A 108,354-nucleotide genomic window follows, 5' to 3' on the forward strand; every position below is an offset into this window, starting at 1 on the left:
CTTAAAATGGAGAAGCCAGCGGACTATCTCATAACCAGACTAAACTGAAATTGCGAGACTTAATATAGTCAAGCCGGCGGACTGTCTCATAAGGGACCGTCCATAAACTACGTCACGCGTAAAAAAGCATTTTCTGACCCCCCCGTCCCCCCTGATCACGCTTCGTCACGCTTTTCTCAGACCCCTCCCCTAAAAACCACGTCACATTTCTTTAACCCCCCCCCCCCCTCCGCACTATGATTTGTCTTAATTTACAAATTTAATTTGATTAATTTTGATATGCCGCCCTCTCAGAAATATTTTGCACGGCTGAAAATTCAAGTTCTCTTCCGTTTTAAGCTTTTTCCCTCTGATTGACCTTTACAATTTTAATGTCTGGATGTGCTTTTTATAAGATTCAAAAAAGTTCCATAAAGTTTAGTTAAAGGGGCACACTTTTTAGGTTTCGACACTGTCACCGAAAACAGACTAATCGAGCTTGAGATTTAGAAAATTTGCCAAAAAATCGAAACCATTTCAATCGGTAGGGGGATTTGATTCATCCTCACAAATAATAGGGGCGAATAAACAGAGACATAAGAGAGTTTACGCTGTTTATTTTAAATGCGCTATTTAAATTGTCTATATAAAGGTGTAAATAGTAGATAATTGCTTAAATTTTCTACTATTTAAGCGATGATGGAATAACAATTTTGTAAATTATTGTAACGGTGGAATGTTGTCTTTCTTCTTCTATAACATAAGAGAGCCAATCGGCCTCTTACTGACTTCGTAACAAAATCAATGCTAAATGTGACGTCACGCATCGAAGAACCCCTCCCTCCCCCTTGTCACGGACCGTCACAAATTTAGAAATCCCCTTCCCCCATAAGAGTGTGACGTAGTTTATGGACGGTCCCTAACCAGACTAAAACTGAAAATGCGAGACTTTATTTAGTCAAGTCAGCGGACTGTCTCATAACCAGACTAAAACTGAAAATGCGAGTCTTTATTTAGTCAAGCCAGCGGACTGTCTCATAACCAGACTAAAACTGAAAATGCGAGACTTTATTAAGTCAAGCCAGCGGACTGTCTCATAACCAGACTAAAACTGAAAATGCGAGACTTAAAATAGTTAAGCCGGCGGACTACCTCATAACCAGACTAAAACTGAAAGTGCGAGACTTAATATATTCAAGTCGGCAGAGTTTCACATAACAAGAATAAAACTTGATCGTGAAAGACTTAAAATGGAGAAGCCAGCGGACTATCTCATAACCAGACTAAACTGAAATTGCGAGACTTAATATAGAGAAGCCGGTGTACTGTCTCATAACCATACTATAACTGAAAATGCGAGACTCAATGTAGTCAAGCCGGCGGACTGACTTAATATAATCTTGGGTAAGAAAAAACAGGCTGAATTTAGAGCATTAGGAGGCTGTCAAGTGACTAATAAAATTAGTAATAATAATGGCCTGTTTACTTTATTGGTTTTAGGCTTGTGTTTACATGTATTATCAGTCCCGAGTTTTTAAGACACCTAGCAGACACACGGACTGTTAAAAGATTGTACTGCGGAGCCCATGTGCTACTGGGGCTGGTATAATTAACCAAATTTGGTTTTATGAACTATGGGTAGTGCCAAATGACTTAAAACCTTTTCCATGTGAAAAACTAAATACAGTTTATAAAAAAACTTAGATTTATTAAAGCATAGCGCGGCTCCAGTGGATCCCCTACAAGTTGGCGTTCCTCACGAACTCGTTTTTTCTTGCATGTATAATTCGCGCCCACTAGCCTTTGCCAAGCCAAACCCGGAGTTTAGGAGGAAAGTCCCCTTGTAGGGAATCCACTGGAGCCGCGCTACGCTTTAAGCAAGGTTTTTATGTCCTCTTCAGACATTGATTAAAAAAAAAAGTATAATAAACCAAATTTCTTTTCATAAACTGTGGTTAAATTAAATCACAGTTTATGAAAATATCTTTGATTTGTTACACAAGGTTTTAACACTTCATGCCACGAGGGCATGACGCGGCATGATCCATGCTCTCTTCAGAAAGTTCAGATAGCTGCAACGGACAAAGTAAGCAACGCGCACTAGCCAAGGCTTAATATCTATCTATATGGTCAAGAAAATGTTTTCAAGGATTTGAAAGTAGATATATAAACTATGTATCGCGTGCAGAGTGTAAAATAAGATATTCTTTGCATAAAATTATATAATTTGTTACTAAATTTTAAATTGGAAATAATAAGGAAATAAAATTAGAAGCTCCGCATTAAAATCACTTACTTGTTTTTTCGCGTCCAAAAAAGAAATGAGTGCGTTCAGCAAGCATCAGCAATGCAACGGTTTACTACGGCATTATTATTCTCTCTAACCTGCCATTTAACCAGTTTTTTTGATAGGTCTAGCTGAACGTTTTCCAAAAAAAACCGCGAGAAAGCGTTAGATGCTGCAGAGATTGTTTATTCGCTAATAAAAGTAGAGTTTAATGTTTGATGCAACATATAAGGGAAAAAATTGGGAATCGATATATTTTTATTGCTTTTCTTGAATTAGAATTTAGAAGAAACCACATAATGATTTTGAAACTGGCGGTTTAACAAGTTTGTCCGGTTTCAAGCGACTTCTCACGGTAAAAATTGATAAACATATATCTTTCACAGAACAAACAAAACTAAACTAGATTTCTACTGGATAATGGATAATTATTTGAAGTAAATTTTTCCTTCTGATTTAATTAACTGAATTGCAAGTGAAATTTAAATTTTGTAGAAGGGAAATTATCATTTCTCAACAATTTTCCTTTTCATATAATCATTAGACCAACACAAGCGCGGGCGCTCGCTCCTCTGCTTCTGATTCTGATATAGTAAGCAATAAGTAAAGAAAGCTAAGTAAAACCTATCACCAAAGGTAAAAGTTTCCTAGATTATACAAAATCCCCCTACAGCCCTGTCATAATCTCCCATCATAGTGAAAATAAGAAGGTAAAAATACAATATCAAAATAATCTAAAAAAAAAACTAGAGGCTTCCTAATCAGCAGAGCGAATGATAGTCTAATTAGGTCCTTGACTTTGATTCATTGCAGGGTTACAAATAGGTTGAGTTGTGAGTGAAAATAACGTAGAAAGTTGCTAATATGTAACCATTTTGATTTGGAATTGTTAATTGGTGTTGCCGCTGACATTAGCTATTGCATTTCATTTTGACAGTACCTTTGATCCTAGCGGAACATTCATTACCACAAACTAAAATTTTGCGCCTTTTGAATATTGGGAAAAATGCTTTCTAGTGAGAATTTAAATAATTGTAGGTATGAAGTAGGAAAATGGAGTCTTTTATCTTTATTTACTTCCGAAACAATATTAAAACCTTTTTCCAAAAATATTGATGTTTACATTTATTTAGTTCCGATATAATATTACACCTTTTCCAAAGTTAATTTTACCCTAAGTATACTTCGTAAAGTTTAATTTAACGGTTTATCTAGTGTTGATTTACTTTAATACGAGTTGCAATAAAATATTATATTGAGTTGTATCCTGGCATGAGATTTGAAAATGTTTTAGCGGGTGTTTAAATTTCATGATGATTTTTCCGTCATTGTTGTCACAGGTCACCAAAAAACTATTATTTTGGATTAATTTCACGTTAATTATAGTTATTAAGCTCACTTACTAGAGTTAATTTAGTTTATCACATAAGTTGAACAAGAAATTCTCCTTAAACGCAAAGCTTAATAGAGTGTTTGATCCTAGCAAAACATTCATTACCGCAAACTTTTAAATCCTTTTGAATATTGGGAAAAATGCTTTCTAGTGATAATTTAAAAAATTGTAAGTATTATATAGGAAAACGGAGTCTTTTATTTTTATTTACTTCCCAAACAATATTAAAACCTTTTTCAAAAACTATTGATGTTTACATTTAGTCATTTATTAAATTCCTATATAATATTACACCTTTTCCAAAGTTAATTTTACCCTAACTAACTATACTTCGTAAAGTTGCGCCTTTTGAATATTGGGAAAAATGCTTTCTAGTGATAATTTAAATAATTGTAAGTATTAAATAGGAAAACGGAGTCTGGGTGAGAGATAAGTGTAGTTTCAACTTTAATCTGTTAGTTAAATTTAAACTAATACCAATATATTGGTTTAGCCAAATATCGGTAGCGATGGGCCAATACCAGTTTAAACCAATTCCAATAATATATCAGTTTAGTCAAGTAAAGGTATCGGCGTATCTCTATTCTTTAGGAAGGCTTTACTTTTTATCACTCGCACCTCGCACACATAGCAACACTATCCTGAATACCATTATAAAACAGTTATAGCAACGGCTGCGGAGCTTCTGAAATTTTGAAATATTTTCAAATAAATTAAGGATAAGTTCTTCAAGTAGCAGTTCTTTTTCTAAAACATACCTTCGCTTCGCTATCCTAAAGATCAACAAGCATCACTATTTTTAACATTAACCTAAACTGTGAACCTTCAGTTCAAGAAATGAGAACCTAAGCCAAACTAGACGCCGGAGGCTCTGAAGCTGGATCTAAGCCTTGGTCTTCCAAAAACCAATATCAAATAATATAATGAAATCAATTACCTTTAGTTTTATAACTGGATTGCTTTTTTCAACAAAATTTCGACCTAATAGCAAAGTGTTTCTTAGCAAGGGTGTTACAGAAAATTTATAAAATGAAATAAACATTTTAAGGCGGTAAAATACTAAAAAGCGTCGACTGTTCAAAAACAAGTTCAACCATGGAGGCTGTATCTTCATAAGATACAGGCTCTATGCATAGCCCACTCGATCACGAGCGTCACGACGCAAGCTGCTCGCGCTATAGCTATACACGAGCAGCGCAGCGTCCGGGAGCGCGGATCGAGTGGGCTATGCTCTATATTTCAACTTAACTTGTTATCAGGCGCAAAGCTAGGCCCTCCCTTGTTCTGAATCAGGTTGAAAACTGAAGAAATGGGTATCAGCGCGCTAACAGGTTAACCTGACGTTAAACTCAAGAGCCATACTTCCGTAATTAACTAAAATTAACATACTTAGACTTAATTGTTTTTGATGACACTTGCAAAGACACACCCTGAATACTTAATTGTTAAATTAAGAGTATTCCGAAAAGTAACTTCGCTCTAGTTTTTCAGTTAGAGGTGGCTAAATATCACGAAAAACCCCATGTTAATCTCCATAGGAAAATTGGTAAAAGCATGTGAATTTTGCGTTAACGTTACAAAAGAGTATCAAGTCATATCTACAAGGGCCTACCGGCCCTGTAGAATTTGGCTGTGGCAGGAATTAGATTTTAGTATGACTGATGAAGGCTCGCGAGCCGAAAGCTCTCATCTTAGTGTATTTTAAATTAGGCAATTTACACCTAATAAAATACTTGTATTTAATTGCCATAAGTTCTCTCTTCTTTTTAACAAAATTTAATTATTAACTTATATTATGGCTTCGGAAAAGTTTAACATTTAAAAACAATAATGTTTATTAAATCCAAAAAAAATTTAAAATAAGGAAAGCATTTTCAAAATTGTGACAATTAAACATTCAAAATTGAACAATTTAACATTTTCAAAATTGAGACAATTACACAGAAAAAACGATGTTTAGATTCTAAACGTTTTCCTAAACGGGAAAATGCAACGCCTTTTTAAACACGAGCCCAGCCTATACGCGTTTAGTTGTGAAATTTTTATTTTTCAAACGCGTATAGTTTGAAAATGTTTACGTTTCAAACGCGTATAGTTTGAAAATGTTTACGTTTCAAACGCGCATAGATTGAAAAAGTATCTGTTTCAAACGCGTTTAGATTTAAAACGTTTAGGTCTCAAACGCGTTTAGGTTGAGAACGTTTATGTTTCAAACGCGTTTAGATTGAAAACGTTTATGTTTGAAACTCGTTTAGAATGAAAACGATTATGTTTCAAACGCGTTTAGATTGAAAACGTTTATGTTTGAAATTCGTTTAGAATGAAAACGTTTATGTTTGAAACGCGTTTAGATCGAAAACTTTTATGTTTCTAACACGTTAAGATTGAAAACGTTTATGTTTCTAACGCGTTAAGATTGAAAACGTTTATGTTTCTAACGCGTTAAGATTGAAAACGTTTTTGTTTCAAACGCGTTAAGATTGAAAACGTTTAGGTCTAACCCGCATGTAGTTTTCCAACGTTAATGTACAGATGTGGTATAGCTTAAGTAATATATAAACAACTATTTCAAATTATAATATAAAAATTATTCTTGGAATATCAAAATAAAACGGATCTTTATAGCTACAAAACTACCAAAGGCATCGAAATTGCGAAAAATAAATCTATATATTACTTTTAAATTATGAAAAAAGAAAATATTAAGGTTTTGTAGGATTTCTTTACACGAGGCGAACTGCTAACGCGTTGCACTAGTGTAACAAGTTCTAAAAACCAAAATATTACCTCTCCGAGTCAAGAGGAGGACTACTACTACAAACTTATTAACCTAGATATAGAATTATTTCTCTTTTTTGAAGTAAAAATTTACGAATTTTTAAACCAGTATTCCGAGCATAGCGAATATACAGTAAAGCAGACGACATTTACATCCAATAATGATACGTCTTGGACACATTTAATAAGTAAATGGGAAAAAAACAGGAAATGAAGTGTATAGATTTTGGAGAGATATAACCTTTATGTCTTTGAAAAGGCCCAACTGTCTACGCCTCAACTGTTAACCCTATATTCTTATAGCTACATTCACAACTGGTTAGCAGTATAACACTACAGTCTCGTTTCACCTCAACGATTTTCTTAGTTTGCCAACATGAGTGTTAACGTTAAATATCACCAAAGCTGGCTTGTGGTTGGACGCACTGAAAGTCAATACGCACCATAATAAAAATGAAAACTTCTAAGCTATAACCCAATAACGATTAGCCCTTCCACTGATCTAATTGCCACCATGATGGATTCCGTAGCTAATACCCGTTTACCATTTGGCCAATATGATCTTTTCTTCTATTATTAAATCTAAACCTGATTATTTGAACGTGTAAATAACTTTCGACTCACTCTGAACCGTTAATGTCCCTTCATTACAGACACGAAAATAAAACCCACAGTTTAGTTCACCTTAAGTCTCAATTATTTACTCTTTGGTTCACTAAGCCTATTGTGGATAATATTTGATTTGCCCGATTGAGTCCAGGCCTAAGCTCCCTTCTTAAAATCTTTATAGCAAGGATTATTCTATATACAGATGTAGTATAGCTTAAGGAATATATAAACAGCAATTTCAAATAATAATATTAAAAATATCCTTGGAATATCAAAATGAAACGGAGCTTTAAAGCTAGAAAAGTACTAAATGCATCGTAGTTACGAAAAATATTTCCACATATTCACTTTATATTATGGAAAAAGTGAATATTAAGGTTCTGTAGGATTTCTTTACACATTAAAGCAAAGCGAACTGCTAAAGCAGCGCGCTAGTGTAACAACGGACCGACACACACAGACAAAAACATAGACTGCTTTTTAACTCTTTCCGTATTAATTTTGAATTGAGAAACAAAATTATCTTAAATATTAAAATAAATATATAATTAATATTTGATATTTTATTCGTTAGTTGTTCGCCTTATTGAGCTTTACATCGTTTTAAAAAAGAACAATTAAACATTCTTGAAAGACTTGACTAATATTGACGTTTGAAATGAAGCATACGCCTGTTGCTTCGCCTTACTCAAATAGGTAGTAAATAAAGGATTCGAATCGCAGCTGTAGATAAGAACATCGCAATTGCGTGAACCTTTGGAGGAAGACCCCGCAATTGGAAGGCTAGACGTTTGTCGTAACCCTAGCCGATCGCCGCGTACAAATATAAGTACCCTGGTAATGGTAAAACAGTCAACGTGGACGTCCCCTAGCAAAAACGTTCATCTGACCGGTCCCAGGTGCCTATAAAGGCTTAAAAAAGTGTAAACATATTCTATACACTCATTTGCAAGTTTAGAATCATCTTGATTTTTAATAGAAAACCCCATTTTGATGTTTTTACGTTGGTACGCCAAGATAACAAATAATACATTTTGATCGGTTATAATTACTAAACCTCTGATCTAAAGTTACAGTTCACAACAAAAATGGCCACTGAAACATTTTGGAAGGCAATTTTAGCGTGAGTCAAACCGTTTAATGAGCAACACTTTTCTAAAATTAGAATTCATAACTCAAAATTAAACCCAGTTATAAACCAAACTAATATAAAAATAAAATTAGAGTGGTTGAGAATACTGAGATACCAGGTGCAGTTTTTAGAAGGCAACTTGAAACACGCACAGACGAACAACTTGTTGGAACGGTATTTAATAGATTTAAAGGAAAGTACAGAAAAGTGGGGTTTGGACATGTTACGAATAATTCGCTGGAACCTGGGAGGACTATTAAACAGAAGAGGGTAACTGTGCACACGTTAAGAAATGCCCTCGTTTTCTCTTAGTTCACGAGTCATGTACGAGAAGAGTTACCTAGCTTTAACGCTTTGGTCAGTCAATGTACTCCTACTAAGACTAGAGCTGCGTCCATCAAAAAGTATTTTTTCAATTCGGCAAATGCCTTTGATAATAGAAAAATTATTTTACACAACAAATAGAGAATTTTCTAACGTGTTATTTTCATTTTGAGAAGTTCTGTCACATAATTAAGATGGTTGATTTTAGATTGGACATTTCCATATATAGTTGCATTCTATTCTATAGGATATATACAATAGTTTCGGTCTATATTGGAGTAACCCTCCTGCCATAGAGTCGCTTAGGTTTCGGCGGAAAGACCTGCAGCCATTTTCGGAAGTGCAATGTTATATAAATTGCGGAAGCTGGTATCTTGAATCGTCTGCTAAAACCCACTGCTGTTGTATTTGTAACTATAATGCTATTTTTCTAGCGGTGACAAGCAATCGTAATAATTTCTATTTCAGCTTTTGACTCGTTTAAATCTTTTTTTCTGTCATTGCAGATAGCCTTAACTTCAGCACACGAGACCTTTCTGTGATGATATTCACTCTATCAGTGTATTTAATGACTTTTTTCTTGTTGGCCGTCTTCAACGGAAATCTTCAAACAGATTACGTGATAGACAACAAAGTCCGTATAACAAGTGTTGAGGGTATGAAACGAGCAGATGGTCTTGAAGTTTATCTTTGGCGAAATGACCTTTACGGAAGAGACTATTTTAAGAAAATAGGTGAAACTGAAGTTAGTTGAAATGTTTCATAAAATGTTCGCAAGTCACGCCCATGAGCACACATTAGATGTTTATTTGTTGCATGGTAGTTTTATCCCATAAATTATGCTAGAAATTTAACTAAATCTATCAAACAATTAATAGCAAAATTCAAATCGATGCTTTATCTTGCATATACCTATCATATATACTATAGTTAGTATAGAGAAATCTTTCTGAAGCATCATATTGAGCCCATTCAGGTGGAGAAATTAATAATAGGCATGTACAGTACTGACTGTTGCTCGAGGGAGAAAGTACTGTTTAAGGCTAGCAATCTGTGGACCTGTATAATTCGCAGTCCATGGTACAGTGACAGCAAGGCTAGCAAAAAATATTACTATAAAGCCACGCTTTGTTGTTGGCCGACCAAAGAATGATTAAATGGAAAAACGAGGCACCAAGCGGTCTATCCAAAGAGGGGACTCAAATACCAAAATTTACGAAATTCCCACTGCCTATTGTCGTGCTCCAGAAAGGATAGTTATATACTAAAGCAGTAAACAATTACCCATACGTATGCAATGGACATTTATCAACACTTATACAGTATGTATTTATCTATACTTATGCAATAAACATTTATGCATACTTTTGCAAGAGACATTTATGCATACTTATTCAATAGACATTTATGCATACTTATTCAATAGACATTTATGCATACTTATTCAAGAGACATTTATGCATACTTATTCAATAGACATTTACGCAATAAACATTTATGCATACTTATGCAATAGACATTTACGCAATAAACATTTATGCATACTTATGCAATAGACATTTACGCAATAAACATTTATCCATACTTATGCAATATACATTTATGCAATAAACCTTTATCCATACTTACGCAATAGATATTTATGCATTAAACAATTATCCATACTTATGCAATTTACATTTACTCGATGTTGACCTATTCCATGAACAACTTATACTTATGTTCGGCCTTTACCGAAGAACTTTTTTCCGTATCTCGATACTTCCTTCGATTAAGAGAAAAAAACCTCAAAATTTGTACGAAGGCTTCGTAGATATTTGGTTTGTAAGCTTGCGTTTTAAACAATCAAGACCGGGTTCAACTCACGATCCTAGATATACATCATACGATGTGGCTAAAACGGGTTTTTCTCTGACTCACCAAACTCTCGGGATATTTGGCCAAAATAATAGGTTTTAGTACGTCTTTGAAGGAACGAAATTCTTAACGTTTAACCAAAAGTAAGCCATTCTTTCCTGTAAAAAAGCTATAAATAATATTTGTAGGATAAAGGCTAGCCATGTGTCTGAAGATCGAAATACTTTTCGAAAAACTGGTAAATACTTCGTCACCCCAAATGGTTTAGAACTTTCTAAATATTTTTTTGTAATAGCCTTGGTCTGGCGGCAAAACCAAGCGAGATATTTGGAGGTGAAATGCTGCCAGACACTTTTCTCCAGTATTGGACTGATTGTCGGTTGCTGTTCTTTCTGTTTTTAGACATAGAGCAAACTGCAATTGACTTAACCTCAAAGACTTTATATTAAATTGGAAACCTCAATTTTTAAGAAATAAGTAAAATCTTAAATAATACGTAAATTTTTTAAATTGTGCCCCCTATTTCTCTCGCCTATGAAGCAGATTATAATCGGTTACAAAAAACCTGAGCCCTCGCGCTCATGGACGTAATCTGATTTAGTTAACTGTGGTAAAACAAAATACCTCTCTCCATAAATGACGGTCGATCGCGTGTAATATTTCGCCCTCGTAAAACGCTCTAACCTCTTTACTCTAGCCAGATATTTAAATTCGCTAATGAGTTCTTTTTTTTCTAAGACGTTTGAGGACAAAATCGTCGTTCAGAGGGAAGTGGTGTAACGAGCACGGGAAAAATTATTCCTCGCCTATAATTTCATATCTACTTATGATTTTTTTCGCAATATGAATTATTACCTCTTCACCTGGATAGCCAAATGATAGGAATATATTTGACATGAATCATGGTTGTTCCCTCTAGAATTTAAGTATTATATTGCAAACTTGTGTATAAACTACTTTACGGATAATAAAATGACACTTTTCGGTTGGAACTCGAAAGGAATAGTTGAATTTTGGGTTCTCTCCGAAAAGTCCCCTGACTGGGAAAATAATTATCCGCTCGTTGGGGTTTACATACAACCTAGCGTTATAATATATATAATTAATTAATAACTCAATTGTTTTTGGTATACCGGCCTAGTCCAGGGAATATTAGAGAGCATAGCCATACCAAGTGCTTATGGGCTCTGCAACACACAACTCACCGGACCTTTAATGCATTATATAATTTGCTTTACTGTAGACTGAATACCATTATGACAATTATGACAACATGAACATCACAGTACTAGACAAGACGTTCTACGAAAAGAAATTTTCACTCGATAGTTTCAATCGAAGAATCTTTACACAGGAAGCAGTTCTTTACGCGATGAAAGACTCAATGGTGATTTTATTACAAAATCTAAACAAACAACACTATGAAACCCAGCCTGATGAAGCATATTATTTTGGTGAACCCTCAACTGACCGTGGTATTTCAATTAAGTTCACTAAAAAAGCACTCCGTGTCGTAAAGGAAAAATTGAATCTCATGTAAGTCATAAAAATGTTATCTTCTAAAGCAATGAGGGATAATATTATCTAGGAGGACGAAAAAAGAGGATGGCACACATTGAAAAACTAGCGCGTTTTTTGGAGGTTTCAATGCGAGTGGGTCAGAGGACCTCGGCAAGGATGTGATTATACAGGTTTCATTTTGTGTGTAAGCGGGGGAAGGAAATGATGTTTACTTGGGAGGTGACGGACGGGGTGTGGGGGTCAAGTCACCTCCGGCAGACACGGGGCAGTCGGCACCTATAGGGTAAGATCGCCGACGTGTGTCTTATTCCCTGAAACTTTGCCGCCCAGAAGCTTGGCTTACAGGAGTGCGCGAACTTTTCTTTTTTTTAATTTTTAATTTTTGTATATAGTCATGTGTCGTAATAGTTTTACAGATACATTTATGTAAATACCATTTAATTTCATTTTAAATATGTGATAATATACTTGCGGACCTATTTAATAGGTTCCTCCCTGTTACAAAAGGGACTCTTGTACAGGGAAGTAAATAAATATTCATTCATTCATTCCCGGCTAAACTAGCGCGTTATCTTTTCGATTGCATGCGCACTTTTTCACGTTTTGTCTTCCACTGTTCCCATACTCAGACCAGGACATTTCCTAAAACCACGCATAACATTCACAGCATACAAGGAGTTTCAAATGTTAAATTGTCTTTAAAATGTTGTTGTGTTTAAAGGTAAATATTTTTAATACATTGCTATAGGTACCCTTTAGTTCCGGGAAATGATCAGCTCTAAGTTCTTTGAACCCAGCGCTTGAGCTTGAACAAACACCATAGCAACTTCTAACTAATCACAACTAGGCCCTGGACCTATCGATAATTTTAAATGCTTCTACCATATGGATTTGTTCCATAAGGGAGAAGCAACCCCCCACCTCTTATCGAAGGCGCTGCAAAAGTTGGAATATAAATTGACTAAGCTCACACATAAGTTTGAGAAACCTCCTGATTAGTTGGCCTCAAAATAAACTGCCTGTACGACATATAAAATCAACAACCTCTGGCTGCGGCATGACCTTTCCCATGACAGAATAACCATTAAAGGGGGGGTGAAATGGAAAATCAAGTGATTTTTTATCGATTCATCTACTAATTATTATATCAATCTGCACAGTGAAACACCCAAGAAATAGCAACGAATGTTTTTAAATTACAGATATTTTATAATAATTAAAAAAGCTTTGTTTCAAGGACATTCTTATCAGCTTTTGAAAATTCATGAATAAATATTTTATAGGTACCTCCAACCAATCAAATAGCGCCCTACCATTTTATTAACAAAATTCTCGGGGCATGCTCCGTGTCGAATGAAATTTGACGCCAGATTCGATAAAATTTGCGCCCGAAGGGAAAAAATACCGTTAGACATGGTGCCTCCTGCAACCAGAATTTTCTTAAGAAAAAGGCAGGGAGTGACGTCATTGGTTGGAGGTACTTATTTCAGGTTATCCATAAAAATCTGAACCTAATTTGAATTTCAAAATCATTCGGAGATATTTCCTGGATGTTTCACTATGCAGATAGGTCTAAACATTAGTAGAAGAATCGGTAAAAAAGTCATTTGAATTTCCTTTTCACCCTTCCTTTAAACTAGACAATTTATAGCAGCTCGGTTTGCAACCGAGTTGAGGAAGTCCTGTGACGTTTTTCCCCTTGCCCTTAAGAACTGGACTCTGAGAATTCCCCTAGCATACTAATTCAAGCTTCTTATTCGTCCTCCCTGATACCATTTAGTTGAATCTTAAGGTCAGGTGAGGTAGCGGCTATTTTTTTCGCCTCGTATCAAAAGGGCCCCTGGTTCGTTTCCATACAGAGGCGTCGACTGAAATCCCGGGAACAGACTTTTCTTAGAAGAGCTTTTCGCTTACTTTTTGAAAAAGATAACATCCGCGGTATTTACCGCTACCCAGTTTTTTTTACCTCTCCGAATGGTATTACAGAGAGGTGTTACCCTGGACGTGTCTATGTGCCAATCACCGCGTTCGCAGTGTGGAAGTCGGAGCAAACGTGATCGCTATATCCGGACCGGGTTCACAGTTCGGTGAAAGAATTATTGGCGTCTACCCCATTAGCATTGTTAGGGTTAAGATGTATGCGGCAATCGGCTAGGGATAGGAGAAGCGTCTAGTCTCTTAAAGGCAGGGTTTCCAACAAAGGTTCGGCAATTGCGCTATATCTTATCGGATAACTTTTATAACCTAAATTTCCAAGAAATGCTTGTAACCGTCCACACCAAGCTTCTCCTTCCCGGGGGAAAAACCGCGTCGTCGCTTTGTTAATTTTTCATTTTTTACATCTATTTTTGTATAATGTGAAATTGGCCCGAAGTGGCGCCTTAAGCGCCACTGCTGTCAACCTTGTTAAAAAACATTTTTCGCGGGGATAAAAACCCCCGCCTACAATCTGTAAAAAAGGCAGTTGTCAGTTGGTAGTTCCTTTTGTACTCTCGCTCCGGTACAAGTATTATTTCTATAACACACTGCGTCTTATTCTACAATGGACTACCTGGTAAATATAGTTAGTCATGGACAATAAGTCCTTTAAACGGGTAGCCTGGGAACTTCTTCAATTGCTAGTTTTATTTCATTTCTTTTTGAGCCGTGAAATTAGGCCCCCTTTCCTACATTTAAATTTTACGGTTACATGCTAAAAAGGCATACGCTTGAACGTCTAAAATAACTATTTTTAAAATTATTTTAGGAGTAACGTTTTTAGACACGACTTAACTAGAATTAAGGTTATTTCCTGACAGTTAAAATAATATCAAATATATTTATTCAATTACTTTTGAAAAACCTCTTAAGTGCGTTGAGAATAGGGTTATTTTGGATTCCCAACTTGTATTTTTCCATTGAAACTAGCTGAGGTTAGTGATAATAGTTACAGTGTGCTGTCGCTTAGCTGTGACAAAGGGGCTAGACACCATCCATTTATGACGACCCAACTGTAACAAAAGCCTTAGGGTTCGCCTAGGTTTCCCTTCGTAGGTAAGCCTTATTATAAGTGTTGTTATTTTTGATCGTTTTTCTAAGTGTTCGTCATTAAGTTCCTTAAATTTATTTACTAAATGGTTGTAAAACAAGTTCATTAGATCGATAACTACCATACCCATATGGTTATGGGTTGGAAATCCCATTTTCATTATATTTTGCAAATGTTTTGAAAAACAAAATTGATATAATTACGATGTGCATGTTTTATACTTGAAATGAGGTCTTGTAGTAGATTTTCCTTATCAATTTAGTATCCAGGACAGTTGGATACGGTAAGACTCGTTAGACTTGTTTCACTTTAGACATGTTTTGTAAAAAGGCGCTGTTATAATCAACTTTTGTTCACCTGAGGGCTGAGGCCAAAGTAATCGAATGTGTACCTTAGAATGCGATTTGCGTTTTTACCTCTCCGTGTGACGTATAGTCCAGGAGAGATTCTGTAACGGCCGTATCGGTGTGGGTGTGTGTGGGTGTGTCTGTCTGTCTGTCCGTTGTTACACCCACGTGACCGCGTTCGCAGCTTGCGATTCGGAGCAAACGTGTTCCCAATTTCCGGACCGCATTGACAGTTCACAGAAATTTGGAAAATTGTATTTCTCTCCTTTGGCTGCTCTATACTTGAGTTCTCACACCACCATGTTTGGTCTTTGTCAATCCCACATTGACACCAGTCTACACTTTTACTGGCTTCTAACACCACCATCCACTGGTCTTCCGTCTATTCCACATTGACATTAATCTGTACATACTGGCTTCTAATCACCACCACCTTCTGGTCCTTGTCCATCCCACTTGGACACCAGTCTGTACATACTGGCTTCTAAACACCACCATCCACTGGTCTTCCGTCTATTCCACATAGACACCAATCTGTATCATTGGCTTCTACTTCATTATCATCGTTTGGTTTTAGGATATACGCGGCGATCAGCTAGGGTTACGAGAAAGGTCTATCCTCCCTAAGGTGGGATCGGCCACCAAAGGTTTTCGCAATTGCGCTTTCTCCTTACTATTATAAGGGAATCGATTTCCATATATATATACCAAAATTTTAAAAGAATCGGGTAAGAGGGGTACGCTTCAATTTAAACGTCAATATTTGCAAAGTTTGAGAAGATAATAGGTATAACTTTATTTTAAACGATTTAACTATTATTAATGTTAATTATTGAAGATTAAAATAATTAAAAATAATTATATTGAAGATTAAAATAATTAAAAATAATTATATTTATTTAAATATTAAAGATAAACCTCTCGTGCAAAGAGAGAGATTATCATTGCCTCCTATATCTACCAAGGCCCGTGCATGCGATATATTTCCTTCATTGCCTCCTATATCTATCAAGGCCCGTGCATTATGATATATTTCATTCATTGCCTCCCATATCTATCAAGACCCGTGCATTGCGATATATTTTTCAAAGCAACATCAAAAATGGGAAGCTCGTCTCAGAAACATAATGCTCCTTGTTTGTTTCACTGAAAACCATTTAGGTGTAGACATAAGGACATTATCTCTCTCTCAAGGGCCCAAGATTCTATGTTACGGTTGAAATGTATGTATGTCCGATTTGGTCAGCCATCTGTCTCATCTCAAGTGGTATAATAATTGTATAGCCTAAACAGAGGCCAAGCGCATTCGCTGCAGAGTAACCCGGCATTGAACCATTTCCCCTCCTTCAAAGATTTCTCACGACAGCTCTTCGTGATTTTTACTAAGCGCGAATTAACCTCTTGTGTCTGAGAGAGCTGGGGGGGGGGGGTTCTAGAAATTCTCTTACTTATTTTTCCCCCTCAGTTCTTCCTCTCTCGCCTCCCCGCCTGTATTAGTTTGATTCCCAACCGCTTGGGAGCGTTATCTCAGAGCTCGGGTCTAGACCACGACCGGCTTAGGATATCGGTCGTGGCTGATTTTGAAAATTATTTTTCTCTCCCGCGAATTTCACGAAAAATTCGGAAGGAGCCCCTATACAAAATCTACGTCACATCTAGCAGAACTATATGTTTTTGCTAATAGATGCACTTGGGCCCTTAGAGAGATGATGTCCTTATGGTGTAGATAACAGTCAGACCAAAAATTTCAAAAATATATATTTTAAATCTAATCAGATACGCCGACCTAGTTGAAAATAGACCTTTTAAATTTGCGGGATCCATTCTTGAGAATTTTTCTTTGCTTGTAGGCTGTCAATTTATCTACCAGTAAATATTTGTGTTTTGAAATTGGATATCAAGTCAAATTAAGTGGTTGTTAAGAGCCAGCAGGTTTTTGCCGCTTCTTTTTGTGAGTATTTGATTTTTGTATGTAAAATGGAGGAGTAAGGATGAAATGCGGAAGCGCAAAGCGCGGGAAAGGATGAGGGCAAAAAGGTCGACGTTTTCATTGGATACTTAAGGTTATATAATCTTCTCGACACGGAAAGGTAATATTTTGGTTTTCCCAACTTGTTTTGCCATAATATTCCGATCGTTTAGAGGTCCGTGTCCCATTTTAAAGAATCCTATTGAGTAGAAATCCCATTTGACCGAAATAAAAAGCAAATGTGTCGTAATAAACTGAAATTAATTCCCATATAACAGAAGTACAAAAGTGGCACTTTGAAAAGATAATAGAAATTAAATTCCCATTGAACCAAAAACAAAAATACCATCAACCCACTTCTTTAGATTGAAGTTTATTGTGTTCGAAACAGACACCCATTGTATGGTCAAGGGTAAATTAACAAACTCCCTTAGTCGTTTTAAAAATAACCAATATAAATTTTAGATCTAATTATTAGAAGCAGTATTTTGGGAAAGGTGAAAAATAAGTAATGGTCATACATTTTGGAAAAGGTGGCTACTAATTATTAGGCCAATATTTTGAAATGGAGCCAGCTAATTATTAGACCACCCAATTGGAAGCCTTAAAATCTACCACGGTGTAGTGTTGATTCGAAATCTCAAATCGAAATTAATACAACAAATCGGGTAGCTCTTCTTTGGGATGTATCATTCAAATGGATTGGTGTCCATTGGGACGTTTCGTCTTTATGGGATATCTGTACACTGGGAAAAGTTGTCCTTATGGGATTTCTGTCAATTTAGAACGTTTTTCCCAATGGGACTTTTGGGAAGGTTCTTCCTAATGAGATTTCAGAAGACTGGGAATTCTAACGAGTTGGATTTCAATACAATGGGTTTCTCTTTAATGAGATTTATTTTGATAAAATGGACGAAAAAAAAAACAGAATGACGACGGAAATACAGGAATAGGGATTGTTTTTTTTTCAGGCTGATGCGTTACAATGAAAATCAACTAGGCCATTTGGTGCAATTGAATGAGACGTTCTCTATAAGGCATTTCTTTCGTGAAAAAGAATCTACTGACGTGATGGCGTTAAACATGGACTACTTAAACGTTAATTTAAAGGATTGCTATTTAGCATTAATGTTCTCGGCTGCAATAGCTCTTGGATCTGAATGGATGACATTTTTAATTCTTCAAAAACTTTCGAGAAAACCGTTACAGCGGCGAACTAGAAAATTAAGACGACCAAGCCTTAATTTCTGGCACGCAGACAAATAATGAAGATAGAAAATTATCCTTAGCAAATATTCTTAGCTTCATTTATTAATTGGGTATCTTATAAAGCTTATTGTCTAAATTTGAAAATGGTTCCTGTAATTTAAACCTCCCTGAAGCAAAAATATTGACAAGAGCACTTTTAGAAAAGGTCTTGACACGCTTTTAAATCCACATTGTCCGTGAAAAAATTTATAAATCCCCTATCCACACGCTTTTATAATGAAGTGTTTAAAATCTTTATTTTGAAAATAATCCGTTGAAACTCTAAAAATTCGTTTTAATGAGATTATTGGAAATTATGTCGTACTTGAAATGTTGTAAATATTGTAAATAATTTTTGACTTGAAGTACCTTGAATTTAATAGTAATGAAAGGGAATGAAATTGGAGTTTATTGCGCATAAATTTAACGCCAAAGAGAATAATAATAATAATAATAATTGTTTATTGTGCACCAAAAAAGCTTACACGGCTCACGAGATTGTACACATTTCAAATAAATTAACAGTTAAAACAGACAAATGAAAGTAGTATTAATTTATAAACCCATGTTTAGTGCTGAAAATGTCAATGGTTTCATCGAATTGGTTGCAGACAGTTTGCATTCTGGACATTGGATTTAAGGATTTATGTGCCACGTAGAAGGTACTGGGGTTTCTTGTGTTCCTAGGTACATTGATGCTTAAGACCACAAGAAGCTCCGGTAATGAAATCAGATTTTTTAATAATTTCCATAGGAACTTAACATCTATAACCTTTGAAATATGTTGGGTAGTTTTCAAATTTAATCTTGTCAACATGTCCTCATAATTGTAGATTATGTTGCGCATAAAATATGTGTGCATATTGTGTGTGAATTTGCGTTGCACGCCCTCTATTTTGTTTCGTAGGTATAGGCTACAGCCACCCCATGCTATTGATCCATATAGCAGGCGTGAACGTACAAGACCTAAGAAAATGTGCCGGCGAACGCAGGGTTCGTGATAATTTCAAGGCCACTGCCAAAGTACGGCGACATCTATTAAAAGTCATAGTTATGTGCTCCCGAAATAATAAGTGGCTGTCGAATGTTACACCTAGGTCCCTGATGGTTTGCTTTTGAGGAATGAGGAGCTTTTCTACACACTGAGAAACTAATGTCAAAGAAACAATAGTTTTCACCATGTTTTTGATTGTTTAATGCTGTTATCCAGTAAAACCTCTAACAAGCCTTAATATATACAGGTAGTCGCTGTTTTTCGAAATTACATTACCTTAATTTTAAATATACAGCAAAACATTGTTTTTTTTTATGTTAACGACTGTGGAAAAAACAGCTAGTTTTTATTTCTCAAACGGAAGTGCAGGATATGTTATTATTAATAGAATGTTGCTGTTTTCCGAAAAATAGTATTCTGCCGTGAAGAATACAGTAGTGTATAATTAAAAACACTGATAGTTACACTATTAAGTATAAATTTAACGTATATTTTACTGTATAATCCACCGTAAATTAAAGTTTTGCATACTATAATTTGAACGTTAAGTACTTTACTTTAAACCTTGAAGCACTTTATTTTAAACCTTGAAGCGCTTTAATTTAAACCTTGAAGCAATATAACCTAATCTTACCTAACCATGCTAAGCCTTTTGGAAAAGGTCCGCGTTTATTATGAAAGGACCCATATGAAAATAAAAATATTTTGGAAAGTCAGTGAATTGCTAATTTTAAAACCAATTTTTTAACTTTCCAATTTCTCTTCTTCATTATAATTTCAACCTACTTATTTCTAAAATTGGCCGAAAATGTACAAAACGTGTTAGGCGACATTCTTAAAAGCGTTATGCGACATTCTTAAAAGCGTTATGCGACACTTTTGGAGTGGCGTCGCTAGGCTTTTTAAGGGGGCCATAGCGCCCCCAAATTTCAAAGTTAGCCCCCTCAAAATAATCCGTACACTAACTCCTAAATCGTCGACTTTAGTTATACAGTTAGAGAAATTTCCGCTTCAAAAACGTCGTTAGTGTCAAACTGTTCCAAGTTCTCGCACTTCCAGGGATTTTCTTTTCTTTAAATATGGTAGAGTAGATTAGGCCAAACGCGTTTCTGGTGCTCGAAAAACTCTTCGTGAAAAGAGGTTATTAAATTTAACGAATACGACTGTATCTACTGCTGGGATATTAGGGCCTCCAAAACCAATTTAATTCCGATGCATTTATACTAATTTATAACTTTCTGCCTTTTTCAGAAGTTATTAAGTCGGTGAAAATGACCAACTTACCATGCAGTTTCACGCTGGATTTGAAGTCGATCAAGTGGCCAACTTTTTATGTAGTTTCACATTAATGCGAGAACTCCCCGTTTTTTTTAAGAACTGTCCTCTTATGTTCTCTCAAGGTTGAACCTTGCTAAGCATATAGCGCTATTTGCTGATAAATCAACCACTCAGGAAGGTGTCATGCGACACTCAGAAAGCGTTATTTAAACTCGGAAAGGTGTTATGCTGTACCCTTTAAGGAATTGCACAACACTCATAAGGGAGTAAAAATTAACTTTTATTTCGTTAAAGAGTTAGAAAGGTGTTAAACTGAAACTCTGTAGCACCATTTTATTCTTATCTTTGACACTAATTGCTCAAATAAGTGTTATTAAACCCTTTCTGGGGTGTAAATGAACACTTGTAATGGTGTCAAATTTGGACCCATATAAACTACTTTTAAAGGTGTTAAAGCACACCGAATTTTCTTAGAGTTTATAACAGCAACCAGTATAAATCTACCCTAATGGACAGTCTGTTAAAAACAGCTAGTCGTCTTATATAAATGACAAGTTGCATCTTAACCAACAGAGCTTAATGTTTTTAATAACGGTTTGAGTGCTTTTAGTTTAACAGCAAAGAGCGTCTTTATCAAAATAAGCTCCGGGATTTATAACTGTTCTAAGAGCTGTTATTTTTACAGCAACCCTATTTTTTTAGTGTACCATAAGCGGTTTGAAACAGCATGATGTGTTTTGATTTTCACAGCAAACCACGTTTTAATCCACAGTGCTTAGTGAGTTTAAAACCACATATTTTGCTGTTAGTTTTACAGCAGCAGACATTTTATGTAACTGTGATTTATTGGTAGTAAAACAGCATATAGTGCTGGTTTTTTCATTGACCCCTACAATATAATCAACGGTTAAGACTGTCTTTGAAACAACCTCTGAAGCGGTTATTTTACAAGCTACGAACGCCCCTGAATACACGAACAATTAATACTTAAAACTGTTAGTTCCACTGTTTAGAAAAACAGTATTGTCAACGGTATTAAAAACAGGGAGGATGCGCAACTAAATTAACATCATCTTGATGGCATACGCTATTGCCATTACCATAGTGTTTATTTTACAGCATTTTTATTCTGTGTGTAGGGGGTTTGAAATGGAGTAAATAGGGGTTTGAAATGGAGTAAATAGGGGTTTGAAATGGAGTAATTAGGGGTTTGAAATGCAGTAAATAGTGCTTGGAAATGGAATAAACAGGGGTTTGAAATGGAGAAAATAGCCGCTTGGAAATGGAGTAAATAGGGCTTTGAAATGGAGTAAATAGGGCTTTGAAATGTAGTAAATAGTCGCTTTGAAATGGAGTAACTAGGGCTTTGAAATGGTGTAAATAAGGCTTTGAAATGGAGTAAATTGGGCTTTGAAATGGATTAAATAGGGCTTTGAAATGGAGTAAATAGGGCTTTGAAATGGAGTGAACAGAGACTTGAAATGGTGTATTAATGGCTTTGTTTTACACCTTAAACGTGGTGCTAAATATAGAAAAAATATTTAACACCTTCACTTCATTTGGTGTAGTAATGTGATATACGTGGCGTAACTTTGCCTACATTTAACACCATTAAACTAAGTAGTAATATTAGAGTTCAAAAGATTTCCTGAAAAAGATGTTAAAAAGCATTATAAATGGTGCATAAATGCCTAATATTTCGTTCATACTTGCAAATAATATTTGTAAATGGCGTGAATTTATCATAAAAATGGTGTAGAAGTACACCTTAAATGGTGTCAATTTTGGCACCGAAAAAAACAGCATATATGGTGTAAGAATGCACCATTATTTTTTACAGAGTATGCACCTATTTTCGAGCGGTCGGGAATTTTTTCGCTACATGCAGTACCACTTCAAAGATGAAAACCAACGCAGCCAAAGTGTTTCCAACAGCGAGGACTAGAAACACAGAACAGAGAAAGAACAAGTCCATGGGTTCGTCCAATATCAAACTGTCAGACTCGAGCAGGTAATTTCTAGCTTTGAATTTAGCGTCAAAGAAATGTGTGGAAAGTAGACTAGTTTCAAATATTCTTTCGATACTGTGAACAAAAAAAGATTAAAAAAATATGGGAGCGGTCTGCGACAAATTATTCTAAGAAGGATACTAGCTAAGCTAACCGTCGCTGCTTTAATGCGTGACGTGTAATTTAAGGATTCTCCAAAACTTAAGCGTCTTCACCTCAAAATATTAACATCTAACAAATTCTTTAATTCTCGTTGCACTGACTGTAGTTCTGCGCTACTGAGGTTCGCTATTGAGTCGTAAACGTAGCATCATTATGATCCATAATTAAGTGATTTTTGAATGGAATGCGCAAGCCAATAACGAACAAATAAAGGGTTAATTGAACGACTTTAACCTAAGATGATACCCTTTTGCTGTCACGAACATTGAGGACAAACTAAATACTGAGCCTCTGGAAGTTAAAACATTGAGACTTTAACGAAAGGTCTATGATGGGAGATTAAGTATGTTTTGAACAATGTTCCGTAATGTAAAGCGCTAAAAGAGCTTATCAATATTAAATAACTGCGAACTTAAATGCACTACTGTGAAGTAAAGTCTCATCGAAAGCTCATTATTTCTATATTTAGGAAAAGTGGCGTTTTACGAAAAGGATAGAGATTGCTTCAGAAGACTTACGTGTAGTCGATATTTTCCAAGATTTGTCGAGGAATATTTTTGTTGAAAAACATGTGGGCGAATATAGGCTCGTAGGTTTCCTTTCCCACATAAATCCGTCTTTGTTGATCATCCAGATGTTTCTTTAGTTGAACCAAATGTGCTCGACCTGAGTCCCAAAACATTTGTGTTTGTTCAATAATAACACCTTTGCCAGACGCCAATCGTTTCATAACATTCCGATCATCAAGGAATTGAAATGTTCCCCCTCTTTTTCTCGACAAAGCTGAGTACGCTGAATCGTTATTCTATAATTTAAAATGCGGATCATTAATTGCTTCTGCCGAGATAATGATGTCAGTAAACACCTGTCATGTAATCGATTCCTTTTATGGCCATCGATTCCTTGTTATACCAGAGTCATTGACCTCACTGGATAAAAATAAAGCCCGAGTTGTACCACAATTGTTTTTAAGAATTCTAACTTTGCGCGTGCCTTAAAAGAAATTGTAGGAACTAACATGCAAGGCTTAACGATGAAGCTTTGGATTATCCACGGTTAAGAATAATGTTTTCAATTTCAGTATTTTTGAAATATCGTGGGTTTTTTGTTTCTTAAGAATCTCGTTACAAATCGCCTCACAAGTAAACATTTCATTATGATTAGTCTCATTCTAATCGTTCCTTTTTAAAGTGTATTTTTTCTAATTCGAATTAGAGATAAAGAGTCGATAAAAATTATCAACTTCATACCTGGGTGTGAACTTACCTTAATTAAAGCCAAAATTTTAGATCTCGATTTCATCGAAGCCAAAAGGTTAGAATTTGAAATCAAATCTTCAATGGAATCAATTTTGGATGAATGACCAGTCAAAAGCGTGCCAGTCAAATTGCCCGACCACGCCCAGGTCAGTACCATCGTCCCGAAAATCCAAACTGAAGGCAGAAGTCTCTTCACTCCACGTTTTTCCAAAGATGTTGCCGCTAAATTAATTTGAATATATATCAAATTAAATAGGGCTTCTGATTAAGAAATAAATTGATATGTGGATCAAAATGTCTTCGCCAAATGTATTGAAAGAATTTGTGATCTATATCTATATAAATCAAAGTCCTGACTGACTGATAATCACCGCCCAAACCAAACCTCTGGCCCTAGAAGGCTGAAAATTTACAGGAACGCTACTCATAAGTAGTAGGCGCGTACTAAGGAAGATATTTCCAATCCGCTGCCATCTTAATAATTGGCGCCAAGACATGTAAAAATCTTCTCTATGCAACAAATTCCGCGTGTTTCAACCGATTTCACAAACATTTAGTGCACTGGTTTCCTTAAACCTATAAACGGGCTGAATGGTCTTTTGGGTTCGATTTGTTGCCATCTTCTTAAATGGCGGCCAGAAATTTAAAAACCCTTCTTTACGGAATAATGTCCGCATGAAAAGTAATAAAAAATGTCCCGACGGGCTGACGGGCAACGCCGAATGCCTTCGCTCCTAGGGTGCTACAAAAATATTAGTCATTAGTAAAATATGCCCATTCTTTGTATCATTTTCATGTTTTGTATTACACGCGAGCGACGCCGCGGGTAATAGCTAGTCTCTATATAAAACTTTTGACAACTGACACTTGTTTAATCATATGGTCAGATTTATTTGGTTCTTCGGATATTTTATGCTGTTTTTATTTTATAAATAATAAACTATAATATCCGTGATTTACCAATAATAAATCGAAACCTTGTTTGCAATTAAAGTTACTCGGAAATTTACTCCCCATGCTGTAAGGAGAGTTTTGTTTTTAGTTATAGATAAATTTAGATAAAGATAATATAATTGGTTTTAAATAATTAATAATATATAAGATAGGGGTTGAGTTATATTCATGATGGTTTAGAATTAACCCACGTGGTGGTTGATAGTCTCCCTACAAAGGTTTTTATAAAAGCCCGGGTAACCGCTAAGTTTGCACTATTGGGACTTGCGGGGTAGATATAAATTAATACGTTGTCTAGGGGATGATTTAGTTTAATTAATAGGGTCAGTGTGCCTAACTTTGGACAGCTGCAACTTTAGACACTTTTATTATAAAAATCATATTTAATTATTGGATGCATCAAATTGATAATGAAATAGCTTATTTTAAAGCTTAAAATGTGAGGAATTTAGAAAAAAATACTTCAAAGTCGTAGAATAACATCCGACTACTTTATGACCCAAATTAGCCCACTCCCCAAACTCGTCCATTTAAATTACGGCCAAATTTGACGGGGGTCAACCCTTTGGTCCCGGGAAATAAGGTTTGACGAAAATTAGAGAAATCGTACCTGAACAAACTAGAAAGCATTCGAAAGAGCAACTTTTTGGCTTCATAATCCGTATTTTAAACACTGTCTTACGCGGGAAATTCGACGAAATATTCAGCTTTAAAAACACCTGGGCAAATTTCTAACTTTGGACACTTTCATGCTGGCCGATTTCTCCGTTTGTTAACACTAATTAACTCGCGATATTAGCCTTTGCAATGGGCCTAGTAGATGTAGGACTGGGCTTAAAAAGAAACGTTTTATTCCCCCCTATAGGCCTAAAAGGAATGAAGTATAGGTAGACCTAAATAGGCCTAGGCCCTATATACCTAAAAACCTACATAAGTAGCCCCATATTTAATAAAGTTTGTTTTAAAGAAATTTCTGATTTTTTTATATATTTTAGGCATAGGCCTACGTCTAGGTCGGCCTAAGCCTATAGGCCTAGGCCTATTTTTACTTTTGAAATTGTGATTCGCCTAATGCGTCCCCAAGTCACCCTTTTTTCGCTGTCCAAAGTTAGGAAGGGGGCGTCCAAAGTTACATAGAAGTGTCCAAAGTTGAGCACGAATTCGGCCTTTGGGGAACTCTACTTTGTGAAAAATGTATTCCATTTTAAAAGTTGAAAACTTGTGAGAATGTGTCTTAAGAATGCTTCTCTCCATTGCTTTTTTAATTTTGAGTCTAACATATAAGCAACGGAAGTTATTCAAGGTTATGCAAAAAGTGTCCACAGTTATGCATACTGACCCTAGATATAGAGAGTGAAATAACTAAGAAGTTTTAGGGTTGCCAAATAACATGATAATAGTTTAATACTAATAATTAGCATACTAAAATAAAACTAACGTACGTACGTGTCTAAAAATATACACGGGTGGTTATCCGAATCTTAAGGATCCGGATTAAACAAATATAAAATAATTGAAATAAATGGAATTGAAAATAATAAATTAAAATAAACCCGCGAACGGGGAGGTACTCAATTGTTTTAGAGTTGAGAGTCATCTCTATGGTTTTGTCCACGTTTTGGCCCATGACGAACCGTAGGATTTATTCCAATTAACGCGCACCAAGAGATATTTTTCGCGCATCAAAAGAGGTTTTCGCGCACATAAAGATAATTATACTTTAATCTTTTAAAATAGATGGTTTTAGTCTATTTTTCAATCGACGCGGGACGGTACGTACTGGCGGGTATATATACGGCGAGGGCCCAACGTTCGAGGTGCGGGGCCTGGTCTTAACTTAGCGACCATAGTCTCGAGACCGATCTTGGTTCGACCATAGATAATATATTATCTACGGTTCGTCCAAAAAGAGAGTCTCTTGACTCTCTTCTAATATCTTCTTCGGCCTGGTCCTTTTGGTTCTGGTGCCCTGGGCCTTTCCCTTCCATTGACCTCATGATGTTTTCCACCAACTCCGTGCGTCAGAGGTTTTTACCTCTTTCAAAAATATGTTTACACCTTTTCAATAGTGCAGGTGTTTTCTCAACCTAACACTATACAATTTGATTTAAGTTTGGCAACCCTATTTTCTAGTTATCATAATGGGGTATTGATAAACGGGGGAGAGAGGAGTAAAGTTTAAGGAACTACTGTCGTAGTATCCCAATAGATGACCTGGCGGAACAAATGGGAAACCTCTGCAGCAGGTCAACCATGCCCGTTGAGTAAGAGAATTCAATAGGTATTGTTCAGCTTAAGATCCCGAACGACCAGCATCAGGGACCCCGTGACTAAACAATACTATTGGAGTTCTTTGAGCTTTAAATTTAACTTATGGAATTTTAAGAATGGTGTTTTTGAAATAATTTGAGTGCGTGAATTTTGAATTTTGAAAGAATTTTAAGTTATACCAACATGAATATTTATTAAATTTGGAAAATAAGTATTTTGGACGTTACAATGCACTCAGAAAACCTCGCCTCGAGTAGTCAGGTTTTCTAGTAAGTGTATTTTTACAAAGAGAGAGTTTGCATTTGCCTCTTCCCACTTCATTTAAATGTATATTTTAAAAGATTAGCTATTTAGACCACGTTTTCGTTGAAACATCGAAATGATTTGTACATCAAACTTTTTACTTCCCTTTATATTTAGACTCGTGCTTTAATTAAATCTGTCTTTGGCACGTACGATTCCCCAGAAAATCCGAAATGTAAATCCAGATGAATTTCGTAAAGATTCCCGAATTGGACTCCGCCAATCTCATTCTTTTCCTGGCAGCCACAAGAGATACGAGCGAAACTATCATCAGTGACAAAAGATTAAAGATCCAAACTGTGTTCTCGAGTCCTTTGATGGAGAGAATCTTTTGTGAACGCCCGTTTCTAATGGGCTCGCTTGAAAATATTGAGTAAGAATCGAAGTAACTAATTGGAGCTAGATGATTTGCCAAGGCATCCCTCTCAAATGGCCAATATTGGAGTACAACGGTGTCTAGAATCTTAAGGACAATATAATGGATTTAATTCAGAAAATAGGCGGCCATGTGTTTTTCAAAACGGGTATTACACACAAGAGGGGGATTTTTTTTTGTAAAAATATGCAGCTCGATGTTTTGTATCAGGTAATGTACTACTGAACTCATGTTCGTGATATTTATTGCATGTTTTTAACACTATTAAACAAAAATAGGCCTATTTGTAGGATTATTAACATTAAATTCTCACATTTGTAGTAACACCAGAAGTAAATAGAGTATAAACAAGAAGTTAATATCTGCCCGGTATGGGCGCGTTATGAAAGTTGAGATTCCCGCTCCTATTCCGCGGCAGCGCACAAATGGCGTAGCACCTAGCGAACCACTTGATATGTACCTAACGTATCTAGTGTCGCGCCGCTCAGACAAAGTAGTGCGGGTTGTTGAAGGTTTAATCGACGCGCATGCGTTCTAAAGGTAATTTGAATCAGCTGTCTGCTGTGAGACTGTGACAGTATAGCCTAGGCCTAGTACAAAATCAGTGAAGACTACATGTGATTGCCTATGAATGTGATAAAATAGTAATATGAAAAATGGATAAGGAATATGATTATGACGAATTCGTGAAACAAAAAAATGAACGTAAAACAATACTACAATGTTGGGAGAGCCAAGGACGTTTGAAAACTTTTGTTTGCAACATGATGGAAGAGTATGCGGTATTATTCGTAGATTTCAGATAAAAATTGCACTGGGTCGATACCGAAGGCGAAACTAAAATCGTTTTTTACGCGGCACTATGAAACTAATTACAGTTTTAGACTTTAGTATTTTAATATAATTTACCATAATTCAGCAATTACCCGCAGTACTACGGCGCCATTTTCCATCACGTAAGCGCGGCTATAGCAGTAGTACATTAAAAGGGTTATGTAAAGCTAATAAATTTCCAGTATACTTGTAACCTTTTCTTGCACTTCTGCTTGTTTAAAGTTAAATTACTTCCTTAGATGGAGAGCTATTGAAATTGTCGAAAGTCGAAACAAGCTGTATTAATTTCAATCATTACCATTTCTTCAATATATACTCTGTTGTTTTCATTACCATTCTCGCAATGAGCACCGATTTTTCATTACCATTCTCGCAATGAGCCCTGATTTTTCATTACCATTCTCGCAATGAGCCCCGATTTTTCATTACCATTCTCGCAATGAGCCCTGATTTTTCATTACCATTCTCGCAATGAGCCCCGATTTTTCATTACCATTCGCGCAATGAACCCCGATTTTTCATTACCATTCGCGCAATGAACCCCGATTTTTCATTACCATTCGCGCAATGAACCCCGATTTTTCATTACCATTCGCGCAATGAACCCCGATTTTTCATTACCGTTCATAGTCGAGTAGTCAAAACCGGTACAATTTCGGTATGAGTGAATAAGGTCAAAAATCATTTTAGAGCAAAATCAAGCACATCATTCGATATAGCGTAAAATTTAGATCTAAAATGGCCGCCGCTTTTTTCAAAAAAAAAAAAAAAGTCTTATCCCCATAAGAATTGCCACCTTTTCCAAGATATTGATGTTTAACGTTAGGCCGAATAGGTTAGGTTAGCTTAGGTTAGTGTGGGATTCTGGGATCTGGTACCGAAATTAATATTGTAAACTGAACTGAACTGAACCGATTGAGGTAAACAAGAGAGGCAGGGGCAATCGGGATCAGCGAACGACAGTCTTCGACTCGAGCTTGAGTGTGACAGTAATGTTTTTAACTAAATAAAGAATCTTAATAAAGTATAGAGTTATTAATTATTGAGAGAAATCGAAGAGCTAAGGAGAACAAATACTACATGGTGTCAGAAGTGCCTAACAACCCCGTCATAAAAAAAAACCCGTGTAAAGTGAGAATAATTTGAAGAATACGCCTACAGACCGAGGCTTAAGAAGTCAACGTCAGGATTTTGGAATCCAAAGAACTTGTTGGAATCAGATTACTGTTGTTCATACGGCGGACGTCAATAATAATGATGGCAACTGTCTACCAACCACCACATACTTTTGCGCCTGAAGATAATCCGGCCCAAGAATGGCGCCGTTGGAAACAGCGATTCCAGTACTACGCAGCGGCTATAGGGCTCGATACTAAACCAGTTGCTCAGCAGCGGGCGATTTTACTCCATACTATCGGGGACATAGGAATCGAGTTGTACAACTCCTTTGCGTATATTGAAACCGATACCAATCCGACATTAGTAGAAGTTCTAACTGCGTTCGACGGCCATTATAAACCGTATATGAGCCTCACCGTAAAAAGACATTTATTTTATAAAACGAATCAAGAACCAAGCCAATCCATCGATGAGTATGTTACTAGCCTAAGGACTAAAGCGGCTAACTGCGAATTCGGAACTCTAAAAGAAGGTTTGATAATGGACCGCATAATATTGGGAATTACAGATCAAACATTGAGGGAGAAACTGCTTGACACGGATGATTTAGACTTACCAAAGGCAATTTCGATCTGTAAAACAGCGGAATCTTCAAAGAAGGGCTTGCAGCAAGTTAATGGACAAGATACACCGGCAATCTACGCCATACATAACCAACAAGGGCACCCAAGTCAGAGTTACATGCCCAGAGTTCGGTTTAGAGGACAAGCGCCAAGACAGCAGTACCACCAATCAGCTAGATTCCAGTCAACACGATATTTTGTACAGAGTGGAAGATCGCGAGGATATTCGCCTCAAATTAGGCCTAATACTGCATGGACAAGGCATACAGAAATTGGAAGAGGGCTTTCAATTCAACAAGATAATAGACAAGGCTGTAATAACTGTGGCACAATACAAGGCTGTACTAACTGCGGCACAATACACTCTCACCAATTCTGCACAGCCCAAGGTAGACCATGTCATAATTGTGGTAAATTGGGCCACTACAGCAGAATGTGCCCGCCATCTCCATCGGTACACTTACTGGTACAAGAAGACACACCGGAGGAGACCCAAGAGCAAATGCAATTTACGAATAACCAGTGGCAAAATCAGGGGGAAGTAGGACAAGAAGTACCAATAGAAGGGAGAATCGCCGGTGACACCTACCCCGGCGGCCCTAGCTATGAACTCTCGACTTCTTCAACACAAGACTGGAAAATGAAATTAAACACTAATGTGGAAGACGAGGCTCTCTTCCTAGGAACACTTTTAAAAGTTAATATCGATATCCCAGACAATAATGAATTAGACGAATGGATCGAAGAAATCCAAATTGAAACGGAACGTCTTCCCATGAAGATTGATACGGGGGCTCAAGCAAATGTAATGTCTTATCATACATATTTAAGGATACCGGAGCAGGACCGAGCACCCATACTGGCAACTACAGCTAAGATCAGAACCTACTCGGGAGAAGAATTAAAACTGTTCGGAGAATGTCGGCTACGGTGTAGATTTAGAGAGAATTACGTGTATACAACATTCTACATTGTCAAAATACCAGCACTAACCATCCTAGGCCTCAAAATATGTACCTCACTAGGAATAGTGAGGAGAGAGCTCGCAAGAAACACACAAAATGTACACAGCATCCTAGATAAACCGGGTACGCCGACACATTTGTCAGCGCCATCCAGCCAAGCTGGAATAGTCCAAAATCCTGCAAATAAGAGAAGAACGGAAGAACCACTTAAACCGCCCGATCTCGATCATAATGAAGATGAACTTAAAGTTGTAGAGGAACCACAAGAAGCATTGGAACAAATGGAACCCGACCTATCATATGAGTCACTCATATCCGATGAAGGAGACGTTGCGGGGAACCAGACCAAATGTATAAAAATACAAAACCCAACACCGTAAACACTTTGCCAAACAGACCAAGGCGAACAATAACTAAACTATAAAGATATCATTGGAATAGGAATAGAAAATTTTAGCTTGTATAAAGTCGTGATATTTAGTATATGTACAATTATAGAAAAAAAAATATTTTAATTTAATTATTGTTGGAAGAGTCGGGGAAGGGGAGATGTGGGATTCTGGGATCTGGTACCGAAATTAATATTGTAAACTGAACTGAACTGAACCGATTGAGGTAAACAAGAGAGGCAGGGGCAATCGGGATCAGCGAACGACAGTCTTCGACTCGAGCTTGAGTGTGACAGTAATGTTTTTACCTAAATAAAGAATCTTAATAAAGTATAGAGAGTTATTAATTATTGAGAGAAATCGAAGAGCTAAGGAGAACAAATACTACAGTTAGGTTAGCTTAGGTTAGGTTAGCTTAGCTTAGCTTAGGTTAGGTTAGCTTAGGTTAGCTTAGCTTAGGTTAGCTTAGCTTAGCTTTGGTTAGGTTAGGTTAGCTTAGGTTAGGTTTGGTTTGGTAAGGTTTTGTTAGGTTGGAAAAGGTGGCAAATTATTGGCCCTCTGATGTTTTCCACACTGTTTTTGACCTTGTTCACCTATACTGCAAAATTTTCTTTTTTGGTTTTTTTTTGGAAATTTTAAAAAATCTGGAGTTATTTTAGATCTAAATTTTACGCTCTATCGAATGGTGTGCTTGATTTTGCTCTGATATGATTTTTGACCTTATTCACTCATACCGAAATCCTACCTCAAAACCCGAGTTGAAAACTATTTTTTAAAGAAATAATTAGAATTACAGTCCATTTACTTCTAGACAAAACTAATTCGACTCAGGCGATTTGCTTTTAAATTAAGAGAAACCTAATTCGACTATAAATTTGTTTATTTTAAATATTTCCTAACTATTTGTTAACGAAGCCCCATAGGTACATTACCATTGCTGGCACATTTGTCCTGTAAACTTCAGGATGTTTCTTTTCGAGATGATAGCGTAGATGACTTGTTCCCATATATTTACTATCCTTAGGCATTTTATACGTTCTACGGTAACATTAAACGCATACACTTATTACAATTTGTCCACAATGATAAATTCATTATATACGGCATAAAAACAATGCCATAACGGCAATAACGCTCACTTTTCGCAGTGCTTGCAACTTGCAATTTCTTTTTCTATGTGGAAGTTACCCCATACTTGGCTTCTTTTACGTGGCAACTCATCAAGTGCACCCGCAACTTCAGTACGATCAACCGCGCCTGCCATAATCAAACTTTTATTCGGTAATCGCGGTAATACCCAATCGACAACTAATGTGTTCAGACTAGAGAAATTCATTTTCCCAATTATTAGGTTTTTTTTAATATAATTACTTTTTTTATGATATCGAGTTTGTGCTTTTTTTCGTTAAAATAGAACTCAAACAATTACAAATAGATCAAAGTTTATAGTAAAAAAATTATAGTGGCGGTTACTCGTCCAAAGACTATTCGATAAATGAAATCAAAACTACATTTGTCTCAAGAAATATACAGATCACAATTTTTTTTCTCGTAACCGTACAAAACGTATCGCAAAAAACATATTTGTTTACTATTGTTATGATTATGTTGAGAATGTTGGTTTTTGATAAAAAGTTCTTACGACTAATATCTGCATCAATCTACCTTTTTCCAAAGAAAATCAAGACGAAATACTTTCAAATAATCTTCGTTTTACAAATTTTTGTATGTTAATTTTTTATATTAATAGTTAATCGATCCCCGAGCCCTAGAGGGGATAAGAGTAAGGAAGATAAAGGCACGGGAAGCGCATTTTCAAGAAACAGTTGTTAAGGATTGATTTATGGAGGAAATGTCCGTGTTTTAGATGGACTTTGTTTCGGACTTAAAAAGGAAATTCGTTAGGGAGAGTCGATTTTAATACGAATAAATTGATTAAGGAATGGCGTATGGATGCGATGCGGTTTTAAATATCGGCCTTGACGATCTTGTTATCTTTACGTGAAATATTGCGAGAAACGCACGTAAAATCTCCCAGTAAAAACCAAGCATGAGAACGTAAGGAAATACGCAGGCGTCTTGTGTTTCACGTTGAGTCGATGAAAAATATTTTACTGCCCCTTGTATAACCATCTTGACCCAAAAATCGAATTAAATTTATAAATAATCATTAATTAATAACGAAATACCTTAAATTAATACTATAAAGATAATATTAGCCCTTTAAACTTAAACCTATCCCTTTAAAATAAACTGAAAAGAAATTTTTTCGTACAATAGAAAAGGAACTAGCCCTCAATGTTGACACAGAACTTTCTAGAAAGATCCTATACCCCTATATCCATAGTGCAAAATGAAATACCTAGCAACGAAAACTCTTTCCAAGAACCCAGAGAAATGTCACGCTGATTTAGACCCCAAGCAACAAGACCTTGAGTCACTACCCTGGTACCTGGCCCGAGAAACTTCTAGAACATTTTTTTTTAACCCTTAAACTGACCAATCCCCATTTGGTCCCAGATTTAAAAGTTTTGCCTATTCGTTGATAACATGAATCCGCCCGGCTACGTAATAAATATGGTCCACTATTCGCCAAAACAAAGTCAATCAACAAACGTCATTGTCCCAGAGATCCTTGCGAGAAACTAGAAGTTATATATACGAAGTCCCTCCTGTCCCACCCTCAGTCGATTCCTGAACTGCTTAATGAAACCCTGTCGGCTCATCCTTAAGAAACCCTTAGAAATCCGGAGTATTATTTTATATCGGAGATATTTTTTATTCATTTTGATACCTTTATTTTTCATCAATTTGAATCCCCAAGTTTTCGGAAGAGAATCGGACAGATTTTTTATTCAATTTGATACCTTTATTTTTTGTCAATTTGAATCCTTGATTTTTTTGAGAAACTCGGAAACATTTTTTTTTAAACCCCTAAGTTGAAGAAGAGAAGGAGCGCGAGTGCGCGAGATATTAAAAGAAAAAAAAATAATTAACCCTTATAAATCGAGAAAAGAAAAAAGATCCTGAATTAAAACCCTTAAATCGAGAAAAGAAAAAAGATCCTGAACCCTTGAGAAGAATATGCAAGAGGAGCAACTTGTCGTAAGAGATTAAAAACTTGAAACTATTTTGATAAACTGACTTGAAACTATGGTTAAAGAACTTAGATTATGGTTAACGGATTGATTCATTTTTTTTAAAATCCTAACTTTCTATTTTTGAACATTATTGTTTTAGTGCATAACTGCACGATTTTAACCTAAACACCCCTAAAATTTAAATTTGAAACTTAAAGGAGACATTCCATAGAGGATATTACTTTTGATTTTTGTTTAATTTTTTATTTTGACCCCTATAAAAGTGTGTGGAAATTTATGAACAAGATTGAATATTATGTTGAATATTAAAATTTGGATTAGAATCTATTTTGACTCTCAATTGACACATACCATCAAAACGCGGTCACTTTTGATTCAGAAATTTTATAAGCCCCTCGTTCCCGTTATAAGGCCTTGGCTCTCCACAACTGACTGCATTCTAACATCTTGTCTAGCGTTAGCGAGGTTGAATCATAAGTGAAAAGAGGTAGGTGTTTGTCTTGCATCTTCCTAACCCCTCTAGTAAGACGTAGAACACCCCACCTTACCCCCATAAAATCTTAAAAAGCATAAAGAAAAGGCTTATAGTACCTACAAGCACCCACAAGTACCTACAAGCACCCACAAGTACCTACAAGCACCCACAAGTACCTAAAAGTACCTACAAGTACCTAAAAGTACCTACAAGTACCTAAAAGTACCCACAAGTACCTAAAAGTACCCACAAGTACCTACAAGTACCTATAAGTACCCACAAGTACCCACAAGTACCTACAAGCACCCACAAGTACCCACAAGTACCCACAAGTACCAACAAGTACCTACAAGCACCTACAAGCACCCACAAGTACCTACAAGCACCCACAAGTACCTACAAGCACCCACAAGTACCTCCAAGCACCCACAAGTACCTACAAGCACCTACAAGTACCAACAAGCACCTACAAGTACCCACAAGCACCTACAAGTACCCACAAGCACCTACAAGTACCCACAAGCACCTACAAGAACCCACAATTACCTACAAGCACCTTCAAGAACCCACAAGTAAACACAAGCACCTACAAATACCCACAAGCACCAACAAGTACCCACAAGCACCCACAAGTACCTACAAGTACCCACAAGTACCCACAAGCACCCACAAGCACCCACAAGTACCTACAAGCACCCACAAGTACCTACAAGCACCCACAAGTACCTAAAAGTACTCACAAGTACCTAAAAGTACCCACAAGTACCCACAAGTACCTACAAGTACCTATAAGCACCCACAAGTACCTATAAGCACCCACAAGTACCTACAAGCACCCGAGCTCAAAAGCCATGTTTTTCTTGTTTAATATCCCTCTAACGGTGTGAATCACGACAAAAACGCCGTAAGTCCCATATAAAAAATTAGGGCTAAAATGCGTGTCTTTAACAGTGGTAAAACGCCGTAATTCTAATACCCAAAACAACGTAAGTCAAAGTATGTGTTAATAATGATAAAAATCAATACTTAAACTTAATTTATATTAATGAAACTAAGGAAAGGCACTTCTATCAGAAGGGAATAAGAGAGAAGGGAGACTTTAGAGCCTTCTTTGGTAACGAGAGTCCGACCAACCTCAAGAAAACCGCGAAAACTTTGCGCAAGTACACAGCTTTTAACCAATTTACTGCAAAAATAGTTCTTTAAGTTCTCCGCGCGGTATCAGGCGGCCTATTTAATAGTCTGCTAGATTTTCATTCTCCAAAGGCTGTCGATGTTTCGTTCTCGTGTAATTATAACCTCAAGTATGTATTTTATTGAAACTAATTTTGATTTTTAATATTAATTCAGAATAATTAGTTTTCATCTATTTAATACCTTCAAATTATCTGATTTTGGTATGTTCTCAATTCCCGCGCATCTAAATTAATTGCACAGCTTGATTTCGTTTATCAACATGAAATTCGGCCATTTTTATCTCCTTCAATGTAAAGTTGTAAACAAAACTACTTTTTATTCGTCAACCGAGACGTCACCTTCTTATGTGACGTCACAGCTAAGGCAGAAGTTAGATAGCAGCCAATCAGTGAAGGGAAGTTGATTTGAGGTTAGTAAGACTGTTGTTACGAGTGTAAAGCATTATGGAGATATAAAGTGTGTCCCTTCTCTCTTATTCCCTTCTGCTTCTATGGAATGTTATCTTTCATTTAAGATGGTTTCCAAACGTAACGAATGAATAGTTTTCTTTATATGCCTTCCTAGAGAAGGTCATTATTCCAAAAAATCACATGTTATCTCTATGGAACAATATAGTATCTTTCACCAAATGTCGGATTCATTTTATGGATTCTAAAACCACCCTGAACAACTTTTTTCTTTATAGAATTAACTATTAGTTGGATCTCTTTCAAATTTTAACCACAAAATTAGGGTCCAAATTTTAGTTGACTGGCAAAATTTCAAAGCAGCAAACACAATACGAAAAAAGTTACGGCCAATCAAAGAACCCTCCTTTAGCATTAGAAGCGGTATCAAGTCTTAGAGAGCGACCGCTCTCCTAGAATTAAAATTTAAATTGTTAACCTACAGGGTGGAAGAAATCAGAGCAACACCTACCTTTGTGGAAAACCCCCAAAACCCCTGACGGACTACTTCACTGCAGTACATTTTCGAGCTCGTATACAGGGTGTGACATGTGTCATTGTATGCAAATGAGAACGTGCAACAAGTATCATAGTGAATATCGTTTACTGATACGCACTTTGAAACGTTAAAGACCTACGATTAAGCTTAGGAACTGAGGCATCACACTACAAATTAAAGGGCTGTTTGGTAAACCCATCAGCGTAAATGTTCGATGTGCCTACCGTCGTGGTGTAGGCACTTTTCAAGACGATTATCCATGCCTTGTATTACGTTTTCTAGCATTTGAGGAGTGATTCGTTCAATTGCGCTTCGAATTCTGGCCGTCAAGTCGTCTAAAGGTTCTGTTGCAAACACCTTCCCCTTAACATATCCCCATAAGAAGAAATCAAGTGGGGTTAGGTCAGGGGATCTTGCTGGCCACGGAATTGGTCCACCTCTACCGATCCAACGGTTTGGAAAGAGCTCAGTTAGCCATTGGCAAACATTGACCGCCCAATGTGGTGGCGCACCATCCTGCTGGAACCACAGGTCCCGCATCACTGCTAATGGTAATGCGTCTATCGCATCACTAAACTCGTGGCGCAGGAAGTGCAAATACCTGTCACCAGTAATGTTGTCCTCGAAGAAGAAAGGTCCGATGATTCTGTTCCCCAGAATGCCACACCAAACATTTATCTTCCATCGAATTTGATGGTAATGTTGCCGTAACCAGTATGGATTTCGTTGGGTCCAGTAATGTGAGTTATGTCGGTTTACCGTACCATCCCTGTGAAACGTCGCCTCATCAGAAAAATGAACCTGTCTTAAGAACAATGGATCGGCTTCAATTAGCTCGCGCATGGTAAGACAGAAGTATTGACGTCTTAGGTAGTCATCGTCCGTTAAGGCTTGATGGAGGTGGATATGATAGGGCCGGTAGTGATGCCGATGTAAAATGGCAAGAACGGTTGAATGGCTTAGACCAACCTCTTCTCCGACCGCTCTACTACTAGTATGAGGATTGGCTTCAAAACGTGCTAGAATGTCGACTTCCCTATCATGATTACCAATTATACGGTCTCTTCTACGTTGACGGTCTTGCACGACAAAACTCCCGAAATCTCGTAGGTTGTCTCTGATGTTCGTGAAGGTTCTTCGAACCGGCCTTCGTCGGTTTGGGAAGCGTTCGGCATAAAGCAATGCCGCTTGTTGAACGTTACCGCGACATTCACCCAAAATAAACGTCATGTCCAATTTTTCTCGGTTGGAGTAGGCTGCCATTCGTCTACTACACAGGACTTACAACGTTTATACGAACTAAACTGCTAGTAACGACGCGTACGTTTGATTGATTAATGTGCCGAATTCTCAGTGCCGCGTAAAATTCTGACCTTCGTAACCTCGTATGGATTCCTTATCTAAGTAGGCCAAAGCCACGAGTTTAGTGATGCGATAGACGCATTACCATTAGCAGTGATGCGGGACCTGTGGTTCCAGCAGGATGGTGCGCCACCACATTGGACGGCTAACTGAGCACTTTCCAAACCGTTGGATCGGTAGAGGTGGACCAATTCCGTGGCCAGCAAGATCCCCTGACCTAACCCCACTTGATTTCTTCTTATGGGGATATGTTAAGGGGAAGGTGTTTGCAACAGAACCTTTAAATGTAGACGACTTGACGGCCAGAATTCGAAGCGCAATTGAACGAATCACTCCTCAAATGCTAGAAAACGTAATACAAGGCATGGACAATCGTCTTGAAAAGTGCCTACACCACGACGGTAGGCACATCGAACATTTACGCTGATGGGTTTACCAAACAGCCCTTTAATTTGTAGTGTGATGCCTTAGTTCCTAAGCTTAATCGTAGGTCTTTAACGTTTCAAAGTGCGTATCATTAAACGATATTCACTATGATACTTGTTGCACGTTCTCATTTGCATACAATGACACATGTCACACCCTGTATACGAGCTCGAAAATGTACTGCAGTGAAGTAGTCCATCAGGGGTTTTGGGGGTTATCCACAAAGGTAGGTGTTGCTCTGATCTCTTCCACACTGTATAAGAATTATTGGAAAAGCGTCATTTAAAAATATTGTATGATTTGGTGACAGGGTTTAGTGATAGTGTGATTGAATCTATCATTTATTTTACCAGTAAAAAACGTATCTTCGTAGCGGTAACTGTTGGCTGGTGGCAACAGTCGAGAAACCAGGGAACGAACCCTTGTGCGTATTTTGCATTAATCTACTTTAAACAACAAAAATTGATTTAATTTAAACAAATTACCTAATTAGCGGCTATCGTTGGCCGATGGCCAGTGGCGTCGCTAGGCCATTTTTTTTGGGGGGGGGCTATAGCCCCCCAAATTCCAAACTAAGCCCCCCCAAAATAATCCGTAAACCCTAGCAAAAAATTGCTGTTAGCAACCTAAAATACTGTAGCAATATATAAAAAATTTTCAACATGAAACAGTAAAATTTTGAAGAAAAAAACAGATGGAGACAAGTAAAATGTTTCATGTTCTTTCGAAGGGAGTCCCAATAGTGTGGACTAAAAGCTAACCAAAACTAAAAATAAACCTAAGACGAGTGAAAATCCTTCATAATCGGTTCCGTAGTCCTTATCAATAAAAGGTTGTACATCTTTAAAATAGGAAAAATTTCATGTTGACACAAATTTACGGATAGTTTTGAAGGTCTACACATTTTCCAAAGAACCCATTATGCAATTTTTAGCCACATCGTAGTATACGATAGGCTCTTAGTTTGACCCGAGCCGTAGAAGTACTGGCCGGGGTTTTCGCTTTCGTTATCGTCAGATTTTAGCTTAAATGGAACCAATAGCGGTAGCTGAGCTCAGTTAGAGATTTTATTTTAATTAAAAACATTTTCACACCGCACCCGGGAATTGAATCCGATTGGCTGGCGCAGCAGTAAGATACGCTACCATTGTGGGGTCGGACACTTCTGATTTTAGGTTTAGGGTCTTTTAATTTTTTTCTTTTTATTTATGTGCAAATTAAATAGATAACGATGTGGCTACTATTAAGTCCCAGCCATTGGGCCATCTTGTTTATATTAAGTTCTTATAATAACTTTCAAATAGTTTGCCCAGATTTAGCCCCCCCAAATTTCAAACCCTAGCGACGCTACTGCCGATGGCACCAGGTGAAACACCTTAAAACGTACGCTACACGGCCAATTGTTTTCAATAAAACTTCGAAAGGCACCAGTTTAATGTTCAACCTTTCATTTAAAACCATTTTCAGACCTATCGAATAAATACTCTTCAAAAAATGGTCGAGACCATTTGGCCATCATAGGAAACATTTCCCATGTTATTCCTATGGGAAAATTTCCCTTTTTTTGCCAAAATGTCTTAATTTTTTTATGGAAATGAAAACCACCCTTAGCAACTTTATTTTCTATGAAAAAAACTAATGGAGGGATCTCTTTGAAATTTTAACCACATATTAACGCTCCGAATTTTAGTTCAGTGGAATGTTTTCAAGGCAGTAACCATGATAGGAAAAAAGTTACATCGAATCAAAAAACCACCCTTATACATTAAACGCAGTATGAGGTCCTATCTAAGAGAGCAACCGCTCTCTCAGAATTTTGCCTTAGTAACAAGGAATTCATCGTTGAAACTCTTTTTTTAATTGGATTATGCTGTTGCTATCTCACTATGATACAACCAAGAAGAGATATCTAGCTTACTAGGGAGAAGGTATAAGATGCCTAAGTATTCGCGCGCCATAGTCCAAGTCCCCCCTTTCAAAATACATGGGGGGACGTAAAAGGAGGCCGGGCTATTTCGCCTCTCTTCAGTCGGAAAATACGTAATTTTCGTCATTCGCGTCGCGCTGACGTGAGTTTCCAAGAACCAACTAAATGCTGGTTGTAATTTAGAGGCGGGGATTAACTCCGGACCTGCGTTTGGACTGGAGATAAAGCTAGAAATGTGGCGATATATAACTTCTCCCTAGCAAACTAGATATCCCTTCTTGATAAAACCAAACCCTGCGTGTTATAGTCTTATCTTCTTTTGTACCTTTTAAGGTAAGTTTTACCGCGTTACTAATCTCGGATGATGTTATTACACAATGAAGTGAAATTTTGCAAGCTGATAAGGACTTTGAAAGATTAAATTTTATCAGTCGTGTCCATAGCCTTATTAACGGAAATTAACGCTAAATTCGGAATACTTAGTTTAATTACTTAAAATTAGTTGAAATAGATATAGATCATTCAGTAAGAACATTTTAATTGTGGTTAAAAGTTATTTTAATGTGCGCTGTTCTTTCGCTAATCTGAACGGCTTATGATTCCGGAGATTGTTCGTGAAAAGGCTTAGCAAGATAAAAGGTAGGTCTTGATTTAAATATTTGAAACATTGTTTATAATTAACGACGTCATGTTGATACCTAGTTCTTAACTAATAGAAATTGCACTCCATTAATGGCGGATGAAGAATTTGGATAGAATTATCAAACGTCACGTGAGTGATTTCAATGCTATTTTAAATAGAAACATGTTTTTCACTTTTAGATCAGTTGTCAATGAATTTACATTTTTGTAGTGTGAAATTATAACATAAGCTTTCTGTGGTTGGTTTTCGAGTTTCTGCGGAAACTTAAGAAATTCTACAATGGAAGGGCCAGGTAGGATATTTTATAATATGCTCCGAACGTATTTTCATAGTTCTTTAAGCTAGATGGTCATAGTGCGAAAATGGTGAGGGCAGGAATGGTTTAGTGCTTACCTACTACTGTTTGTTAATTGTGACCAATTTATGTAAAGCCTTAACAATGGAGAAAAGGGCTCGTCCTATATGACCTTTACCAATCGGGAATTTCCCCTTCTTTGCTGGTGACATTGAGTGTGGAATTTCACGGTCAACTTTTCTGTCCATATTTTTGACTGTTTACAACTCGATAGAAAGTAGAAGAAGAATCTTCGATGTAAAAAAGGGGGGTAGCGACACTGAGTATCGGGACATAGGAGGTGGACCCATAGCCGTCTCTGTGCCCAAAACGTCTATAGCGCAGACGCCGAAAAGCGAGATGAAAGGCAATGTTTTACCCACGTGACCGTGTCTTTCCCTCTTAGTAACATCGAAGATACTTATGGTGGGAGTCTAAATCTTGACTGGGGAGTCCTCAAGTTGACCCGCTGTTTGAACGTTTTCCTTTAAAGCCAATCTCAGCTGTGGTTTAGTTTAAATGAATGCCACTAGATGCTCCCATAGTCGAGAGGTAGAATTGACTGACCCTCTAAGATTAGCAAAGAATAGTTTTAACTCCACCCTCGCTTGTAAGAGTTCTGATTTGTTCCTACCTACCTGTGTTATGAGGGAACACGAGCTTTATATGGGAAGACCAAGGCTTATGTTAAAAATTTAATCAATAGCAACCCACCGATTATTCCCCACTTCGAAGAAAGCAATCATATTTTTAGGGAGTCATTCGAAGTTGCTATGACCGTCTAGGTTAAATGACCATGGTTTTATTTCAAATATATTGAATATTGAATCGGGTTTTTTTAACAGAGACAGTTTCAAACGCGGAAAACGAAATTGACAAATTAGCTTTTGAAGAAGTCTCAGAAAAATTAACTGTAGAGGATAGCTTAGAATTCAGCAACGAAAATTTTCTAAACGACCTCAAAACGAAAACATCAAAAGAAACAAGAGCTAAAGAAGAACAACTGGAGAGCGTATTGCCTTTCCTGGACCGTTACACGCTAGGGCAATTCGCTGACAGTGCCTACAAAGACCCGGACCGAAATAAAGAGGATATTGATGAGGATTACGAGGAACGTTTGCAACTACCTCAAGGTTGGGAACTTCTTACAACCGCTCGAAGTCCAGCTTTCTGGGATTTAAGATGGGGATATTTTGGCGCTGCATTTTGGCATCCAGAGCATCGCAGAATTGTCATAGCGCATAGAGGAACCAATAACTTGGTTACAATACGAGCCGATTTAATGGGAGTCGTCTGGAATCGTTATGTTAGACAGATGAACGCCGCTTGCACGTTTACGCATAAAGTTTACGAAGCTATCAGTTCAGTTGAGCAAGAATACAACGTCCAGTTCGAAATATATTTCACCGGACATTCCTTGGGTGGTTGGTTAGCCCAAGTAACGACATTTTCCCTCAAGTACTTGAAGTTGGAAAAAGGAATTTTCATCAACATTCGAAACCAAGAAGACGCAGGCGCGACTTACAAAGGTTACCACGCACACACTGAAGTTTTTGATAGCCCAGGTTGCAGGAATATGCTGGCAAAAATGAAAGATCATTTTGACGTTCGATATGCTGATAGAGATATCCAACTGCATCGCCTGGACATATCAAATCATATCTCTTCACCGAATATAGTCAACTGTTGCAGTAAACATGTTGGAAAATTGTACAGAATTTTTCCAGAAATTAATATCTCAGAAGATGTTATTGAATACACAAAGCAGTCTCACGCCCTTGAAGGTCTTAGGCAAAAATCGGATGAAATAGAAGTATTCGATTGGCCCGAAATTGATCTCACTTTCTGGAATTGTACGAAAGTTTTTGCAACAAAAGTAGTGTTTACTGCTTTAGAATTTGTTACAAGAGAAGAATTTCCGACAAGGCAAAACCACTCTTTCGGTAAAGAATATGAAAACTTTTGGCAATTTGCCGAAGCAGTCAATAAAGTAGAAACGCAAGATACGATGGGATATTTAACATACACCGATGGGCCAAATTCAAAAGCGCAAAAATATTTGAAAGTTCAGTATCAAGCGAAACTCGTTCCGAAAAATCAATGCCACGTCAGCGTTTTCACTGATTCGGAATTAAAGTTCTTGAAGCTTTTCCAGCAATTGAAAGTAATCCCGAATAGAATTTTTGAATGCAATCAAACTTCAGAAAAAGATCAAAGCAAGACAAGGAATAAACTGAAACAATTATGCCTCCAAGGTGATATCGTTACCTGCGACTCTGATTCGGATATCCGTCAACTTGTGCCATACATTAAATGCTTGCTCAGACTTTATCCCGATTTGAATCAGAAAACCGAAGATGCCTTAACCGATTTTGAAGTCAGGAAATCGATTTACAACGACATATCCCAAAAATACCGAAAACAAATCAACGATTTAATCAAATTAAAGGTCGGAGACTCCAAAGATCCGTGGCATGCTTTGATAAACTTTTTCGAAAATAAGCCTGATATAGTTTGTGAAATTCAGGCTCAGTATGGAACCGATATCTCTATGGCAAAGGCTCTGACGACAATTCCAAGTTCACAGGGAAATAATTTAATTTTGGTCTTTGAATTGCAAAGTTTATTTACAACGGAAACTTTCTTCACTTTGAAGGAATTTTTAAAACACGAAAAATTGGGAGAAACGATAATATTAATCGAATGCGCTGGCGAACTCAGCTCGAATGCCGAACGTTGGATATTTCTACAAGATTTGCGAGACGAAATTAAATCTTCTAAAACGAATATCAAATTGGTTTTAATAACGGATGGGAATAACCAAGATTTAATGATAGAGCACGTGATAAAACATGACGGAATCACGTGGGATGAGTTGACCGCTGAAGCTCAGGAAGATCTAATGAAGAGAAAAGTAATCAACTTTCAAGGAAAAGGAAATTCAAGTTTAAAAGATCTCTTTTTCGATGAGGATTTGATTAAATTTGAAGAAGTTCTGAAAGGGGAAATTCTAATTAATTTGATTAAAAATAAAGTCATAACTATCGGAAAGGAGCTCCAGAGTCTGGTTCACGTCGAGGATTATTATATTCCACGAGAGTTGCAAATGAAAAACGTTATTGATTTAAAATGTTTAAACAAAATAGACTGTTCCGAATTAATAGCTCTAAGCGATCCGCGTTTCGCAAATCAAGAAAACTGCGTTCAAATAACGAAAGATGAGGATTTTCAACTGTTATGCGAACAAAATCCAAAGAAGAACATTCATTGGTTAAAGTATGATTCAAATTCGAAGTTAATTTGGTACAAGTCACGTGGTACACTGGATTATTTACGAAAGTACTTGGTCAAAGATGAGAGTTCTTCCTATTCTGAAGAAACATTGATAGAAAAATCCGGCAAATCGTTGATAATATCCGACACTCCTGGGATGGGAAAATCAACCGTGCTTTCTGTGTTGGGACAAAAAATCAAAAATATATATCCGGATTATTGGGTAATTAGAGTTAACTTAAACGAGTGCACCAAGACTTTAGAAACGGCCAAAAAAGAGGAAATTTCCATCGCAAAGCCGAAAGAGTTATCGGATTTTATGCTGAAATATATCTTACCTTGCAGCGAAAACACGAAATTGAAAAATCCATTTGAAGAAAAGTTGTTTGAAAATTCGTTAACCAATTACGGTAGACTGGTGTTACTTTTCGACGGATTTGACGAAAATAGCCCGACTTATGATCACCAGGTTATAAAAATGCTAGAAGCGTTGATGAAAACTCGTGTCGAGAAAATTACAATGTCAACCAGGCCAAATACCAAGGAACAGTTGGAAAATTGTTTGAGCACTTGGGCCCATACTATGGTACCATTTTCGAAAGAAGATCAAGTGGAGTTCATTGTTAAATATTTGCGAAAAAAATTCAATATCCTGAATATAAAATTATCGGGAAAGCTTGAAGATTTGAACAAATACGTCTCAACATCAATTGACAATTTGTCCAAGTCCATAAAAGATCATGAAAGACAGGTCATGGGAGTCCCATTACAATGCAGATTATTAGCGTCATATATGCTTCGTAACATTTCAAATGAACAATTTGCAATGATTGACAACGTATCGTTAATGGATTTATACGAATATTTCATTGACGGTAAAATGGAGATTTACTATACCGAAAAGGTTTCCTCGACGGACGGTAACGTAGCTGCGAACCATGCGCTAAAATGTATGAAAACACAAATACTTAAGAAACACAGACAATACGCTCTTCAACTTTTACTGTCTGAAAACGTATATGAAGAATTGAATTACCCCGAACTTGCTGACGAAGAAGGCCTACTTGAGGATTCACTATTAAAGGCGGGAGTTTATATAGGAAATCTGAAGTTTATACATCGAACCTTTGCTCAATATTTCGTAGTTGATTACCTTTTGTATCTTGCTAAAAATACGAACAGAAACGCAGGCGCCTGGAGTAAATTATCAATTTTGACTGGAGAAATAATGTTAGAAGCGGAATTTACAGTGATTCGAACCTTCCTAGATGTGCTGATTCGAAATGGCAAAAATTGCGAGGAAACCGGGAAGCTTTTACGAAGTTACGTGAAATTTTTAGCTGAAAATTATCCCACAAATCCACCAGCGTGTCACAATGCCTCGAAAGAAACCGTTCTACACGTTCTAATCCGCGAAGGTCAACTTGATACACTCAGCAACTTGATCGACATATTATCCAAAGATAACCAAAGTCTGTTAAAGCTTTTAGTTCAGTATCAGGAAAGGCAATTCGAAAAAGTTGAATGGTGGGAATCTGATGGCTCTCGTGGATTCTTTTCGCCTTTGTACTTGGCTTGCCGTTTTGGTTATACTGAAATCGTCGAGAAGCTACTAGAAGCCGGAAGTGACGTCAATCTACTAGAGTGTGACAGTTGGAGTCCATTGTATGTAGCATGCAAATTTAGTCCTACGCAGAATGGTGCCAATGTTGAAACAAGGCCTGGCATAGGTAAGTTCCAATGTTTTTATTTGTTTCTGCATTCATTAAAATGCATTGTTTTTCATCGGTAATTTATTTCTTGCCAAAATTAATAATACAGAAATTCTCTCTTATAAGACTAAACAATTTTTTCTACTGATTGTTTTTACTGAATTTTATGTCATTATATTTAAAGACAGCAGTATTTATGTTAGCAGGGGTAAATAAAGGGGTAAAATGCCCGACCCGAATGAGTGAATAGCCCCACTATGCCCCACCAGAATGAGTGATTAGCCCCTCGATGCCCCACCCGAATGAGTGATTAGCCCCTCGATGCCCTACCCTAATGAGTGAATAGCTCCTCGATGTCCTACCCTAATGAGAGAATAGCTCCTCGATGTCCTACCCTAATGAGAGAAAAGCTCCTCGATGTCCTACCCTAATGAGTGAATAGCTCCTCGATGTCCTACCCTAATGAGTGAATAGCTCCTCGATGTCCTAGCCTAATGAGTGAATAGTTCCTCGATGTCCTACCCTAATGAGTGAATAGCTCCTCGATGTCCTACCCTAATGAGTGAATAACTCGTCGATGCCCCACCCGAATGAGTGATTAGCCCCTCGATGCCCCACCCTAATGAGTGATTAGCCCCAATGAGTGTACAGAAAATCGGAGTGAATAGCCTTAGGACCCTTAATCTAAACTGTGATATTTAATATCCCGGAACCACAAGCATTCACTAAATTTTCTTCCCGGGGCCACAAGTTAGTATACTTGCTTTTGCTTTTAAAATTCCCCTCGATTTCTTTGAATATCTACAGAAGAAAATAGGGGAAGTGGGTAGCTTGGGCAACTTCGCGAGGCGTCCCGTTTACGGATTTTTCGCGCCATTTCCCTCCCCGTGGGGGTGAAGAGAGATAGGATTTTTACGCGCATTAACACACGAGTGACGTGAATCTGTGGACAGTACGGTCCTACGCCTTCCAACTGACTAGAGGCGTCTGCTAGAGGCAGTGAGGCACTCGGGCAGAATGGCAGAGGCTGGAATCGAGTGGTAAGTACTAAATTCATAACTTATTTTAAAATATGTCTTTATTTTTAAATACAATGGTATTTCTAAGTTCCAGGGAAAAAATTAACTTGTCCGAAGTTTTAAACTGTGATAGGGAAGAGTTAAAAGTAATAAAGTTGTATCCAAGTTGTTGTAGTTTGATTTTTAATATTGGGATTGGTTTGGGTAGATCTTACTTTTCCTTTCAACACAGCCTGAGTTTTCTTATGGGTAGTTTCCTTGTACGTTAAATCACACTGCGTACTCTTAACGACATTCATTTTATTAAATAACCGAATTTTCGTCCATAATTAAACCAATATCCGCATTAACCCGTTGCCTGACGTAACCCTAACTCAAACTGAAGCACAGCAGAAATATAAGCAGACTACACAAGTTAGTTCCACAGTTCGCTACATGGTGGCGTTCGCAATGAAATCTGGTACTATTTTATGCTTCGCGCCGATTGGCCAGATTCAAATTTTAAGGGTGGTAGGGGAATCGACCATTGTAAGTGAGAATCACTGGACGACTTGTATGGCTCAAGGCTACGGCTACCCACTTCCCCTATTTTCTTCTGATATCTAGTATATACTTTTCTTTGCTTTAAAATTCTTCTCGATTTCTGGAGAAATAGACGTAACTTCCATTAATAATAAAAACACCGCCTTAAGACCAATCAAAAAATAACATCAGTATATACTTGATTTTTGCTTTTAAAATTTCCCTCGATTTCCTTGAATGTTGAAATAGAGGATTCATAGAATCATAGCGTAAAATCCTTGTTATCGACGGGTGACAGAAATTTAAAGGGAGTATTACAGCTTGTATTTAAATTAAATCAATGCCATAATCCTCTCTTTGGCTGTAAATATATCGAGCAAACGTAAAACAAAATTCACAATGCTTACTGTCAGAAGTTGATGACTTCTGATCCTGGGAAGTATTGGACACTAAGGAATTATATAGTATCCATCCCTGCAAGTCAAAATTGCCTATGGCCATCGTAAAGGAAGGTCGAAAGTTTCCTCCCCAATAGGAAACCTATCTAATCTACTGAAAAAATCCCACGCCGAGAGGCTGTGGCACTCAAACTGTGGGGCGTGTTCAAAACTCCTTCAGCGCCAATCGTTGAAAAGCCGTCTGTCTAGACCTCTATGGAAATCCATTACAATCCTTGGGCCTAGGACCCCACACTAGTTTGACCGGAATTTCTAGCAGTCTATTAAAACAGCTGTTCTTGTCACCGTTTCTGATTCGTTACCTCAAACCACAGGACGCATCTTAAAGTTTCGTTTCTTGCCCGCTGCTGGCGCGCAAATCAGCCTGCCAACTCAAAATGAGGGAAATGCCGTAGGTGGCGCGGTGATCGGACCTAATAAAAAGTTGGCTAACAGAGATGGTTCTGAATATGGTTAGAGTCCAATACTTCCCAGGATAAGAAGTCATAAACATCTGTTACTGTACTGTTATAATTCCCTTCCTCTTGGAATACACGAAGGAAAATATAACCTCACCACAATAGACCCAACCAAGAAATAAACAAGTTGGCTTGGTTTTGTATCAACCTAAGGGATAGGATCACGTGACTAACAAAGTTGACTGTAGTACCATCTGTCGTTGAGCGACGAAAAAAAATCTCTTGTTTTTTTTGATTGGATTGAAGTCTGACTCTTTGGGTAAAACAGGTTCTGCGCATGGCAAAATCAAGCCAATCAGGCTATCTCTTTCTCGCCTCAAAACCCGAGAACGAGATCTCTGAGCCGTTATAAAAATTCAAAAGATTTGTTGGTTGGGTCTATTTTCTCCCATTCACTCTCCCTTCATATCATAAGAAAATAATATATAGCATATATTATTTTCTTGTGTTCATATACATAACCATTTCTTTGGGTAACTCTTTAAATAAAAAAGGAAAACAAAAATAACCATTCCTTCGGTTAGCTCTGACATAACCATTTCTTTGAGTAACTCTGACCACATTCCAAATCGCGAAAAACTACTACCACCACCACAGGCCCGCGGGACAACCTAATAGCCTCATCGTATATATACGATGTGGCTAAAAAAGGCCCGCACTTTGTAGTGACGCAGTGAGTCAGCGACGTCAGTTTATTTGCATGATTTCTGAAGAGTAAAAAAAGCTTCAAAGTTTCGTAACTCCTCACAATGCTAAGTGCTTCTGTTTTCGTCAATTGTTTTTTGTATCGGTTAAACCTGCATTTTTAAAAAACTAGTTAACCGAAAACTGGGTTTTTGGCAAGTTGATATCCCTAATTTAGATGCGACACGAGTAATCTTTATGGTTCCACGCTTACTAGAGTACTCAGTACTCGCCCACTAACCATTCTTACTTAGTGTAGACGTGGACAGAAATATTCTCAGTTTCGCTTCTAATTGTTCGTGAAAACACAACTTTACTTCGTTATTAATAATTTAAGGTTTCATATTTGCTTTAATCTTTCTCATGGAGTATTATTAACCGTTTAAAATGCAATAATTCCCCAACTAACTTTAAACTTAGGTAGAAGTTCATAAAAACGACCCTTCGGGGGGGGAGGGAATATGAAACTAGTTAAAAAGCCCGTAACAACAAAAAGTATCACCGTAAAGCTTAGCCATGGCAGAAGTTTATGACTTCTTATCCTGGGAAGTATTTTACTCTCACCATATACGGAACCATCTCTGTTAGCCAACTTCTTATTAGGTCCGATCACCGCGCCACCTACGGCGCTTCTCTCATTTTGAGCTGCCAGGTTGATTTGCGCGCCAGCAGCGGGCAAGTAACGAAACTTTGAGGTGTGTCCTGTGGTTTGAGGTAACGAATCAGAAACGGTGACAAGAACAGCTGTTTTAATAGACTGCTAGAAATTCCGGTCAAACTAGTGTGGGGTCCTAGGCCCACGGATTGTAATGGATTTTCATAGAGTTCTAGCCAGACAGCTTTTCAACGATTGGCGCTGAAGAAGTTTTGAACACGCCCCACAGTTTGAGTGCCACAGCCTCTCGGCGTGGGATTTTTTTCAGTAGATTAGATAGCTTTCCTAGTGGAGAGGAAACTTTCGATCCTCTTTTACGATTGCCATAGGCAATTTTGACTTGCAGGGATGGATACTATATAATGCCTTAGGGTCCAATACTTCCCAGTCATCAACTTCTGGCCATGGCCAACTTAGATAACCTTCTTTCGGCTGTAGAAGGCCTACCATCTAATCTTTGCTCGAGCCCCATGTTAAAGAACGACTAGCAAAAGCGCCCCTAGTTCCAACTTTCGCCGTTTCCTCGTAATGCCTTTTCTATGGGGAAAAAATTCGGAAGTGGACTCGGTTTTAGAGCATTTTTAATATATTTACCGGTTTTTTTCGTGGCTGAATTTTAAATGAGAACATGGGGCTCGAGAAAAGCTGGCAGGTCTTTTACACCCCCCCCCCCGTAATCTAAGTTGGCCAGCGGATTCATACACCGCGTAAAGGCCCGTTTTCAATCAAGCTTTTCATGAAGCTTTTGCTTCAAAAACTAAAGCAAAACGCTAAAGCGAAATCGGAAACCTTTTTCAAACTCGCTTTTTTGGGCGCTTCTGAATCAGATTCGCGTGAAATAATCGAAAAGCTGGTATCTACCTCGGGTAGATATTTGCTTTCGCTTTTATCCGAAAAAGCGATTGACCTGGTAGTCACGTGGGTACGTTATTTCTCTCGAGCAATTTTTTGGCGCCGCGTGTTTTAAAGTGAGAATAGGCCTAATTTTCAAAAACAATATCGAGTGTTAATTATTTTAAGTATATTTAGAAGCATTTTAATGGTGTTTTTAAATATTTTAAGGATATTTAGAGGCATTTTAATGGTGTTTTTAACTATTTTAAGGATATTTTTGAGTATTTTTTTAACTAGCCTAAAGATTGAACAGAAGACAACTGATATAAACACAGGTCCTGACGAGCGTGGAGAGGCGAGAGAAGTGAATTTGAAAACGGGTGAAGAGTTTCGCTTTTGCTTCACCATTTGAATTGCGTTTTTGTCAGGCAAATCGCGATTTACTGTTGAAGCGAAGCTCCTAAAAAAAGCAACTAGAAAAGCTTGATTAAAAACGGGCCTTAACTCCCAAAGAAATAGTTACCCCAATTTGTTGCGCCCACGCGAAATATCTTACTCACTTCCGGTTTAGCACAATTTTTATCTTGTGATGTTTAGTTGTGATATGTGTCAGTTAGAATTCCGTGGTTAAATTTAATAACAAGGGGGCTATTATGAACTCCTGACTTAGGATATAATTCGGTTCATGATTAGTTACCCATGCTCTTTCTTTTAACTAGACATGGCTCGAAAACACCCTGCCTCTTCAAACAACCACGTAAAAATTGCAGAACTTTTAATAAATGCCGGTGCTGACGTGAACTCTTTGAACTCTGAGGATAAAGAGACCCCGTTACACATTGTTTCATACCAGGGTCAAATTGACGTCGTGAAATTCTTACTAGAACGCGGCGCTATTTACGATTTAAAGAATGAGAAGCGTGAATCGCCAATACATTTAGCCGCTTTTGGGGGCCACGTTGAAGTCGTAAAATTCTTACTAGAACGCTACGCTAATTATGATTTTAAGAATGAGAAGGGTGAATCGCCAATACACTTAGCCGCTTATGGGGGCCACGTTGATGTCGTGAAATTGTTACTGGAACGTGGCGCTAATTTCGTTTTAAAGAGTGTCAGAGGTGAAACGCCAATGCACCTTGCTGCTCTTTGGGGCCACGTTGATGTCGTGAAATTGTTAATAGAACGCGGCGCTAAACACGATTTAGAGAATAACAGCGGTGAAACGCCAATGCACCATGCCGCTTTAGGGGGCTCCGTTGACGTCGTGAAATTGTTACTAGAACGCGGTGCTAATTGCGATTTAAAGAATAAATATGATGAATCGCCAATACACTTAGCCGCTTTTGGGGGCCACGTTGATGTCGTGAAATTGTTAATAGAACGCGGTGCTAATTACGATTTAAAGAATGAGAAGGGTGAATCGCCAATGCACCGTGCCGCTCTTTGGGGCCACGTTGATGTCGTGAAATTGTTACTGGAACGCGGCGCTGAACACGATTTAGAGAATAACAGCGGTGAAACGCCAATGCACCATGCCGCTTTAGAGGGCTCCGTTGATGTCGTGAAATTGTTAATAGATCGCGGCGCTAACTACGATTTAAAGAGTGAGCGCGGTGAAACGCCAATGCACCTTGCCGCTAAAAGTGGCCACGTTGATGTCGCGAAATTGTTATTAGAACGCGGCGCTAATCCCGATTTAAAGAATATCGATGATGAAACGACAATGCACCTTGCCGCTGCAAGTGGCCTCGTTGATGTCGTGGAATTATTACTAGAACGCTGCACTAATTACGATTTGAAGACTAAGGACGGCGAAACGACAATGCACATTGCCGCTGCAAGAGGCCGCGTTGATGTCCTGAAATTGTTACTAGAACGCGGCGCAAATTACGAGTTAAAGAATGACGACGGTGATACGCCAATGCACCTTGCCGCATATGAGGGTCACGTTGATGTCGTGCAATTGTTACTAGATCGGGCCGTTTATCCCGATTTAAAGAATAACAATGATGAAACGCCAATTCACCTTGCCGCTTTTTGGGGCCACGTTGATGTCGTGAAATTGTTAATAGAACGCGGCGCTAAATACGATTTAAAGAATATCAATGATGAAACGCCAATGCACCGTGCCGCTGAAAGGGGCTCCGTTGATGTCGTGAAATTGTTACTAGATCGCGGTGCTCTTCGTCACTTAAAAAGTAGCAATGGAAAAACGCCATTAGACGTAGCTGATCTACATCATCATCGTGATGTAGTGGAATTGCTTAGGACACATATTGATGACTCTAAAAAGGGAAGCAGTGCCGGATTAACACCCTCCGGGGCTCCTATTGACAGAAATTGAGTGCCTTATGCGAAAGGTAATAAATGCAGTTTACAGGACACTTTTTTCATTATAAATTAAGTCGATATTCGTGTTCAGCACCCTCAAATTAGTCAGAAGCAAAGCAATTTATTTTTCAGAAAACGATTTGGTTAGTAAAGAAATAATTATGAAAACATTTTAAACTATGCCTTCATTTATAATTAAGTAATGAAGGCACCAGAGTCTTAGTTTTGGTTCATGTTATATTAGGTTTATTGTAGGGTCAGGCCAGATTAGGTTATCGTGCTATTTGAAAAAATATTTCACTTAAATACTTTTTCTTTTGTGAACAAATTTTCATTCAAAAGTTTTAAATTGTTTGTAGCTATTCAGAGGGTTTTAAAAAACACGAATATCGACTTTTGTTTTTTGATCTATCTTCTATTCTTTATAATATTCTATTCTAAAAAATTGGATACGAAATTAAATTTTGTTATTAAATTGGCATTATCTTTTTTATTATATATAATGATCTGGGCTATAAATACTTCAATACAAAATTTAATGATTTATTCATAATGGTACACTATTCCTTTAAATTAACCTTGTTAACTAATGGTACAATCACAAATATAAATTTAAATTTCTTGATATTAATTTTATTTTTGCAAAAATAATTAATCTTAATATAGTCAAGGTTAATTGAAATTAAATTCTACTTCGATTAAATTCTTGCTTTCAAATATGGTTTACGTAAAACAGTTGGGTGAAAATGTTCTTTTAGGGTTTTCTTTAAATAATTAACACACAATCGAAACTGTACGCGTCTATATCTAGTTCATATTTACTTTTGTACTATTTTTTTGCTTAACTTGTAATCAATATTAACAAACGAAAATTAATTACGCAAAATGTTTCATTAATAAATTTATATCAATTTGAATCGTTTCTGGAATTTATTTACACGCTTTTTCTTGCAACACGTGACGTGTTGCACCCTTTACGGGATTTTTCCCTGACCTTTGGTAACCTTAAAAAAAACAATATTTGGCATTGTTATTCTTTCACCAAAGTCCTCCCCCCTATTCCAAATAACAACAGGGGATTTCCAAAGACTGATTTTAATCCCACCCAATTATTTTTTAAACATTCTAAAAAATCAGGGCGCTATCTCTCTGTAGTGAACTTTTACCACGGGCGCTCGTATAGCGCCACAAAGCCACGTGTACTTAAATACCTCGAATTTGTCTGGAGTGTTACGCACTCCAGTAAGCCAAACTTCTGGGCGAAAAAGTTCGGAGGGATGCGACACATGGTGGCAGTGCCGTCTGTCTCTCCCGGTGGCGACTTGACTCCATACACGACCCCTTCTGTCACCACCCAAGTAAATCTCCTTTTTCCTTCAATGACTAGTAACGCTTAATTGCACAACAATGTCAGTTGCTTTTAGTGCACTTTAAGAATAAAGAAAATCTTGAAGATAAACTTCAAAGTCCATTTGCAGCCGCTCTCGGTGTAATTAATTTTCTTTCTCAAATTGGCGGGATTTTATTAGTACCCCCCTTATTTGTGTGTGGGCATTTTTGCTGGAAATGTCGTCTCTCTGTGGTGAATTTAGCCTTTGTTTCGTCGAGCGTTCCATGAAGTCGTTAACGGTTTGATCAGTTTTGCATGGTACAACAGGACAGGCGAAGTGTGTTTGTTGCGCCGTAAGTATTTTTAGATTATTTCTCTGATTAATTAATTTGCAATTTTAATTGGATTAAAATATTGGGCGTCCTTTAAACGGTAAATAAATTTGTTTGTTCTAAAATCTTCGGGATGTTTGTGGATTTGGAAAATGAGTGAAGGTTAATTAATTAAATTCCCAGAAATGTTACGGGTATTGTAGTTGAAAGGCTATTAGGATGGTTAGTGAAATTTAAACGGCTAATACCCTCTTCACACGTACTCAAAATAAGCCATAGTTTGTTTATTTTAAGCCATCTTTGGTTTAAATTAAGCCAAAGTTTTTAGTCGGTTTAAAAGGCTTAAAACGAACGATTTCACACGAAATTTAAATTTCCCGCCAAAGTGATGAAAATTCGCAGAGTGTGCCTCCACCTAGGTACCTACGACTTTTCTTCTCGAATAAATGGCTGATCGGCGAGGATTAAACGAATGGGTGTGCTTTATAGCTTTAAGCATCGAATTTGAAAGTGTGAATTTAAAATTAGAACAGTGTAGGTCTAATTTACGACGAGTGCGAAAAAGGAAATGTCAAATTCAGCAACTGGTAATGACTAATAGCTCCACTTTCGCTATGAGAATGCAGCTGAAACGGGAAAGTAGGCCTTGGTCACTCAGGTTAAATTTGCCCTCTTGGTGGGAGGATGTGTTGCCAAATCTTCCAGACAATCATTTCAAGCTCCACTTTCATATAAAAAGAAGCACATTTGACTATATTTGCGAATCTCTCAATGACAGGTAATAGAAATTTAATGTTCACACCACAAAAGTTTCTAAACATGATTTGTGTTTAGATTAATCAAGGAAGACACGACGATGAGAAAATCAATTCCCGTTCCAATGCGGGTAGCAGCGGCAATTTTTAAGTTAGCATCATGTTGCGAATACCGAATTGTTTCCGAACTGTTTGGCATTGGGATTTCTACAGTGTGCCGATTGGTCACGGAATTTTGCGACGCTGTTGTGGATATATTATGGAAAAAACACATTCATTTTCCTCAAAATTACGAAGAGCTAAAAGATGCGGCTACCAAATTTGAAGCAGCTTTGCACGTCCCAATGGCTATTGGCGCAATCGATGGTTGTCATATACCAGTATCTGCTCCTGTTGAACACGCGATAGATTATCACAATTATAAAGGCTGGAACAGCGTGGTTTTGTTTGCTGTTGCGGATCATAACTACAAGTTTTTATACATAAATGTTGGATCACCCGGGAAATGTAACGATGGCTATATATATAGAAGTTCATCTCTTGGAAAACTAATAGCAAATGGAAAGATGGATGAATACAAGAGAAATGTTGGAGGCACAGAACTCTCAACGTTCATTCTAGCAGATTCCGCTTTCCCTTTAACAAAACATCTAATAAAACCTTATCCCGATGGTGCTGATCTACCACCTCAAGAATCACACTTCAACTATTGTCTCAGCAGTGCTAGAAGAATTGTGGAAAATAGTTTTGGCCGCCTAAAAGCAAGATTCCGTATTGTTAACAAACGAATAGATTTGGATATTGCGAACGTAAATAGCATAATTATAACATGCTGCATCTTGAATAACTTATGTGAAGATCTACACGATTCATTCAATCAGAATTGGATGGTTGACATTTTAGATGATAGAGAGATGGAAGATCAACCTGGTGATGAAAACCTGTGGTCTACTGAAAATGGTGACGACGTAAGAGAAGTTTTAAAAAAATATTTTTGGGCTAATGTTCCTCGTAGAGTTTTATTATAGTGACTGCGCAAAAAGTCAAACAAATATAAATATATTTTGAATATTACTGTCTAATCTCAGTACAAATATTCCTTTGTAACTTATGAATTATTCAAAGTATTTAATAAATATAGAAAACTATTTTAACAAGATGGCCCCGGCCAGATTACACTTTTGCGCGCCCTCTAGTGAGTAGAATTATGACCCCGGCAAATTTAAAATTTTCCGGTTTTTTTCCCATCGTTTATAAAATAGCATTCCGATTATGAATAAAACCAATCTAGTAAGAATTTGGTTTACAGTTTAATTAAATAAGTAATTAACAAAATCTGTTCTGTGAGTGAACTGGAACCTGGTTTTGTTAATTTAAATATAAAATAATACTCCGATTATGAGAAAATCAATCTAGTATGATTTTGGTTTACAGTTTAATGAAATTAGTAACAAATTTCTGTCCAATGAACAAATTCTTGACTTTTTCTTAATGCAAAAGTAGCATTTGTAGCATAATATATGACTGATGGCTAAAATTATTCAATGTTTGTACTATTATACCAATATACAACCATTGCCTAGAATTAGCCCCCAGTCATGTTGTCTGAAATTTGATACCAGAGAAAACAAATAGCCTGTCTAATGAGTAAGAATCATACATTAGTAGGTTTCTTTCTTTATCAAAATTGTTAGATTACTTTCTTACTAATTGAAATTAAATTGAAAAATTAGTAGTTGTACAGTTTGGAAATGCTTCCCTCGTTGGGGGGCCTTGATTCCCTTATTTACAAAAAGATTAATTTGCAGTGTTGGCTCTATTACAAGTATAATGTATTTTTGACCTCGTAGTTTTACTTACTTCAATCTCGAAACAGTGCTGATTTCTTAGTTTTATCTGGATTAATGTTGTTGTTGCAGCTTATATGGAGGGCCTCTTTTATCCTATTATCTGAAACGTAAATGGGTGTCTTTCTCAAGGATCCCAAGCCTTATATGGGTGTCTTTGCCAAGGGTCCCAAGCCTTATATGGGTGTCTTTGTCAAGGATCCCAAGCCTTATATGGGTGTCTCCCTCAAGGATCCCAAGCCTAATAGGGGTATCTTTTTCTGGGTTCTCAAGCCCACTGTTGATCTTGACAGTTGTAGGTAGCTCAATCTGGACATTGTAGATCAAGTAGTTCTATTTGGGCTACCATAGTACCGTTCAACTTGTAGCATATATGTGGACTTCATTTTGTAGGATCCTAAACCTAATATGGGTGTCTTTCTCAAGGATCCCAAGCCTTATATGGGTCTCTTACTCTAGGTTCCCAAGCCTAATAGGGGTATCTTTTTCTGGGATCCCAAGCCCACTGTTGATCTTGACAGTTGTAGGTAGCTCAATCTGGACATTGTAGATCAAGTACTTCGATTTGGGCTACCTTTCATCTTGTAGCATATATGTGGGCTTAATTTTTTAGGATCCTAAACCTAATATGGGTGTCTTTCTCGAGGATCCCAAGCCTTATTTGGGTTTCTTACTCTAGGTTCCCAAGCCCACCATTGACCTTGTAGTTGAAGTTTCATCTTGTTAATGTAGATCTTGAAGTTTCATCTTGTTACTGCAGATCTTGAAGTTTCAAGTAGCACTTGTAGATTCATCTGGAATTCTGTTAATTACTTAAAAAAATATGATTATAACATTAGATCATGTTTTATTGCGAGTGAGAGCATCTTTCTCTAGGGCGACAAGCCTAATTTGGGTTTCTTTAACTAGGATCCCAAGCCTAATATGGGTTTCTTTAACTAGGATTCCAAGCCTAATATGGTTTTCTTTAACTAGGTTCCCAAGCCTACCATTGACCTGTAGTTTCATCCAGACAACTGTTGACCTGTAGTTTTATCCAGACAACTGTTGATCTTGTAGCTTCATCGAGATCAATGTTGATCTTCTAGTTTCATCCGGAACAATGCTCATCATTGAAAATTTGAAAAATTGGTTTGAGAAGTCAGATGATGTCTTAGATTCTAGGTTATTTAAACTGTAAACATATTCCTTTATGATAAGAATAGTAACATTCTCGATAACTAGCGCTGAAAATGGTGGAAAATTTCTCATCGCCAAATGCTAAATCCAGTTGAGTACCACCATCAGTTGATTGCTTCAAGTTAAGACCTTGTAAAAGTTGAAACCCATTATCAGAGAAGAAATCGATTAGCTTCTTGGTTTCAAGAGATGATGTCTCAAGAAGGTTAATGTTGAAGTCACCAACAATGACGCTGGGAATATCTTCATCATAATATTCCGCCACGCATTTCCCAATACCATATATTATGTCGCGAATGTTGCAAGCTGGGGAAGAGTAAACTGCTAGTACAGAAAGGCGTAAATCATTTAACGATCCATCCAGCCACAAGCATTCAATATGAGAGGTTGTTGTTGGTTCGGAAGTGTACATACGAATTCTGGTGTGAGTTACAGTTTCTTTGATATAAGCTGATACTCCATATGGTTTTCGTCGAGACTGACGAGGAAGGCATATACCATTTAGCTCCGAAAATCCAGGAATTTTAAAATTGTCAGTTTCTTTGGCCCAGGTTTCCACAAGAAATATCATATCCGATTCCATTATCTTGAGATCCGAGGTTACATCTTGTAAATGACAGTTTAAAGACTGTACGTTATGCACATAAATAGACGTTTTTTGATCCAAAATAGGTAGCATCAACGGGCAATCTTTTCGAAGTCGCTCCATCTCTAAGGCAACAGAGTCTTTACTTTTAACCACTGGGTTAGGCGCCGTGAACTTTCCCACGATGAACAAACCGTTTGAAGTTTTGGCTCTACTACAAGCGACGTATAACTGAGGCCTTTTCATCTTTCGCTTTTGATTAAGATGAACAACTACTTCGGAATAGGTGTCTCCTTGGCTCTTGTGTACAGTAATAGCTTCGGCAATTACTAGAGGATACTGCTTTCTTGAAACGTAGATGTTTTTTTGTCCTGAACGTCTAGTGAAACTTCTGACAACCTTCTCAACAGGCGTCCATAATTCATTAATATTATTGGCTATCATTAATCCTTGAGACTGGGCTCTAGTCTCTTTTCCAGTCTTGTTATCGTTAAATTCAATCCAAACTCGAACGGGGACTTGTTCACCTTTTTGATTTTGACCATACTGTATTTTTCTTAACCTTCCAGTTGCACCATTTACTAGACCATCGGCGGTGTTCAAATTATTGGTGATCATGTACCTGATACCAACCATTAGGGTTAATTCTCTTGGTAAACCGCTGGTTTCTTGGGGTTTCAAGGTTTTTACGGCTTCAAGAATTCTTGTTTTGATTTCATTGCTAGCGTCACCCGTAGCCGAGTCAAATGCGACAGAGCATATCTTTTCAGCATTCCGTGAACATAACTTTGATTCATTGAACGCATTTACTTCATCATTTGTTGCAAACAAATGAAGGGCTTCCATAGGTAGGGGCCTTGAAATAGATGTTTCCAGGCTTCTAAACAAGTCAACGTCGGCGGGTGTCATCTCTCCCATGGACATTCGATTTAAAGCCATAGCGAATATTTTGTCATCTTTCTGTCTCATAATTTCATCAAGCTCATACAACTTAAATTCCTCCCACAGTGGACTTCCAATTAGGGCCGCATAGGGGTTGTTCTTTTCTTTTAAGGGCATAAATGTGTAATTATCCCCAACAGGGGGTAACTGGTTGAAGTCTCCCACGAGAACAACTGAAATACCACCAAAATGCTTTGGAGATCCGAAGATTTGTTGGGCTCTTACATTAATATAATTGAAGATTTTGGCTCCACACATAGATATTTCATCTATTATCAGAAGTTTCAGGCCTAAAAGTGAACATCTTTTTCTGTTCAAAGTGTCGTTGTCCAAAGGATTCATCTTGCCAGAAAATTGATTTGTTGGCAAGTTAAAGGCAGAGTGAAGAGTGACACCATCAATATTAAAAGCCGCTTTCCCGGTGAATGCCGTTCTTAGAACAGATAATCGTGATGGATCGGCACCGGGTTTATTCTTTTCATGCCTGGATACGGCTTCAAAAATGGCTTGAATCAAGAGACTTTTCCCAACACCAGCACCGCCTGTTATCAGAATCCTCAGAGGTTCTTCTTGAGATGTTTTGAAATGATTTAGTACGTAGCAGAAAATTTCTCGCTGCTTTAAATTTAGTTTTCGAAGCATGCTGTAATATTCTTCATTGTTGACAAGAGTAATTGTTGGAGTGAAGTCGGCAGCGCTAGACTGTTGAATATCAGAAGTTACGTCACAAACGGCTTCTTGAAGAGAGTTGACAAAAAATTCCGGGTCATCCAATGTGAAACTTCTATCACGCTCGTTTTGATGTTCAATCATAGGTTGAATATTTTGAACGTCATTTGAGTGTTGGTTTTCTCTTACTTCTTGAATCATTTGGTCCAGATCCAAGTCATCAACTTCACTTATAAATTCCCTTCTAGCTTCAGATATTTCCTGCTTATGGGCTTCATAAATTTCTTCTACGTTAGCTTCTAGCAATTCGGTTTCCTCACAACGCCAAGGTAAAAATAACATAATTTCCACTCGACAGTAGTTTTTGAGATCTTTCACCATACTGTACTTTTTGAATCTGATTACTTTAGCCTGCATCCTTTTCCTGACGTATCCTGAAGAATCTTTCAGCTCAAGAGACGTTTCCACATTAGTCGTTTCAATTTCTTGGTCTTCATCTTCGTTCAAATTTTGGGTTCTCCTATTGCGTTTGGTTCGGGAAAACTCATACCATGAGGCGAAAGCGGCTAGACTGAGATTTTCCAGTTCATCGGGCCTCACAATGTAGTGCTCGATGATTCCATCAGAAAAAACGTTAGTACTATCATCAGGCAATAATTCCAATTCAGATGGTCTTTTCAAAATGTGTACCCTTTCTTCAGGGGGTGAAGTGTTTATGAAAATATGAGCACGACTGCTCCGGCAAATTGGAATGGAAAGTAGTATGTAACAGCATTCTTGGGCGCTAATTTCTTCACAATGAATAAACTTATTAGCAATAACTTTTAATCTCTCTTTTATACCACTGCCTTTATTTTTCGCTTCCTTGATTGCCTCCCTCAAGAGCTGTGACATCCCCTTTTGGGCTTTGCCGATGTAGGAAACTATATACATGAGGCAGGCGTACGGGTCTAGGACGTATTGAAGATCCATATTAGCGTTCCATAACTCCAAAATCTTCTTGTTGTATGGATTAATTCTTATTTCCTGCGGCGACCTTTTCAGAAGGACAGTGAGCCTTCTAATTGGATAAGTTATAGCTGCAATATATTGCTCTTCCGTTATGTTCAGCGTTTCCAAAAATTCTTCAAATGTTTCCGGTGCAGTTTCGACTTTCAAATTCTCGATAGCATTTCGCACCAATTTGCTTAAGGCTTCAACCTCTTCAACGTTTTCGTTTTCATCACGCTTAGAAGGGTCGTAAATAAGGGTTCTTCCCATTGGCGGAAAAGGTATGCCAAAACGACACGATGACTGTCCACTATCGTTCTTCTTACGACAGGTTTTGGAATGCTTGTGAGTTTGCAGCTTGACCAAGTTGTTCCATTTTTCACTTCCATCCCCTTTCGAGCAGGTAATGTTGGAATCAATGAATATGATAACCTCTTCTAGATTGGAGTTATCGGTTCTCAATTGTGGGGCGTTTTTATTCCATAGTAGAATATGGGCGTGTGGTGATCCCCTCATTTGGAACTCTATTCTAATGTAGTAATCATCAATGATTCCAATCGGTGACTCCTTGCTTCGCAGAAACTTGAAAAATTCTCTCAAACGATAATCAAAATATCGGCTGCAGGTGACAGGGTCCTCGTTGATAAGCTTAGCTCTCTCCATAAATCCCAAGGTTTTTACATATTCTTTCGCAGTTTCTCGAGGGTGCCCGGCAATGACGCACAAGGACCCCAAAAGCTCTTCCCATTTCGTCTCAGCGGCACTCAGCGTGAGGAACCACGTAGGATTACCAAGTTGGCGAACCATAGCCAGAAGATCTTTCTCACGCTGTTGTAAATAGCCAGGGGAAGATCTGACGCTTTCCAAAACTTTGTAACCATCATCGTGTTTCACCAAAGAATCCAAACTTCCAGGCGCTGTTAATGCTCCCGCTGTGTATGCTTGGCCAGCCTTGGACTTGGTTTTTCTCATGCAAATATTAGTAGCGCTCCGTAGTTTTGACGATACTAATTTAACATAGGAATAAAATATTTTTGGAATACTAGAGGCACAACGCCTATCGCTGCATCTGAACTCCCATTTTATTTGCTGTGTGTACGTTGCCTTAGGTGGTAGCTTCAAAGCTTGGCCAGCGTAAATACTCGGGAAAGAAAGGTATTCGGAGTCCTCATCATAAAGAATTGATTGTGGTGTCTGCCCTTCTCCAGGAGCATAAGCAATACTCTCAATCTGGGGCGTAATTAGATCTTCAGATGAAAGCAAAAGGGTATCACTGTTGCCATTGTTCAATGCTGTTTCTTCATCAATTTCGTCCCATTCCTGGTCGCTGTCAGGTGCTTGTTGAGGTTCTACAGCAAAATTACTTGGTTGATCTGTACCAACAGGGGGCGTGTGCTCCACTTCAGTTGGCATATCTTCCTCATTCGATACGAAATTATTTAGTTGATCTGTACCAACAGGGGGCGTGTGCTCTACTTCAGTTGGCATATCTTCCTCATTCGATACGAAATTTACACTATTAGATTCGCTGAACTCCAAAGCCACTTCATCTGGAACTGTAACTTCATGTTTCAAATACAAAGGAGTTGTTATTAGAATCTTTAAAGCATCCAGTATTTTTCTGGGACGAACTGTTTCAAACATATAGTGGTGTTGATATTCCTTCTTCCTCATGAGTTTAATTTGAATAACTTGAGTGTCAGTGGGGCCTCTGGGCAGAATTGAAACAGAAGAGTCGATTGAAACTGGTACATTTACGACATTACCGCGAATGCCTCTTTGCTGATCAACTCCTAGTTTTCTTATTTGCATAAACGGTAATCGCGGAGAAATCATTCTACATTCAAGTTCTGTAAGATCTTTCAACTCCATGGGCAAATCAGGAAAAAAATAGCCGTTTTCTCTGGAGAGTGGTGGTACTTTCCTTCTAGAAACGTAGCTGTGGCAAGAACCACACAACAAAATATGTGACGGAAGCACTCTCTCATGTACTCCTTCAACTGACAAGTATTTCACCGACTCTGTTTTTTTAACAGAAGTACGGAAAAATAGTCCAGAACAGCATTCGCATTTATAATCTGGACCATATGATATATTTTGCAGATAGGCGTTTTCGAAATATTGTGAGTGTTGTCTCCTAACGGTTCTCCTAGCATACTCTGTCATAAGCTCGAATTCAGCATAATTTTCATCAAGTCTTCTAATCTGCCTTGTAGCGTTGTCCCTCTGCATTTCAGCTTCTCTATAGTTGGGATCTTGACGCCGATCAATTCTTGACAAAATATCTCTCTGGTTTTCGGCTTCACGGTACACAGAATTTTCACGCCTAATTTGCCTTGTAGAATTATCTCTCTGGATTTCCGCCTTAGCATAATCCATATTTCCTCTTCTTTTCTTCCTAGAAAGATTATCCGTTTCTAACTCAGATTGAGCATAATTAGAATCTGCTCGCTTTTGTCTCCGTTTCAAAAGATAATTTTGCATGTTATTAGTTTTCTGATCCACAACTGAAGCTAAAGGATGCTGACCAGCTGATGGGTCCTGACAAGTAAAGCCCACACTAGTTGATGGGTCCTGCTGAGTTAAAGAACTCTGACTAGTCGATGGGTCCGGCAGAGTTGAAGAACTCTGACTAGTCGATGGGTCCGGCAGAGTTGAAGAACTCTGACTAGTCGATGGGTCCGGCAGAGTTGAAGAACTCTGACTAGTCGATGGGTCCGGCAGAGTTGAAGAACTCTGACTAGTTGATGGGTCCGGCAGAGTTGAAGAACTCTGACTAGTCGATGGGTCCGGCAGAGTTGAAGAACTTTGACTAGTTGATGGGTTCTGCAGAGTTGAAGAACTTTGACTAGTTGATGGGTTCTGCAGAGTTAAAGAGCTTTCACTGGTAGAAGGGCCCTGACTAGCAGGAGATTCTAACACCAACTGCCTCTCTAGCTTCTTTTTTGCCGCATATCTCTCTCGTCTTTGATTTTTTTCTCTTTCTCTGAATTCTGGATTCAAACGTAGCCTTCTCATCTTTTCCGCTGCTGTTTCTTTCACATTAGATGCCATTTCTGAACTCTCTCGTATTTGTATAACAGCCGAGTAAAACGGCACAAGGTCAATTTTGATTTCACACCGTTGAAAATGTCCTAACTTAGTTCATAACTTGTTCGATATCCTGAAAACAATCTTGGTTTACGCGTAAATAGGCCTAACAAATAATAAAATATGACAATGATAGAAAACAAAACTACCCGTTGAAATAAATACTTACTTGAAATTAATTCTGAAAATAAACTATAATTAGTGGTAAATTAATAGGCCTAATAAAAAAAAATGAGAACTATGGTAACAAAATTCAAAACAAATACTTATTTCGAACAATAAGTTTTCAATTAGCATTCACAAAAAGCAGAAGAAATCTTCCACAGCCGTTAAACACAGAGTTCGCAAGAGAACCAGAGTAAAGGAAATTCAAAGCAGTGATGCCAGGTGGGACAAATGAAATTTCCCTTTCTAACCCTTAAAATTTCCCTTTTTGGACCAAAATTTCCCTAGTTCAGGGCTGCCAGATTCCGCGCCTAGAACGAAAAGTTTCACTAGTGCCACCGTGCGGAGAAAACACGAAGCTTGATCTAGGGGAAACCATAATGGCAGGCCTGAGACCTGTCACCTGTAGCAGCATCAGCGGCAATGTGTATGTGATGTTTAAACTGATATTTCAGTGCCAAATGAAAATTAGTTCTCGAAATTTCTTGCAATGAATGAACCACAATTTTCAGAAGAGAATATTTTCAAAAATGGTAAGTGTTGAAAACCTAATCACCCTAATATTAACCAAGTTAGTTATGTAAACTCTTAAGCCTTGGTCATAACATTAGTATAAAAATTGGTAATACTGTTTTCATTTTGTTTAGTACCTGTTGCTCTCTCTCTCTTGTCAAAATTGCTACAAGTATTACACATATTTTCTAAAAGATACTACTGAAAAAATTCGAAAAGCTCTTCAGTCAAACTTTAAGGGAAATGAATTCACACAGTATGGAATTATAAACAAAAAAAAACTCTTGTTGCTTGAAAAAAAAGTCTAATTTAAAAGTAACGAGGATTGGTTTCGAAGTCAGCCCTTCTTATCCATTCTTGGGGTGTTCCCCTGACGGTCTAGTCAACGATAATTTGGTCGAAATGAAGTGTCCAGTCATTGGTGAAAAAGGAAACTTAGAAAAGTCCTCAAGAAAACTCCTTACGTAATCAAGAAGGACGGAACATTTTCTTTGAAACCCAAACAAATGTATTATGGGCAAGTGCAACTTAGTTTGGCACTTTTAGGACTTCAAAGTTGTCATTTTGGAATTTATTCTAAACTGGAAGATGACTGTTTTGTTATTGATGTGCCAAAAGACCAAAAATTTATTAACAATCTTTTACCAAGATTACAAATTACTTTTTTCAAAAGGTTTTTTGCTTATTTTAATTACTACATTCCAAATTATTTGAAATGGAATAAAAAGGACGGAATGTAATGGCGCAAATAAGGCTGAAGTGATATTTTTAAGTTCATTAAAATGTGATAGAACCTTACAAATTTATTAAATAAAATTGTTTTTCAAAATTTATTATTTAATAAATAATAAATAAATTTATTTATTTTTAATGCATTATTTATTTGCATTTTTTTTCACGGGTTTTAACAAGCTTGGGAACTGCGTAAGAGTTAATTTAAAATGATTTGAGGTCTGAACTTTACTTATTCCAAACAAAGCTGATAGAGCGGTGAATGAAATCAAATGCCAAGTTTTAGTTTCATGAGTGTCAAAAATACCCTATCTCGAGACTCGTAGTTTCCCCCATTCTTGGCCCTCTCTACCTTATTTGTCCATGAAAAAGGGGTATGAATTTACTGTTAATATTTTTAATGATCGCATCAAATAGACCCTTACTTTGTAATCCTGTTAATGAAATTATGGAGGTGGCATTCAATATTTGTTGATCATGTTTCCTTAACGGCAGTTTTTTGGAAGGAACAGCCAAGGGTCTGGGAGGGTAACTTAACTTATCTACAATAATAACTCTAATTATAATTGGTTTTAAATTAATATTATACGCTTAAAACATACCTGAATGTTCATATTTCGGTTGAGGTCGGTAATAATCTTCTTTAAAATGAAGGGAGCAGACAACCATGGACTTGGTGTGTGGTTTACCCATTTTTAAAGCTATATCCCATTGTTTCGACAATTTAACGTCGCGTGGAAATTGGTGAAAGCGGACACCACTCATTGTGGCATTATTTCTACACCCATACACGCTGCAGTACTTAACCATTGTTTAATTACGTTAAAATAAACAGCAAAACTGACAAAAACTAGCCAAATTATCGTTGAGCCGATAGTTGAGTTGTTGATTTAATTTTATAATTATCTTTGAGCAATTCAATTTAATTAACTTTAATTAAACCATGAGTATGTTGACTGCGTTTGTCATTAATGGTATCGCCGGAATTAAGTTACATTTAAACACCTGATTAAACTATCTAATCATCAATCATCTTAGTAAATCAACCTCCCTAACTTTTAAGCAGACGATTCTTCAAAAACGATATCATTGGTGAAATTAGAAAACTCTCTCTGCTTATCGCGCCTTCAGTCGGGGAGAACTTTAATTTCTTTTTTGATTAATATGATAGTATTAATTGTAATGTTTATGTTCCCAAGTAGAAATCTAATCTTGCCTAGGATTAAAAAGATATATAATAATTATTAAATAGCAAAAAAAAAAAAAAAGCTATATCCCATTGTTTCGACAATTTAACGTCGCGTGGAAATTGGTGAAAGCGGACACCACTCATTGTGGCATTATTTCTACACCCATACACGCTGCAGTACTTAACCATTGTTTAATTACGTTAAAATAAACAGCAAAACTGACAAAAACTAGCCAAATTATCGTTGAGCCGATAGTTGAGTTGTTGATTTAATTTTATAATTATCTTTGAGCAATTCAATTTAATTAACTTTAATTAAACCATGAGTATGTTGACTGCGTTTGTCATTAATGGTATCGCCGGAATTAAGTTACATTTAAACACCTGATTAAACTATCTAATCATCAATCATCTTAGTAAATCAACCTCCCTAACTTTTAAGCAGACGATTCTTCAAAAACGATATCATTGGTGAAATTAGAAAACTCTCTCTGCTTATCGCGCCTTCAGTCGGGGAGAACTTTAATTTCTTTTTTGATTAATATGATAGTATTAATTGTAATGTTTATGTTCCCAAGTAGAAATCTAATCTTGCCTAGGATTAAAAAGATATATAATAATTATTAAATAGCAAAAAAAATTGCAAGGAACACAGCGCTAAAGGCAGTCTGGCGCGCGTGCGAAGTCTGTCTGTCTCTTGGATCTCTCCTCCTCTAGCGCGATACAATATATATTCGACAGCATCCAGTGGCGGGCGTCGGGGAGGTGGGGGGGGGGGGTCCTCTCTCTCTCGTCTCGTGGCGGGCGTCGGGGAGGTGGGGGGGGGGGTCCGTATCGTTGTACCTCTCTCTTCTCTTCACTATAAATTATCTGACTCTATATTACAAGCAAGCGTGGCTTCGTGGTAAGGCGCGCGCTCGGGCGTTCTTCACTGACGTCTCGTATGGATTGGGACATTGCGGGTTCGAGGCCCGGCGCCGACAGAAAAATAATTTCAATTGAAATTAAATACGTTACGCCACCTATGAGGTGTGAGGTGTACTACGGATGAATTTCGAGTAAAAAATTCGCGGGAAATTTGAAATTCAAAAAGTTTATTTATGACGAAACTTATTATGCGGTTACACCAAATCCAGCCAGCCGTCCAGCCAACAGAGGTCGGAACAATACTTTCGCTGCTCTAAAGAGCGCAAAAGTAAAAACTAACAAACACGTTTGAGAAATATTCATGTACGAAATGGCAGCGAGTGTCTTCAGATGTGGAGGATTCATATGATTTACAAAAGGAGGCCAGGCCTCCTGGTATGTTTAGTGCGAGTCCTCGATGTCTGAAAACTATCTTTGAGAAGTCCGAATGAATTTTGCGATAAATACAAAAAAAAGGGAAAATTTCTCAATATTTGCCATTCATACAGAATAGTTATGTTTAAACTTTAGCTTTGCCGCTTTTTACCTCTCCGTGTGACGTAGTCCAGGAGAGGTTCTGTAACGGCCGTGTCTGTGTGTGTGTCTGTCTGTGTGTGTGTCTGTCTGTGTGTCTGTCTGTCTGTCCGTTGTTACACCCACGTGACCGCGTTCGCAGTTTGCGTATCGGAGCAAACGTGTTCGCCATTTCCGAACTGCTTTCGCAGTCACGGAAATGGCTCCTCTACTTGAGTTCTCACACCACCATCTTCTGGTCTTTGTCCATCCCACACAGACACCAGTCTGTTCTTACTGGCTTCTAATCACCACCATATTTTGTTCTTCATCCATCCCCATGGACACCAGTCTGTACATAATGGCTTCTAATCACCACCATCTTCTGGTCTTCGTCCGTTCCACTTGGACACCAGTCTGTACATACTGGCTTCTAATCACCACCATCTTCTGTTTTTTGTCAATCCCACATTGACACCAGTCTGCACTTACACTGGCTTCTAACACCACCATCCACTGGTCTTCCGTCTATTCCACATAGACACCAATCTGTATCATTGGCTTCTACTCCATTATCATCGTTTGGTTTTAGGATATACGCGGCGATCAGCTAGGGTTACGAGAAACGTCTAGCCTCCCTAAGGTGGGATCGCCACCAAAGGTTTTCGCAATTGCGCTTTTTCCTTACTATTATAATGGAAACGAATCGTATATATACCCCAAAATTTGAAGAAAGTGGGCAAGAGGGGTACCCTTCAATTTAAACGTCAATATTAGCAAAGTTTGAGAAGATAATAGGTTTAACTTTATTTTAAACGATTTAACTTTTATTAATGTTAATTATTGAAGATTAAAATAATTAAAAATAATTATATTTATTTAAATATTAAAGATAAACCTCTCGTGCAAAGAGAGAGATTATCATCGCCTCCTATATCTGCCAAGGCCCGTGCATGCGATATATTTCATTCATTGCCTCCTATATCTATCAAGGCCCGTGCATTGCGATGTATTTTTCAAAACAACAACCAAAATGGGAAGCTCCTCTCAGAAACATAACAATTTCTTTTCTCTGTATATGAAATGAAAATATGGATAATATTGCGCTCCTTCTTTAATGCCTGTCTGTTAATATTTTACGTAGTAGTAATACGTTTTTAGCGAAGTTTAGAGAGGATAAACATAAGCGAGATTGTTTCGGAAAAAAAATACTGCTTCCACTAATGGGTTTATACTCCTTGTGTCTGTGTGTGTCCGTCCATTGTTACACTAGTGCGTCGCGTTAGCAGTTAGCCTTGTGTTGATGTGTTAAGAAATCATACAGAACCTTAATATTCCCTTTTTCCATAATATAAAGTGAATATATTTTTCGTAATTATGATGCATTAAGTACTTTTGTAGCTTTAAAGCTCTGTTTCATTTTGATATTCCAAAGAGTTTTTTTAATATTGTTATTTGAAATGGCTGTTTACATATTGCTTAAGCTATACTACATCTGTATATAGAATAATCCTTGGTTTAGTGATTACATGAAGAAAACTATGACCTAGACTCCGGCGGGTATAACAAGTATTATCCGCAATAGGCTTAGTGAAATAAAGAGTGAATAATTGAGGCCTGAGGTGAAGTAAACTTGTGGCTTTGATTTTCGTGTCTGTAATGAAGAGACATCAACGGTTCAGAGTGAGCCGAAAGTTAAATACACTCTTAAATAATCATGTAAAGATTTTATAATGGAAGAAAAGATCATGGTGGCAATTTAATTAGTAAAAGGGCTAATGGTGAACGGGTAGTAGCTTCAGACTTATTATTCTCTTTATGGTGCGCATTGACTATTAGTGTGTCTAGCTACAATTTAGCTTTGGTGTTATTTAACGTTAACATTCATGTTGGCAAACTAAGAATATTGTTGAGGTGAGACGAGACGATAGTGTTTACACTGCAAACCAGTTGTGAATGTAGCTATCAGAATATAGGCTAAACAGCTGAAGCGCAGACTTCATTTCCTGTTCTTTTCCCCATTGACTGATTTCCATGTGTCCAAGATTTATCCTTATTGGATGTAAAATGTCGTCTGCTTTACTGTACATTCGCTATGTTTGGAATACTGCTTCAATATTTCGTAAATTTTTACTTCAAAAAAAAAGAAATAATTCCATATCTAGGTAAATAAGTTTGTAGTAGTAGACCTCTTGACACGGAGAGGTAATATTTTGGTTTTCCCAACTTGTTATAATATACTTCAATCCAAAACACTTCATTTGCAACACAAGAAATGGTTAAAAAATATTTAAGGGATTCATTACCCGGGGCGAAGTCTAATCAGAGAAGCCAAATTTAGGCTCCGACCCCCGGGTTATGAATCGTCAATCCTTTTAATAGGAAATATTAAATAAATATAATTAATAGGAAAATCAATCTTCCGTGTTTTTTTGGATTGAAGAAAGAGCGGGCTGCATTATGTCAGACATCAGCAGAATCAAAACCAAAAAATTATCAGGGTATATCTACGAACAGCCACACGCCCTCATTTTCATAGAATTTGATTTTGGCAATTGTTCAAAAACTCGAATTTTTTTTTACTTTTTCGGATATGTTTGCTTAAAACTGTTCATTCGAAAGGCAGCATTTAGTGATGAGATGAAATATATTTCAATAAATCTAGAAACGTGTGAAGAATTAAAAAAAAACCGAACGCTACGGCTCTGTGCTAGTCTTGGTAAACATTTTTTCCATTGCCGCAACCATTCTTTGTTGGAGTTCCAAAGACCTTTCTTGAAGGGACAGTTGCTGTTTTGAAAATTCATTTTCGTCTCGTCGACTTTCTTCAAATTTAGAAAATAGATCCTTTTGAATGGCGATCATTTCTTGGAATGAGTTACTTCTTGATTTTTTGGGTCCTCGTTTCTTATTCTTTGAGGCCATTGAACTTTTATCACTCTGAGGTTCAACTTCTTGGGTTTGGCTTGGGCCAGCCTCAGAGAGTGCGGAAGAAGAGACTCCTTCGTCTACCAAATCCTTTGGAAATTCATGTATTTGAATGTCTTGCGACAAAAATGATGGAATGTTACTGTCCAGATTTGATTCCTCAATTAAAAATTCATTTCCGTTATTATCAACCATGACGTCATGAGCATTGTAATGGGATGGGTTATCAGTTGTTTTAGGGACTTTTTCCACATCCATTGGTTCCTCAAGCGACTCGTCAATCAAATCTGGATTATTTGCTGGGAGGCGACCAAGAATTTTGTGAACTGAAGAGTAATACTGCCAACGTGGGGGACTTGATCCAGTTTTGAGAGTTTGTTTAATTTCCCTTTATCATTTAATATATATGATTTTTTTACAAAAACATTATGTAATCAAGGTGGACGAAATTACCTGTATTTCTTGGTAAGATTGTCTATTTTAGTCTTTATTTGAGCCCCAGTTCGTATTACTCTGCGCTTCTGTAGCTCTTTCGCCATTATGTCAAAACATTTGGCTTTTCTTCTTGCAGCTCTCAGCTTTGGCAAATAATCCTGCCAGATATCTAATACACACCGAGTTTCCGGTTCGGTCCACGATTGTCTAGTTGATAATGTCTTTTCACTCATATTTAGTTCTTAAAAACAACGCGAGTAGTAGTACGCCTTGACTTTTCAAATTGGCCGTCGTTAGGCCTAATGTTTGGAGAAAGGTAAGCAGACTACGCGAAAAAAATTGACCCAAACCCGGAAAGAAAAGGTTAACCGCTAGACTTCGCTGGTTTATTAAACAAGCCTAACTTCAGTTTAGCTAAACTCGGTTTAAAAATCTTTTCCGTGTGAAACACTAACCATAGTTTATGAAACAAACTTTAGCTTATTAAACCTGCTTTTTATGCCTCGTGTGAAGAGGGTATTAGGGACATTGATAAGTCATTGAAATTTTAAGACATGGACCAATTGTAAAGTTGTTGAAACTTAAGCGACTGTTGGTTTTTCTTTTGAAGTATTGCTGAATATTTTACGTGGAAGTTGTTTGCATTGATATTATTAATGACGTTCCTTTGCTCGATGGAAAGCCACGGGTATGTTTGAGCATCGATACCAAGATTTAAATAGGGACTTGGAAATTTGACATAGCTTCACCCTCGGCGCCATTATGGAGTATTTCACTCCGGCCCCTTTGTCACATACCAGAGGCCTTTCCTTCAAACCAAAAGTAATATTATTCTGAGAGAGCGGTTGCTCTCTTAGATAAGACCTCATACTGCGTTTAATGTATAAGGGTGGTTTTTTGATTGGTTATAACTTTTTTCCTATCATGGTTACTGCTTTAAAAAAATTCCACTGAACTAAAATTCGGAGCGTTAATATGTGGTTAAAATTTCAAAGAGATCCCTCTATTAGTTTTCTTCATAGAAAATAAAGTTGCTAAGGGTGGTTTTCATTTCCATAAAAAAATTAAGATATTTTGGCAAAAAAAGGGAAATTTTCCCATAGGAATAACATGGGAAATGTTTGCTGTGATGGCCAAATTGACTCGAGCATTTTTTGAAGACTATTTATTCGATAGGTCTGAAAATGGTTTTAAATGAAAGGTTGAACATTTTTCTGGTGCCTTTCGAAGTTTTATTGAAAACAATTAATATTAAGTATTACTTTTTGTATTTTAAGCACATACTTAAACTTACGACCTTTTATTCTGTTGGACTTACGTGGTTTAATCCTAGCTAAAATCATAGAGAAACGTACTGTTGGACTTACGCTGTTTTACCGCTAATAGAGCGACTGAGCGAAGATTTTTGTTTAGACAACGCGTGTGGCTATGCCGAGCTTAAGGCGAATTTTTTAACTTTTCACATAAAAGAAGGGGTTAATTCGTCCTCATTTTATTTTAATTTCGTAAGTTAAACCTTATTATAATTTAATACAAAAGAATTTAAATTTAGGATTTAGCCGATAATTTTTAAATTGACTGATTTCACTAAGCCTCGGTCAAAATTTAAATGCAGCTGATTGTATGTAGAGACTAGAGACCAATTGGCCGTGTAGCGTACCTTTTAAGGTGTTTCACCTGGTGCCATCGGCCCACGATAGCCGCTAATTAGGTAATTTGTTTAAATTAAATCAATTTTTCTTGTTTAAAGTAGATTAATGCAAAAGACGCACAAGGGTTCGTTCCCTGGTTTCTCGACTGTTGCCACCAGCCAACAGTTACCGCTACGAAGATACGTTTTTTACTGGTAAAATAAATGATAGATTCAATCACACTATCACTAAACCCTGTCACCAAATCATACAATATTTTTAAATGACGCTTTTCCAATAATTCTTATAGGTTAACAATTTAAATTTTAATTATTTAGTGCTTATTCTAACATAACCTCAAAACAGTAAACAATGGCCATTTTTCCAACGATAACTGTGCAGATTATATTTGGTGCCACCGATAACCACTATGTAGATCATTTTGTTTGTTTAAATAAGTTATAAAATAATTGATAGATTAAATCACACGATCACTAAACCCTGTCAACAAACCAACCAATGTTTTTTATCCCGGCTCTTGCAATCATTTTTATTAGGTAACAGTTGCGTTTTTAATTACTATTTATAACCGCTATTTAGAATAAACCTTTTTGTTTAAATTAGATACATTTTTGATGTGTAAAGTAGATTAATTCAAACTACGCAGAAGAGTTCATTCCCTGGTTTCTAGACAAGGGTTACCGCTACGAAGATATGTTTTTTGCTGGTAAAATAAATGATAGATTCAATCACACTATCACTAATTCCTGTCTCCAAATCAATATTTTTAATTCAGGCTCTTCCAAGCGCGAAATTACAAATTACAGTGTGTTAATTAATTAATATAAATTTTGGATAAATATGTAACACACTATCATTATTAAATTTCTGAAGAGAGGAAAAAAGGTTGAAATTAATTTTTTTAAATTTAAAAAGCAAATTTGGCTCGGAAAAAACCCAGCGCCAGAAGCCTGTCTTATAAAATGTTCACAAGATGATTCGTTCAAGAATGTCTAGAAATAAGTCGCATAGAAGTAATGAATATTTCACCTAAGTCAGCTGACTTGGCCAGGCAGGGCATAGCCCACTCGATCCTTGCTCACGGACGCTGCTCTGCATCTTGCGTAGTGTTACGCGTGATCGAGTGGGCTATGGGCAGGGTAAACAAATACGGGGCTGCCAGGCTGTCTCTTACACAATAATGATACAGGGCAAATGACTAGTTTAAAAATAAAACCATGGGACCACAAAGAAAATGCAAAGGTAACCAGAGTCCAGACATTAACTCAAAAAGTTTAATTGTTCAATTCCTAAGTTTAGCAGACGACGAGGTCAAATATTATTATATAGCGCGAGCAGCTTGCGTCCATGAGCGCGGATCGAGTGGGCTATGCTTGCAGGAAGAAACTTTGTCTCAGTTACACCAAAGAGAATATAGGGGAGGAGTTGAAGATCCCCGCTCCACAAGGCTAAATTACATTGTTGCCCCTAAATTATACTAGTGGTACGAGGGAGTTTCCGGCTCAGTCGCGCCACCTACGATACCGTTAAATGTCTCAAACGGAAATGCCTCGGTACTGCGCATTGAAGATGCGCGGTAGAAAAGAGCAACAAGATTTTCCCCTCTTTCCACTCCTCCCCTATATTCTCTTTGGTTACACCTTGTATTGGAAACCCCCATACCTATAGCGTTGCCTGTGTACCCCCACCTACGGCACCGTAGTCCTCCCAGCATCCTCAGCGGTTAGGTAGGGTCGTACTGGATGAAATTGTAAAGGGCGCCCCCTCTATCTTAAAATTAGAAGCTAGCTCTCATACAAATAAAATGGCGCTACGCGGCAGCACTTAGCAATCGCCTACCGAAGGGTAGGGGCGTGCGCGAGGTACATTGGGAGAGATACGGTGCCGTAGGTCGCCCATCTTCATTTGCAATCCATCTCAATTCCCTTATCCCTGGTTACACTGCTACAACGAAAACCAAACACCAGCAACATAAGTCCAAGCCAGTCATCTGAAAGACTCAAAACGATGACTCTGATTCTTCTGAATTTGAAATATCAGTAGAAATGATTCTAGATAATCCTCGGAGTTATTTTAAATATTTTAATGCTCAAAGCCAGGGGATAAGGAAAGGCCAAAATAATTTTATTATGAAAATTTGATGTTTTCAGTGATAAATTAATCTCATTGGTGATAACTGATTAACTGGTACCTGAAAGCATTAGTCACTAACTTGCAATATTAGGTCCCTTATGCTTACGCTCCCCTATATTTATGTTTGTGCTTAGTGCAGATTTTAAAAATGCCACAGTTTCTTAACAATCTTAATTAAAATGAAGACTGAAGGAACAGATATTAATAAAAAATGTCTTCGTGGACAAAGACTTGAAAAAGTAAATGATAAGAAAACAAAATGGAATGACCGAAGTAACAGATATTAAACTTTTTCAGTTTAAAGACATGATTATAAAACATCAATTATTTGAAAAAAAATACTTATCTTCGTTTTTTTCACCAAAATTACATTTGCCCAAAAATTTTGTATCATTAAATTTTCCATTCTTTTCGTATCAAAGATTTACTATATAACAGAAACATGCGACATCGTTTATATTTACAGCTAGATTTCCAGTGTAGACCATGATAGAAACAGTTCCTCGTTAGTGATATTTAAAAGGATTGCAGCTTTTAATTTGAACTACAATACGTTTTAATACTGGAAACTAAGCCCAATAGTGAAATAAATACGCAGCCCACCATTTGTCGGTGTCCATTTACGTGTTTCGTGTTATACGTTTGCTCTACAATGTGTTCCTCATAGCGAGTTGAAGTCATACCAAACTAATTCAATCACAACTTTTAAAACAGTTCTCACGCACTCAATAATATACCAAAGGTTTTTTTGTTAATAATGTCTTTTATCCAGATTTTAATGATTCATTTATAAAACATTTTAAATCATCGACCCAAAAAATGGGACCCAAATTGAATCCTGGTCGTATAAATGCAGGCGCAAAACCAAAGCACCCTAAAGCGACGTTTAAAATGTCAATCATGATGAAAGATAAAATTTCTTCCTTCGGTTGAATTTAGTCGTTTTAAACAACGTTTTGCCTTATAGTTCGAAAAGAGAAACCTTTAAAAATAACCTATATCCATACTGGGATATTTATTCTAATCCTTTTCATTCGAAAACTGTTAATACCACAAAGGATATATAGAATGAATAATCTGTCTTTCGAAAACAATGCAAATGTAATTTTGGTGAAAAAAACGAAGATAAGTATTTTTTTTCAAATAATTGATGTTTTATAATCATGTCTTTAAAGAAAAAGTTTAATATCTGTTGCTTCGGTCATTCCATTTTGTTCTCTTATCATTTACTTTTTCAAGTCTTTGTCCACGAAGACATTTTTTATTAATATGTTTAGCTATTACACCCATTGGTACTAGTTGGTGTTTAGTTTCCGCACGTCAAATCTAGGGGTTTAGATTTTCAACATGTTTAAATCAAATGGATGTGCTCAAAACCTATACGTTGTTTTTTCTGTGAACGTGTCGGAGTCGAACACCAAAACATCGGTACCGGACGGACGAACGAGAGCGCCTACCGGAGGAGCAACTAACACGACCACTAAAAACGCTTTACAACTAGCAAAAGCAAATAGGAAAAGTACGCGAAGTGCCGCGACTAGAAAAATAAATCAAATTAAAACGTTGATTAATGATCCAAATACGAGTGTGGATGACTTAGAAGACGCGCTATCCAGTTTGGCGGAAAAGGAAGAAGACCTCATTAAAATTGACGCACGTGTCGAGGCCCTAATTGAAGATGACCAAGAAATGGAAAAGGAGATAGAAGAGGCGATCTTAAGAAAGGGAGGAGATATCCGACTTAAGGAGAAAAACACAGCGGATAATCCAGAGGAAGCAGACCGCCACCCAAACCAACGCGACGTCCAACTATTCGACGTCAACGGTTTACAACGTCTCAACCCTAAACCCACTGGCGCCTCCGATGGTCCCTCAGTCAGCCTTACCGGCAGGATTGCCCGCAATAATACCGCAAAATCCGGCGCCAATTCAGCCGCCACTCCCGACGCAAAACTCGGCGTCCAACAACCAGCCTTCGCCTTCAGCTAGTCATCAAGTTCCGGTCATCGGGCCAAGCCAACAAAACATGGTACCGCAGCAGCAACCAATCAGCGCGGGAAATTTCCCCAACTACAACGGCAGTTACGGCACCGAGGTGAGACTACCTACACAGAAAAAACGATGTTTAGATTCTAAACGTTTTCCTAAACGGGAAAATGCAACGCCTTTTTAAACACGAGCCCAGCCTATACGCGTTTAGTTCTGAAATTTTTATTTTTCAAACGCGTTTAGATTGAAAACGTTTAAGTTTGAAACGCGCATAGATTGAAAAAGTATCTGTTTCAAACGCGTTTAGATTGAAAACGTTTATGTTTGAAACGCGTTTAGATTGAAACCGATGATGTTTCAAACGCGTTTGTTTTGAAAACATTTAGGTCTCAAACGCGTTTGGATTGAAAACATTTAGGTCTCAAACGCGTTTGGATTGAAAACATTTAGGTCTCAAACGCGTTTGGATTGAAAACGTTTAGGTCTCAAACGCGTTTGGATTGAAAACGATTATGTTTCAAACGCGTTTAGATTGAAACCGATTATGTTTGAAACGCGTTTAGACTGAAACCGATTATGTTTCAAACGCGTTTAGATTGAAAACGTTTATGTTTCAAACGCGTTTAGATTGAAAACGTTTATGTTTGAAACGCGTTTAGATTGAAACCGATTATGTTTGAAACGCGTTTAGACTGAAACCGATTATGTTTCAAACGCGTTAAGATCGAAAACGTTTATGTTGCAAACGCGTTAAGATTGCAAACGTTTATGTTTTAAACTCGTTGAGATTGCAAACGTTTATGTTTTAAACTCGTTGAGATTGAAATTTGAAAACGTTTATATTTCAAACGCGTTTAGATTGAAAATGTTTATGTATGAAACGCGTTTAGATTGAAAACGTTTATGTTTCAAACGCGTTCAGATTGAAAACGTTTATGTTTGAAACTCGTTTAGATTGAAAACGTTTATGTTTGAAACGCGTTCAGATTGAAAACGTTTATGTTTCAAACGCGTTCAGATTGAAAACGTTTATGTTTGAAACGCGTTCAGATTGAAAACGTTTATGTTTCAAACGCGTTCAGATTGAAAACGTTTATGTTTCAAACGCGTTCAGATTGAAAACGTTTATGTTTCAAACGCGTTCGGATTGAAAACGTTTATGTTTCAAACGCGTTCGGATTGAAAACGTTTATGTTTGAAACGCGTTCGGATTGAAAACGTTTGTTTGAAACGCGTTCGGATTGAAAACGTTTGTTTCAAACGCGTTTAGATTGAAAACGTTTATGTTTGAAACGCGTTCAGATTGAAAACGCTTATGTCTAACCCGCATGTATTTTTCCAACGTTAATATACAGATGTGGTAAAGCTTAATTAATATATAAACAACTATTTCAAATTATAATATAAAAATTATTCTTGGAATATCAAAAGAAACCGGATCTTTATAGCTACAAAACTACCAAAGGCATCGAAATTACGAAAAATAAATCTATATATTACTTTAAAATTATGAAAAAAGAAAATATTAAGGTTTTGTAGGATTTCTTTACACGAGGCGAACTGCTAACGCGATGCACTAGTGTAACAAGTTGGTAAAACCAAAATATTACCTCTCCGAGTCAAGAGGAGGATTACTACTACTACAAACCTATTAACCTAGATATAGAATCATTTCTCTTTTTTGAAGTAAAAATTTACGAATTATTAAAGCAGTATTCCAAGCATAGCGAATATATAGTAAAGCAGACGACATTTACATCCAATAAAGATATGTCTTGGACACATTTAAATCAGTAAATGGGAAAAAACAGGAAATGAAGTGTATAGATTTTGGAGAGATATAACCTTTATGTGTTTGAAAAGGCCCAATTGTCTACGACTCAACTGTTAACCCTATATTCTTATAGCTACATTCACAACTGGTTAGCAGTATAAACACTACTGTCTCATTTCACCTCAACGATTTTCTTAGTTTTCCAACATGAGTGTTAACGTTAAATATCACCAAAGCTGACTTGTAGTTAAGCCTGGTTCACACCTGGCGAATTGAGGAGCGAACGGAGGAGCGAATAGCCCGTCACGAACAGTTCGCTCGTCCGTTCGCCTAGTCTGACATAGTTTTGGCCATTCGTTCACCCCGTTCGCCCGGAATAGTTTCCAAACTATTTTTACGAGCGAATAGGTCAGCTTTGCCCGTATAAAATGTGGGTGGGTAGAAGGCCTTTTTATTCGCTGCTCAGCTCTTATCTGTTATCGCCCAAAAATCTATTTTCTAGCGAGCGACCAAAGAAGATTTTTTCTTTCTTTCTTTCATCCAAATATACTTGGCCTTAAGCATGACCAAGACGTTCACCGGGCGGAATGCTTTCTGGCAAAATTGCGTCGTTCTTCTGAATATATGGACCCACCATTTGCAATAAACTCTTAAATGTTGTCGGAGTCGTTCTCAACCACTTCCTATAATTGGCTCTATCATTCATTCGTAATTTCTGCAATAGTTTACGAAGCTTAATCAAATCCCATACAGTTTTTTGATTTTTTATTGGCTGGTGTATTAAGTTCATCCTCTAGCTACAAAAATTCTACCCCAATGCAATGCAAGCACCTTCTTTCTATCATTCTATCATCCATTGGAAATGATGAAAAAAGACAAACCAGCCAATCTTTCTGATTTTCCCGCCAATATAGCACCCCCTACAGGTATCATTTTGGAGATTTCGTCCCTCAATTCGCCTAGTGTGACAGCTCTTCGCTCCCTCATTCGATTGGATCTATTCGCTTACTAATTCGCGCCTTCAGTTCGCTCCTCCGTTCGCTGCTCAATTCACCAGGTGTGAACTAGGCTTTAGACGCACTGAAAGTCAATACGCACAATAATAATGAAAACTTCTAAGCTATAACCCGATAACGATTAGCCCTTTCACTGATCTAATTATTAGCCCTTTCACTGATCTAATTGCCGCAATGATGCATTCTTCTATTATTAAATCTAAACCTGATTATTTAAACGTGTAATTAACTTTCGGCTCACTCTGAACCGTTAATGTCCCTTCATTACAGACACGACAATAAAAACCCACAGTTTAGTTCACCTCAGGTCTCAATTATTTGCTCTTTGGCTCACTAAGCCTATTGCGGATAATACTTGATTTTCCCGATTGAGTCCAGGCCTAAGCTTCCTTCTTGAAATCTGTATAGCAAGGATTATTCTATATACAGATGTAGTATAGCTTAAGTAATATATAAACAGCAATTTCAAATAATAATATTAAAAAATATCCTTGGAATATGAAAAGGAAACAGAGCTTTAAAGCTAGAAAAGTACTAAATGCATCGTAGTTACGAAAAATATTTGCACATATTCACTTTATATTATGGAAAAAGTGAATATTAAGGTTCTGTAGGATTTCTTTACACATCAAAGCAAAGCGAACTGCTAACGCAGCGCGCTAGTGTAACACCGGGCGGACACACACAGACAAAAACATAAACTGCTTTTTAACTCTTTCCGTATTAATTTTGAATTGACAAACAAGATTATCTTAAATATTAAAATAAATATATAATTAATATTGGAAGGCTAGACGTTTGTCGTAACCCTAGCCGATCGCCGCGTACAAATATAAGTACCCTGGTAATGGTAAAACCGTCAACGTGGTCGTCCCCTAGCAAAAACCTTGAACTGACCGGTCCCAGGTGCCTAGAAAGGCTTAAAAAAAGTGTAAACATATTCTATACACTCATTTGCAAGTTTAGAATCGTCTTGATTTTTAATAGAAAACCCCATTTTGATGTTTTTACGTTGGTACGCCAAGATAACAAATAATATATTTTGATCGGTTATATGTACTAAACCTCTGATCTAAACTTACAGTTCACAACAAAAATGGCCACTGAAACATTTTTGAAGGCAATTTTAGCGTGAGTCAAACCGTTTAATGAGCAACACTTTTCTAAAATTAGAATTCATAACTCAAAATTAAACCCAGTTATAAACCAAACTAATATAAAATTAAAATTTTATTTATTTACTAAATATGGGCGAAGTTCTAATATGGCTATTTTGTGAGTAAATTCTGACTTTTGACGTGTCAAGCACCAGCGAATGAATGTACCCCATTCGCAAATTTCTGAACCTTTGCCTCTCGGCATGAGAAGGGGTTAAAACCGATTCACAAAATAAAATATTAATTATTCTTCCTCAGATGCTCGAGTTAACTACATGACGTCAATATGTTTATATCCTTTACACCTAGAGTAGGTTTTGAACACGTTTAAACCCTGGCGTTTCGGTTTATGTCCACTTTACGATAAGTTTAGATTTTAAACGTGTTTTTAAAGGCTTTCAATGCGCTGTTGTGTTTAGTTTTTATATGTTTAGCTATTACACCCATTGGTACTAGTTGGTGTTTAGTTTTCGTACGTCAAATCTAGGGGTTTAGATTTTCAACATGTTTAAATCAAATGGATGTGCTCAAAACCTAAACGTTGTTTTTTCTGTGTAGACATTTAACCGTTAAGTTACAGCAAATTGAAACTAACATCTAGATACATTGCGCATTATACACTATGGTCATAAAAAATGACATGAAGGTCCGTAGGAGACCCTCTCCCAGACATCAAAAATATAATATTTTAACAAATGGCCCTACCAGTAGGAGGGTCACGGAGCCGAAGGCTACGTAAGTTAGGGGTTGATTGTTCATCATCAGTAACATTGTCCGAAGACTCATCCTCACTAATTACGCTACTCGCACTTTCGGGTTGCGTGACGCTCGTCGTCTATGGGTGATATCACCTCACTAGGGTCAATCTCGGAACTAGTACTCTCGACAGACTGGGGCCCAGAAATTTCAGTGGCATTTCGCTCACTATAAGACTTAAGGTCTCTGATATAATAAGTCCCCTAAAAATTCGATTACCTTTTGTGCCCTTGAGTCTATAAGTCAAAGGGGATAATTTTTGAGCAATAATATAGGGACCTTCACTAATGGGAAAGTTGGCCCCAGCGTTCGATAGGAAATGAGTTCGTCTTAGAACAGTATCTCCCACATTAAATTCAACATCGCGATGATGATTATTGTAATATTTTGCCTGACGTTGCTGCTGAGTTTCAATATTTACTCGAGCTTGGGCTAGGGCACCATCAATGGTGTCCTTGAGGGAAAGAGTGTAGGAGTTTAGCTTATTGGGATCTATTTCGTCCTCAGTAGAGGCTGTCGTGCTAATGTCTGCCTGGGTACGGAGCTCACGACCGAAATTTAAGAAAGCTGGACTGAAACCAGTTGACTCGTGATGAGTGGTTCTCAACGCCATGGCGTATTGAGATATACCAACGTCCCAATCTCTGTGATTTTCCCCAACATATGTTGCGATTAGAGTGGACAAAGTCCTATTGACACTTTCAGTCTGATTTGACTGAGGGGAATAATAAGAAGTAAACCTATAACGTACACCTAATAATTTCCAAGTATCCCTCATTATCTTTCCTACAAATTGTCTACCATTATCTGATATTATGGTACGTGGAAGGCCAAACCTCGTAAAGACTTGGTCGACCAGGACATTAACTACGGCTTTCGTAGTGGCACGACGCAGGGGAAAGATTTCTACCCATTTTGTCATTGTATCAGTGACTTCTAACAGTTGGGTGAAACCGCGTTTACTTGGGGTGTATGGGCCTTTCAAATCAATGGATATCACTGTCCATGGATCTGTCAAGGTTGCGGACTTCATAAGTCCGGCTGGGGCTTGTTGCATAGGTTTATGCTTTTGACAAGCATCACAGGTTTTAACGTACTCTTTTACGTCCCGTGTCATCCCATCCCATATAAAGCGCTCGCGCATGCGTCGCGAAGTTTTCAGATTGCCCAAGTGACCAAACACACGTATATCATGAGATAATTTTAAAACGGTGGGGTGTAACGTTTCTGGAACCCAAATTTTTTAGTTCTCGTCTTTGGGGAGGCGATGCAAAACACCGTCAATCATTTTGCATTTATTTAAAATTGCTTCATCTTTCTTGGATGACGGGGGTTTCGGGTTATTTGCCAGCAAACTAGTAATAAAGACGGATAATCGTTCGTCTTTCTGTTGTTCGCTTTTGACCAGTTCGGCGGAGAATTCTACGGGCTCAGCTGGTATTGCGGAAGCCACGGCCAATACACCACTTTCGGGGGTGGACACCGAACTCGTGACCTGTTCAGCTTCCGGGGTCGGAGGTAACCTGGATAAGGCATCAGCCAAGACATTTTTGTCTCCCGGTATGTGATGGACGCGAAAATCAAACGCCTGAATTTGAGCGTACCATCGTGCGTATTTTCCCGTAGGGTCTGGGGTTTTTAATAACCATACGAGAGCGGAGTGGTCAGTGTAAATTTCGAAATGTACACCCTCGAGATAGGGGCGAAACTTTTTTAGTGCGTAGACAACTGCCATAGCTTCCCGCTCGGTCGTGCAGTACTTCCTTTCCGTATCGGATAAGGTGTCCCTAAAATATTGGATGACATGACGTTTACCGTGGCGTTTTTGTAACAATACCGCCCCAAGGCCGGTAGTAGACGCGTCACACTCCTCTAAGAAGGGCTGGGAGAAGTCAGGGGCAGCTAATATTGGTGCCGAAATTAAAGCGGACTTTAATTTTTCAAACGCATTGTCTTGAGCTTCCCCCCATGTCCATGGGACATCTTTATATAATAGCGCTGTTAACGGGGAAGCCTGGGCTGCGAAACCTTTGATAAATCGTCGATAGTAGCCGGCCATTCCTATGAATGACCGGAGAGTTTTGACAGTAGTCGGCGGAGGTAGATTACTTATGGAGTTTGTCTTGTCAGGGTCTACCTTAATGCCATCCTCTCCTACAATATGCCCTAATAATTTAGTTTCAGTAGCGCAGAATTTCGTCTTACTGGCTTTAATTGTTAAACCCGCTTCTAGCAGGGTACTAAATACTTTTTATATGGTTTCGAGATGGTTTTCGAAACTACTTGAGATTATAATTAAATCATCTAAATAGGCCGTAACACTTTCATCCTTTAGTGGGCGAAAAGTCTGTCTATCATGCGCTGGAATGTGCTTGGCGCGTTGCATAACCCAAACATTGATACTTTTGGGCGATATAAGCCTCGGTGTGTCACAAAAGGTGCTTTATCTTGGCTAGAAGGGTCAATATGGGGCGGCTATAGGAATTTGTAGACAATAATTTCTTCGTTTCTGGGTCCAAACCTTTACGAACCAACCGTACTTGCTCCCTATCGGATGGGGGCTCGGATAATTTTCTAATGAGGGTTAATATAGCCTCGCCGTAATTGGCTGGACTTTCTCCTGACTTTTGAGATCGCCTATCTATTTGTTCATAAATGTAGTCGTCGTCAGTTTCTAATTCGTATTCCGCTTTAAGAGAGTTCGAAAAATCTGAGAAGTTTCGGAATGAATTTTGGGTTTCAAACCACTCGAAAGGGGATCCCGAGAGCATGCTGGGTATCCATCACTTAACAAAAATGTCTTCGGGGCAATCCCTGCTTACAAAGATCTGACGGGCCTTTGTTAAAAAGTCTTTGACTCCTAAACCCGTTGTTGCACCTGAAAAAGTCGGTAGTTGAACCGAGGGAACCCACGATGTGGGCAAGCCACCCTGACTGTGCACTGAATTCGAGCCTAACATAGGAATCGAAGGGGCGGAACCGATACTGGAACCTGGTAGTGACGCACTAAAGGGAAATGGCGTTTGTGCTAGTACGTTATTATTAATTGGTGCATTGTTTACACCAGAAAAAGGATTCACTACTGGTACCTGGGGTGGTAGAGTAGGGTTAATTATTGGAACTACAGGAGTAGTTGGGTTTGTTACAACATTTGTTGTAACGGGCAGGTTCACTTGGTTGGGACCTGACGTATTAATTGGGACCGCCAATTGGCCAGCTTGCTGTGCAGCAGCTAATTGATTGGTTAAAAAAACGCGACCTGTTGCATGAGAGCTTGCATTTGCTGTTGTATAGCTAACATCATAGGATCATTAGCAGGAGCCTGTTGGGTAGCTGTATTGGAAACAATAGGTTGTAGCTGTATTGGAAACCATAGGTTGTAGTTGTTGAACACTAACCATTGAGGAAGCTACAGTAGGTACAGTACTCGTATTAGAGGCTAAGCTCGTGGTCGTGTTTACCAAGGTGGGATTAACTAAAATTGGCGCCACTGTGGAAGCGTTTGCCATTGTACATGGAGGCAAGGGGCTGTTCACACCCAAAACTAACAAAGGGTTACTCTTCGTAGAAACGTTAGTATTGAAAATTGGAGAAGCAGGTGGGTTACTGGCAATCGAGATAGTGGATGAACTATTATCGACTTGCGCTACGGGGGGATTCCCCGAACTAGGTGAATTCATACTCGATGCCATTGTACGAGAAATATTTGGAATTCTTGTTTTTAAAGTTACCTTACGCTTCACCATAGGGGGTAGAGGGGATTTACGGCGTTCTGCACGCTCGTTTCTCTCAAAATTCTTAAGCTTTCGAAAACAAGTGTCGCAACTGGTTTGTCGACTAAAATGGGGGAGGCTGGTGTCGTGAATGGGCCTAAAGTTCTTAGGTTAATCCTAAGCTTCTACCTCTTTACCCACGAAACCACAATAATAAATATACAATAGAGCGTGAATAAGCGAAATTTTGAAGAAATTCCAAAACGAACTCAATGGGGATAATTTTCTAAGAAAACTTTCTTTCAAATTTAGAATAAAAAAAAATGACCCAGGTGGTTTTAATAGTAATAGTAGCTAAAATTTTGACCCCCAAAAATTATAAGCAATAAACAGAAATCAACAATAATTAAAGTTTGACCCTCAAAATTTTGTATTGAAAAAGACTAATACCTTTTTGGGCACAAAAAAATAATGGAACTCTACGATTAACTTAATTGCACCGCCACACCCTTACCCAAAGGAAATGCGTAACCTCAAAAATTCTAGGTGGATCAGTTAATCGAGAGTAAACAGTATTTAAATCTTAAGTTTTCATACTAAGCTTATGATTACGTTTTGTAACCCTAAAATAATCATGGACTTAATACCACGATGAACAATCACTATGTAATTTTGACCAATATTTGATCGAAATGGGGCATGATTAAGTTTACACTAATTTACTTCTGGGAGAGTCTTTTTATAATCCCGGACACCGACCTCCAAAATGAGACATTTTTCCTACTGCTTTCTATTTCATTTAGTTAAGTTAAATTTTAGTAATAAATAAATGCTCTCATTAATGCTTATAGCTAAAGTAAATTCTAAGGCAGGTTCGACTCTGGTAGAAATCAATTAATATATACCATTTATTAACATAAAACATATTCATTGCGGATATAATAAAACAATAAGTTAATTTTTGGGAGCCTGGCTGGTTACCCCTTAATAAAGTTCATTCTGACTCACATTTGTGCCCTTTTCGTGGCTTAGGGCTCCAGTTGGTTTCTTCATTTTTCTAACGGCGCATCTCGCGTCTCTTCCGTTTGTTTAAGAGTTTATTGTTCTCGCGTCTCCTCAGTTTATTAAAGAGTTTATTGTATATCTCACACGGCCATATTATTTCCCGCACTTTTAAGTTTTTCAACCGAGTTAAAGTATATCTCGGACGCGTTCCCGCAGGGGCTTTGTCGCCTCGCTCGCTTTGTTACTCGATCGGCCTCTAGAAATTTTCTGCCTCTCTCATCCCTCCTCTGTCCCCTCGTTAACTTTTTCGGACTGGGGTCACGTGGGCCCCATGTAGATTTTTCCTTTCGCCTATGGCGCGTGGGGTAAAATCAGCCTGGGGAAAAAGGGTAAATCACAGCCAGGCTTATTTTAGTGTTACGATCTTAAAAGGAAATAGACCAAATTCGGTTAGAATCTCAACAAATATAATACCTCTTTATTTTTACCTCTCCGTGTGACGTAGTCCAGGAGAGGTTCTGTTACGGCCGTGTCTGTCTGTGTGTCTGTCTGTCCGTTGTTACACCCACGTGACCGCGTTCGCAGTTTGCGTATCGGAGCAAAGGTGTTCCCAATCTCCGGACCGCATTTACAGTTCATAGAAATTTGGAAAATTGTATTTCTCTCCGTTGGCTACTCTATACTTGAGTTTTCATACCACCATGTTTGGTCTTCGTCCATCCCACATGAACACCAGGCTGGTACTTTTCTGGCTTCCAACACCACCATCCACTGGTCTTCCGTCTATTCCACATAGACACCAATCTGTATCATTGGCTTCTACCACCACCATCCACTGGTCTTCCGTCTATTCAACATAGACACCAATCTGTATCATTGGCTTATACTCCATTATCATCGTTTGGTTTAAGGATATACGCGGCGATCAGCTAGGGTTACGAGAAACGTCTAGCATCCCAAAGGTGGGATCGCCATCAAAGGTTTTCGCAATTGCGCTTTTTCCTTACTATTATAAGGAAAACGATTCCTATATATATACCAAAATTTTAAAAGAATCGGGTAATAGGGGTACGCTTCAATTTAAACGTCAATATTAGAAAAGTTTGAGAAGATAATAGGTATAACTTTATTTTAAACGATTTAACTATTATTAATGATAATTATTGATGATTAAAATAATTAAAAGTAATTATATTTATTTAAATATTAAAGATAAACCTCTCGTGCAAAGAGAGAGATTATCATTGCCTCCTATATCTACCAAGACCCGTGCATTCGATATATCTCCTTCATTGCCTCCTATATCTATCAAGGCCCGTGCATTGCGATATACTTTTCAAAACAACAATAAAAATGGGAAGCTCCTCTCAGAAACACAATAATTTCTTTTCTCTGTATATGAAATGAAAATATGGATAATATTGCGCTCCTTCATTAATAATGTCTATTAATATTTTACGTAGGAGTAATACGTTTTTAGCGAAGTATAGAGAGGATAAACATTAGCGAGATTGTTTAGGAAAAAAAAATACTGCTTCCACTAATGGGTTTATACTCCTTGTTACTGTTGTATAGAGTAATCATGATAAAAGCTTAAAAAATTACGAGAGGACAGACCTTTTTTATCCTCTTGTTTTATTCTTAATAAGAATATAAAACATTCATTTTGAATCAAAAAATATTGTTTGGTGCTAAGATTGCTTTAGAAAAATCCAAACGGTTAGACATTAGTAAAAAAGACATGTGTAAGATATTTGCAGAGATGATAATTGTTTTACATGTTCTAAACAAGACTGAAGCTTCCACTATTGTGTTTATCCTCCTTGTTTGTTTGACTGAAAACCATCTAGGTTTAGATAACAGTCAGACCAAAAATTTCAAAAATATATAATTTTAAATCTAATCAGATACGCCCACCTAGTCGAAAATAGACCTTTTAAATTTGCGGGAGCCATTCTTGAGAATTTGTGTTTGGAAGTTGGATATTAAGTCAAATTAAGTGGTTGTAAAGAGCCAGCAGGTTTTTGCCGCTTCTTTTTGTGAGTATTTGATTTTTGTATGTAAAATGGAGGAAGATAATGTTGAGAGTAAGGATGAAATGTGAAAGCGCAAAGCGCGGGAAAGGATGAGGACAAAACGTTGACGTTTTCATTGGATACTTAAGTTTATATAATCTTCTCCACACGGAGAGGTAAAATTTTGGTCTTCCCAACTTGTTTTTCTACTAACTTCTTCCACGTCGATTATCTGATTTACTCCCGTTTAACCCAAACCGTTTCTCCCAATTCCCATATCTCCCAATCCCATTTGACCCAACACTATGTCTTTTCCCCCAATTTCTATTGTCCCAATTCAGCATAAAACAAATGTTAATAAGTTCAAAGAGAATTTTTTTGTTTTATTAACAATGATATATTTTACATTGGCAGGATAATTATTTAACCTAACCTAACCTAACATAAAAGTAATGTTTTGAAAAAGGCATATTATTTGAGAAGTAAATGAAGCTAAACATTAATATTTTGGAAAAGGCGTACTATAGTTTAATGATTTATAAAATATTACTAACCTCACCTAACCAAACCTAACCTATCATAACAGTAATGTTTTGGAAAAGGCATATTATTTGAGAAGTCAATGAAGCTAAACGTCAATATTTTGGAAAAGGTGTACCATAGTGTAATGATTTATAAAATATTACTAACCTAACCTAACATAACCAAACCTAACCTATCATAACAGTAATGTTTTGGAAAAGGCATATTATTTGAGAAGCCAATGAAGCTAAACGTCAATATTTTGGAAAAGGCGTACCATAGTTTAATGATTTATAAAATATTACTAACCTAACCTAACCAAACCTAACCTATCATAACAGTCATGTTTTGGAAAAGGCATATTATTTGAGAAGTCAATGAAGCTAAACGTCAATATTTTGGAAAAGGCGTACCATAGTTTAATGATTTATAAAATATTACTAACCTAACCTAACCAAACCTAACCTAATCTAACCTAACCTATCATAACAGTAATGTTTTGGAAAAGGCATATTATTTGAGAAGTCAATGAAGCTAAACGTATATTTTGGAAAAGGCGTACCATAGTTTAATGATTTATAAAATATTACTAACCTAACCTAAGCTATTTGCCTATTCGCATTAAAAATAATCAAAGTCGTTTTGAAAGCAACCCTTTGCAGCATAAAATATTAGACGTAACCATTCTATTGGGAGAAATGAGAATTGAATAGTTTGGGATAAAAATTCCGATTGGGAAATATAAGATTGGGAGAACTGGGAATCAGAAAGTTTGGGATAAAAATTTATTTTGGGAAACACAGAATTGGGAGAAATGGGACCATACCGAATAGATTGTTGGGCTTTATATTGATAATCAATTTAATCTAACAGTGATAACGGTTAAACTCAGAATTAGGCGTAGGAAAGATAAGATAACATTAGCATTTTAGATATAGACCTAAGAAATATAACTTTTTATGTCTAGGCTTATTATAACAGGAATGTTCAAACTGAACATTGACGATTTTAAATTCATTTTAGGTGTAGAAATTATTTCTCAATTAAATTAGAAACTTCATATTTCGAAATATGAAACTCGAAAGTGTACTTTTGAACCATTTTCAATATCACATATGAAATGAAATTAAAAGTTCCCATACCTTTTAACGAATTGGGTCTGTGCATAAAGAGCTAACATACAAAGAACTAAACACATTTCTTAAATAGATATATGCCAGAGAATAATACGGCAGCATACGCCACTCGGGTCCCTGCGACCCCCCTTGCCGACCCCATTTGGTTTATACGCCACATGTAACCCCTCCCCTCCCCCTCCCCCATTTTGGCAGTATACGCCACTCGAGTCCCTGCGACCCCCCTTGCCGACCCCATTTGGTTTATACGCCACATGTACCCCCTCCCCTCCCCCCTTTTGTACTCTTTTTCTGCGACCCCCCTTGCTGACCCCCATTTGGTGTTATAGGGAAATCTTTTTCGGGTTTATAGGGAACCTGGACGACCATATTTTCATCCACCCCTCCCCCCATGTGGTGTTACAGGGAAAATATATATTTTAGAGGCGAAACTCTTTTTAGGGTTTATAGGGAAAGATATTTTTTTTCACCGCTAGATGTCGGTATGGTCAACCTTGTTTAAACGTTGGTAAATTCCTTTTCATTTCACCTTGTTGACAACCAATAATTAGCTGTCCTCTTTTATTCAATATTCCCCTTTTCTTAACACGTAGAGAAGAAGAGTATTTTTGGTTATTTTACTAGGCAATAATAGGTTGGGGGAAAGTAATTTATGTATTGTCAGTTCCCAAAGAACACCTTTTATTCGACTAAAGTTCTTATTCTGAATTAGAGATCCCCCTAAATACCGGTACATCCCTTTGGTTACGATTTGTTCACAACCAATAATTACCGGACCTCTTTAATTTCAAGTTCCCCTCCCTTTTCTTCACTGTTTACATATTGACAAATTCGAAAGAGGCGTATTTTTAAGGGCTAGTAATTTATCGTTTGTAGGAAACTGTTCCTTTTACACGAAATAATAACGTATTTACTGTTTTTATTGTTGACATGATGGCAAATTCAAAGAAAGGTATTATTAGGTAACTAATTTTGACAGCTTCAACATGTAAGGAGTCGCCGTAGAGAGTGCGAGGGAAGGGGAAGTTATGAGACGCGAGTTGTTTTGGACGGTCACTTTTTCAGTGAGCCCCCAAACTGGGCGACCACTTTTTCATACCAATTGATACTACAGGGAAAATATATTTCAGAGCGAAAATCTTTTTGGGTTTATAGGGAAAGATATTTTTTGCAGCTAGAGGGTGGCATCGTCATGATTTCCTTCGGGGTGAGAGGGTACTCCATAAGCTTAGAATTTTTCTTTTCGGATCTTGTTTAAAAGGGTATGTTGTAGTGGAAAAAACAAGATGGACAAGACCCCAATATAAGTTTTAATTTTTTTTATTATTATCCTTTGGAAAGAAAATATTGCTTATAAATTCTTTTCAAATTTTTATTTGGGTAAACATTGGTTAGGATACACCAAATATATATTTTGACGCATTGAAATTTAATTAGATTAGAGATTACGTAAACACCAAAATATTGTTGTACACAGTACAAATATAAATAAATAATAAAATTACACGATGTAAGAATCAATAAATAATGAATTTCATAGTATTCAATACAAATATCAAGACGTAATAACTTTCACATAACAATTTAAAGTAAAATCGTCACCTTAAGAAATACAAATGAAAAAAAATGTTTTACAACAACAAACCTTTTACGAAAAAATAAATATATTATAGACATAAAATACCATTAAAAACAAATAAACCAAAAAACATTTTTAGGCGATTTTTTGATATTTACTCGATACGTAACCCCTCTCCTCCTTATTTAGTTTATACACGAGTTTGTGTCTTGGGCGACTCACCATTACGATAATACGCGATACAACCCCCCCCCCTCCCTTCTCCTCACTTCGTTTACACGCGCGATGGTATCTTGGACGACTAGCTTGGATGACGGTATGGTCAACCCTTTTTGAGGGAAAATTGTGATGTCCTTCGAGTCGAGAGGGGTACTCTTTAAGCTTAGATTTTTTCCTTACGGATCTTATTTAAAAGGGTATGTTGTAGTCAAAAAACAAGATGGTCAAGACCCAAATATTAATTTAAAGAAAATCTATTTTCACAAGATTTACAAATCTTTTTCCAATTTAGTTTTAAAATATTTTTGTTGGGAAATTATTAAGCTATGAAGGTTAAATGGTTTTAAAGTACACTTGCATTTTTTCTTTTCTAAGGTGTCTTTAAATTTATGAATTGTTTCCGTAGGGGTATATAATTCATAATATAATTTAGTAATTCGTTTAAGTGCTCTTAGAATGATTCGTGAACGGTTCGTCTTCGAATATATATTTGTTAAGTTTGAAAAGAATTTAGTATACAGTTTCAATCATACATTGCATAGGTAAAGTATTACACTTTAAAAGTTCTAAATGTTTCGTTATATTAGGTATTTGTCTGTTTAAAGTAAGGACTTCTATAGGGGATATTTTAAAATGAAAATCTTCGATTTCTTGAAAAGTAAAAATTTTACTGTCGAAAGACGCGTTAAGTTTAATATAATTCTGTTCTGTCTTATCCTCTAAATTTTTAAATTCTTTAGTTTTTTATCAGGATTCGAAGTTAGTAATTGATATATATCAGTCTATTTTTCCATAAAATGTTTCCAAGTTTCGAGAGGTAGAGAAAATCCTTTAAGATGGTTTTTTCTACTAAGAAAAATTTCAATTTCCATATCATCGAAGAGACCGAATGTAAGATAAAGCGTTTTACTTAGATGAAATTTCGAATTAAGTTTCTTAAAACGTCCTTTCACCTTGTTTCTTTTAATAACGATAGATTCTGAATTATCGATAGGTCTTTTATTAGAAATTTCAGAAGTCATTTTGCAGATGTTTATTCTTCAGAAACAAAATGTCAAATGTCTATTCGAAGGTGCGTTGTTTGTCCTGAATAATGACCCCCTCTTTTATTCGAAATTCCTTTTTAGAACAGTAGTGAAGTAGAGTACTTTTGTTAGCAAAACCAGAAGTGGATCATATTACAGCTCCCTAGAAGTACTGGACGATATAACATCGCCGTGCATCAGCATTGTCTCCTAGCACTGAAGAGAAAAGGGTATATGTGAAACGCAGCGGCGAATTTGTGAACTAAACCAGAGGAATGATTTTGGCGCGAAAGAAATTTTTAATAGGCGGGGCAAGCAAACGGAAGTAAGTGGTAGCCAATGAGGAAAGGTTTGAGAGAGAAGAGCGCGGAAGGAAACAAGTTGTTCCATACAAAGTGTTGGGTTGTGAATATAATAATAGTAGAAGTCCACATTATTTTTCCGATTTAAAAAAAACAATTGGCGGTCTATAGGTATGTGTTAAACGCTTGTGTTGAAAAGGAAATTATATGAATTAAATGATCAAAATTGCCTTCATCATGCTAGAATATTTTTAATGTATCCTTAGTACAGCACTAAGCTTCCACCTATATCTAAAGGTTTTTATTGGGGATAGTTGGACCGATTAATTACTAATTAAAGGTTATGTGCGTCGACATAGAAATTTGTTTTCCTTTTTTAAGTGTGACAAATTTTTTCAATGCTTTAGCGTTTCCGTTTGCGAAAGATGCTGGTCAATATTTTTCAGTTTTACAAAACGTTTTAGTCGCTTACGGTTAAGTGCTTTTAACATCACATAGATCGTGTTTAGATGTCTCTTTAATTTGGGCATTGCAATTAGTTACATTGATCCTAGGCGTTTTTCCCAATTAGCAAAGAAACATAAGCCATTCTAAAACAAAATTATAACGCGATAACAAGCTTCACACTAATCACGACACTGACGGCGGTCTGACAGCCATTATCATCAACCGGAACTTCCGTAGGTTAACCTAACTCAAGATCCGGGTTAATGGGAAAACTATACTTGTGAAACTGAGCTATAGATGGCGGGCTTGGATGTCTTGGAAGAAAACGCTGTTTACTAAAGCATAACCTACGTCCAGTACTTATAGGGAGCTGTAATATGATTCACTTATGGCAAAACGTAGAGAATTGGAGTATTTTTGATTAGTAATATTTCACTTTATCAATAATAGCCAAGGATAAGGGACCGTCCATAAACTACGTCACGCGAAAAAAAGCATTTCATGACCCCCCCGTTCCCCCAGATCACGCTTCGTCACGCTTTTCTCAGACCCCTCCCCTAAAAACCACGTCACATTTCTTTAATTCCCCCCCTCCGCACTATGATTTGTCTTAATTTACAAATTTAATTTTATTAATTTCTTGAGTGATATGCCGCCCTCTCAGAAATATTTTGCTTGGCTGAAAATTCAAGTTCTCTTCCGTTTTAAGCTTTTTCACTCTGATTGACCTTTAGAATTTTAATGTCTGGATGTGCTTTTTATAAGGTTCAAAAAAGTTCCATAAAGCTTAGTTAAAGGGGCAAAATTTTAGGTTTCGACACTGTCACCGAAAACAGACTAATCGAGCTTGAGATTTAGAAAATTTGCCAAAGAATCGAAACCATTTCAATCGGCAGGGGGATTTGATTCATCCTCACAAATAATAGGGGCGAATAAACATAGACATAAGAGAGTTTACGCTGTTTATTTTAAATGCGCTATTTAAATTGGCTATATAAAGATGTAAATAGTAGATAATTGCTCAAATTTTCTACTATTTAAGTGATGATGGAATAACAATTTTGGTAAATTATTGTAACGGTGGACTATGGAATGTTGTCTTTCTTCTTCCATAACATAAGAGAGCCAATCTGCCTCCTTCTGACTTCGTAACAAAATCAATGCTAAATGTGACGTCACGCATCGAAGAACCCCTCCCTCCCCCTTGTCACGGACCGTCACAAATTTATAAACCCCCTCCCCCCCATTAGAGTGTGACGTAGTTTATGGACGGTCCCTAATGGGAAAGTATTTCATATATTGTCAGTGCCCAAAGACCTTTTATCCGAAATAATGCCTTTCTTATTTCTATAAGAGATCCTCCCCCTCAAAGATTTAGTAATTTATAGACTTTTAACACCGTAGATACCTTTGATTTTGATTTCTTACCAGGTTGAAACCAATAGTTATAGGTTCTGTTTTCGAAATTTCCCTTTTTTATGGCACGTGGAGAAGAAGAGTATATTGTTTGGTTACTAATATTTCACCTGACAGTGATAATAAATAAATTATTATATTGTTAGTACCTGAAGTCCTCCTTGTATTTAAAATAATAAAGAGTTGGGTAGTCAAAATTGGTGCAACTCCTCTTTAGTTAACTTCACTTGTGCCCAAAATCTCTTTTTCTCTCTAGACGGAGTAATTCAGAACAAATGTTTGTTTTTTTACAGTTCTTTATGAATCTTATTTCAAGAGATATGTTGTAGTCAGAACCCAAATAGTAGATTTAATAAAAAGATTTTAAATAAAAAGAATTTCAAATCTTTAACCAAATATTTCTGTAATGATATTTCAGTAAACTCGTAACTTTAAAAATGAAAATGCATATTTATAAAAGATCCTCAGGTAAATTTATATAAAAAACCGTTTTTATGTATATAAAACTAATTAGGGAAAATAAAAAACGTATGTGTTCTTTAAGAAGCCAATTTTAGGCTACATGTCGTATGAAAACAAGATGATCAAGAACTTAATAATGTATTTTCTTGTTATTTGATACCTATTTTACGTAGTCTCATGAATTTTATTTTATGGTAAATGTTCTAGTTGCAAACAAAGTGGCCAAGACCCCAAAATATTAGATTTAAAAGAAATTTATTTAAAAAATATTAAGAAATCTTTTACAGTTTAGTTTTAAAATATATTTGTTTGGAAACTTAATATATAAAGATAAAATGGCTTTAAAGTATAAGTAGAATTTTTTCTTTGCTAGTTTTTCTTTAAATGTATGAACGATTCACAATTGGGTAATACAATTCATAATGTAAAGTAATTTTCCATTGAAAGTGTAGTAGAATAATTCTAGATTACGTATTAATGGGTCGTCTTGCAATATATATTTTGTAAGCTTAAAAATAACAACAAATATAGGTTCAGTCATGAATTGTTAAGGTATTAGAATAAAAAAATTATAGATTTTTGGATATTTTATTTATTTGTCGGTTTAAAGTTTTACTTCTTTAGGGGGTATTCCAAACTAAAATTCTTCGTCATATCGAAACCTGAAGATTATTTCGTCGATAGATAAAGGATGTTTATATTTAAAAATATAATCGGCGCTCAAGTAAAATCATAACTTTAAATAGAAAATAAGGCATAAATTGTTCTAACATTTATTTTAGGATGTTTAAAAACTCATACAGTAATCCTTAAAAGTTACGGCAAACTTATGTTTGCCAATTCGTTTTGTCTCTTGGATTATGATTTCTATGCATCGAAAAAGATAAACAAGCCACGAATACTACAATATTTGTCTTTCTCAAAGAAGGTATTGTTAAAAAAATGAATTTTGGAAGTTTATACTTGCAAAATATTTTTGAAACATATGCCATCTTAAAAAATTTCTATAACGAGATTATCAACTATAAGGTATGAAAACCGTAAAAAATAAAGACACCGCGAAGACTTCAATATTTGTCTCTCAATTACGAACTTATTCGTAAGTATCAAGAACTTTCTTGGTACAAAAGAAGTTAAATACAATTGAACAAAAGGGGCACATTTTAATTTACTATAATCAATTACAAGTAAAATCGTATCTTTAAAAAGTTAATAAACCAAATATTTAGATATCAGAAATTTATACTACATTTTAAAATACCTCTTTGTCATACAATCATTGCAACTGCTAAATTTGTAAGCAATCTCCTAATTTTTTCTTCCTAATATTTTATAATTTGGAAACGAGAAGCGTAATTTGAAATATTTCTGCAGACACGACAGTTTTGCGTTCGCGCCACCGCGCGGTATAAATCGCGGCCGCGTCCGTGACGCGACGCGGTATAAATCGCGATATCGGCGGCGGAAATGAACGTTGACGATTTCAAGGTCATTTTTACTACTTTGGACATGATAAACATTTAAAATTGCACCCTGTGCAATTTAGTAATGGATTTCGACGCAGTGACTGAATGATGTACTACATTATTTATTAAATTTCTTTTTCCGAAATGAGAAGACACATTTGATTGCGAATAAAAGTAGGGCAATGAAATCGTTGGTTATTTCAAATGTCTTTGGTATTTGCAAGAAAACTTTAGCACGCCTCTAAAAACTATCTAACTGGATTTAGGAAACATCTTTTAACTGATTTGCAGAAAATTATTAATATTTATAGGGTGGTTCTTAATTGAGTTGGATTAACTTTGATATTAATTTTAAATAAATGTTGCTTTTTAAGGCCTAGTTTAAATCTCTCGCATAGTTGAATTGTAATTGCACTTCTAAAATGTTATAGTTTTACGAAAAATTAACGACTTTGTGTACTTTTGCAATTTTAAGGCTTTTTCAAAGTATATGTTACAAATTGATTTTAGTTGATCAAGTTAATGTTTCGAAAATAAACGTTTATTAATGAAGATTGTTTCAAGTTATAAATTAAAATTAAGATCAATTTTAATATTTTTTGAATATTTTTAAACAAAAGGTTTTGTGTTCAAAACGTGGTTGTCTTATAAGGTTATAATGGCTTTTTTCATTCTTCAAAAATAAACTAGGTCTAGTTGCTTCGAATTCATTACTGTTATATTATATCTAGCTCTAGTCATTAATATTGAGTATTAACACAATCCTTGTCATCTCAAACTCTGAACTTGTAAAAAATTTAAGGCTTTTTTTAATATACAGGGTGGAAGAAATCAGAGCAACACCTACCTTTGTGGAAAACCCCCAAAACCCCTGACGGACTACTTCACTGCAGTACATTTTCGAGCTCGTATACAGGGTGTGACATGTGTCATTGTATGCAAATGAGAACGTGCAACAAGTATCATAGTGAATATCGTTTACTGATACGCACTTTGAAACGTTAAAGACCTACGATTAAGCTTAGGAACTGAGGCATCACACTACAAATTAAAGGGCTGTTTGGTAAACCCATCAGCGTAAATGTTCGATGTGCCTACCGTCGTGGTGTAGGCACTTTTCAAGACGATTATCCATGCCTTGTATTACGTTTTCTAGCATTTGAGGAGTGATTCGTTCAATTGCGCTTCGAATTCTGGCCGTCAAGTCGTCTAAAGGTTCTGTTGCAAACACCTTCCCCTTAACATATCCCCATAAGAAGAAATCAAGTGGGGTTAGGTCAGGGGATCTTGCTGGCCACGGAATTGGTCCACCTCTACCGATCCAACGGTTTGGAAAGAGCTCAGTTAGCCATTGGCAAACATTGACCGCCCAATGTGGTGGCGCACCATCCTGCTGGAACCACAGGTCCCGCATCACTGCTAATGGTAATGCGTCTATCGCATCACTAAACTCGTGGCGCAGGAAGTGCAAATACCTGTCACCAGTAATGTTGTCCTCGAAGAAGAAAGGTCCGATGATTCTGTTCCCCAGAATGCCACACCAAACATTTATCTTCCATCGAATTTGATGGTAATGTTGCCGTAACCAGTATGGATTTCGTTGGGTCCAGTAATGTGAGTTATGTCGGTTTACCGTACCATCCCTGTGAAACGTCGCCTCATCAGAAAAATGAACCTGTCTTAAGAACAATGGATCGGCTTCAATTAGCTCGCGCATGGTAAGACAGAAGTATTGACGTCTTAGGTAGTCATCGTCCGTTAAGGCTTGATGGAGGTGGATATGATAGGGCCGGTAGTGATGCCGATGTAAAATGGCAAGAACGGTTGAATGGCTTAGACCAACCTCTTCTCCGACCGCTCTACTACTAGTATGAGGATTGGCTTCAAAACGTGCTAGAATGTCGACTTCCCTATCATGATTACCAATTATACGGTCTCTTCTACGTTGACGGTCTTGCACGACAAAACTCCCGAAATCTCGTAGGTTGTCTCTGATGTTCGTGAAGGTTCTTCGAACCGGCCTTCGTCGGTTTGGGAAGCGTTCGGCATAAAGCAATGCCGCTTGTTGAACGTTACCGCGACATTCACCCAAAATAAACGTCATGTCCAATTTTTCTCGGTTGGAGTAGGCTGCCATTCGTCTACTACACAGGACTTACAACGTTTATACGAACTAAACTGCTAGTAACGACGCGTACGTTTGATTGATTAATGTGCCGAATTCTCAGTGCCGCGTAAAATTCTGACCTTCGTAACCTCGTATGGATTCCTTATCTAAGTAGGCCAAAGCCACGAGTTTAGTGATGCGATAGACGCATTACCATTAGCAGTGATGCGGGACCTGTGGTTCCAGCAGGATGGTGCGCCACCACATTGGACGGCTAACTGAGCACTTTCCAAACCGTTGGATCGGTAGAGGTGGACCAATTCCGTGGCCAGCAAGATCCCCTGACCTAACCCCACTTGATTTCTTCTTATGGGGATATGTTAAGGGGAAGGTGTTTGCAACAGAACCTTTAAATGTAGACGACTTGACGGCCAGAATTCGAAGCGCAATTGAACGAATCACTCCTCAAATGCTAGAAAACGTAATACAAGGCATGGACAATCGTCTTGAAAAGTGCCTACACCACGACGGTAGGCACATCGAACATTTACGCTGATGGGTTTACCAAACAGCCCTTTAATTTGTAGTGTGATGCCTTAGTTCCTAAGCTTAATCGTAGGTCTTTAACGTTTCAAAGTGCGTATCATTAAACGATATTCACTATGATACTTGTTGCACGTTCTCATTTGCATACAATGACACATGTCACACCCTGTATACGAGCTCGAAAATGTACTGCAGTGAAGTAGTCCATCAGGGGTTTTGGGGGTTATCCACAAAGGTAGGTGTTGCTCTGATCTCTTCCACACTGTATTAAGTTTAGGCTTTGAAAATTTTTCCTGTATCACTTATTGAAAAATTTACTGCTGTCCAAATATTCTCCGTGCAATCTCTGAAAGTCACTTGACTTTCTTTAATTGCTTATAGAAAGTGTGATCTTATTCTTCGGCATATACCATATCTCATAAATTATCAAAAATTAGATCGTCTGTTTCATTAACCCTTAATAAATTTCTCTGGTTCATTCCTGCGTAACAATTTAAAATAATTTCTTACTGTATGAATAAGGACTGTAGGTTTGAAATTCAGAGCTGTGCTAATTAGCTGACAACTAATTGAATTAGAATTAGCAATTAGGAAAATATTTATGAACTAATTAATTAGCCAATTAGCAATTAGGCAAATATTTATGAACTAATTAATTAGCCAATTAGCAATTAGGCAAATATTTATGAACTAATTAATTAGCCAATTAGCAATTAGGCAAATATTTATGAACTAATTAATTAGCCAATTAGCAATTAGACATAGAAACTAATTCAATTCAATTAGAAATTAGACATTTATTTATCAAACTAATTAATTAGATTTACTATTTTCTAATTAAGGTACAAAAGAAACCATAAGTAAACATAAAAGTTTAATAATTAAATTTTGTTAAAAGAAGAGAAAACTTATGGCAATTAAATAAAAGTATTTTATTAGGTGTAGAATGCCTAATTAAAATACATTAAGATGAGAGCTTTCGGCTCGAGAGCCTTCATCAGTCATACTAAAATCTAAAACGCGTGACACATACGAGGTAACCTCGGTTTTTAAAAAATCATATCACGCCCTCTTTTGAACAAGATGCCTGTCGTCTATGACTCCCCAATATTTTGCTTCAGCACAGCCTTGATTTAAATTTAATATCCCTGATTTTCTAATAAATATACCTTCAATAAATTTTCTTTTTCGCCAATTTTTTTCCCGATATAGAACTTCTGGATATTTAAAATCCATTACGTGACCTTTCGACTCCCAAACATGAACCGCTATGCCGTTTTCTTTATCAAAATTTTTAATGCATTGCTTATGCCCTGAGAACCTATTTTTTAACGTTTGTTGTGTTTCACCAACATACGTTTCGCCGCATGTTTCACATTTTACTTGGTAAACAACGCAGCGATTATCCAATAGGTTAATATCTCTTTTAGGCCTATTTTTAACTAAGTGATTGTTTAAATTTTGTCCCCCTATATTTAATAATTTAACGTTAAATTTATTTTTTAATTGTCTACCTAATTTTTCACTAATTCCCCTAATATACGGGAGCGCTAGGCATGGTTGAGAGTCTCTAGGTCTATTGTAATCATTATTAACAATGTTATTTTTAAAAATCGCATCAATTAAACCATTTGGGTAATTACTATTAATTAACTGATTTTTAACAATGGCTTTATCAGTCTCAGGTTCGTCGGAGATATTTTCTATGCGGTGTTTTAAGCTTTTTACTATACCTAACTTTACAATTTGGCTGTGGCAGGAGTTATAATCTAGAAATTTTTTACAGTGAGTGGGTTTTTGAAAAAGAGTACATTTTAAACTATTGTCATTATTTAATCTTTTGGTCATTATGTCTAGAAAGGGTAGACTGCCATTATTTTCTAATTCGATTGTAAATTTAATAGAATTATCTAAACTATTCACTAAATCCAATAACAAATTTGTATTGTTTCTTACATTTTTTAAAATGACAAAAATGTCATCGACGAACCTTACCCAAAATTTTATATTTCTTGCCATTCTTTTGTGGCTAAATAGTTTTTCTTCAATAAACTCCATATATAAATTTGCTAAGACACTCGACAGTGGATTACCCATCGCTAAACCCTTTGTTTGTACAAAAAATTGATCTTTAAAGCTAAAGTATGTGTTTTCTATACAAATTCGGCTAAGTTCTACGATTGAATCAATGGTTAAGTCTGTTCTGTTTTTTAAAGTGGGGTCCTTTTCTAATTTACATCTTAAAACATCTAGAACACCTTCAATAGGTACTCTAGTGTATAAGTTTATTACATCTAGGATAAGGATAGTATCAGAATTATTAACTTGGATCTTTTTAACTTTCTCTACAAAATCATACGAGTTTTTTAGACTTCGTTCGGTATTATTTATTAGGGGGGAGATTATTGGTACGAGATTTTTAGCTAAATAGTAGGTGGGGCCATCAATACTGGAAACAATTAACCTTAATGGACACCCTTCTTTATGGACTTTAGGCAAACCATAAACATGTGGCGGTTTAAGGTTGCTTGCTACAAATCTAAAGTACGTTCTTTTATCTAACTCTTTGTTTTTAATACATTCGGTAATTTTTGCCCGTACCAGTTTGTCAATTCTTTGAGAACAATCACCAATTATAGTATCGTAATCACCACTATTTTCAAGAACATTTAAGATCTTCTCGTCATAAACTAAGCTATCAAGAATAATAACTTTGCCACCTTTATCTGCGTTAACGATTTTGATGCTGGGGTTGTTTTTCAGATTTTTAAGCGCGAATTTTTCTTTAGAAGTCAAATTGTCAAAAGTTTTATTGAACCTGGGTTTGTCGAAACTGTTCTTCACTAAACTACGAATGTCTTGTTTAGTACAGTCCTCGAGGTCAGTTTGTTGTAATAGAAAATCTTCGGTTTATTATTCTTGATAGCTTAGTTTATGACGAGAAGATCTTAAATGTTCTTGAAAATAGTGGTGATTACGATACTATAATTGGTGATTGTTCTCAAAGAATTGACAAACTGGTACGGGCAAAAATTACCGAATGTATTAAAAACGAAGAGTTAGATAAAAGAACGTACTTTAGATTTGTAGCAAGCAACCTTAAACCGCCACATGTTTATGGTTTGCCTAAAGTCCATAAAGAAGGGTGTCCATTAAGGTTAATTGTTTCCAGTATTGATGGCCCCACCTACTATTTAGCTAAAAATCTCGTACCAATAATCTCCCCCCTAATAAATAATACCGAACGAAGTCTAAAAAACTCGTATGATTTTGTAGAGAAAGTTAAAAAGATCCAAGTTAATAATTCTGATACTATCCTTATCCTAGATGTAATAAACTTATACACTAGAGTACCTATTGAAGGTGTTCTAGATGTTTTAAGATGTAAATTAGAAAAGGACCCCACTTTAAAAAAAAGAACAGACTTAACCATTGATTCAATCGTAGAACTTAGCCGAATTTGTATAGAAAACACATACTTTAGCTTTAAAGATCAATTTTTTGTACAAACAAAGGGTTTAGCGATGGGTAATCCACTGTCGAGTGTCTTAGCAAATTTATATATGGAGTTTATTGAAGAAAAACTATTTAGCCACAAAAGAATGGCAAGAAATATAAAATTTTGGGTAAGGTTCGTCGATGACATTTTTGTCATTTTAAAAAATGTAAGAAACAATACAAATTTGTTATTGGATTTAGTGAATAGTTTAGATAATTCTATTAAATTTACAATCGAATTAGAAAACAATGGCAGTCTACCCTTTCTAGACATAATGACCAAAAGATTAAATAATGACAATAGTTTAAAATGTACTCTTTTTCAAAAACCCACTCACTGTAAAAAATTTCTAGATTATAACTCCTGCCACAGCCAAATTGTAAAGTTAGGTATAGTAAAAAGCTTAAAACACCGCATAGAAAATATCTCCGACGAACCTGAGACTGATAAAGCCATTGTTAAAAATCAGTTAATTAATAGTAATTACCCAAATGGTTTAATTGATGCGATTTTTAAAAATAACATTGTTAATAATGATTACAATAGACCTAGAGACTCTCAACCATGCCTAGCGCTCCCGTATATTAGGGGAATTAGTGAAAAATTAGGTAGACAATTAAAAAATAAATTTAACGTTAAATTATTGAATATAGGGGGACAAAATTTAAACAATCACTTAGTTAAAAATAGGCCTAAAAGAGATATTAACCTATTGGATAATCGCTGCGTTGTTTACCAAGTAAAATGTGAAACATGCGGCGAAACGTATGTTGGTGAAACACAACAAACGTTAAAAAATAGGTTCTCAGGGCATAAGCAATGCATTAAAAATTTTGATAAAGAAAACGGCATAGCGGTTCATGTTTGGGAGTCGAAAGGTCACGTAATGGATTTTAAATATCCAGAAGTTCTATATCGGGAAAAAAATTGGCGAAAAAGAAAATTTATTGAAGGTATATTTATTAGAAAATCAGGGATATTAAATTTAAATCAAGGCTGTGCTGAAGCAAAATATTGGGGAGTCATAGACGACAGGCATCTTGTTCAAAAGAGGGCGTGATATGATTTTTTAAAAACCGAGGTTACCTCGTATGTGTCACGCGTTTTAGATTTTAGTATGACTGATGAAGGCTCTCGAGCCGAAAGCTCTCATCTTAATGTATTTTAATTAGGCATTCTACACCTAATAAAATACTTGTATTTAATTGCATAAGTTTTCTCTTCTTTTAACAAAATTTAATTATTAACTTACACTATGGCTTCGAAAAAGTTTAATATTTATAAAAGTTTAAAGTGCCCATGGATTTAGTACTTTGGTAATGCAAAGTTAAATGTTTTAATGCCATTGAGAAACGGGTACGGAAGCCATGAATTAATTCTCGAAAAATGAGACAGGCCTCGAGTGTTCCGTCATGTTAAAATTTGTCTCATTTCTTCATTTTATTGCACAGTTCCTATAATGGACTCCTGAGTAGTAAATACATGCGCACTGCTATTAAATCGAGTAGGTAAATCAGTCGGAATTTCGAAATGGGGCAGTTGCGAACTTCGAAATTTTCTACTAGTACTAGTATTCTCTCATAATTGAGGAGCTGAAAAATTTAGAGTAGCACTAAGGTTTCCTCATCGATATAATAAGGCTTTTTCATATTCAAATAGATGAATCAAGAATTAATTCCTCGATTTTTTTTACAACAAATTGGCGTAAAAGATTAATTGAAAATCCAATTGGCTAATTAGTTAATCCTAAATCTAATTAAATTTTAATTAGATAATTACCTTTCCGATTCATACTAATTAATTAGAATTACTTCTCAATTAGCACTAAGGTAATTAAAATTCAATTACCATTTTCAATTAGAAAATGTTGCTAATTAATTAGAAATTGAATTAGCTAACAAATTAATTAGCACAGCTCTGGTTTGAATTAACTTAAAGAAGCCTCGCGATACCAAGTATAAACTTCCAAAATTCATTTTTTTAACAATACCTTCTTTGAGAAAGACAAATATTGTAGTATTCGTGGCTTGTTTATCTTTTTCGATGCATAGAAATCATAATCCAAGAGACAAAACGAATTGGCAAACATAAGTTTGCCGTAACTTTTAAGGATTACTGTATGAGTTTTTAAACATCTATATCTATATAAATCAAAGTCCTGACTGACTGACTGACTGACTGACTGAATGACAGACTGACTGATAATCAACGCCCAGCCCAAACCGCTTGCCCTAGAAGGCTGAAAATTTGCAGGAACGTTATTCATAAGTAGTAGGCGCGTACTAAGAAAGATTTTTCCAATCCGCCGCCATCTTAAAAAATGGCGCCCAGAAATGTAAAATATATTCTCTATGCAATTAAGTACACGCGTTTCAACCGATTTCACAAATATTTAGTACACTGGTTTGCTTTAACCTATAGACGGGCTGAATGGTCTTTCGGGTTCGATTTTTCGCTATCTTTTAAAATGGCGCCCAGAAATGTAAGAAAATATTCTCTATGCAATAAGTCCGCGCGTATTAACCGATTTCACAAATATTTAGTACAATGGTTTCCTTTAACCTATAGACGGGCTGAATGGTATTTTGGGTTCGATTTGTTGCCATCTTTTTAAATGGCGGCCAAAAACTTAAAAACCCATCTTTATGGAATAATGTCCGCGTGAAAAGTAATAAAAAATATCCCGACGGGCTGACACACTGTGCCGAGTGCCTTAGCTCCTTGGGTGCTACAAAAATATTAGTCATCAGTAAAATCTACACATTCTTTATATCATTTTAGATGGAAGTTCTTATTACACGCGAGCAACGCCGCGGGTAACGGCTAGTCCTAAAATAAATGTTAGAACAATTTATGCCTTATTTTCTATTTAAAGTTATGATTTTACTTGAGCGCCGATTATATTTTTAAATATAAACATCCTTTATCTATCGACGAAATAATCTTCAGGTTT

At 36.9% G+C, this 108,354-nt stretch overlaps 6 protein-coding genes and 4 long non-coding RNA genes across 18 annotated transcripts; 3 read left to right on the plus strand and 7 right to left on the minus strand.

Annotated features, from left to right (window-relative positions):
• Positions 1–3,370: 3,370 nt before the first annotated feature.
• LOC149713634 (uncharacterized) lies at positions 3,371–5,124 on the minus strand. Of its 2 annotated transcripts, none has more exons than XR_016369317.1 (3): positions 4,418–5,124; positions 3,692–4,344; positions 3,371–3,618 (listed from the first exon to the last, which is right to left on the minus strand). It is a non-coding gene; the product is annotated as an uncharacterized LOC149713634 (long non-coding RNA). The 2 variants fall into 2 exon arrangements; XR_016369316.1 differs by having other exon boundaries at positions 3,670–4,344.
• A 17,128-nt stretch (positions 5,125–22,252) lies between these two features.
• On the minus strand, positions 22,253–88,909 carry LOC149713635 (uncharacterized). Its single transcript, XM_089849058.1, has 4 exons — positions 88,664–88,909; positions 24,182–24,396; positions 23,434–23,720; positions 22,253–22,828 (listed from the first exon to the last, which is right to left on the minus strand). Exons 2-4 carry the CDS (start codon positions 24,329–24,331, stop codon positions 22,594–22,596), a joined length of 672 nt encoding a protein of 223 aa, XP_089705184.1. The 5' UTR covers positions 24,332–24,396; positions 88,664–88,909; the 3' UTR covers positions 22,253–22,593.
• On the minus strand, positions 32,140–33,344 carry LOC149713636 (uncharacterized). The gene is made up of 3 exons (XM_089844092.1): positions 33,148–33,344; positions 32,941–33,046; positions 32,140–32,316 (listed from the first exon to the last, which is right to left on the minus strand). The coding sequence occupies exons 1-3, from the start codon at positions 33,342–33,344 to the stop codon at positions 32,140–32,142; spliced, it is 480 nt and encodes a 159-aa protein (XP_089700218.1).
• Positions 52,755–54,590, plus strand: LOC149713637 (uncharacterized). The gene has a single exon (XM_089844093.1). It carries the CDS (start codon positions 52,755–52,757, stop codon positions 54,375–54,377), a length of 1,623 nt encoding a protein of 540 aa, XP_089700219.1. The 3' UTR covers positions 54,378–54,590.
• Positions 58,075–59,713, minus strand: LOC149713638 (uncharacterized). Its single transcript, XR_016371460.1, has 3 exons — positions 58,642–59,713; positions 58,489–58,562; positions 58,075–58,421 (listed from the first exon to the last, which is right to left on the minus strand). It is a non-coding gene; the product is annotated as an uncharacterized LOC149713638 (long non-coding RNA).
• On the minus strand, positions 59,749–66,048 carry LOC149713639 (uncharacterized). The gene is made up of 2 exons (XM_089849054.1): positions 60,222–66,048; positions 59,749–60,128 (listed from the first exon to the last, which is right to left on the minus strand). Exons 1-2 carry the CDS (start codon positions 66,046–66,048, stop codon positions 59,794–59,796), a joined length of 6,162 nt encoding a protein of 2,053 aa, XP_089705180.1. The 3' UTR covers positions 59,749–59,793.
• LOC149713640 (uncharacterized) lies at positions 66,500–67,637 on the plus strand. The gene is made up of 2 exons (XR_016371461.1): positions 66,500–66,782; positions 66,897–67,637. It is a non-coding gene; the product is annotated as an uncharacterized LOC149713640 (long non-coding RNA).
• LOC149713641 (uncharacterized) lies at positions 67,358–69,451 on the minus strand. Its single transcript, XM_089849055.1, has 3 exons — positions 68,097–69,451; positions 67,920–68,036; positions 67,358–67,846 (listed from the first exon to the last, which is right to left on the minus strand). Exons 1-3 carry the CDS (start codon positions 68,302–68,304, stop codon positions 67,803–67,805), a joined length of 369 nt encoding a protein of 122 aa, XP_089705181.1. The 5' UTR covers positions 68,305–69,451; the 3' UTR covers positions 67,358–67,802.
• On the minus strand, positions 72,438–73,983 carry LOC149713642 (uncharacterized). Its single transcript, XM_089843913.1, has 2 exons — positions 73,484–73,983; positions 72,438–73,418 (listed from the first exon to the last, which is right to left on the minus strand). Exons 1-2 carry the CDS (start codon positions 73,696–73,698, stop codon positions 72,800–72,802), a joined length of 834 nt encoding a protein of 277 aa, XP_089700039.1. The 5' UTR covers positions 73,699–73,983; the 3' UTR covers positions 72,438–72,799.
• On the plus strand, positions 74,536–76,001 carry LOC149713643 (uncharacterized). 8 transcript variants are annotated; one of them, XR_016371465.1, is made up of 6 exons: positions 74,536–74,720; positions 74,799–74,970; positions 75,081–75,121; positions 75,219–75,653; positions 75,721–75,823; positions 75,893–76,001. It is a non-coding gene; the product is annotated as an uncharacterized LOC149713643 (long non-coding RNA). The 8 variants fall into 8 exon arrangements; XR_016371466.1 differs by having other exon boundaries at positions 74,536–74,970; positions 75,058–75,121; XR_016371463.1 differs by having other exon boundaries at positions 74,536–74,970; positions 75,216–75,653.
• Positions 88,910–108,354: the final 19,445 nt, after the last annotated feature.

This window comes from Phalangium opilio, unplaced genomic scaffold, assembly GCF_054372755.1.
Source record: "Phalangium opilio isolate 3A_F unplaced genomic scaffold, DU_Popi_V2 ptg000009l_1, whole genome shotgun sequence".
Classification (NCBI taxonomy): domain Eukaryota; kingdom Metazoa; phylum Arthropoda; class Arachnida; order Opiliones; family Phalangiidae; genus Phalangium; species Phalangium opilio.

Bases quoted from the DNA above. Each gene is read 5' to 3' on its own strand.
- LOC149713635 (XM_089849058.1), bottom strand. From the start codon at position 24,331: ATGGTACTGACCTGGGCGTGGTCGGGCAATTTGACTGGCACGCTTTTG. The intron at 23,721-24,181 runs GTAAGTTCACAC...TTTAAATTATAG, and splicing joins AAATTTTGGCTTTAATTAAG to AATAACGATTCAGCGTACTC. The intron at 22,829-23,433 runs GTAAGTCTTCTG...TTTTGTTCACAG, and splicing joins TTGGAAAATATCGACTACAC to TATCGAAAGAATATTTGAAA.
- LOC149713636 (XM_089844092.1), bottom strand. From the start codon at position 33,344: ATGAATTTCTCTAGTCTGAACACATTAGTTGTCGATTGGGTATTACCG. The intron at 33,047-33,147 runs GTGAGCGTTATT...ATGTTACCGTAG, and splicing joins AGTTGCAAGCACTGCGAAAA to AACGTATAAAATGCCTAAGG. The intron at 32,317-32,940 runs GTAATGTACCTA...TTCTTTATTTAG, and splicing joins GGACAAATGTGCCAGCAATG to GTAAAAACATTACTGTCACA.
- LOC149713637 (XM_089844093.1), top strand. From the start codon at position 52,755: ATGGCTCGAAAACACCCTGCCTCTTCAAACAACCACGTAAAAATTGCA.
- LOC149713639 (XM_089849054.1), bottom strand. From the start codon at position 66,048: ATGGCATCTAATGTGAAAGAAACAGCAGCGGAAAAGATGAGAAGGCTA. The intron at 60,129-60,221 runs GTATGTACACTT...CTGTACTAGCAG, and splicing joins TGTAACTCACACCAGAATTC to TTTACTCTTCCCCAGCTTGC.
- LOC149713641 (XM_089849055.1), bottom strand. From the start codon at position 68,304: ATGGTTAAGTACTGCAGCGTGTATGGGTGTAGAAATAATGCCACAATG. The intron at 68,037-68,096 runs GTATGTTTTAAG...TTATTATTGTAG, and splicing joins ACCGAAATATGAACATTCAG to ATAAGTTAAGTTACCCTCCC. The intron at 67,847-67,919 runs GTAAGGGTCTAT...TGGACAAATAAG, and splicing joins TTCATTAACAGGATTACAAA to GTAGAGAGGGCCAAGAATGG.
- LOC149713642 (XM_089843913.1), bottom strand. From the start codon at position 73,698: ATGAGTGAAAAGACATTATCAACTAGACAATCGTGGACCGAACCGGAA. The intron at 73,419-73,483 runs GTAATTTCGTCC...TAAATGATAAAG, and splicing joins AATCTTACCAAGAAATACAG to GGAAATTAAACAAACTCTCA.